Source organism: Lactuca virosa, chromosome 2, assembly GCF_052849685.1.
Source record: "Lactuca virosa cultivar CGN04683 chromosome 2, Lactuca_virosa_CGN04683_v6, whole genome shotgun sequence".
Lineage (NCBI taxonomy): Eukaryota > Viridiplantae > Streptophyta > Magnoliopsida > Asterales > Asteraceae > Lactuca > Lactuca virosa.
Window position 1 is genome coordinate 237,937,340 of NC_136427.1, and position 144,179 is coordinate 238,081,518.

General features: G+C 38.8%; 7 protein-coding genes and 1 non-coding gene across 10 annotated transcripts; 3 read left to right on the forward strand and 5 right to left on the reverse strand.

Annotated features, from left to right (window-relative positions):
• The first annotated feature begins 62,182 nt into the window (after positions 1-62,182).
• Positions 62,183-77,966, forward strand: LOC145160550 (uncharacterized). 2 transcript variants are annotated; one of them, XM_079079794.1, is made up of 2 exons: positions 62,183-62,425; positions 77,179-77,966. In XM_079079794.1, the coding sequence occupies exon 2, from the start codon at positions 77,211-77,213 to the stop codon at positions 77,694-77,696; it is 486 nt and encodes a 161-aa protein (XP_078935920.1). In that variant the 5' UTR covers positions 62,183-62,425; positions 77,179-77,210; the 3' UTR covers positions 77,697-77,966. The 2 variants fall into 2 exon arrangements, with proteins under 2 accessions (XP_078935920.1, XP_078935919.1); XM_079079793.1 differs by having other exon boundaries at positions 62,184-62,425; positions 76,970-77,966.
• Positions 77,967-83,416: 5,450 nt separating this feature from the next.
• On the reverse strand, positions 83,417-84,514 carry LOC145158324 (uncharacterized). Its single transcript, XM_079077239.1, has 2 exons — positions 83,912-84,514; positions 83,417-83,728 (listed from the first exon to the last, which is right to left on the reverse strand). Exons 1-2 carry the CDS (start codon positions 84,512-84,514, stop codon positions 83,417-83,419), a joined length of 915 nt encoding a protein of 304 aa, XP_078933365.1.
• A 188-nt stretch (positions 84,515-84,702) lies between these two features.
• On the reverse strand, positions 84,703-85,092 carry LOC145158325 (uncharacterized). The gene has a single exon (XM_079077240.1). It carries the CDS (start codon positions 85,090-85,092, stop codon positions 84,703-84,705), a length of 390 nt encoding a protein of 129 aa, XP_078933366.1.
• Positions 85,093-96,134: 11,042 nt separating this feature from the next.
• On the forward strand, positions 96,135-96,539 carry LOC145158326 (uncharacterized). Its single transcript, XM_079077241.1, has one exon. It carries the CDS (start codon positions 96,135-96,137, stop codon positions 96,537-96,539), a length of 405 nt encoding a protein of 134 aa, XP_078933367.1.
• An 8,897-nt stretch (positions 96,540-105,436) lies between these two features.
• Positions 105,437-106,141, forward strand: LOC145158328 (uncharacterized). Its single transcript, XM_079077242.1, has one exon. It carries the CDS (start codon positions 105,437-105,439, stop codon positions 106,139-106,141), a length of 705 nt encoding a protein of 234 aa, XP_078933368.1.
• Positions 106,142-108,682: 2,541 nt separating this feature from the next.
• LOC145160551 (large ribosomal subunit protein bL12c-like) lies at positions 108,683-112,684 on the reverse strand. 2 transcript variants are annotated; one of them, XM_079079795.1, is made up of 2 exons: positions 112,000-112,684; positions 108,683-108,988 (listed from the first exon to the last, which is right to left on the reverse strand). In XM_079079795.1, the coding sequence occupies exon 1, from the start codon at positions 112,581-112,583 to the stop codon at positions 112,014-112,016; it is 570 nt and encodes a 189-aa protein (XP_078935921.1). In that variant the 5' UTR covers positions 112,584-112,684; the 3' UTR covers positions 108,683-108,988; positions 112,000-112,013. The 2 variants fall into 2 exon arrangements, with proteins under 2 accessions (XP_078935921.1, XP_078935922.1); XM_079079796.1 differs by lacking the exon at positions 108,683-108,988 and adding an exon at positions 109,037-109,053.
• A 976-nt stretch (positions 112,685-113,660) lies between these two features.
• TRNAP-UGG (transfer RNA proline (anticodon UGG)) lies at positions 113,661-113,732 on the reverse strand. The gene has a single exon. It is a non-coding gene; the product is annotated as a tRNA-Pro (tRNA).
• Positions 113,733-116,222: 2,490 nt separating this feature from the next.
• MDAR4 (monodehydroascorbate reductase 4) lies at positions 116,223-119,103 on the reverse strand. Its single transcript, XM_079079797.1, has 7 exons — positions 118,931-119,103; positions 118,314-118,365; positions 118,070-118,150; positions 117,706-117,824; positions 117,396-117,615; positions 117,193-117,311; positions 116,223-117,112 (listed from the first exon to the last, which is right to left on the reverse strand). The coding sequence occupies exons 1-7, from the start codon at positions 119,048-119,050 to the stop codon at positions 116,381-116,383; spliced, it is 1,443 nt and encodes a 480-aa protein (XP_078935923.1). The 5' UTR covers positions 119,051-119,103; the 3' UTR covers positions 116,223-116,380.
• Between the last annotated feature and the right edge of the window lie 25,076 nt (positions 119,104-144,179).

The following is a 144,179-nucleotide window of genomic DNA, read 5'->3' on the forward strand; positions in this document are numbered from 1 at the left end:
GGGTAGAGTTATTTTAGACAGTCTATTTGATCCTGTATTGTGTATAATTTGCATTCATAAGGCAATCGACAATGTTGGTAGAAGTTCCTAGTATCACAATAGCAAGTGAGGCGAGGATTCCTAGGAAAGCCTAGGGAGTGCTATGGTGGGATATGTATGCTGTTTATCATAAGGCTTTGTGAGCAATCATGAATAAGTGACTTAGACAATTCGAGATGATTCTTGAGGAAGGTATGAATAGGTGTGGAAGGTAGTATTGGGCTCGTACTACTGAAAGCACAAGATTCATACTTAAGCCAAAGAAAATTGCGGAGATCCTAAGGAGCTTGTAATGTGTAAGTTCCTCGAGTATATCAGATTGTTTATATGTTTGTATTTCAGTATGGTGGTGAGCACTCGAGGAGGAGATTCTGGTTCTGGATCTGATGTCGAACCGATTGATTAGAGGATATGCAAGTTTATCACGTACCAGATCACTCGCGGTATTTTGGATGCTACTCCTGTGATGTTTGGTACCATCAAGGAGGGGATTATGGAGCTATTGGATGATCGCTTGGGGGCCTTTTGTGCCGAGATCGCAGTTGGTCAGTTAGGGGCACATATTCTCTCTTTTCGGGAGTTCAAGGCTTGTAGAGCCCCAGAGTTCTTAGGGAAGAAAACGATGGATCGCTGACATGGAGAATGCTCAGCTAATGAGCTTCTGCCCCAAGGGGTCGAATGTAGGATTTTCATCTTGCCTTATGAGGTATGGAGCCCGTGATTGGTGAGAGGAGGTCAGACACTCGTTGTAACCTGAGGCCGTGGAGGCTATGACTGATGGGTTTTGCGCATTCTAACACTCCTAAGTGTACATGCAACCCTAAATACCTTGGACCTATGTTTTCTCTATTATACATGCAATTATGAACTTTCCAAGGTATTACCCTATCTAGCATACAATACTTGATACTTGGGTAATCAAATGGATAGAATACATACCTTTGTTTGATGTAGCTTGTCTCCATGAAGCTTGAGTGCCTAGTGCCCCAAGTGTGACACCTCAAATGGTTCATACAACACCAAATGCACATGAAATGACTTGAGAGAAATGGAACACTCCTTGAAATCGTCTAGCCATCATATTCACACATAAGTCACGATTTCTTGAGCCATGGGATTCTTTTATATGGTGGCTATTAGGGTTACACCATGTAACTCATAACTTTACCCATTCCTTATGCTCCATGGATTTTAACCTCCATGGAGTATCCATGGGTCACCCCATGGACTTAGTCCAACATAAGAAATCTTGGATCACAAGCCCACATATATAAGAATGAATGATTTACACAATCAACCCATATATTTAATTAGTCTCCTTTTGATCACTTAATTAATTCCAAATTAATTCTTGATCAATACTAATTAAATAACCTTATTAATATATTAGAACTTATAATATATTAACCAACCTTAAGTGTTATTTCTCTCATTATAGTCTATCCAAATGCATGATGCCATGCAACCCAAATGGACCATGCCGGGTCGGGTCAAGTCTTACCAATTATAGTTATGGACTTAGACATTAATCCAACAGTCTCCCACTTGGATAAGTCTAAAACTATTATTGCGTATGACTTCAGGAACCGATCAACAATCGTAGCTCTCAAAAGCTTCTGTCGAACTCTGACCTTGTCGATGAACTCTGACCTTTGTCAATGACTTGTCCATTAGATAAGGGATCATATATTCCTCCATTCTAGATATCATATGGACTGAGACATGGATTATCAATCATTCTCTCTGTCCATTTGTTGTTTCCCGATTTCCGATTCATGATGACTGACTGATTGAACAAATCAAATCAGTCCTGGCTTGGCCAAGCACTCACATGTATCATCTTTAAATCATCGACGGTCCCACAGATATCGCTTTTATCCCGAAGGTAAAAGGAATGGATAAACTTCGACTCATATGGCTTGTTCTACTACTTGTTGAATCATACACAAAGTGACGTTTTATAACATCGAGTTACCGAATGCGTTTTCGTGCAATCAATGTACAACCAACTCATAGTAACAACTCATATCTCTAGGTTTGAAGAATATAAGATATTATCGTCTCATGATCACTCGTGATAAAATCCATGAAGTGATTCAAATGAGTGCGGGTTGAATCCAATACTCAGAACTTATGAGCACTCATGAGTGTTGTAGCACCACTTTGTCCACCAACTTGGACCTCTACAAACCAACCCATGACAGTCTTGATTCATATCTACTTCCAACATATGACCGACTGTGGATGGTTTGAATAACTTAATCATTCAGAAAGAGCGACTTAGTTATTCTGGAAGTCAAAACATGCAAAGTGAAACACAAGAATAAATGAATCAAATATGGTATCAAACCCTATGAATATAAATAAACACTTTTATTTATCACCATACTGATTACTCATTATTCATTGTTTCGGTTTTATCAACTTTATACTTGAATTAAAAACACTAGTTGTCCCATGCTCCAAGCATGTACACTATGTTTTTCTTAAACAATAGTTTTGCCATACACCAAGTATGCACTCTATGTTTGTCTATGATCCTTACTTTATGAAATAAACCAATTGAACATAATTTCAATGATTCTAATTTCACACTCCCAATTCCTTATCGAAAAATGTGAGAATTTCAAATTCCTATCATTTATCAAAATCTGTTTAGATTTTAAACTTATATGCACTGACCCTCCAGTAATGAATATGTACAAAGTCACAAAGACTTGTCAACAGTCATTATAAGGTATTCCAATGGAGATCAACTCCATGGAAACTAAGTCTCATATTCAAAGTACATTGCTTTGGACATGCTTCTTGCATTAAGTTTTCTAATCTTACACAAATAACTTCCACCTATGGAGACAACTCCATATTCTCATTTTGACTATCACTTCTGAATAAGAGATGCCTCTTTTCAGAATATGTCAATATGGTCCTTCCAAAATTAGCACAATACTTCCAACTGTCCCTGAGCAACCAATCTTTGGTAAACCTCAGATTGTCCTCGACAATTGCTTAATCATTTTAGTCATATCCAATTCTAGACCTTTTCCCTTCTTAATGCCTCTGGGCATTTGGAAAAATTTAGAAATGACAAATATTATAGCACATGCAATCGATCATGTACCCAAAGCAAATGGTACACGATTCATGATGTCTCACATAAAGACATGATTCTAGACCAGTCTTTTGCTATAATATTTTTATTTGCCATGTTTTCAAAATTTGACTATGAAGAGGGATGCCGTAATCATAATCGAATTTTGAGAACGCAATATATAGAATTTCCTTAAGTTGAACCAATCCAACATGAAATTCATATATATATTCTTGACTAAAGATGATTAAGGTCTCAATCTAAGCCTTTAGAACTGAAATGAAGTATATCCTCTCCCTTAATTATAGCAAAACAACTTTTTCAATCCCTGCAGCCTCACGAATTGAAACTTTTGTTTTCTATAATTAACATTGCTAACTTGCAACACTAACAATAATTATCATGCTCCCACTAACATGATGATTATTAGCATAACACTTATGCTCCCACTAGCTTTGACATGTACTCAGAAATCAGCTGGACTTCTAGAAATCAATACTTTATTGACTTTCTTACCAAAGTTCAGATTTCTGATACGAGATGCTTTGATAAAACTTTATCAAAATCATACACCTTTCCTTAGATAGCATGCATGTGTGTCTAAACAATTTCAGAACTATGAAAAGGGATGCCGTAATCATAGTCTCGACTGTTTAGACCTTTTGCCATCTGCTTCAATCTACTTGGTGGAAGTGTTTCCTCACCATCATTTTCATGAATCGGAGAGAAACCTTATGATCCTTAGATTTTATGGTGTATGTGTTCTTATCCATGTGAATCGTCAAAACCATAGTCACAAGACAAGGTTAGTGACAAATCCAAACTCATATGGACTGAACTTATGCAATCTTAACTTCTTGCCACCTGGCAGTACAGGGCTTGTCATTGCTTCCAAGTTGTTATGCAACCAATTGAGAACTTTCAGAACTCCTATGCAAAGCCAACTTTAACTGGAATTGGCACAGAATATGTCAACACGATAGGTTATAAACCTCAAGTCGTGTGCTAGTGAAGAACCTCAGGTTTTATTCTTGATTAGTTCTTGAAATTCTTTTTAGGATCTTTAAGACTCCCACTCTCCTCTTGACATATAAGACTATCTTGCCAAATATTCAAGAGATAGTGCGGATTCTTTATCAAGACAAACACTTCACACAATTGGCCTTAGTTGGTCTTTGTTTAATCCAAAACATCACAACTTACCAACTTCAAATGTACAAGAGTAGGACACTTTTACTCTTACATTTGACAAGTGTTATAAACCTTTCTTTAAGATATGTCACTCAACTTATAGTCTTGGAGTATGACTCTAAGACTTGTTTTGAAACGAAGTATGACTCATCTTCTTGATTTAACCATTTCAACAATTCATGACTCCTCTTCTTAGTCATAAGAATGCACTAAGATGTCCTTAGAAGACCAATTGTGATGTGGTTCTTTAATCATTAAGATGATCACAAAACATGATACTAAAGTACTCTCCCATCTTTTCAGATTTGAGAAACTTTTATCTGTCTGCCTAATTTGATTCTTCCCATTCGTTCTGCCATACATTGAGACTTTTCCAATGTTTCAGAATTATACTTAAACTTGTAAGTATAACCATATTTACTAAAATTTAGTAAATCATGACGAATAGTCTTAACGAGCTTTGTGGTGGACTTGACCAGTGCACAAGAATGTGTACTCGATCCCTTTAGTCCTTAACTTGACTCACACATCCATGTGAACAAGTCTTAACTTTCCAATGCTTGAAAGTTCTCATTCATCATACTATTCAACTTGCATGATTCCAAGTTTCTATCCAACTGAAGCCTTGGGAATGAGAATCTTTCCTTATTTGGTAAATTATGACACTACCACAAACGAAAGAATCAAGTCCATTTTTTTTCCAAATATTGCTATCAATGGAATCATATAAACAACCATTTTTCACAAATGCCACTTGTAAGGATATTTAAAATAAATATAAAATTAAAAACTTTATTTTATTTCAAAACTTTGCGGAAAAACTTATCCTTATAGTGCAAATGCATACGGAAAAAACTTGTTGTTATCTATTCCTAAGCAATATATCATAACTCCTAAGTAACAGCTTCAAAATTCTGATGCGATCGAAATCCACCTACGCGATCAGAATCAGCATATACTTCCTTTAAGCTTTCTCTCTATTCTTTGATTCTTAAAACATCAACATGTGACCCAGTCACATCATGTAATGATGATCTTAGAATAGAAACTTAGCAGAGTTAGATAATGGGCTCTACCTGAAGTAGAGTCAGACTTATTGACTTTAACATCCTTAGGTAAACTTGGCAGCTTTGCAATCAACGCCCCTTCCTTTGGCAAAATAAACATATGGACCCTTTGGTAATGGGACTATCTCAGACTTAGCCTTTCTCCTTACCATTTGGTCAACCGGGTTGACTATGGTCAATCCCTTTCCATTGGGAAGAGAATGCTTTTTCTGGATTTCCAGTGTCACCATTGTCACTGTCCATAAAGTTTTTGGGAAGTTGATATTCTAATCAAATTTGCTTTACTATCGTTCCAAATCATTGCTGATTCAGCAACACCAAGCAAATAGATATGATCATTAAGGTTCATGTCATAGTCTGTTTCATAGTAGTCCCAAAGGAACTCACTATGTGACTTAGAAAGTGATTGAACATTCAACTTTCTCAAGACTTTGACACCCAACTCTCCCAGCTTGTCAATATGTGACTTCATCTCTAAGATGTGATCACACATAGACCTTGCTTGCCATTAGGGCTTGAGTGACCTTGAACTTGTGGGTTAGGGAGAATAATTGGAGGAGGTGGAGGAAGTAAAGTTCCAAGAGATTTGGGAAGATCATAGATGTCTGAACTAGACATCTTTTGGGAGATATTCAAGATAGTTGATCTAAAGTCCTTAATATAACACCCAATATGAAATATTAAGGCTAGGATCCAACAACCTATTTATAACTGGAAGAGGGATGCCGTAATCCGAGTTATAAAATAGTTGAAGGTAGGTAAATGACGATTTACCAATTTCCACCATGAAAAACGAAATAATGTAATTAGGTTTTTAATTGGATTTGAAACTCCTAGATCTTTTGAGATTCATTGAACTTTTCAATGGCATGTTTCAATCTCGAGTGTGCCCTTCAGGTTTTGTGACTGGGATGCCGAGGATCACAAAACAAGGTGTGAATAACCATGCAAATATACTTGGTACCCTTAATATTTACCCCTTAATCAGTGTGCCGGTTAACCACACACGCTCCACCGATACTATGATAAATATTAAGTTACCCTTTGCCTACCTTGTTAAGTCCAGGTTAGTGTGCCGGTTAACCACACACGCTCCACTAACGACTTAAGCAAAGTGCAAAGTGTAATTTCATGGGTTAGCACCAAATTCACATTTTCCTAAGTAACTAAGATTGGGTATTAATAAGAGTTTAGTTACTTAGTATTTATCATTAATACTTTTAATGAAAGGAGAATTATAGTCCTTGTCCTACCCGTTCGGCTAACGACCCTCCACCAGTCAAGGAAGCGGTGGGTGAGAGTGGACACTCATTAAACTGTCATTTTATAGGCAGTAACCTTATACCCCCTTATAGACCGGCTTCGTGAATGAGGCCTACTAACGGTAAGACTGACTATACTCTTATACATATATATAAATATTATTAACTTATAATATTATAAAGTATAAGGGTTGAATTTTAACTTTTAAAATTCTAAGGGCTAACTTGGAATTAAAGTATTCATGGGGAAAACTTTACAAATTCCAAAACTTGAGGGCAAGTTTTGAAAATATTCAAAACTAATTAATTCCATAACTTATATGTTTAAAGTAGTTTTAATTAAAAAAAAACTCTTCAAGTTCCATAACTTGAGGACAAGTTATGGAAGACTTTAAACTAATAAAAGAATGTAACTTTTCTTTATTTTTGTAACTTATGGAACTAATTAAGGTTACACATTTTATCATTTAATGAAGTGACTCTTGAACCTCCATAACTTGAGGACAAGTTATGGAGTCATAAAACCATTTAATGAGGACAAGACTCTTCATTTTTGTAACCATTGCCAACTTTTTATGAGTTTTATGAAACTTAAATGTGACTTTTCATATAACTTGAGGACAAGTTACAAAAACACATTTTAGAATCAACTCTTAGATTAAAATGGATTGAAAACACATAATCAATTAACTTTTCTATTAATCTAATAAACTCATATGAACAAAGATAATTCACATCAAATTTTTTTCAAGTAATTAGCATAACTTTTAAACTAATACAATTCGATTTTTCAGCTAATTTTGCAAGTATAACAAGAAAACAAGCCATGGCTCTGATACCACTGATGGGTTTTGCGCATTCTAACACTCCTAAGTGTACATGCAATCCTAAATACCTTGGATCTATGTTTTCTCTATTATACATGCAATTATGAACTTTCCAAGGTATTACCCTATCTAGCATACAATACTTGATACTTGGGTAATCAAATGGATAGAATACATACCTTTGTTTGATGTAGCTTGTCTCCATGAAGCTTGAGTGCCTAGTGCCCCAAGTGTAACACCTCAAATGGTTCACACAACACCAAATGCACATGGAATGACTTGAGAGAAATGGAACACTCCTTGAAATCGTCTAGCCCTCATATTCACACATAAGTCACGATTTCTTGAGCCATGGGATTCTTTTATATGGTGGCTATTAGGGTTACACCATGTAACTCATAACTTTACCCATTCCTTATGCTCCATGGATTTTAACCTCCATGGAGTATCCATGGGTCACCCCATGGACTTAGTCCAACATAAGAAATCTTGGATCACAAGCCCACATATATAAGAATGAATGATTTACACAATCAACCCATATATTTAATTAGTCTCCTTTTGATCACTTAATTAATTCCAAATTAATTCTTGATCAATACTAATTAAATAACCTTATTAATATATTAGAACTTATAATATATTAACCAACCTTAAGTGTTATTTCTCTCATTATAGTCTATCCAAATGCATGATGCCATGCAACCCAAATGGACCATGCCGGGTCGGGTCAAGTATTACCAATTATAGTTATGGACTTAGACATTAATCCAACAATGACTTGGGATGATTTTGTATCGAGATTCAGAGTAGAGTTCGCACCAACTATTGAGGAGCAACAACTGGCAAGAGAGTTTCAAGACCTTTTCCAGACTACAAAGATGGTGGCTGAGATCACCACTAAGTTCTGGGAGAGAGCTTTGTTAGTTTCGCAGTATGTTGCGGACGAGGAGATGAAGAAGACGAGATACCATGATATAATGAGGGATGACATATGGGAGTTTGTGAGCATATCCAGCTGCAGGAATTTGGAGGACATGATTGCTAGATCTCGAGAATGGGAGATTAATTTGGAGCTTCTAAAGGAGCAGAAACCAGTTCAGACACAAACAATAGAGGGCTCAACGAAGATGCCCAAGACTTTTAACTCATGGTCTAGAGGCTAATAGGTTCAGAGTCGTAACGACAAGTATGGGAAACCGCACGATGGGACGTGTTGAGTTAGTGGTTCAGGCTGCTACAAGTGCAGCAAGACTGGTCACTTTAGCAAGGATTGTACCCAGGTATCAGGTCTGATTTGCTTCCATTGCAATCAGACGGGCAACAAGAAGGAAGATTGAACTATATTGACAGGAGGAGCAGTGGCGGCCCCCGCGACAGCCACCTTGAGGATTACCGATGGCTGCCAGGGCAAGGCGGAGGCTCCTGTTGTGAAGAGCAGGGAATTCCAGTTGACAGCCGAGGAAGAGTGAGCAACTCCAACTGTGGTTACTACTATGTATCTTTACGATATCTTTTACTTCTTTCCTTGTTTATGCTTATGTTTTATCTGATCATGTATAGGGACGTTTTTAGTCATTGGTATGACTGCTCATGTTCTGTTTGATTTGGGTGCTACCCGATCCTTCAAGTCTCTTGCACTTAGTAAGAAGTTTAGCGACGCTCTAGGGGCTTTGGATTACCCATTGGAGGTAGAGATTACCGATGATCGATCAATGAGTGCTTTGAGAGATCATGAGGATGTGTTCTGAATATGTTTAGTGAGAGATATCTGATTGACTTGGTTCTGATTCCTCTGAGAGGGTCGAAGGTTATTGTGGGTATGGACTGGTTGGGCCCCAATAGGGCTATGATTGATTGTGAGCACCAGTTGGTGAGATTTTGAACCCCTAGTAGGAAAGAAGTGGTTATTCGTGGTGAGGGGCTCAGTGTGGATCGGCGGTTTGTTCAGCTACAAGATCTAGGAGGTATCTTCAATAGGGGTGTTCAGTATTCCTAGCGTATATGGTAGATACGCGAGTGGAGGTTAAGAAGAATGTGGATGACGTGCCCATTGTTCAGGAATTTCCTGATGTGTTTCATGGGGATTTTCTGGGAGTGCCTCCCGAGAGTCAGGTTGAGTTTCAAATTGATTTTATTTTGGGTGCAGCGCTGATATCCAAGGCGCCTTATCGCTTAGCACCTCTGGAGATGCAAGAGTTGTCTACACAGTTGCATGGGCTATTGTATAAGGGATTCATTAGACTGAGTAGTTCACTGTAAGGAGCACCAATCCTATTCATGAAGAAAATGGATGGTTCACATAGGATGTGCATTGACTACCATGAGTTGAACAAGCTGACGGTGAAAAACCGTTATCCACTCCCGATGATTGATTACCTATTTTATTAACTTCGAGGTGTGACTTGGTTATCCAAGATTGATTTGAGATCGGGTTATCATCATATGAGGGTCAGAGATGAGGATGCACTGAAGATGGATTTCAGGATTCGTTATGGTCATTACGAGCTTGTGGTGATACCATTCAGACTCACCAACGCACATACAACATTTATGGATCTCATGAATCGAGTGTGCATGCTGATGTTGGTCTGATATGTGATTATGTTTGTTGATGATATCCTAGTCTATTCTAAGACCAAGTAACAACATGAGGAGCACCTACGGGAGGTTTTGGAGACCTTGAGGAGGGAGTGGTTTTATGCCAAGTTCTCAAAATGTGAGTTCTGGTTGCGCAAGGTGCAGTTTTTGGGACACATCGTCAACCAAAAGGGTATATTGGTCAATCCGGCCAAGATCAAGGCAGTGATGCAGTGGGAGGTTCCAAGGACACCATCTGAGATTCGGAGTTTCATTTTTTGTAGCAGGTTATTATCGGAGTTTCATCCGGGATTTCTCCAAGATTGTTGTTCCCTTGACCCGTTTGGCAAAGAAGAAAGTTTATTTCTGGTGGGGGCCTGATCAACAGACAACTTTTGATACTTTGAGATAGAAATTATGTGAGGCCCCGATTTTGATTCTTCCCGTAGGGATGGATGACTTTTTGGTGTATTGTGATGATTTTGGAATTTAGTGCAATATTTATGTAGAGGGGTCATGTGATTGCGTACGCATCGAGGCAATTGAAGCCTCACGAGGCGAATTACCCTACATATGATTTGGAGTTAGTGGCTATGGTTTTTGCCCTTAATATTTTGAGACATTATTTGTATGGGGTCAGATGCACTATTTATATCGATCACTAGAGTTTGAGGTATCTGATGGGTCATCCTAAATTGAACATGAGGCAGTGCAGGTGGTTAGATGTGGTGAAAAATTATGGCTGCGGGATTTTGTACCATCATAGGAAGGCCAATGTTGCGTATGATACCTTGAGTCGCAAGGCATCGAGTACACTTATCAGAATTCTGTTTTTGAGGATGGTTATTGTTTCACTACTGTTGGATTTTATCAAGAAAGCTCAAGTAGAGGGAAAATTGGAAGGAATAGAGGATCAGGTGTCAGATTCCGTTGTTTTTTAGGGATAGTCTTGGATTACTGTCTCAGTGCTACAGAGTATGGGTCCTGGTTGCTGGTGGGGTTAGACAGACGTTATTGGAGGAAGCTCACAAGTTGAAGTTTCCAATCCATATGGAGTCCACGAAGATGTACAGAGACTTGAGATTGAGCTACTGGTGGCCCTACATGAAGAGGGAGATAACATGGTATGTGGAGTGGTGCTTAACTTACCGAAAAGTCAAGACCGAACACCAGAGACCCCACGAAAAGATGCAACCGTTACCTATTCCCATGTGGAAATAGGAGGAGATTACCATGGATTTGATCACGAAGTTGTCGATGACAGCTTGTGGGTTTGATTTTATCTGGACCATTGTTGACAGATTAACCAAGAGTGCTCATTTCATCCCTATTATTGGGAGCATTTATGCCGAGAAGATGGCTGACATAATTAGAGATGTAGTCGTTTGTCATGGAGTACCTATTTCTGTGATCTCTGATCGTGATGTTCGCTTCAACTCCAGGTTCTGGAGAAAATTTCAAGAGGAGTTGGGTTCTCAGCTACTTTTCAACATCGCATATCACCCTCAGAACGACGGACAGAGTGAGCGGACTATTCAGACGCTTGAGGATATCCTTAGGGCATGTTTGTTATATTTTTGCGGGAGCTGGGATACTTATCTTCGGTTGGTCGAGTTCTCCTACAACAACAATTATCATGCAAGTATTGATCGACCTCCCTTCGAGATGCTTTACGGGAGGAAATATCGAACCCCGGTTTGTTGGGGCGAGGTTGGGCATCGAGTTATAGGGAGTACTGAGGTAGTACTCAAGACCACTGAGCTGATACAACATGTGCGCTATCGGTTGTAGATCGCACAGAGTTGCCAGAAGAGCTATGCTGATCGACGATGTTCAGACCTTGAGTTTCGGGTCAGAGATCTTTTGCTTCTGAAGGTGTCACCTTGGAAAGGTGTCATCCGGTTCCAAAAGTTGGGCAAGTTGGGCCCCACGTATATTGGTACCTTCAGGATCATAGCCCGGGTGGGCAATGTTACGTATCAGTTGGATCTACCTGATGAGCTTAGTCTGATTCATAACACTTTCCATTTCTCTCAATTGCAAAAGTGTTTATCCTTTGATTACATAGTGGTTCCTTTAGACAACATTCAGTTTGATGAGCGCCTGAATTATGTAGAGAGATAAATTGCGGTTCTTGACAGGAAGATAAAGACCTTGCGCAACAAGATGGTAGGCTTGGTGAAGGTGCAATGGCAGCACCAGAAGGGTTCAAATTGGATAAAGGAACCTGAGGAGGGTATGAGGGAGCCCTACCGAGAGTTATTTGTAGCAACGGACTTCGAGGACGAAGTCTGATTCGAGCAGGGGAGAGTTGTAACATCCGAAATTCAAGGTATAATTAATTCAAATTTACTTATAAGTTTTATTGCTTACGGCGTGGGATAGGCATCCTCACGACATGACATCGCCAAGAAAGATCGCGGATGAATTTTGTGCCTCACGACGTGACATCTTGTCTGTCACGTCGTGGCAACCGTCTAAGGAAAAAACCTTAAGTTTTCGTGCTTTAGGCCCTATATAAGAAAAGTGTGAGCTAGGGTTTTATCATCCTTAGCCTCCAATACCTTCCTTTCTAACCCTAATCAGATTTAGGCTCCATTGTTTAGTTTTTTTGAAGAATTTTATGGTCTTCTTGGTATCTTGAAGGAGAAGGAAGCTCATTTGGTGCATTGTTTCATCTAGCCATCCTCATCATCATCAGCAAGCTCATTTTCTGGACCTTTGTTTATTCAATATCCAAACTTTAGGTTGCATGCTCTTAGATTTTGGTTCCTTGTCCCTTATTCTTCATTTTGTGAGAGTTTGAAGGAAGGGATTCCATAAAGTTGGCAAGTTTATGGATACTTGAGGTCCTTTTGGTGTTATATGTTCCAGATCTATGGTTCCTTGGGGTATTTGATCTCATACTCAAATTTGAGCTCTTTTCTCCCATGATTTTCCCCCTAATTTGGAAGGGCATTCATTGGACATGCATGTCCATAAATCGCTGATTTTTATGATGGTTTACAAGTAGGAAGCCCTTCTGTAAGTTATGGACTTGAGACTTTAAGGATTAAGTGCTTAATGGTTAACTTCATGCCTTAAGTTGCCATTAAGAACCTAGGTTTAGAGATCATGACTTATCAGGATGTATTGATGGATAAAGTTTGAAACCTTATCCGTTAAGACCTTAGGAAGAATAAAATCTGAGCCTTGGAGCTCATGGAATGGATGGAAAACATCTTAATTCATTAAGCTGTTGAGACCCAGTTCTCACGACGTAACATCTTGGTCGTCACGACATAGTGATCGGAGGGCAAGTTAACTGTTTTGTCTTTATCCCACTTCGATGTGGACAGTAGGAGGCTATGACGTGGTGACTAGCTGAAGTTGACTTGGACAATTGACTTTGATCGTTGACATTTTGATTTGATTGACTTTTGATCAATTTTCTAGTTTTAGAAGGTGGACAAATGTTTCACCTTATATGGCTGCTTAGGTGGTGTTTAGCACCTGTTTTTGTTTGTGAGAGATGGTAGTTGTTGCTCTCATCTGGAAATTGAGTCTTCTCACTATATTATGTAGGATACTACTTGTCTTTGTGATACTTGCATGGAAGACCCCGAGAGTAGCCCATGACATTTGTATGGAAGACCATGGGGTATCCCATGACACTTGTATATAAGACCATGGGGGTAACCTATGGTAGTGCGAGGAAAGACCATGGGGGTAGCCCATGACACTTGTATATAAGACCATGGGGTTAGCCCATGGCAATACGCGGAAAAACCATGGAGGTTGCTCATGACAGTTGTATGTAAGACCATTGTGGTAGCCCATGGAAATGTATGTATGGTGTGTAGTATTTTGGGGAACTCACTCAGCTTTGTGCTTACGGATTTTGTGGTTTAAACATTTTCAGGAACATCCAGTTCCAAAGGAAAAAGGCACAACTTGACTGCACATCATTCCCGCTGATGATTTTCCGCATTGATGATTGTTATTTTACTTTGATTATTATGATACATTTTACTATGATGGATTTTGGACCAAACACTATGTGAATTTGGAGATTTTAAAAATGAAATTTTTATTCGTATTTTTGGGATGTTACAATAATGAGGAGAAGACATGAATAAAAGAGGGAGAGGCAACAGTGGTGATGAAGGTGTCAGCGACTAAGGTTGAGCTGAGGAAGAAGGCCATTTGGAATATGTATGTAACATCCCAAAATTTTCAACAAATTTAAACTTTTCAAAACAACCCATTTATTAACTAAAGTGTTCACGAAAATACTGTCTCCAAAACATGATTTAAAATCAGAGTCTCCCAAGATCCAATCTATTGTAAAACCGAGGATGTGTATGGTCACACCTTCGCCTTGTCACGAATCATCTGAAAAACCTAAAACCATAAACAAACTGTAAGCACGAAGCTAGTGATTTTCCCCAAAATACCACCACACAATCAGATAGCACGAAAATAACAACAACATGGTACTGGGTCCACAGCTAAAAAGACTGGATTACCCCTGACCCCACAATATGAGTCTGGCTTGCCTATCACGCCTACAGCTCATATCTGGCCTGCTCTTGAGCCCACAACATAAGTATGGATTTCCCCCGGGGTCCACAGCTTATGTCTGGCTTGCTCCCAACACATTCAGTCATCGGACTAGAATACTGATGTTAAACCCTCAGTATGAGTCTGGCATACCAACCGATCCACAACTCGTATCTAGAATACTACTGATCCCTCAATATGAGTCTGGCATGCCCTACCCGGACCTCAACTCATATCTGGATTGATCCAATACCCTCAAGCCCTCAGTACAAGTCTGGCATACCAACCAGATCCTTAGCTCGTATTTGGAATGCTACCGAGCCCTCAATATGAGTCTGGCATGCCCTACCCTGCCCTCAACTCATATCTGGAATGCTCCAGGGTTTGTTAGCTACAACACGAAGCAGTACAACCTTAACCTAACACAATATGCTGACAGATTACCAACATATACATATAATCATGCAGACAGATGTTGGATTAGGTGTCTAAGCCCAAAACTATTATTGGTATGTATTCAACCCGAGAGTAGCATGGTCCATTTGGGTTGCATATCATCAGGACAATTTGTTAGGATGGACTTTTGAGTGAAGAGGTTATATATGATTTATTAATATATTATAAGTTCTAATATATTAATATGAAATCATATGTTTTAATTAGTATTGATCAAGAATTAATTTGGAATTAATTTAGTGATCAAAAGATACTAATTAAAACTATGGGGACTAATTATGGTAATTAGTTATATTTATATGTGTGGGGCTTATGATCCATGTTGGACAAAGTTTATGTATGGATACATAAAGAGTTGGGCCACATGAACCATGGATCATAAAACCCATGGATATGGGTTTGGGTTATACCCATGACTCTTAGAATTCAACACATATAAATACATATGTTATGACCTAAAAACCGCCAACCCTTAGTGTGTGTGCATGCTCTTGGAGTTCATGAAGGTTTTAGAGTGCATGGAGATTCTCTCTCAAGTCCTACCTTTGTCCTTGATGTGTTGTGACTTCATTTGAGGCTTTCACACTATTGGGGCTAAGTTCTTAAGGCCAAATACATCAAGACCTCCAGCCACACAAAAAGGTATGTTATACTATCTAGTATTTTATGTAGTTTGTATGACAATTGCATGCTAGCTATAGGTTCAATACCTTGGAAACCATTTGAATGTATAATTAGTGAAAACATAGATCCAAGGTATTTAGGGTTGTATGTGCACCATAAGATGTTGTATTATACCAAAACCCAACAGTGGTATCAGAGCCAAGGCTCGTTTTCATGTTATACTTGCTGAAATGGCTGAAAAATCGAAAATTTTGGCTGTCTGAGTGCTGGACTCGCCGAGTCCATGAATAAATTCATCCAACTCGTCGAGTTGGTTCATGCACTCGACGAGTAGGATCCCCTGACAGCATATTTTCGACTTTTAAGGCTGGAATTGGACTAGAAACATTACCCTAAGCTGTTTTTTTTGTCTTGTAGACCTGTTTTTGATGTGGTAATGTTCATGCTAAACCAATTTCAAAGATAATTGTCAATAGATTCATGTTTTGTATTAGTTTAATGGTTAGGCTAATTTCATGAAAAAGTTTGACTTGAATTATCTTGTTCTTATGAGTTAGTTTAGATTAATAGAAAAGTTATGTGATAATTTGTTTTCAATCCATATTAATCTTAAAGTTGCTCATGAAATGTGTTTTTGTAACTTGTCCTCAAGTTATATGAAAAGTCACATTTATGATTTTTAAAAAACTCATAAGATTTCCATAAGTTAGGAAAAATGAAGAGTCTTATTTTCTTAAATGATTTTAAAGTCTTCCATAACTTGTCCTCAAGTTATGGAACTTGAAGAGTTTATCCATTAAACTACTTTAAACTCATAGGTTATGAAAATGAAGAGTTGTTTTCCTTAAATGTTTTTTAAAGTCTTCCATAACTTGTCATCAAGTTATGGAACTCGAAGAGTTTTTATTAAAACTACTTTAAATTCATAAGTTATGGAATTGAAAAGTGTTTGAATTGTTCAAAACTTGCCTTCAAGTTTTGGAATTTGTAAGGTTTCCCCCCACGAATACTTTAGTTCCAAGTTAAACCCTTAGAATTTTAATAGTTTAAAATTCAACCCTTATACTATTATAATATTATAGGTTTAATATTTATACATATGTATAAGAGTAAAAGTCTGTCTTACCGTTAGTAGGCCTCATTCATGAAGCCGGTCTATAAGGGGGTATAAGGTTACTGCCTATAAAATGACAGTTTAATGGGTATCCACTCTCACCCACCGCTTCCTTGACTGGTGGAGGGTCGTTAGCCGAACGGGTTTGACAAGACTATAATTCTCCCTTCATTAAAAGTATTAATGATAAATACTAAGTAACTAAACACTTATAAATTCCCAATCTTAGTTACTTAGGAAAATGTGAATTTGGTGCTAACCCATGAAATTTACACTTTGTACCTTACCAAGTCGTTAGTGGAGCGTGTGTGGTTAACCGACACACTAACATGGACTAGTAAGAGTGGCGAAGGGTAACTTAATGTTTATTATAGATCGGTGGAGCGTGTGTGGTTAACCGACACATCGATTAGGTGATAATATTAAGGGTACCAAGTGAATTTGCATGGTTATTCACACCTTGTTTTGTGATCCTCGGCATCCCAGTCACAAAATTTGAGAGGGCACAATCGAGATTGAAACATGCCATTGAAAAGTTCAATGAATCTCAAAAGATCTAGGAGTTTCAAAACCAATTAAAACCTAATAAATTATTTCGTTTTTCATGGTGGAAATTGGTGAATCGTCATTCGCCTACCTTCAAATATTTTATAGCTTGGATTACGGCATCCCTCTTCCAAGTTGTAAAATATTGTGTTGGGTCCTAGCCTTAATATTTCATATTGGGTGTTATATTAAGGACTTAAATCAACTAACTTGAATATCTCCCATTGTAGATGTCTAGTTTAGACATCTATGATCTTCCCAAATCTCTTGGAATTTCACTTCCTCCACCCCCTCCAATTATTCTCTCTAACCCACAAGTTCAAGGTCACTCAAGCCCTATTGGCAAGCAAGGTCTATGTGTGATCATATCTTGGAGATGAAGTCACGTATTGACAAGCCGGGAGAGTTGGGTGTCAAAGTTTTGAGAAAGTTGGATGTTCAATCACTTTCTAAGTCACATAGTGAGTTGCTTTGGGACTACCATATGACAGACCATGACTTGACCCTTAATGATCTTACCTATTTGCTTGGTGCTGCTGAGTCAGCAATGATTTTGAGCATTGGTAAAAGCAAATTTGATTAGAAGATCGACTTCCCAAACCTTCTATTGCCAAAGGAAGGGGCATGGGTTGCGAAGCTGGCCAAATTTACCTGATAGTCTGTAAGGATGGTAAAGTCAAAAGTTTTGACTCTACATCAGGTAAAGTCCACTATCTAACTCTGTTAAGTTCCTATTTGGAGATTCTTATTACATGATGTGACTGGGTCACATGTTGATGTTGAAAAGAATCAAAGAAAAGAGAGGAAGCTTAAAGGAAGTATATACTGATTCTGATCGCGAAGATGGATTTCGATTGCATGGTTCGGTGATCAAAATTTTGAGCTGTTGCTTGAGAGTTATGATATATTGCTTAGGAATAGATAACAACAAGGTTTTCATATGGATTGTAAGGATAAGTTTTCCGCAAGTTTTTTAAAATAAAAGAAAAGTTTTATTTTATTTATTTTAAATATCCTTACAATAGCATCTGTGAAAAATTATTGTTTATATTTTTCCATTGATAGCAATATTGGAAAAATGGATTTGATTCTTTCGTTTGTGGAAGTGTCACAATTTACCAAATAAGGAAAGATTCTCATCACCCAAGTTTCAATTGGATAGAAACTTGGAATCATGCAAGTTGTATGATGAATGAGAATTTTCATCTTTGGGAAATTAAGACTAATTCATTGTTCACATGTATATGTGAGTCAAGTGAAAGGATTAGGGGATCGGGTACACTTGAGTGTGCACTGGTCAGGTCCACCACAAAGAATGATGAGACTATTCGTCATGATTTACTAAAGCTTAGTAAATATGGTTATACTTACATGTTTAAGTATAATTCTGAAACATTGGAAAAGTATCAATGTTAGGCAGAACGAATAAGAAGAATCAAATAAGGCAGGAAGATAAAAGTTTCTCCAATCTGAAAAGATGGGAGAGTACTTGAGTATCTTGTTTTATGATTATCTTAGTGATTATGAAACCATATCACAATTGATTCTCTAAGTACATCTTAGTGCATTTGTTTGGCTAAGAAGAGAAATCGTGGATTGTTGAAATGGTTAAAATCAAAAAGATGAATCATACTTCGTTCCATAACAAGTCTTAGAATCATACTCCAAGATTGTAACTCGAGTGACATATCTTAAGGAAGGTTTGTAACACTTGTCAAGTGTAAGAGTAAAATATGTTTCTACTCTTGTACATTTGAGATTGGTAAGTTGTGATGTTTTGGGTTAAACAGAGACCAACTAAGGCCAATTATGTGAAGTGTTAGTCTTTATAAAAATCCGCACTGACCCTTGATAAGAAATGGTTCTTGAAAAGAGAGTCTTATATGTCAAGAGGACAGTGGGAGTCTTAAATCTCTTGAAAGTTCCAAGAACTAATCAAGAATAAAAACCTGAAGTTCTTCACTAGCACACGACTTGAGGTTTATAACCTATCGTGTTGACATTTCTGTGCCTATTCCAGTTAAAGTTGGCTTTGCATAGGAGTTCTGAGAGTTCTCAATTGGTTGCATAACAACTTGAAAGCAATGGCAGACCCTTGTGCTGCCAGTTGGCAAGAAATTAAGATTGCACAAGTTCGGTCCATATGAGTTTGGATTTGTCACTAACCTTGTCTTGTGATTATGGTTTGACAAATTCACATGGATAGGAACACATACACCATAAAAATCTAAGTGTCATAAGGTTTCTCTCCGATTCATGAAAATGATGGTGAGGAAACGCTTTCACTAAGTAGATTTTAAGTAGATAGCAATTGTGTTATTTGCATTCTCAAAGTCGTTAGTGGAGCGTGTGTGGTTAACCGGCACACTAACATGGACTTGTGAGAAGTGGCAAAGGTCTAAACAATTGAGACTATGATTACGACATCCCTTTTCATAGTTCTAAAATTGTTTAGACACACATATGAGCTATCTAAGGAAAGGTGTATGAATTTGATAAATTCTTATCAAAGCATCTCGTATCAGAAAACTGAACTTTGTTAAGGAAGCCAATAAAGTATTGATTTCTAGAAGTCCAGCTGATTTCTGAGTACATGTCAAAGCTAGTGGGAGCATAAGTGTTGTGCTAATAATTATCATGTAAGTGGGAGCATGACCATTATGTTAAGTGTTAATTATAGAAAACAAAAGGTTTCAATTGGGAAAAGTTGTTTTGCTATAATTAAGGGAGAGGAAATTATACTTCATTTCAATTCTAAAAGCTTAGATTGAGATTTTGATCATCTTTAGTCAAGGATATATATATGAATTTTATGTTGGAATGGTTCAACACAAGGAAATTCTATATATTGCGTTCTCAAAATTCGATTATTATTACGACATCCCTCTTCATAGTCAAATTTTGAAAACATGGAAAATTAAAAATATTGTAGCAAAAGAGTCATCATGAATCGTGTGCCATATGCTTCAGATATAGGATCGATTGCATGTGCTGTAGTATTCATCCTTTCTAAATTTTCCAAATGCTCAGGGCATTAAGAAGGGAAAAGTCTAGAATTGGATATGACTAAAATGATTAAGCAATTGTCAAGGACAATCTAAGGTTTACCAAAGATTGGTTGCTCATGGACAGTTGGAAGTATAAGTGTTAATTTTGGAAGGACCATATTGACATATTCTGAAAAGAGGTAACTCTTGTTCAGAAGTGATAGTCAAAATGGGAATCTGGAAAGGTTTCCATAGGTGGAAGTTGTTCTTCAAATCTGTGTAAGATTAGAAAACTTAATGCAAGAAGGATGTTCAAAGGAATGTACTTTGAATGTGAGACTTCGTTTCCATGGAATTGATCTCCATTGGAATACTCTATAATGTCTGTTGACAAGTCTTTGTGACTTTATGCATAGTCATTACGAGAGGATCAATGCATATAAGTTTAGAATCTAACATATTTCGTTAAATGGTAGGAATTTGGAAATCTTACATTTGCGATAAAGATTTGGGATTGTGAAATGAGCATCATTGGAATCATGTTCAATTGATCTATTTCACAAAGTAAAGATCATAGATAAACATAGTGTGCATACTTGGTGTATGGCATGACTAGTGTTTAGAAAACATAGTTTACATGCTTGGAGCATGGGACAACTATTGTTTTAATTCAAGTATAAAGTTGATTATTTGAAACATTATACAATGAATAATGAGTAATCAATATGGTGTTTAAATAAAAGGTGTTATATTTACTCTCAAAGGTGCTTGGGACCATAGAGTGATTAGTATTATTCTTGTGTTTCACTTTGCATGTTTTGACTTCCAGAATAGCTAGGTTATTCTTCCCGAATGGCTAAGTTATTCAAACCATCCACATTCGATAATACGTTGGAAGTAGGTATTAAGGCAAGACTGTCATGAATCGGGTTTGTAGATGTCCAAGGTAGTGGACATAATAAGAGTTACTACAACATTCATGAGTACTCCTGGAATAAGGATTCGAGTATTGGATTAAACTCACGCTCATTTGACTCACTTCATGGATTTTATCACGAGTGATCATGAGACGATAATATCTTATATTCTTCAAACCTAGAGATATGACTTGTTGCCTATGAGTTGGTTATACATTGATTGCACGTAAACGCATTTGGTAACTCGATGTTATAAAACGTGCCTTTGTGTATGATTCAAAAAGTAGTAGAACAAGCATATGAGTCAAAGTTTATCCATTCCTTTTACCCTTAAAGGGATAAAAGCGATATTTGTGGGCCCCTCGATGATTTGGTGATGACAAACGTAAGTGCTCGGTCGGGCCTGGACTGATTTGATTTGTTCAATTAGTCAGTCGTCATAAATCGGAAATCGGGAAACAACAAATGGACAGAGAGAATGATTATAATCCATGTCTCAGTCCATATGATATCTAGAATGGAGGAATATATGATCCCTTATCTAATGGACGCGTCATTGATTTGTTCAGAGTTCGACAGCGGCTTTAAGAGCTACGATTGCTAGTCGGGTTTTGGAGTCATATGCAATAATAGTTTTAGACTTATCCAAGTGGGATACTGTTGGATTAGGTGTCTAAGCCCATAACTATTATTGGTATGTATTCGACCCGAGAGTAGCATGGTCCATTTGGGTTGCATATCATCAGGACAATTTGTTAGGATGGACTTTTGAGAGAAGAGGTTATATATGATTTATTAATATATTATAAGTTCTAATATATTAATATGAAATCATATGTTTTAATTAGTATTGATCAAGAATTAATTTGGAATTAATTTAGTGATCAAAAGAGACTAATTAAAACTATGGGGACTAATTATGGTAATTAGTTATATTTATATGTGTTGGGCTTATGATCCATGTTGGACCAAGTTTATGTATGGATACATAAAGAGTTGGGCCACATGAACCATGGATCATAAAACCCATGGATATGGGTTTGGGTTATACCCATGACTCTTAGAATTCAACACATATAAATACATATGTTATGACCTAAAAACCGCCAACCCTTAGTGTGTGTGCATGCTCTTGGAGTTCATGAAGGTTTTAGAGTGCATGGAGATTCTATCTCAAGTCCTACCTTTGTCCTTGATGTGTTGTGACTTCATTTGAGGCTTCCACACTATTGGGGCTAAGTTCTTAAGGCCAAATACATCAAGACCTCCAGCCATACAAAAAGGTATGTTATACTATCTAGTATTTTATGTAGTTTGTATGACAATTGCATGCTAGCTATAGGTTCAATATCTTGGAAACCATTTGCATGTATAATTAGTGAAAACATAGATCCAAGATATTTAGGGTTGTATGTGCACCATAGGATGTTGTATTATACCAAAACCCAACAACAGAATCATAGGTAGTCCTACAGATCTACCATACTAACATATCGGCAACTAGCACAAACATGCAGATCTATTCCATACTCAGCATATCAATAATATCATGTTATCAAATTAGTGGGTCGGACTTGGTGCCTTCGACCCGAGAGTATAGTGAGGAAGACTCACCTCGCACTTCCGAACATAAATATGATCCATGGCTGTTGGCTGCCAGATCCCCGACCCGCCGATATCAAGAGAACACCTCTTTACAGTTGATCCCATGAGTAATCTCTGACTGCAGATCCGTTATGATCCACGCGCTATCAAATACCACCAAGACAACCCATCAACATCTAGCCCCTGACTCACACTATGAGTCCAAATTAGGGTAAAAGACCTTTTTACCTTTCTCAAGCTTTGCCCAAAGCTAAGGCCCAAACTAGATGACCAAAGGCCCAAAATCCAAACAAACATCTAAGGCCCAAATATGGCCCAAATTTCGAAATTGGGCCCTATTCCTTTCGCGAGCCTTCACCCAAGAAAGTCCAACACAACAAAAGCCCAACCCATAAAATCCAGGTGGCCCAACATGGCCCAAGACAATCCGAGCCCAAAACCGAAGCCCAAAACGAAGAGGCCCAATATTGTCGCGTACGCGGGGCGTACTCCAGAGGTATGCTCAGCGTACACGAGGCTGCGCAGAATCAATCATCGGGGTGGCCGATTGGGAACGTGGGGGCGTACACCTCCTTACGCGGGGCGTACCCTCGCAAGACTCAACTTCTTCATAAGTGCTTAATGGCTTTAGCACACGAGCTCATACTTTAGATCCAAGGTCCAGAGGCATACTAGGGTCATAAATTTCCCAACTTTATGACTTTCCACGTCCAAAAAGTACTTAATGCAAGGTCTTAATCCATTAAGACCTTCTATGAGAAGTATGGAGCCAAACTAGCTAAAGGGGACTCATTTTTATGGCTTAGAACCCCTTTTAGGGTCTGAAAGGACAACCCAAAATGACCAAAACCAAACATGCATAACAATAAGACTTTTGGGACAAAAAGAACATCATAAAGCTAACAAAATGAGATCCAAACAAACAAACCATAAAGGTAGCAACTTTTTACCTTTTGGAGCTTCCCAAGAAGGTGATGATCCAAGATCCACAAGCTTGCTTCAACTACTAATCTCCTTGATGCAACTCCTTCTTCATTAAGCACACAAAGAACACACTTTTAGCTCAAGACACTCTCTTATGGGGTTAGGGTTTTCCAAAAACAACTCAAGGGCTTGGAGGCTGAAAATATGAGGCTAAATGATCCATAAAGGTGCTTAAATACCCCACAAACCCTAAAACTTAGGGTTTCTTTCGAACAAGAGTATTCCTAGCGTACATATGTGTACGCCCAACATACTCACATGTACGCTTAGCATACCACCCCTCCCAAAATTACGATTTTGCCACTAGGGCTTCTTGCGACCACTAGCCAGCAGGTACATGTAATCATACATATCTACCAATCTTACATATCACTAGTGCATATAGGTAATCATATAGATCTACCAGTCTAAAATATAATCAACAAAGCATCATTCTATATACCATGATACATAACCTAGTGGGCCGACATTGGTGCCTTCGACTCACTAGTACAGTGAGGAAAACTCTCCTCAATCAGCTATCAGAGAAAACACGAGCTAGAGCTACTAACCTCCGAACTCCTCACACTATCAATTCATCAAAACATCCTTAAGTTAAAACCAAGGTAAAAACCTCAAACCAACAAGTCCTTAGACTAAGACTAATTATTCTAATGGAAAAAGACCATTTTGCCCTTCCCGAGACCTAGCCTAACAGTTGACCTCAAAAGTCAACAGGTCAAAAAGTCAGAGGTCAACATACAGACCGAGTACGCCTTGTGTACTCAAGCACTACGCCCTGCGTAGAGTATTTCTTGGCTTTTACGGGACAATACAGGGCTACGTGTTGCGTACCCATATGTATGACCTGCGTACTCATGTTGAAACCAAGATCCAATGTTGATTCAAGCTTCCAAGAACCACCACCACCTTCTGCTTTCTTCAAAAGCACCAAAAACACACTTTTAAGCTCACAATGCAATAATATGGGGTTAGGGTTTCAAGGGAGTCGTTTGGAGAAATGGAGACTGAGAATGGAAGAGGTTTATGATAGTTAAGGTGCTTAAATAGGGCTCAAAATCCTGAATTTAGGGTTTGGACTCTAGCCGAGTACACCATGCGTACTCCTATCTACACCCCGTGTAGTTCATTAAAGGCCCGTCCTCATTTTTCCTTCTACGCATTGAACGAGGGTATTTACACACTGCGTAGATTAAAACTCCATGCTTACACATAACAAATATTGAAAGGAATTACATGCAAGGACCGGGTGTTACAATTCTCCGCCACTTGAATCAGAATTCGTCCTCGAAGTCCGGTGCCACGAATAAATCTGGGTAGTGCTAGAGTCTCTCTGCTTAGGGTTCCCATGTCCACTCGAAACCCTTCCGATGCTGCCACTGAACCTTGACTAAAGGTTCCACCTTGTTGCGCAAGGCCTTCATATTCCTATCCAAAATAGCCACTGGTCTCTCCATATAATTCAGGTGCTCATCAACCTGAATATCATCCAAAGTAACCACTACTGAATTGTCAACACCACACTTCCGAAGCCGAGAAACATGGAAGGTGCTGTTAATATGGATTAGCTCTTCAGGTAGATCTAATCAGTAGGCCACCTGCCTACCTTGGCCATTACTCAAAACGACCCAATAAATTGGGGACTCAACTTTCCATTCTTCCTAAAGTGTATAACACCATTCCAGGGTGATACCTTCAACAAAACCATATCTCCAACCTGGAACTCTATCTTGGATCATCGTCGGTTGGCATAACTCTTTTGTCGAACATTCAATCGATAACCGTGTCTCATAAAATGGTCTGGCCTTGGTGCCTTAGACCCATTGATATGGTGAGAAGACTCGCCTCTCAAAGGTTGGACTGGAAAACTGTAGTCAGATATATCCCACGCTGCTCCTCCCAAACTGTCTATAATCAATGAGTAAATAACTCAGCAGAATCCCATGAATACCCCCAGAGTCAACTCTGGTCAAAGTCAAGGTCTATAGTCAAGGTCAACAGTCCATATAGACCTTGACTCGTCGAGTACAATCAGTCACTCGTGAAACTCAAGATCTTCAGCAACACGAAATCCCCCACCTGAAACTCAAGATCTGACCGTCGTCGGTCAACATAGCTTTTCTGACGGCTCTGCACGACCTGTAACCGTTTGCGCACCTGCTTAATCAACCCAGTGGTCTTGAGCACTACTTCAGTGCTTCCCATGACCCGGTGTCCAACCTCATCCTAACAAACTGGTGTTCGGAACCTTCGACTATATAACATCTCGAATGGAGCTCAGTCGATACTGGCATGGTAACTGTTATTGTACGAAAACTCTGACAGTGGAATATACGTATCTCAACTCCCTCCAAAATCCAACACGCATGCCCGAAGCATATCCTCCAGTGTCTAGATCGTTCTCTCACTCTGATCGTCGGTCTGGGGGTGGTACGCCGTGCTAAAATGTAGTTGAGTGCCCAGATCCTCGTGGAATTTCTTCCAGAACCTTGATGTAATCCGAACATCGCGGTCAGAAACTACTGACACAGGCACCCCATGTCTAGCCACCACCTCCCACACTTAAATATCTGCCAACTTCTCTGCGGATATACCTTCGGATATCAGAATGAAATGGGCACTCTTCGTCAGTCTATCCACAATCACCCATATGGCGTCCACACCCCTTGCCGTCCTTGGCAACTTCGTAATGAAGTCCATCGTGATATCCTCCCACTTCCACATGGGAATGGGTAGCGGCTGGACCTTACCATGAGGTCGCTGATGCTCGGCCTTGACCTTCCTGCAGGTCAAGCACCGCTCTACAAACCAAGCAATTTCCCATTTCATGCAAGGCCACCAATAACTCAGCCTCACGTCCCTATACATTTTCATAGCTCCTTGATGTATCGAGAACCTGGACTTATGCGCTTCCTCCAATATCTTTTGTCTCACTCCCCCAGTCGTCGGTACCCACACCCGACCACACTGCGTCAATAAGCCTCGACTATCCTTAACAAACAAAGGATACTGTCCTCGGATCCTCTCTACCTTCCAATTCTCTTTCTTCACCCCTCAACCTGAGCCTCTTTGATCATCTCCAACAATTGAGAGACCACCGTCATCCTCAAACACACATTCCCAATCGGGGAACCTGCCGTCTTACGGCTCAAAGCGGCGGCCACTACGTTGGCCTTCCCTGGGTGGTATAGAATCTCGCAATCATAGTCTTTTAGCATGTCCAACCACCTTCTATGTCGCATGTTGAGGTTCTGTTGGTCCACCAAATACTTCAGACTCTTGTGGTCGGTGTAAATGGTACACCGTACTCCATACAAGTAATGTCTCCAAATCTTGAGGGCAAACACCACTGCCCCCAATTCCAGATCGTGAGTAGGGTAATTTGCCTCATGCGGCTTCAGCTGTCGCGAGGCGTATGCTATCACGTGCCCTTTTTGCATCAGTACCGCACCTAGCCCTGAAATCGATGCATCACAGTACACCACCAGATCATCTAATCCCTCTGGTAGAACAAGGATCAGAGCCTCACACAATCTCCGCCTCAAGGTCTCGAAGGCCAACTGCTGATCCGTACCCCACCGAAACGTCACATTCTTCTTGGTTAATCGTGTCAATGACGCTGCAATCTTGGAGAAGTCCTGAATAAATCTCCGATAATAACCCGCTAAACCCAAGAAGCTTGACGCATTCTTCGGTACTTCCTACCGCATCACAGCCTCAACCTTGGCTGGATCAACCTAAATACCCTCCTGATTGATAATATGCCCCAAGAATTGTACCTCTCGCAGCCAGAAATCACACTTGGAGAACTTGGCATACAACTTCTCCCCCCTTAAGGTTTCCAGCACCTCCCTTATGTGATGTTCGTGCTGCTCCCTGGTCTTAGAATAGACCAGGATATCATCAATGAAAACGATCACCGACCGATCCAACATCGGTCTACACACACTGTTCATAAGATCCATGAATGATGTTGGGGCATTGGTGAGCCCAAACGACATCACTACAACTCATAATGCCCATACCGAGTCCTGCAAGCCGTCTTCGGTATATCCTCATCTGATGGTATCCCGACCGATGATCAATCTTGGAAAACCAAGACGCATCCTGCAGCTGATCGAACAAATCATCGATCCTTGGCAACGGATAATGGTTCTTCACCGTTAGTTTGTTTAGTTCCCTATAATTGATACACATCCTGTGGGATCCATCCTTCTTTTTCACGAAAAAAATTGGTGCTCCCCACGGGGAACTGCTTGGACGAATGAACCCTTGGTCTAACAGCTCCTGAAGCTGTGTAGATAACTCTTGCATCTTGGGTGGTTCCAACCGATATGGTGCATTTGCTATCGGAGCGGCACCCGACACCAAATCGATGCGAAACTCCACCTGCCTCTCCGGAGGCACCCCTGGTAACTCTTCGGGGAAAACATCCTGAAAATCCTGAACAACCGGCACACTGCCTACATCTTTCGTGATCTCTACCCTTGTATCCGAGATATATGCCAGAAATCCCGAACAACCCTGCTGCAGGAACCTCCTAGCCCTCGCAGCCGAACAGAGGGTCGGCTCCCGAGATGCCCTATCACCATGTATCACCAGTTCTCCCCCACTTGGGGTTCGAACCCTCACCAACTGATGCTCGCAGTCAATCATGGCCCCGTTGGCCCCCAACCAATCCATTCCGATAATCACTTTCAGCCATCGCAACGGTATCGGGACTAGGTCGACACAAAATCTCTCACCAAGAACATTCAGGACACAGTCCCGATACACCCTCGCAGCACTAACGGTGCGGTCATCCGCAATCTCCACCTAGAGTGGGGAATCCAAAGTTCCCGGTGTGTCCCGGAACTTCTTGCTAAACGCAAGAGATACGAACGATCGGGTAGCACCCGAATCAAACAAGACATGAGCAGACATACCATTGACCAAAAAGGTCCCTATACAAGCACATAGTACACATAAGCGAAACAGATACATAGAGTAGAGAAGAATAAATACGTACTAGCAACAACGTCTGGCGCCGCCCGTGCCTCCTCGGTAGTCAGTTGAAATGCCCGGCTCTTTACTACTGGAGCATCCACCTTAACAGGGCGGCCATCGGTAATCCTCATCGTGGTGGGCGCGGGCGCCGCCACTGCTCCTCCCCCTCCCTGCAACCTCGAACAATCGGCCTTTTGTGGCCAGTTTGGTTGCAGTGGAAACATATCAAGCCCTTTTTGGGGCAGTCCCTGCTTACGTGGCCCGGCTGGCCACACGTATAACACACCGGGTTCGACCCCCGGCAAGCTCCCCCATGAGATCTGCCACAATTGGCACACCGGCCACGACCCTTCTGGCCCTTACTAGATGCATCTGAGGTCTTAGGCTTCTTAGCCTGACCTACTGCTGCTTGTGCCTTCTCAGGCTTCCGCTTGGTGCGGAAGTCCAACTCCATCTCCCTCTCTCGTGCCTTATCTACCATCTCATTCAGGGTTTTGCACCCTGTGAAGCTCACAAACTCCCGGATATCATCCCTCAACATGGAATGATACCGTGTCCTCCTCATGTCCTCATCGACAGCGTACTGTGGGATCAGCAAGGCTCGTTCCCGAAACTTGGCGGTGATCTCCGCCACAGTCTCGGTGGTCTGCTGCAAATCATGAAACTCTCGCACTAGTCATTGCACCTCAATGGGTGGTTCAAACTCCAAATCAAATCGCCGAACAAACTCGGCCCATGTCATCTCAGCCACCCCGGCTGGTCCCACCTGTCTAGTAACCTCGCCCCACCAATCCCGGGATCTGTCTCTCAACATGCAAGAAGCAAACCCAACCTTTGCCACATCCGGGCAAGAACTCATGCGTTGGGCGTTTTCGATATCCGCCACCCAGCGTCGGCTGACAATGGGGTCCCTGACCCCGAAAAACTCTGGCACCCCACACGCCTTGAACTCATGGAACGAGGGAGTCCGGGCCCCAATCTGGCCCGAAGTAATCTCAGCCCTGAATGATATGAGTCTCTCCTCCATGATTTCTATAATGCCCTCCTCGATCGTCCCAAAGATGACCGGGGTAGCGTCAAGGATGCCCTTCGTAACCTCGGTTGCAATGATATCGCGCAGTCTCTCATCAATAGGCTCGGTACCGCTGCCCAATCCAGACCCAAACCTAGATCCTGATCCTGATCCTCCCGTTCCGAAATGTGTCACCACTATGCTGAACTGGAATGTCATAAATCATAACGATCAGGATTTCCATAAAATGGATCTCTTCACACCAGTCCTCCTTGAAGTAATCAGATTTAACATTGGTGCGGGTACAGGTCCTGTGCTTCCAGTAGTACGAGCCCAATACTACCTTCCACACCTACCTGTACCTTTCCCCAAGGCTCTACCTGATAACTCTAATTCCCCAAGGCTCTACCTGATAACTCCAATTGAGTCCTAACACACCCGAGAGTGTGCCTGAATCCCTCAAACCAAGGCTCTAATACCAACTTGTAATGACCCAAATTTTCAAATAAATTTTTCATTTTTAATTAACCAAACATATTACCATAAATCAGGAATTTCCAAAACAATTGTTCAAATCCATATTCATTACAACTTTATTTTCAAATATCAGAGTGTCCCCTAAAGTCGCCTGAGAGAGAGTGCACGCCGCACCATCAAGCTTTGCCCTTGCCCTTGGACTCAGATGAACCTGAAAAAAATCCACAAACTGTAAGTGAATGCTTAGTGAGTCCCCCAGAGCATATCCCACACACAAACCACATAACACATATCAAATTAGCCATACCCTACATATACCACATAAGTCATGCATTCGACAAATAAGGAAGCCCTGGAAACCCTCCCGGGTCTTATACCAAATGCCACGGGAACCCCCACGTGGTCTTTATCTGCCATGGGAACCCCCACATGGTCTTCCTGCCTTGGGAACCCCCACAAGGTCTTCCTGCCTTGGGAACCCCCACAAGGTCTTCCTACCAAACAAGACATAATGCAAACTATACAAGCAAATATTTTAGGGTACCATGGAAACCCTCCAAGGTCCTATACCAAATGCCACGGGAACCCCCACGTGGTCTTCCATGCAAATAACATACTATCATATCGCACATTCAATCGATAACCATATCTCATAAAATGGGCCGGCCTTGGTGCCTTAGACCCATTGATATGGTGAGAAGACTCACCTCTCAAAGGTTGGACTGGAAAAATGTAGTCAGATATATCCCACGCTGCTCCTCCCAAACTGTCTATAATCAATGAGTGAATAACTCAGAATAATCCCATGAATACCCCCAGAGTCAACCCTGGTCAAAGTCAAGGTCTATAGTCAAGGCCAACAGTCCATATTGACCTTGACTCCTCGAGTACAATCAGTCACTCGTCGGGTTCCCTTCTTAACTCCTCGACTCGCCGAGTCATCCAAGGGACTCGTCGAGTTCCTTGATGTTTACGGCCGTAAACTCCCAACCGAACATCCTTGGCCGTGAACCCTTGGCCGTAAACTTTTGGCCGTGAACGAGGAAACCCTCTCGACTCGCCGGGTCTCTTGCACAACTCGTCGAGTCCCTATTAGTCCATTATGTTTACGGCCTCTTATAGTGGAACTCAAGGTCCCAAACTTCAGATCCATAGTCTACTAGTGTGGTTAACACGTAAAGTTGCAAACTTTACGTGCATGCAAGGCCTCACATGGCCATAACACCAAAATTATCCTTCAACAAGGTTTTCATACATGGAGAGGGAATGAGCTTAATAAAAGGTGCAACTTTATGATATTTGGGACCTAAGAAGGTCCATATCTGGAACCATATCCTTGTGATAGGTCCAGATCTAAGCTTGCTTACATTTCCTCAAAGTTGGTCATAACTCTCAAATAGAATCTAGGCTTAAGGTAACAGATTCATACCTCAATTCAATGCCCAAGACGAACTAAATGCTAGATCTAGTGTTTTCCCCTTGATACTTCTTCTTCAAGCTTGGAATTCCTTCCACAATCCCAAGGTTTAAGCTCCCAAAGCTCTTACTTCACACACACAAGTGTTTGCGGCCGTAAACGATCTCTTATGATGATAAGGGAGGCTACTGGGGCGGATAATGACGTTTATATAGGGGGAAAACCCCAAAATTTAGGGTTTTCTTTAAACAACTCAAACTCGCTGAGTCGACCCTTCGACTCACCGAGTCGGTCCCGTTTCGCATTCCATGATCTCACGACCCTACTCGATGAGTTGACCTCCCAACTCGCCGAGTCCATGCATAAATCCTTTCCAATTCAAACCAGTTGTTACAAAAATAGAGACTGGTACACCATGACGATCGAAAATCTCACACCACATACATGTCTGCCAATTTATCAGTTGAAGAACTCTCCTAAATAGCGAGAAAATGGGCACTCTTGGTCAACCGATCAATGATAACCCAAATCGCGTCAAAGACCTTGGCCATCCTCGACAACTTGGTGATGAAATCCATAGTGATATGTTCCAATTTCCACATGGGAACCTCTAAGAGCTGCAACTTGCCATGTGGCCTTTGGTGCTTAGCCTTGATCATCCGACATGCCAAACATCTCTCCACGTACCATGCAATCTTTTGCTTCATGCATGGCCACCAATAACTAAGTCTCAAGTCCCGATACATTTTTGGCTCCAAGTTAAATCGAGAACCTGGACTTATGAGACTCCTCTAATATTACCTGTCGAAACTCGCCATAAAATGGCACCCATACCCGACCGCACCGGGTCAAAAGTTCATGATTGTTGGTAGAAAACCTGTCAATCTCACCCCTGATCCTCTCCTGCTTCCAATTTTTCTTCTTGACTCCCTCGGCCTGAGCCTCCCTGATAAAATATAGAAGTAGGGAGTCGATGGTCATCCTAAAATAGTGTCCTCGAGCAGGGGTACTAGCCACCTGGCGGCTTAGAGCGTCGACGACCATATTGGCCTTCCCTGGATGATAGAGAATCTCACAATCGTAATCTTTGATCACGTCAAGCCATCTGTGTCGCCTCATGTTCAGATTTTGCTGATCCATAAGATATCTCAAACTCTTGTGATCTGTGTATATGGTATATCGGACCTCATAGAGATAATGTCGCCAAATCTCGAGGGAAAACACCACTTCCCCCAACTCCAAATCATGAGTCAGATACCCATCCTCATGAGGCTTCAACTGCATGGATGCATAAGTAATGGCTCTACCTCTCTGCATGAGAACTGCCCCTAAACCTATGATCGACGCATCATAAAATACCACAAAATCCTCAACACCCTCAGGGAGGGTCAATATCGGGGCCTCACATAACTTCCTCCTCAAAGTCTCAAATATAGCCTGCTGCTCAAGCCCCCAATGGAAATCCATACCTTTCCTCGTCAGGCGGGTCAGTGGAACAACAATTTTGGAGAAATCCTGAATAAATCTCCGATAATAACCAGTCAACCCCAGGAAACTCCTAATCTTAGACGGGGACTTCGGGACCTTCCACTGCATCACTGCCTCAATCTTGGACGGAACGACTAGAATCCCATTCTGATTAACGAGGTATCCCAAAAACTAGACCTCCAATAACCAGAATGCACACTTGGTGACCTTGGCATAAAGCCTTTCCTGTCTCAATACTCCCAGAAAACTCTCTAAGGTGCTCCTCATTATGTTCCCTAGTCTTAGAGTAGACCATGATATCATCAATGAAAACAATGACTGACTGATCGAGCATCGACGTGCATACCTGGTTCATCAGATCCATGAACGTCGTCGGTGTGTTGGTGAGCCCAAAAGACATCACCACGAACTCTAAATGATCATAACGAGTCTGGAATGTTGTCTTCTCCACGTCCTCCTCCTAAACTCTCATATAATGGTAACCCGATCTCAGATCAATCTTGGAGAACCAAGATTCACCCTGCAATTGATCGAAAAGATCATCGATCATGGGGAGTGGGTAATGATTCATAACTGTCAACTTGTTCAACTCCTGATAATTTATGCACATGCGATGAGATCCATCCTTCTTCTTCACAGACAGGATCGGTGCTCCCTAGGGTGAACTTTTTGGTCTAATAAACTACTTGCCCAATTACACCTGAATCTAATAGTAGAAATCTTGCATCTCTGGTGGCACGAGACGATATGACGCCTTAGCAATTGGGGCCACACCGGGGATCAGATCGATCCTGAACTCCACCTACCTCATAGGAGGCACACCGGGAAAATCATCCAGAAATACATATGGAAACTCTCTGGCCACTGGCACGTCTTAAACCAAAACTCTTCCCTTATCCCGAGTGTCAAACACATAATCAATATTACCCAAACATCCATGCTAAAGATATTTCCGCGCCCTAGAAGCTGAACAAAAGGTCGAACGAACCTTGATACCCTCACCATAAATAATCAGTTCTCCCCTACTTGGGGTTCGAACTACCACTCGCTGTCTCTCATAATCGATTATAGCTCCAAATCTGGTCAACCAGTCCATACCTAAAATCATGCACACATCCCCCGTAAGAATAGGAATCAAATTGATCGAATAAGGCACCCCGAATATATCCAAGGTATAATCCAGAAAAACGCTCAGTGCAGAAACCCCATGTTCGTTGGCGATGGAAACTCGCAATAGACAGTCCAATTCTCCAAAAGTCACATCAAAACTCCTACTGATGGACTAATACACAAAAGACCGACTCACACCCGAGTCAAAAAGCACAAGATCATGTAATGAATATGTAACATCCTGATGTTGATGTATTTCCAATTTTTAACTCTAAGTATGTAGATTATTGCACTTGATCAAGCCATGAAATATTATTAATATTTAATGAATGAAAACATAAACTTACAAGGAAAAACCCCTAAAATTCATGTGATTGTATTTATGCAATAGTTAACTAGCACCAATGGAGGGTCGTGTGGCAGTTGGTGGTAGGATGGGTTGTGCGGGGTCAGTCGGCCATTTATGAGATATTTAGCTTTCATGTAGGAGTGAGGATTGAGCACTCTCCTATGCTTATGTATATTGTTAGGGCGTTGTGATGATACTCGAGACAAATATGGGTAGGTGTGGAAGGTAGTATGGGCCCGTACTACTGAAAACACATGACCCATACGCATAGCAAGGAAGTCACAACCCCTAGGGCTTTGTGGAGAGTTAGTTCCCCGTTGTTTATGCGAATTATTTGACATATCCCTAGATTATGTTCAGTATGGTGATGACGAGCCGAGTTGAGGCGGGATCCAGATCGGGATCGGAAGCTAGCGGCCAGGATAGGCTGGTATTGTCCGTTGATTAGATGCGGGAAATGATTTCCATAGAAGTTTCCCAGATTTTGCAAGAAGAACTGTCCGGTGTCGTGGATCGGGTCACTGCCAGGGTAATCGCCAAGCTCGAGGAGCAAGCTGCAGCCTTGCACAATGTGAGGGGTGTTGATATGGCAACAAAGGAAGTACTAGTTGTGGGGACACAACTAGGAAAGAAGATGAGGGATCTTTCAGCAGAGGATGAGAAGACTGAGGCTGCTGACATGGGTACTAGACGTTAGGAGAATCATGAGGTGTGTGGCAAGTGTGGGGGAACCCACAGATTTGCTTGTCACAAGTTCAGGTGTTTCAAGTGTGGAGAAAGAGGGCATGTGAAATGGGATTGTAAGAAGGATCAGATATGCTTCCACTGCCATCAGCCAAGCCATTTCCGGTCCAACTGTCCTACTTTGGAGAAAGAGGGAATTCAGATCCCAACGATCATCGCTCCTCAGGAGATCAAGGTCGAGTAGCAAGAAATCTCTGGTATGTAAATGGAACCCCATTTTGTAGTAATTTTATAATGTAAATGTCCTTGATCGGTATCTTTTTTGCTTCGGAATATTGTTGGGTATGGATAAGCAGTGTCTTCGGGTTAGTTCTCTGTTTTGCCTAATCTATGTACTGTGAATCCTCATGTGTCATTCCGCTTGGGTTGTTGGGGCGTTGGAAGTGTCAAGGGAATTTTATTACCATGAGGGATTGCAGATAGCTAGAGTTCAGAGATTTATTTGAAGATGACGAGTTAGAGTAAAGATTCGCCAGTTCAGGGTCAGGGTTATAGTTTTAAGTCACCAGCATAAAGGTCTTAAGGAGTTGGTTGCAGTGGCTAGCGACAGTATGTTAGCGCCGGGGTACGCAGGCGGATTGATGCGGCACGAGTACCTTAGTGATACGAGCAAGGGTCGCATTCTTGGGAATGGGGAAGCTAGGAATTAGATTGTATTTGGGTCGCAAGCAAGGAAGGTATGTTTGGATCTGTCACACCCCCAAACCTGAACGACATAAACGTTCGGGGCCGGAGGACGTCATGTGCAGTATCATATCAATTGTATAGTAAAGAAAATAAACACAACCATCATATACGTAATTAAAAATGTTACATCATTGTGTGTGTTACATATTTCCAAAAGGTCAATTACATTATGATGTCAAAAGATTTTCTTAACGCCTTAGCGTCAATTCTTCAAAAGCTGTTGATAACCTATTTTACCGGTTTCCTGAGAATACAAGTTATTTGAGAAAAAGTGTCAACATTTAAGTTGGTGAGTTCATAAGCATTTATATGAATAAATGTATGCTATTCAATGAGATGAAATCATGTTTGTTTCTAGAAAATCCGATATTTTCTATGAAATGAGTTGTAATTCGTTTGTTTGTAAAATGAGAGTGTTTAACCCAAAAAGTCCTAAATTTTCTATAAAAACTGAACTGTAGTCTTATATTGACCAAGACCGAAAGTGTAAGTATAAATGCCATACTTAATTTAACAACATGTAGTTTTATTTGTGAGTAAAACCGTTTGAAGAGCTGGGTATTTACGTAAAATAAACGTACTACCGATTTCACGTAAAAATAATGTATTGTCGTTTATCATGTGAGTTTTCATAACCATACTATAAATGAATTGCCTGCCTCAACGTTCTTCAGGCGTCGAAATGATATGACGTTTGGTACCCATAACCTGCCGGTCGTGCTGTAGCTAAAAGCCAGGGTGCGGGATCATCAGTCCCGTATAGATCTATACACAAGTATCACGCTCTCCGGGAGGAGACTCTGGTTATAAAACATGACTTCCATGGATACCTTTGGTAGGTACGATGAAGACGAATGACTCACAAATTTCCAACGAGGTACGTAGTTTTTGCTCCTAAGGTCAAAGGGGAAGTGTGTTTTCGGAATTGAGGTCAAGGGTGAAAAGGGTTTACGCCCAAGGCTTCTAGAAGAGGGAGTGTTTTCGGATTTAGCATTAAATGATGGTGTGTTTTCGGATCATGGTCAACGAAAACACCACTTTGGATCACTTCCAATCCGTAAACTCTATATTCATTTAATTACTTTGGGTGAAAACACATTTGTGAGGTTTATTTATGTTTTAAACCCTTAGACTTTCAACTTATGTTTATTTATAATACCCTAATTTAGCTTAAATTTAAATAAGCATGCACTATTGGCATTTAAAGATCCTATAATAACAAGTTAGGTTGTGAATTTACTTGTACATAGCTGTAGTCTGGACTTTTATTAAATCAAAACAACGGGTTGTTACAGGATCTAAAATTGGTAGTTGCTTATGCTCTATAAGTAGCGATAATTTGGAAATTCAGAGGTCTTCAGTTGGGATTCAGATTTCTCTTGAAGTTCGGTTGCTCCGTACCTGAAGGATAATTTTGCGTTGGTTTTCCCTTTCCGTGGTAAATTAGGGTAATACCTAGTTGGGACGGTTAGGTTATGTTTTGGTTTCGTCACCAGTGAGTAGTGGTTAGTGTTCTAAGAGGGGGAGAATCGGGAATTCTCGGGTTGAGCGTCGGCTGTCGAAGGTTTTGTCAGTTACTGTTCGGACTGTTGTTTTCAGAGTTGTTGGGCAGGTGTTGGTCGGTCGACCTTTCCAAGAGCGGGAATGTTCAACTCCGGGTGGACTTGTGGTTCCCTGGTCTAGGTATTAGGGTGTTCTAGACCATTGGCCGTTGAGTCGTCTTCAGCGGAAATTCTCCGAAAGGTTCGAGAGGCAATAGTTGAGACGTTAGGAATACGTCACCAATCCCCATGTGCAGTGTATTATGTTCCTCAGTCTTTGGGGTATGTTTACCCTCACTGGTGGAGTGGAATTCTGATTCGTATCAGAATTAAGTCAAAATGGATCAAGAGTTCGAAACCCCAAATGGGGGAGAGTTGGCTATATGGCAAGAGGGCACCAGGATGGGTCCAGGGTTTTGCTCAACAAACCTAGGGCGGACTGGATAAACTGAAGGCCAATGGGGCGTAACAGTCAGGCCAAAGGCCCGAAGAATGGTCCAGACAGGCTAAAGGCCCGGAGAGGTGGTCCAGACATGTTGAAGGTTCTGAGAGTGGTCCAGATAGACTGAAGGCCCGGTGAGGTGGTCCAGTCATGCTGAAGACTCTGTATGTATTCTGTTAGATATACGTTCGGGTGTTGAGCATGCTGCTCTGTGATAATAACCTGTGAAACCGTATGTTATCTGTGCTTGCTGGTTATCACCTATGGAGTGCCCTTCGGGATTGTCGGTGGTCATGAAGGAGAGCCTGAAAACTCTTGGGCATCAACTTGTTCTATAAGGAAATCGTGCATGGTAGGATTTCAGTATTGTGGTGCTTGTACGATGTTATGAGGAACATTGGTTGGGTCCCTTTAAGGAAATGGAAGGAGGTGAGTATCTTTAGGCCAGAGTGTTGGGCAAGCGAGGTAATGCCGACAAGGTCGGTATGAGGTTGAGAGCATTCTAGTCATAGGCTGAGGGCCGGGATGGCATTCCAGACTCATGCTGTGGGCTCGGAGGCAATCCATACCTACGCTGAGGATCTGGTAGGGGTATTCAAGACATAGGCTGAGGGACTAATGGACATGATTATTCATTCTTCTAATTATGGTACTTTCAATCATGACGTGTTGGTGGGGAGTTTCAGTCAGGTATCAGGAAGCCTCTGTGGGATACCTGCATTATCTTTCTGGTTGTACACGAACTGCTGTTGGGACTTTGATTTCAAGATTGGAAAGTGCTTATGAAGTGGCAAGTCATAAGAACTCTTTATGATGCCCCGAGTGGTTGTTCAGGTGGGGGTACGCCTGAGTCGATAGGAGTGGATGTAATGCAGGAATTTTTGGTTGATCATCGGAGCAGTGATTGTAATGACATAGCAGAGAGTTGAGGACTATTAAGGTATTAGTACATCATATGGCTGGATCAGGTGTGGGACTGGTAGTCTCAGCGGCGGGGAGAAAATTTTGGCATCCATGATTAGTGAGGTTGCGATGAATCAATAGATTTTGGGTGAAATGTAATGGTAGATCCTTGAATCTAGGGTCGTGAGTTTAGAACCGGGTTAGATCTTTCTCCTGGTACTTAGCAGGTTGCATCGTGGTAATCGCCTGCAGGATTGTATACTATGAGTAATTAGTAGGCGACAGGGAGCGATATGATTGCTGTTGGTCGGTATTATGTGCATACTTGATCCTGATTGTCTACTTGATGACATATTATGTTTGGTTGGGTTGAGGCGGTCCTGCTCTATGCAGTAGGTCAAGATACCCGTTGTGGGCCGATTGTAAGTCGTAGGCACGGAGGCTCAGGGGGAGCGGTAGGGTTGTGGCGGTAGGCCAACAAACCCTAAGATTATCAATCCGATGGTTTATTGGATTCGACATATTGGTATTCCAGCCCGAGGTTGATCGGGCCAGTCATGGGTGTTTGAGGTTATGAGCTAGCAGTGATGAGCATATTGGTTCGGGAAGTTGAAGGGAGCATTATTGGTCGGCACAAGAAGATTCATCTCCCAGTTGTCTTCCATTGGTAATCATATCCTAGGAAATATTGTCATCAGAATTAGCTTTGTCTAGAAGGATTATCGAATCTCTTTTGTCCAGAAAGGAGTTGTCGGCAGCAGAGTATGATCGGTGGTTCTGTTTTCAGGAAGGAACCACAGGTTCTCAGGGTTGAGTAGGCAGTTTAAGGGATAAAGGGAATGACATCAGCGTTGGTTAGTATGGACGGCCTGTCAGAAAGTCAGACCGATTTCAACTTTCCAGACTGTAGATTTTCAAGTGAAGTAGGAGCGGTCGCTACGTGGAAATATGGACTGGGTTTCTCCGGGGTGGAAATATTCTGCTAGATTTGATCGTCTTGGGAAGGTCGTTGTGAGTACAAGTTATGGAGGGCCCCTCAGGGTTTCGGGCTTGCCAGGGGTGGCAAAGAGTGATTTCGAGGACGAAATCGAATTTAAGTGGGGGAGAGTTGTAACACCCTGATTTCCAGGAATGATATTTTAGGGATTTTGCACACTTAAGAAAGCCTACTCGACGAGTTTGGAGTCCCTAACTCGTCGTGTAGAAACTCACATGGCCACGTGGATTATGAAGCCTACTCGACGAGTTGGAGGACCCAACTCGACGAGTTGAGGCTGTGCATGAAAACCCTAATTTTTAGGGTTTTCACCTTATTCAAAGGACCTTAAGTCCTCTCTCCATCCTCCCTTACCACCTTATCGTCCAGAAACAAACCCTAATCAAGATAACCTTCCATTTTGAGTGTGTGTAAGGCTAAAGAGTGTGTGTTTGGTGCATTTCTTGAAGAAAACTCGAAGATTTAAGAGCTTGGTACGAAAAGGAGCTTATAGATCCGGCATATACTCAGTTGTAGAAACCTTTTGAAGGTAAAAAGCCACTACCTTGATTACTTGTTTGTTAGATCTCTCCATTAGAGAGTTTATGGTCATTTCTAGCTTCTTCTTGAGTCATTCTTGGTTTTGAGCATGCTTTGAAGCTAAGACTTCGCATCTGGACACCACTAGGCCCCTTAGGCCTAAAGACTCAAGCTTTGGCCAACTTCCGTGCCTTAAACCCCTTTGTTAAGCCTTGTTTTTAGCAAGTTAGCCCCTTAATACCATGCATGGACGTAAAGCTTGCAGCTTTACATAGTATCTCAACCGTAGAAGACTAGATCTACAGTTTGGAGCATTGGCTCCATTTAAAAGCGTCTGAATGAGAAAAAGGGCTGAAGGAACTCGACGAGTTGCTTAGCCAAATCGACAAGTTCGTTAGGGTTTTCCCGCTACTGGATTCTGAGTGAACTCGGCGAGTTGGTGAGATAACTCGACGAGTGGTTAGGGTTTTCCTCGATTTTATAGAAACTGCATGGACTCGGCGAGTTGTTTTGGCAACTTTGACCAAGTTTGACTTCTAAGAATATTTTGGTAATTTGGGTCTTGATAGAATTGGTCCTATGGTGGTTGTAGGTGTTGGAGTTTGGAGCTGTGTTTTGGGAGATTGACATTATCATCCAGCGCTAATTGCGAGGTGAGTTCTTCTCACTATATCAACAGGGTCTAAGGCACCAAGGTCGGCCCTTTTTGGATTGTATCCTGGTTATAGGATGATTCTATGTTAGTGATCTGTTAGATCTATATCCTGGTTATAGGATGATGCTATGTTTAGTTAAAGGATGATGATATGTTTAGTGATCTGTTAGATCGGTATCCTGGTATATAGGATGATGCAATGATTAGTGATCTGTTAGATTTGTATGATTATCTGTACATGCTAGCTAGCATATGATATTGTGTGTTATTTGTATGATTGGAGGTGGGTTGAGGCGGTCCTGCTTTGTGCTCTAGGCCAACATACCCAGGGCGGCCCGGATAGACTGCAGACCCGGGAGGGCGTACTAGTCAGGCTGAAGGCCCAGAGAACGGTCCAGACAGGCTGAAGGCCCGGAAGGGCGGACCAAACATGCTGAAGGTTCTAAGAGTGGGCCAAATAGACTGAAGGCCCGGTAAGGGCGGTCCAGTCATACTGAAGACTCTGAGAGTGGACCAGGTAGACTGAAGGTCCGGTGAGGGCGGACCAATCGTACTGTAGACTCTATATATGCATGTTGTTTGTATAATTTTGTTATGGTTTGTATGTCGTTGATATTTTAGGGGAACTCAGTAAGCTTCGGGCTTATAGTTGTTGATTTTTGTTTCAGGTACTTCAGATGATCGCGGGAATGCGAAGACTTGATCGTGCACCTCCTCACATTTTATGATTTTGATTTTCTGGGATACTATGATATAAAACTATTTTGAAACATTTTGTAATAAATAATGGTTTTTGAATGTTTGAAAAAGTTTTAAATTGGCTTGAATTTTATGGATGTTACAGATGTATTGTAAAGTCTTATCTATGGAAGGTATTATCTATAGAATATGAATTTGTCAAATAATAACAATATCATGATCAATAATAGGATTTGGAGTTGATTCTTATCTTTACAATGTTTCAAAAAATTAAAAAATTTAAATCATTCATAAGAATGACTGCAGATATCACGCCTTTTTAGTTACATATCAATCATACGGTTTCCCCTTTTTTAATATATATTTATTTGGCTCAAAGTTAAGAATATTTAATTTACACTGCTTTCTCCAATCTTTTGGTGTTAAATCGTGTTGTTAATTATCTTGTGGATGATGAACTATCAGCTGGTGATGATCATATTCATGATTAACATGAATATCCTATTGCTTATGGAGACGATGGTGAAGATTTCGAGTTATCTGATCATGATTCTCTACATAATATCGATTTTGAAATAGGCAAGAATAGTAATCTAAATGGAGGTGATTTATCTTTTTAAGTTTATTTACGTGTTAATTTTTATAAAAATAATGTTGAACTTGTATATTGTTATTTGCATTATGGCGAAATTTTAACTTACAAAGGGGAAGACCCACTAGAACACATTCAAAATCATATTGATGTCAATTCCGACTATCATTTCAGTGAAACTAGTAATCATAACAAAGGTGATGTATTTTAATTATTTATTTGTTTTTTATATATGTAATTATTCCATTACACTAATTCTATTTAAAAGATGCAGAAAATGAAAACGAGTTCATTGATGATGAGATAGATGATACTATAGCCGATGATAATATTGATTTACAGAAAGGTAAGGATACCAATAACAAAATATTTTAGAGAACTATATTACTACGTTGCGATTCTTTGCAATTTGCACATCTACGCCATTCATTTGTTTCACTCTATATGTATTGTGTGGTATATAATTTAATGTTTTTTTGATGCAAAACAATCACATGTTACACATGATTACGTTTCTCCTAGTGGCTCACCTTATTGGATTCCTGTTGTTTCAAACCACATCAAACCTAAAATCAACTCAACAGTTGATTCATATGGTGCACCATTATCAATGTATAAACCTTATGCATTGGAAGCAGGTTTTGATGTCAGACTTGGAACAATTAGAACAACGAAATCCGGCATTATCACACAACGACATTTGCTATGCAATCAGGAAGGTAAACCAAGAACCGCTAAAGTGGATACTCTAGACCGTCAACATAATAAGATTCAAAGAAGGCAAGACTCATTTAGGTGCGAGTGCAAAGCAAAAATTGTTTTTATTCTACTACATGGTACTAATAAATATATTGTTGATGATTTTGTTGAACAACATACTCATTAGTTGTTTGGTAAGGACAACATGTTTCTGTCTTGTACAAAGAGGAAACTTGATTATTCTCAGGAGATGTTTATTCACAACCTCTCAAAGCAAAATATTGGTGCCTCAAGAGCACATAGATTGTATACCAGACATCAGGGTGGGTCTTACGTTAGAGGTGGTTTGGTTTCCGATTTCAAGAACAGTACGAGAAATCTTAATTCTTACATGGGTTCCAGGGATGCAAAATTACTTGTTGTCAAGATGCTGGAAAGGAAAAAAATATCCCAACGTTTTCTTTCGAGTTTAAAGTCGTGCATAAAAAATTGAATGCACTTTTTTGGGTTGACGAAACCACAAAGTATAACTACAATGCTTTTGGAGACGTTGTATCCCTTGATCCCACATTCAGCATGAATAAGTATATTTTACATTTATAATGTTATCACAATTTTTTTATTACTTCCAATAATATTAATTAATTTTAAAATTTTAAAACAGATATGATATGGTTGTCGTCCCGTTCATTGGGATAGATAACCATAAGAAATGTGTAACTTTTGGTACTGGACGTTTGAGTAGAGAAGATGGTAGTTCTTACTCTTGGCTGCTTAGAGCATTCTTGAAAGCATTCAAAAAACAACCTAAGCTTATTCTCACAGATCATGATCCAACTTTGAACAAAGCTGTCAATGAAGTTTTTTCAATGTCATCACATAGGTTTTGTATGTGGCATATTACAAAAAATTGCCAAATAAGGTGAACATTTATTTTTTATTTACCAAAATATTGTTAATAGATTTATTTTTTTTAATACATCTCAATATTTCAGAATATAATTCGGGTAGAATCAATTAACATCATTCTGACATAATTTTAGAATATAATTCTGATAGAATCAATTACCATAATTCTAACAGAATACATATGATACCATATTTGTCTACCTTATACGAATTATACCAACATTTTATTTTTTACTATAATGGCATATATGTATTTTTCTTCAGATAACATCACAACTAGCCACAAATTTAGATTTTCGGAAACGTTTTCACTCTATAATTTGGAATTCTAAGCTGGAACCACATGATTTTGATAAAGCATGACAATCTTGTTTAGATGAGTTTAAGATTTCAAATAACAAGTGGATGAAAGAGATGTATGGGTTGCAGAGACGTTGGGTACCTGCATTTTTCAAGGACATACCAATGTTTGGTCTTATGAGAACTACATCATTGTCTGAAGGCCAAAATTGGTCATTTCAAAACAACATCCTTACCGGTTCTTATCTTTTAATGTTTATGATGACTTTTGAGGGTGTAATGGAACGTCAAAGACGTAATCAAATTGTCAATGACTTCAACATTGCCACAACTGTTCCTAGATTCATCACATCTAATCCAAATGAACCACATGCTTCAAAGGTCTACACTCGTAAAATATTTTATCAGGTTCAGAAAGAGATTTCAGATTCTGAAAAATAATTGTTTCCAAATGAGTGTTACTTCTTGCAATGGTGTTGACACAATTATTGTTTTGGAGAAGCAAAAGAACATAAGCACAATGCAACCAACAAGTCCCATTGTTGATGACAAGCTTGAGGAATACCATTATGATTGTCTTACAAAGGGTACCCAATACACGGTATGTTCTTACTTCATTATATAATCATTTCTTTTTAATCACATAATAAGACTTTCTAACATATAGTCATCTACTATCATACATATTCCAGGTTACCCACTCAACAATAGATAGTTCGTTCAAGTGTACCTGCACGCATTTTGAACATGTCGGTCTTTTATGTAGGCACATATTTTGTGTTTTTAAGTTTTACAGTGTTGAACAGATTCCTAAAGAATACATTATGAGACGTTGGTGACAGGATGTTATTCCAACATAATTACTTAAGAGGCGTTTCTCTAATTCTTTTGTTGATTCAAATTCTGACATGACGGCTATTGAAATTTTTTCAAATGTAGACCGTTGCGTTTCATTTTTGAGCCATGATTCTGCTAAGTTAAAGTCATACCTTGAAGAGTTGAATAAGTTGAAAAAAAATTGTAGATGATTGTCCAGTGCCCGAGATGCCCTCAAGATAATCATTCTACAACCAGATTATAGGTGTGGAGTCAACTAATGATGTGCCTGACATTGAGAATCCATCTGATATTCGTAATAAGGGAACTAGCAGTCGTGGTAAGAGATTAAAATCTAAAAAAGAAATGTTAGAAAAAGAAAGTTTGAAGCCTAAGCGAAAGTGTGGTTCATGTAAACTGATGGCTTCGCATGATAAATGAAACTGTCCTCTAAAAAACGTGTCGAAGTAGTTTAATTTTTATATAGGTTTTTTAAATTATGATATTACAGTAACATTTTTGTTTCATGTGTTTTATTGACATTCAGTTTAATTGTGCGAGTGTTTTATGAAATTATTAAATATGGTCATGCGCTATTGCACACTTTTTTCTCATTCATTATCCAAGCGTGTTACACCAACATTACAATCATTTATAATCATTAATTTTCACAAGTACTTTGTAAGACCAACAACATACTATTTCCCAAAGATTGAATCAACAACACAATAACATATTCCAACATAACTATATATTCCAACCAATAATTACTACATACGTATACAATTTCCTTATAACTACATATCTGATAAAATTCAAAATTACACAGTGTTTTGTTTATTTCAAATTTATAGCAAAACCATATATAAACACACTCATATCTACAGAATACTATAGTTAATCACAAAACATAATGACTATAATTTCATACACAAGAAAATTCTTTCAATTGATGATACATTTTATTTTATTATTTGTCATAACATATTTTGATTTTTACATTCTTTAAGAACAATGTCATATGGATACTAATAATTTTTATAAAAACAACATAAAACAATTCATAACCATAATTTTAATGCATTCTCATCATTTTCATTCTTTAAGAACAATGGCATATTATTTTGTTTAGTTTATATTTTAAAAACCCTATAAAAACAATATAAAAGAACACACAAACATAATCTTAATATATTTTCATTATAATAAATTGAAGTTATAAACTATGAGCAAACAATAAATAAAATGACCTTTAAACATTTAAACTCCAAAACATAAATTACTTTCATAATTTTCATACCCAAAAAAACATTCTAACATCAATCACTTTCTAATGTTTCCAAAACAAAGACAACAATACCAAAATAAAACATGCTACCATATATCAAGAACTGAAGTCTCCCAACTAAAACCATTCTACCATACTTAAGTAATCAAAACAACATGTCAGTCTTAAAAACGACGCCTTCCACGTCTCTTCTTCTCCCTAGCTTCCTTCACTTCATTCATCAGAACCATATTCTCCAATGGATCAAGCCTGTCATAGGCTTCTGCATCTCTCTCCAACATACTTTTATACTTGTTGCTGTCGGATTTCATAAGCCTTGACATGTATTTGACTCTTAAATGATTTAAAGCAATTACTGATGGGTTTTGAGCACTATAACAATCATATGGTGCACATACAACCCTAATGTTTTGGATCTAGGTTTTCTCAAGTTATACATGCAAATAATCATCCAAAGCATAAACCCTAGTTCTAGCATATAATTTTTGAAACTGAATACATAAAACAAAGTTAGATGAATACCTCTTTGTTGTGGCTTTTAGATCCTTGCTTTCAAGAGCTTAGTACCTCAAATGTGATACCTCTAATAAGTCACAAACACCAAGAGCAATGGATAATTATGAGAGAGAGGCTAGGAGGCACCCAAAAATCGGTTAGGGTTTCTTCTTAGAAGCATTAGCCGATTTTGGGAGTGCTAGGGGTTTTATTTATAGTGTGGGATCCTTAGGGTTTTAACTTGGAAACCCTAATTCACTTGCTTAGGCCTTAAGCAATCCAATAACCCATATGATAGGCCCCTTGGACGAAATCTTCATGGACCTTTACATAGATTTCGTCCATCCCTAATCAATATGGATCATTAGCCCAAACTATAAGTATTACTGATTTATTTAATCAGTCCCTGTTAATTTAATCAGTATCTTTTGATCACTAAATTAATTCCAAATTAATTCCTGATGAATACCAATTAAATAATATGATTTCTCAATTAATATATTATTCTTATAATATATTAATAAATCACAAATAACCTCTTTCTCAAATATCCATCCTATCAAATTGCAATGGTGAAGGCAAACCAAAAGAACCATGCTACTATTGGGTTAAGTACATACCAATTATAGTTATGGACTTAGACACCTAATCCAACAGTCTCCCACTTGGATAAGTCTAATAACTATAACTGTCAATGTAACTTTAAAATCCGATTAGCAATCATAGCTCTTAAAAGCCTCTATCGAACTTTGACGCGTCCTTTAGATAAGGGATCATATAATCCTCTGTTCTTCAAGATATCGTGTGGACAAAGACATGGAATAAAGTCATACTCATTGTCTAACTATTTGTTTCCCGATTTCTGATTTGTTTGACATAGAACTTAATTGAACACATCAATTGAGTCCTGACCGGGCCCGACACATAAGTCAAAACAAAATCATCGAGGGGCCCAAGATATCGCTTTTAATCCTCTTAGGATAAAAGGAATAGATAAACTTCGACTTATATGCTTATACTAATCACTTGTTAAATTATACACAATAATATGTTTTATAACATCAAGTTACTGATGCATTTTCGTACTATCAATGCACAACCAACTCGTAATCAACAACTCATATATCTTGGTTTGAAGACTATACGATATTATCGTCTCATAATCACTCGTGATAAATTCCATGAAGTGATTCATGTGAGCGCGGGTTTAATCCAATACTCAAATCCTTATTTCAAGAGCACTCATGAAAGTTGCAACAAACCTTTGTTATGTCTAAACACCTTAGACAATCTACAAGCCAATTCATAACAGTCTAACCTCATAACCTACTTCCAAAGTATGATTGACTGTGGATAGATTGAATAATCATATTATTATGGAAGTCAAAACATGCAAAAGTGAAACACAAAATAAACAATTGACAAAAGACAGTAAACTTTACTTATAAATAAAACTCTTATTAATTAATCATCAAATGTCAATCACATTTATTTATTACAAGTTTCTAACTGTCTATCTAATCACTAAAAATAATATCGTCCCTTAGGCCAATGCTCGTAGCATGTTGCAAATGCTTAACCCTACTCAGTCCCTTCGTAAGGGGATCTGATGGGTTATCCTCTAACGATACCCTCTTCACTACGAGGAGTCCCTCTTCTACTCGATGTCTTATGAAGTGATATTTTCTGTCGATGTGCCTAGATCTACCATGATCCATTGGTTCCTTGGTTAAGGCGGCCGTACCCTCGTCATCACAGAAAATCTCCATAGACTCCTTTATAGTTGGTACAACTCCAAGGTCTCGAATGAAGTTCTTTATCCATATTGCCTCCTTCAACGCTTCGCTTGCTGCTATGTACTCTGATTCGCACGTTGAATCAGCTATAGTCTCCTACTTGGAACTCTTCCATGTTACTACTCCTCCATTCAGGGTAAATACCCAGCCCGACTGAGAGCGGAAATTATCTATGCCGGTCTGAAAGCTGGCATCACTATACCCTATTACTCTCAAGTCATCACTCCCACCGAGGGTAAGGACCCAGTCCTTAGTCCTTCGTAGGTACTTAAGAATGTTCTTTACCGCTATCCACTGAGCTCTACTAGGATTCCCTTGAGATCGACTAACCATGCTCAAAGCAAAAGCCACATCAAGGCAAGTACATGTCATAACATACATGATCGAGCCAACGGCGGAAGCATATGGTACTCGACTCATTTATGCTATTTCGGCATTGGTACTCGGACTCTAAGTCTTACTCAGTTTGGTATTGCTCTGGATAGGCAATTCTCCTTTCTTGGAGTTCTCCATGTTGAAACGTTTCAACACCTTGTCCAAGTAGGTACTTTGACTAAGTCCTATTAGTCTTTTACTCCTATTTCTCAATATCCTTATCCCTAGAATGTAAGCAGCTTCCCCGAGGTCCTTCATAGCGAAACACTTCCCAAGCCAGGACTTAACCTCCTGTAAGGTTGGAACGTCGTTTCCTATGAGAAGTATGTCATCTACATACAACACCAGAAAGCTAACTGTACTCCCACTAGCTTTGACATATACGCAGGACTCATCCTCGCTTCTCGAAAAGCCAAACTCTTTGACTTTCTCATCGAAACAAAGATTCCATCTTCGAGATGCTTGCTTTAGTCCATAAATGGATTTCTCAAGCTTACACACTCTATTAGGGTACTTCGCATCTACAAAACCCTCTGGATGATTCATGTAAACATCCTCAACCAACTTCCCATTAAGGAAAGCGGTTTTGACATCCATCTACCATATTTCATAATTATGAAACGCAACTATGGCTAGCATAACCCTTATAGATTTTATCTTCGCTACTGGTGAGAAGGTCTCGTCATACTCAACTCCAAGAGTTTGAGTAAATCCCTTCGCAACCAATCGCGCTTTATATGTGTGTACTTTCCCATCCATGTCCGTCTTCTTCTTGAAGATCCATTTGCACCCGACCGTCTTACGACCTAGTACATTGTCAACCAAGTTCCAAACTTGATTGTCATACATAGAATGAATCTCGTTGTCCATCTCCTCTTTCCACTTTGCAAGCTCTTGTCCCGCAATGGCTTCCATGTAGTTGTTAGGTTCATCCAAATTTACCAGTGTGCTATTACTGATAAACGTATCACCTTCACTTGTTATATGAAAACCATATAACACAGGTGGAGCACTAACTCTACTGGAACGTATCAAAGGTAAGGACTCGTCAACTGGTTCAACAGGAGTCTCATCCTCAGGTTGAGCGCTAGGGTTAAAGGTTCCTTCATCGCTTGACTCTTGAAGCTCTTCAAGGTCAATTTGCCTCCCACTGTTCTCTTGGTATATGAGCTCTCTCTCGCGAAAGACTCCTCTCCTCGCAATCAAGACAACATTGTCACTCGGTCTGTAGAAGAGATATCCAAAGGACTTCTATGGATAACCGATGAAAATACACCGCTCACTACGAGGTTCAAGTTTGTCGTGAGTCTCTCGTCTTACGAAAGCCTCGCAACCCCAAAGCTTGATGTGTGCTAACGAGGGAACCTTCCTTGTCCACATCTCGTGAGGTGTTTTGGCAACCTTCTTAGTTGGGACTACATTAAGGATATGGGCGGCAGTCTCTAAGGCGTACCCCCAAAATGAGATAGGTAACGAAGCTCGACTCATCATGGAACCAACCATGTCCAACAGGGTTCGATTGCGCCTCTCAGCTACACCATTAAGTTGTGGTGTCCTAGGTGGCGTCACTGTGAAACAATTCCACATTCTTTGAGATACTCGTGGAGCTTGATACTAAGATACTCACCACCTCTATCAGATCTGAGCATCTTTATCTTCCTGCCCAATTGATTCTCCACTTCTTGCTTAAACTCTTTGAACTTTTCAAAGGTTTCTAACTTATGCTTGATTAAGTAGATATACCCATATCTGCTATAATCATCAGTAAAAGTCACGTAGAAGCGATTTGCATCTCTTGTGGTGGATCTGAAGGGTCCACATACATCTGTATGTATGAGATCCAACAAATCCTCACCTCTTTCACAAGAACCAGTGAAAGATGAATTGGTCATCTTTCCAAGCAAACAAGACTCGCACGTGTCATCCGACCTAAGGTCAAATGACTCCAACACTCCATCCTTTTGGAGTTGGGCCATGCGTTTCTTGTTGACATGTCCAAGACGACAATGCCACAAGCATGCTTTGTCTAGAGTCTAGACCATTAGACGAATCAGTATGCAACACATCATTTCCTAAGTTATCAACAACCATCACAGTTTCATACACTCCATTACAAGGTAATGCTTTAAAATAAAGAGTACCATTATAGAAAGCATTAATAGAACCAATTTCATTATTAAACGAAAATCTAAAACCTTGTCTGTACAAACCATGAAAGGAAATAATATTCTTCGTCATCTCTAACGAGTAGCAACAATTATTCAATTCTAACCCTAACCCACTAATAAGCACTAAAGAATAAACTACAATCTTGGTGACAAACGACGATTTCCTATTTCCTATGATCAGATTCGTCTTCCCATCCTCCACATCCCTACTTCCTTTTAGACCCTGCAAATCAGAACAAATGTGAAAACCACATCCTGTATCAAGGACCCAAGAACTAGCATGTGATCATTTTTTAGACATAATAGTGTAAATACCTGTGAAAGTGGCCTTTATCTTCCCATCCTTAATGTCCTGCAAGTATTTTGGACAACTTCGTTTCTAATGCCCTTTTTCATGACAATGGAAGCACTCTTCTTCCTTTGGATTGGATAAGGGAGTAGCAGAACCACCTTTAGACCCACTTGAAGAGGATCCATCATGAGACTTTCCCTTGTGATTCTTTGAACGATCTTTCCTCTTCTTTCCCTTCCTATGTCCAATTTCCAGGACTGGGGCAGCAACAGTAGGAGTGGGTACAACAGACTTGCATTTTAAACTACTTTCAGCAGTTCTCAGTAGGCCTTGAAGCTTGCTTCGAGTGACTTCCTCCTTGTTCATATGATAAGTCATTCTGAACTGATCATAAGAAGGAGGCAAAGAGTGTAGGATGATATCAATAGTCAACTCTTCATCAAAGTTGACATTCAACTTTAGCAAGCGGTCCACATATCTTTGCATCTTTTGCAAGTGGGTCGTGATAGACTCTCCATCCTTCATTTTTGTTGTTTTCATGGAGGCAATGATCTCGTACCTTTCTTGTCGAGCACTTTGATGGTACCTTTGCATCAAGTCTTGGCACATCTCGTAAGGCCCGAAGTCCTCGTAGGACTTCTGAAGCTCATAAGTCATAGTGGCTAGCATGATGCACAACACCTTTGCCGCGTCCTTCTCATGAGCCCTATACTCAGCCAGTTCCTCAACAGTAGCAGTTTCTTCATTAATCTCCTTTAGCTATTTGTCGAGGACATATTCCTTTTCCTCGTATCGAATGGCCATGCGAATGTTTCGAATCCAATCGTTGAAATTCGACCCATCAAAAATGACCCTCCCACATAAGTTCACGAGGGAGAAAGAGCCAAAAGCATTTGTGTTTGAAGTGTTGTTCGAAGTAGACATCTGAAAAAGAAGAACAAGTTTTATTAGATAGAAATTCCTTAATATAACACCCAAATGAAATATTAAGGTTAGGACCCAAACACAATAATTCACAATTCAGAAAAGGGATGCCGTAATCCAATTGAAAATTATTTGAAGGGAGGTAAATGACGATTTACCAATTGCACCACCAAAAACAAAATTTGAACGAATTAAGTTTTATGAAATTCCAAGTTCTTTGAGATTCATTGAACTTTTCAATGACATGTTTAAATCTCGATTATGCCCTTCAAGTTTGTGACTAGGATACCGAGGATCACAAACAAGGTGTGAACAACCATGAAAATATGCGTGGTACTCTCGATGTCATTTATCATCTAATCAATGTGCCGGTTAGCTACACACGCTCCATTGATCTATGATAATTCTTGAGCTACCCTTCGCCACTCTTGTTAGTCCAAATTTGTGTGCCGGTTAGCCACACACGCTCCACTAACGACTTGGCAAGGTGCAAAGTGCAATTTCATGGAATAGCACCATTTTTCATATTTTTCCTAAAGTAACTAAGATTGGGAATGAATGAAAAACATTTAGTTACTTTTATAATTATCATTATACTTGTTAATGAGAATTAATGTCCTATACTACCCGTTCGGCTAATCACCCTCCACTAATCAAGGAAGCGGTGGGTGAGAGTGGACACCCATTCAATCGCCATTTTATAGGCAATTTCCTTATACCCCCCCCTTATAGACCAGCTTCGTGAATGAGGCCTACTAACGGTAAGACTAACTCGTCTTATACATATATATAAGTATTAAGATTTTAATATTATAATAGTATAAGGGTTGAATTTTAAACTTTTAAAACACTAGGGTTTAGAATTTAAATACTTCAAAATCAAAACTTTGTTAATCAAATTTTAAATTCCAAAACTTGAGGGCAAATTTTGAAACTTTTCAAAAACTCTTTGATCAAATTTGAAAACAATTAAATTAATCATATAATTTATCTTTATCACAAAATTTGACCTAATCTAATATCATATGACAAGATAATTCAAATCAGATTCTACAAATAATTAATTTATCATATAATCAAGTAATTATCTTAAAATTGACAATTATCTTTCAATTGGATGAGGATAATCATTACCTTATCAGAAAAATCAAATTTTATCAGTCAAAATAGTTTATGGTAATGATCCTAATCCAATTCTGGTCAAAATCCGGAAAAATCTGCCAACAGACGAGCCAACTCGTCGAGTTCATCAGGCATAGAGCAAATTTCGATTTGCTTCAACTTTGAACAATTAACCAATGCATCAATATAACAGAAAACACCTTAAGCTCTGAAACCACTAAGGGGTTTTGAGCACTATAACAATCATGTGGTGCACATAAAACCCTAATGCTTTGGATCTAGGTTTTCTCAAGTTATACACGCAAATAATCATCCAAAGCATAAACCCTAGTTCTAGCATACAATTTTCGAAATTGAATACATAAAACAAAGTTAGATGAATACCTCTTTGTTGTAGCTTTTAGATCTTTTCTTTCAAGAGCTTAGTACCTCAAATGTGATACCTCTAATAAGTCACAAACACCAAGAGCAATGGAGGATTATGAGAGAGAGGCTAGGAGGTACCCAAAAATCGGTTAGGGTTTCTTCTTAGAAGCATTGGCCAATTTTGGGAGCGATAGGGGTTCTATTTATAGTGTGGGATCCTTAGGGTTTTAACTTGGAAACCCTAATTCACTTGCTTAGGCCTTAAGCAATCCAATAACCCATATGATAGGCCCCTTGGACGAAATCTTCATGGACCTTTACATAGATTTCGTTCATCCCTAATCAATATGGATCATTAGCCTAAACTATAAGTATTACTGATTTACTTAATCAGTCCCTGTTAATTTAATCAGTATCTTTTGATCACTAAATTAATTCCAAATTAATTCCTGATCAATACCAATTAAATAATATGATTTCTTAATTAATATATTATTCTTATAATATATTAATAAATCACAAATAACCTCTTTCTCAAATATACATCCTATCAAATTGCTATGGTGAAGGCAACCCAAAAGGACCATGCTACTATCGGTTTAAGTACATACCAATTATAGTTATGGACTTAGACACCTAATCCAACAATGCATCACTTTGTTTTTTACCTATAAAACCGCAATCCCAACGCCCTTCACCTTCCCCCATATACGATTCCATATGCCTCATAAGATACACTCCACAGTCTAATCCTTCATTTGCTACTTTACATGTAATATTCATGGCACGAGGTTTAATTTTGTTGAAAGCAGTTGATTTTTGGTAATGCTCTGATTTTAAGTAGTTGCCAAGCAATTTTTTCTGTGATACAATACAATACATTTATTATACATCATCTGTAACAATACAAAAACAACTCATATAAAAATACTGATCTGTAATTCTTAATCTTACCACAATACTTGGTTTCCTTCCATATATACTCTCAAAAGTGCCTGTTCGGTCTATAATGTAGTAGATGGGTACCCTTAGATCAAAGCATATTAAATAATATTTACTTCCCTCAACTACTGGAAAGAAAACTGGTATACAACAAAATTTATAACAATAAACTATATCTGTATAATAAATAATATAACATATAACACAATTATTAATCAAATTACCAGACCAACATCTATTAGACTTTGTTTAATTGGTAGACTCCTAATGTGGAGTTTCAGCATCGAATCAAATAGTGATTGGGTTGTATTGTATGCAACCAATACATCCAGTATCTCATCTGCCAGTATACATAAATGAAACAAGAAATTATTCATCATAAAACCCAAATTATTATTTCATAATAAACTTAAATTTACTACGTACCAAAAAGTTTGTATCAAAGAAAACTCTAGCAACCGATCCTACATCCCTTAGTTCCTCCATTTTGTTGAGTAATGTTGTCCAACAGTCAATGATTATAGCATGTATAAACGTGTTGCTTTTAAAATGATATGCAAATTCTGGATGCAATACGTGACCGCTCCCGATTATGTTTTATAAGCAAATCAATATAATATATTTTCTCAATTACCCATATTCTCTTTTTGATGCAAAAATTGAATTGTATAATTCCATCTCATCCTTCTTCACTTTGTCACTTATTCGAACAATTCTTTCAACAAACGGTGACTTTCCATATACAGCTAACTTTTGTCCTCTTTTCCCCCTTTCTCCATTATCATCATCTTCCACACATTCTGCAATCTCCTTACCTACATTTTTGGTTTTATATTCTCTATCTACTGCTACTGTTTCCAATATTTCTTTTCCTTTTTTCTTTTCTCTTCTATAATTGTTCAACACAGCCTCATCTGTCATTTCTATGGCTTTCGCCAACACGTCAGGATGCTCCAAAAAATGTGAACAAGTTAGATGGTCTGTATTATCAACTTTTTCTACAATAGGAGTATTAAAACTTCCACCATCATCCTTTTTATCCCCATAAACTACCAAAGCTCTAACCGGAAAAATTCCTCCTTCATTACCACCATCGTCCGCTACTTTGTTAGCATCATCATCAAAACCATGTTCTTTATCTTTCATTCCTCCACTTCCTTCATTCTTGACTGCATTGAATAATTCATTGTTTTTTCGTATCACTCCTTCAACAACATACTATCTGGAAAATTTTCCATTCCAGCTTTCAAAGCCATTTGTATAGTCTTCTTTTCGGACAAAATTATTCCATAGTTATGCTCGATAACAGTCGCGTAAGCGTGAAAATGTTAGATCAAATTATGAGTACCAAAATTCTAATAGAATTAGTTGTCAACATAATAATTGTACCTATTACTTTTAACTTTTACCTCAAAAGTACACATCTACTTCAATGTTTATGAATATAACATATTTTTTATTATAAGTTTATGTCTTGCCTCCTCATCCCCATAATCTCGCTTAAGACCATCCAACATTTCATCTTCATCCATCATTTCATCATCAACATAAAAATATTCAAAGTCCTCTTGTAGTTGCCTTCCAAACCCTCCCACATTAATCTCCATATTCTCTATTTTTTCAAGAACATCACCTGTAACATGTCGGACAAACGGTACCCTTTTCATTAACTTCACGTTTGAGAACTTCATGTTATACACATACACCGGCTACATCACAAAAAAATGTAGAACTATTAATTCAATATATATAATTAAATATACATTAAAGTATAAATCTACTTAAGACAATAAGATTACCGTCAAAACGAATATAGGTCCACTGTAATAGCATGTCTTATCATCCCTTCTCCACAACTGTTTTCTGCTAACCAAAAAATCTAGAATATACTTACACCAATCAATCTTCGAGAAGTCTTTCACCAACACCAACTTATTAACAACATTTATTTGATTTGTACCACTCAATGTTGATTCCAAAAATGTGTTAATGAAAAGGGTAAGGAAATTCAGCCTAAACATCAGATTGTCTTGCTTTATGTTTTTTATCCTCTTCAGGTATTCTTCACCATTAAACCCTTTTTTTCATATTGATTTTTTCATTCTTGCAGAATTTCATTGTCTCTTTCATAACTAGGCATGTTCATGAAGTATTCCCCATCATTTGGTAACCCTAACATAGCATGCACCGTCTCTTTGGTAATTGTAATCACAAAATTTTCTAGAACTAGACGGCTACTTTATGGATCATAGTGATCTAAGAGATAGTAGTTAAGTAACCCCGGAGTACTGTCCATGTCAATATTCAGAAGTGATCTAAAACCCATAAACACAATCTTATTTTTCTGTGCAGGGGACATCACTTTCACAACTGCACTAACCCTTCCAAGATTCATTCTAGTTGCAAGTTTTCTTAAACCTTCTGGATGCTCCTTACTCACTTTTCTAACCTTGCCCTCCATCTTTTTCACATTCGCATTCTCATATTCTTTTTCCCCTTTTTTTCTCTTTGGAGATTGCTTTAACTGTGGATCATTCACTACCTTTTACCTTTACCAACAACTTCCTTAACTTCCACATTCATACCAATTTCTACCTTTTCATTTTTTCTCTCTTTGATCCACTCATACTCTCCACAAGTAATTCATTCAAACTTCTTGGGTTTTTCTTTTCAGGCCTTGCTTCTATAGAATTCTTCTTATCCTTTTCAGGTGTTGTTCTTGCAAAATACTTCCTTTTTACCATTTTTACACTTGTACTATCAATATTAATCGTTTCCTATTCACCTTTGGTAGCAACTGCTGAATCACATAAACATACTTAGTTATGCTTCACTCATTATTACACAATGTGTATTTAATTACCCATTAACAATTATTTAAATATACAATAGAAGTTTTATAAATCAATATGTTAGAACATTTAATTGTATACTAATTCTAACAGAATTATATATTATACAATTACAAGTTTTACTAGAACATAGTTTAACTATCTCACTACTAAACCAAATTAAGAAATTACCTGAATGTCCAGAAGCTATATTACCTTTTCCAGGTTCTGATCTTGAAGAATTTTTCCTGTTTACCTTTGTTTCACTTGTTCCAACAATATTAATTGGAATCTGTTCACCTTGTTCACCTATTGCTTCATCAAATAAAAACATATAGCTATTTTCAAAATATTCTAACAGAATATACGTTTTTTTTTCAACATTAAATTATAAGTAAATAATATATACAATTAATATAACTCATTCTGATAGAATGACAAAATGTACATTAATTCTTAAAGAATACCATATATTAACATTATAACATATTCTAAAATAATTTGTATTATAAATCATAAACCAAATACATAAAACTACCTGTAGGTGGAGAAACGATCTTGTCGTTTACAGGTGTTGATCTTGTAGAACATTTCTGTTTGACCTTTTTTTCACTTGTATTAACATTAATAGGCTCCTGCTCAGCTTGGGCAACAACTGATGAATCAAAGAAATACAGTTACTTAGTAATATTTTCCAATATAATGATCCATAATTCAACCACATACAAGAATATGTATGTTTTGATTCCAACATAATGCGATATATCTACGATTACTTATTCTTAAAGAATTGAAAGTCATATACTAATTATGGAAGCAATAACATAAACAAATAACATACCCCCAAAATCACAGCCATAAAACATAACAAAAACTAACTTTATATTCTTCATAAATACATAACAAAACCACAATCACATCCCCTATTATTACAGAACCACAATCACATCCCCTATTATTCAAACATTCTAACAGATTTTTCATATTCGATTCGACAAAACCCTAATAAAAAAATTATGCCTCTTTTGCATATATTTTATCAACTTTATTCTATACAACTTCAAAAACACATATAAATACTACATTGTTCAAACATTCAAACAAAATTTTAAGGATTCAACCGTAAAAATTTAAAAAAAAACAAAAATTGCCTCTAGGGGGAGAAACGAAATCATCATCGTCTTCATCAAGATTCAACATCGTTGTTGGTGTGTTCTTAAATTTCGTCTTGAAAGTACTCGACCTTGTACTCCTCATTCTACGCCAATTTTTCTTCTTCGAAATATCACAATGCAACTTCAGTATACAACTCGTGGAGAATCGATGATTATATACAAAACAAGAATAGAATCTACCGAATTTTTTGTTGATTCTAGTAAATATTCTTTGATTTTGTGTTCCGATAGAAACGATACTCGAATCCGGGTTTCTGCGATATTCTTGGGATTATGCGGTGAGTTGAGATCAAAATAGGTAGTTTTCTATTTTAATGGTGATGAGAAATGTACACAAATACCTTTATCCACCCGTTTTCATTTAATGTGATGGTTTTTTATTTTATTTATATTAATTTAATATTATTCAATTTGTATTAAAAATTAAAAAATTGACTCGCTCACATTTATTCCTACATCCATACAATAATTACTTTGAATATAATAACTTAAGCCTATATATATGTATGTGTGTGTGTATATATATATATATATATATATATATATATATATATATATATACTAGGTTATAACCCGTGAAAACCACGGTCAACAAATTAAAAAAATATTTATATTTCAAAAGCATAATCATTAACTAATGATTTTTAAATAGTTAATAACTTAATAATGTTAGATTGAAAAAAAATAATGATGTTATATAATGTAAATATAAAACTAAATAGACTAAAAAAAACAAACATACTAAATCATTAAAATGCAATTGTTATATGTCGAATTAAAATTTAAGCATTGTAAGAAACATATATGAACACATAAAAATAAATTACAAATAAAAATTAAGAATAAAATATGTTTACTATTAAAAAGTAAAATATGTTATAAGAAATAAAATTATATAATTTGTTTATATATTTCTAAAACTTATTTATATACGACATTAAAAATTTTATTTGTAAATCTACTATTTTTATTTAAAATTAACAGTTTTAATTAATTTTTATTTTGAATTAAAACAACATACAATTAAACATGTTTAAAAGCAGGTTATTTAGGTTATTTGAGAAACAAACCAACTTTTGATAAAGATTGTTATTGACCCTATCATATTGATTATTTAGATATTTATTAGTTATATTAAGTTATTATTTGATAAAATAAACAAAATGATGATATTATATTTAAAAAAGATAAACTACAACACCCTTGTTAGTCGAAATTGAAAATTTATAACCTTTAAAACCAATTCAAATTGATTGACTAAAATTACATTTTGAGGGATACGTTTTTATGCAATTAACACTTGTATCAGTGTTTTTTTTGGAATTGATTCTTTCCATAAGATGATATAAAAAATTGTGCCATCACAAAGATGAAATTGCAAAACTTTAAAAAGTTATAGAAATTAAAAAATCGGATTTAATGCCTCTGATTAATAATGGAAAATTTTTTAATTTAGCAAACATATATGAAAATTTTAAATTAATAAGATAGTAATACATAAAAACTTCCTGCTTAATTCTAGAAGAAAAATATGGAAATAATATAATCTTCGAATTATGGCCAATAATTCAAATTTATTTTCTGAATAATTTTAAGATATAATATTTCGTTACTATATATAACTCAAAACCGTAAATAAGAGATATCCTTCCTAATAAATGAAAATAATTTTGCCACATGTTACTTTCTCATTAACATGGACACATGTCATTTTTTGGTATTTTTGATTAAATGTTTCTTCCATTTGTCATTTCTTATTTTTTTTTATCTTTTCTTAATTAACATATCATTTAATAATGGCATTAATTGAAAATACCAATAAATTACAATATTAGTACTCTTATAGTATTTAACATGTTTCCTTTTAAATTTAAATTTTAAATTTTAAATTTCAAATCTAAAATTTCAAATTTTAAATTTCAAATCTAAATAAAATTTTGTTTTATCAAACCCGTATAACTTACGGGTCTCATACCTAGTTAATATTATAGATCAAATTAAATAAAAAAGATAAAAATGAAAAATACTAACAAAATGACATGTGGCAACTTAGTGTTTAAAATGATGACATGTGACATTTTTAGGTTTTGTTTATTAGAGGAGGTATATATATATATATATATATATATATATATATATATATATATATATATATATATATATATAGGGAAGGGTTATTTGGAAAACAAAAAACCCTAAAAATCATAAAAATATATAAATAAAATACTTAGAGATCACAAAACTTTTTTAAAAATTTTTTTTATAAAAAATCGTAGCTTTCTATACAAATTCGCTGAAAAAAATTTTGAAAAAAAAAATTATTAAATAAAAAAAAATTGATTTTTTATTTTTTCTTCCAGCGAATTTTAAGAAAAAGCTGCGATTTTTTATAAAAAAAATTCAAAAAAAAGTTTTGTGATCTCTAAGTATTTTTTTATGCATTTTTTTTATTTTTAGGGTTTTTTGTTTTACATAGAACCTAAACCTATATATATATATATATATATATATATATATATATATATATATATATATATATATATATATATATATATAATAAGTAAAATAAAAAAATGTCTTAAAAATGTGGTGAATGGCAATTTTGAATGTTAGAGTTGAGAGCTTTAATTTTTCTCATTTTTACACTTTTTTTTTCTATAAAAATCATTTTTTTTTTTTTTGAAAGAGCTTCTATAAAAATCTTTCACAACCTCTAACTTTGTTTTAGTATTTTTGTTGTGAAAATGGTTTTTGAAGATTCATATAATAAGAAATCTTCAAAAAAAGATATTTTTCTTGATACAAAAACATAAAAGAACTTGAAAAACATTGTTTTTTTGATACAATATCATGAACAATTTCAGTATTACATAGTAAAGTAAATCTCACATATTAATTTTTTTTTTCTAGAGACCATACAGAAAGTACATTCTATAATGATTAGTGCACTTCTAAATAAGCTATTATTATGCTTTTCTCTCTGTCTTTACTCTTTCCATTGTTTTTTAGAACACGTTATAACTGAAAGAGACCGAAGCGTGTGGGACAAAAACTATGTGTGGAGGGGAGGTCATGGGGAAGACGACCAGAAATGTTAAGTAACAGATCTATTTATTTAATTAATTATCAATATATCCTTCTGGCAAGATAACCCTTTTTAAATCAATATAATACTTTTTTAATTAATTGAAAATTTCATACATCTCCTCCATTATTGCTTACCAAGATTCATTTTAACATTAAGAAATCAGACATATTTTTTTTAGAAGCAGAAGAAATTAGACATATTAATTATCCATTTCAACTCTTCTCTCAGTTTCTCTCTTCGTCGACAAATGAGAAATCCAACACAATGATCATCTCCTCGACTCAAAACTCAAAAGCCAGACCCATTTAATTGAAGGTGGCAGGCATTTCTGATTCGCAAATTGCTAACATGTTGCAGATTCGATTTGGATGGTGATCTTGATCTTTAAGGTAATATTATTTCAGTGTTCTTCCCCCAAATTCTCTTAAATTTTATGTGATTTGTTTGATATCTATATCCTGAATCGATCAAACTCTCCATCACCTTTTTTCGGTTGTTAAACAATCATTCGCCTAGCTTGTTAATTGTTATTTTTACTTCAGGTTTTAGCTAATCGTAATGACTATAGTGTAGTTGCTCACGCGAAAATGAAATGTTTGAATTGAAGGGTATGAATCTATGCCACTTTCATATGAACAGAAATGTATTTGCTAGTTAAAACTCTACGTAGCCCACTACAAAATATCGTATACAAAAAGTTTGAACTAGAATAACTAATTGTGTAGTAAATGTATTTGGTTTTTGCAAATTTTATGATTCTTACGACATTAGTCTTAATATTTAAAAAAATATCGTGCAAATGTCACAAATATTGAAGTGGTTGCATTTTGCGAACTCCTTTTTCCCCGATAAAAGTGTGTTTCGAAATTTCAATTTGATACTAAAATTCGAACTTCAAAAAACGTTTCAAACTTTTAATGTTTATGTTAAATAATTAGAAGTTGTTAACGTATTGTCCATACTAGGGGTGTGTCCGGTTCCATAACTGGACCGGAATTGGAATAACCGAAAACCGAAAAGTGACAATTCCTAGAATCGAATATAAGGGACTTGTTAGTGCATAAAATGTGTAAAGGGGGTTGTTTGGTACTTTGATTTAAATGCAAGGGTTGTTTTTGTTAACATCTAACTTTGGATATATATTACAAATAATATTATTTTGAAAATAATTTATCTTGAGATTTAGTTGAAAATAATTAAGATGTTAGTTAAATATAACTATTTGATTATAATTGGTGTATGCAACGACACTTTTCATGAAACGGAAAGAGGTTAACTTGCTCTTGGTTTTGTGAGTATTTAAAACTTTAAATGTAAATATATCTTCATGCATGAAACACAGCATCACGGGAATTGAAGAGTTGACGTGTTTCAATGTCAATAAAACATAAGGTTTTCATGCCATGGGGATGACCAATAAACATGCATGATCGAGAGCTCTTGACTCGACTTTTTTTTTTTTTTAATTTAAATATAAGCCAAGGTAGATACTTTTTTAAATTTAAATATAAGCCAAGGTAGATACAAAGGCTAAACATCCAAAGGATGTGAGATTGGAATAATGAGGTTTAACTAGAAAGGATGTGAGTTACCGTATCGTATGGGATCCAAGGGGAAAATAGTTGAAGCATTTTACACTTCCGGTTCCTGTTATTTGGAACTGGTTTACGCAACCGTCAAACCGGTGATCCCAAAACCGGTATAACCGAATACTGAACAAGAGAAAAATTAAGAATTGATAACCGGATCAATTGTTCATTTTTTTTTTGTCAAAATGCTCATCCCAAGTCCACACTCTTCATAGAAGTCTTAAAAAAGCACAAAACGGGTCCATCATTTGATATATTTACTTATTTTGAGTTCTTTTGCATACTTGTAGTTCAAAATACCATATCTGCAAATTAGTCAAAATTACCAACCTCCTAGGATGCATAATGTAATGGATATAGTCGAAGACTATGGTGTGAGACATCCTGTAGGTGGTGCTCGTTGTTTGTTTCCGACGATGACACATTGTGTTGGTGATTTTAGTGTCACCATGTCATTTTAAGTAATTGGAACTAACATGTGAGCTAAGGGGCTTCATGATTTGTACTCTAATATATGTACGGGGTTGTGCGGAGTGCACGCATGTATAAGATCGAATCAGAAGCCGGTTCGACGACTAGTCGGGGGTCCGGGGGCAGCGCCCCCGGGTCCGGGGTCTAGGGGCAGCGCCCCTAGAGGGGTCCAAGGGGCAGAGCCCCTGGCTGGGGTAGTCGTTAGTTTTGGTAACCCTAATCCTTATTAATATTACTTGCTTCCAAAGTAACTAATGACAGCCCAACCCTAATGAAACCCTAATCGTGTTTAATATATAAACAACTCTTCCTTTCCAGAAGGGGGTTACGTTCTTGAGCTCTCGTTTTTCATCACACATTCACAGAACCCTTTAGCATATTGGCTTAGGTTTTCTGTGCCTAGAAACGTAAGTGTCTACTTGGATTATCCTAGGCTGAATTTCTTGTAACTCAGACATAGGGTAGAAATATCAGTTCGGAAAGTGATATCACGATCCAAGTTGGTATCCAGATCTCCACTACAAACCCTAACCTAACCAACACATTGTATGTTGTTAATGTTGTCCAAAATAAAATATAATGGTAATAGATCGGGTGGAAATTGGTTACTTGGAAATGGGTCGCTGTTAGCAATCAAATGGATAATATATTGGCTCCGAAGATTGAACACAATATACCACCTCTTATAATATATTAAGTTTGTTTCGTACGAAAAATAAAGGGGAAATAGTCAGTGTGTTCCTCCAATGTACCAAACACAAGAGGCGGGGGGGGGGGGGGGGGGGGGGAGGGGGAGGGGGTAGTCAGTATTTTCTCCAATGTACGAAGTACAAGAGAAAAGTAGTCAATATGTTCCTATAATATAACAAACACAACCATTTACAATGAATCCAACTATCAACTATTATGTATGAAACAGAAATGGAAGTTAGTCGGTATGCTCCTCCAAAGTACAAAGCAAAGGGGGAAACAGGAAGTTATATGCAAGGATGTTTCTGAAGATAAATAGGCAAAATTGTTATTGTTACTAAATGATTCAAAACTAGAACCTCTTCGGGTGCTAGTGGAACAATATGATAGTTTTTATGGTCTCAGAAAAGTTAACTATGAGTACTATGTATTGTCCTAATCGGAAGAAGGTGAATGAAGACGCCATAACACACATCAATATTGACGAGCACGCTCAGAGCTATTCTTTTCCGCCATCGATTATGAAGTAATATTTAGCTTCATAAAGGTATATGTTTATCATATTAAAGTTTTTAACACATCTATTTCATAACTTTAGATGTTTACGACAAGCTTACAATGATTAGTCTTCATACATATTTTCCACTTTAATTAAATGAAAATGTTTAGGAACCATGTTTCTTGCAGTAGTCATAAAAGGACAAAATCAAATATTGCCCCTACGTATGGAATGGGCAAGTCAAAAAGTGGTGATACATGGACATGTTTTTTTTTATCAAAGCTCTACGAATCCATTAGTGATTTACAAGATTTAACCATCATATATGATATTGCTATATCCATTTCCATTGGATGTGTTTTCACAAACGCATATCATGAAATTTTTTATCATAATTTTATTATGAATATGTGTTCGAAATGCAGAATAAATAAGACAAATGAAATAATATACCAGTATATGCGTACAAAGCATTTTGAATGTCAAACTTTGAAGAACATATGACTATCCTCTATTGTGCTTTACCTACTACATGTAACTGGCTTCACTATATTGGTCATGATAAATAGGCAAGAGTGTGCTTCCTTGGGGCGATATGATGTAATGATTTCCAACAGTGCATAGACAATCAATGTGTTGTGTACTTCCAAATAAAAATTTCCCATAACAATCATTAATAAATTTTCCCGCTTGGTGGGATGTCAAGTCCACCAAGCAAATTACACCATTTGTTTGCAAATAAAACGTAATATAATGATAAAAAGGGGTATCAATCCTCGGGAAAATGGTTGTATTCAATCACCAATGCAATACAATAGAACTAGTGTAAATAAACTAACTAACTACAATTAAACTAAGGGGGGGGGGGTGTTGTAATTGCTTGAAAACTAAAATAATTGAATAACTAAAAAGCTTGCAATTAAGCAAGATGGTGAGATGCTCAAATATTGGAGATAATTGGTTAACTAAGGCAATTCAACACAATGAACATTTGTGTGTTTATCATTAGGATTCAACATGAAACTTATCATTCATCCCAAATTGGTTATAGCAATCATGAAGCATGATATGCCAAGATTCCTCATAGGTAATATGGAGGTTGGGGAAGCCCACAACACACCTTCTTAATCAAAATCAAGGATCCAATTGAAGCAATTGAGCCCAAGAAGTTGATTAACCTTAAGAATGAAGGAATCCCCAATTCCTAGAGGATGTCAATGCTTACACATCCATAAAGGAGTTATGATTCATAAGCTAGAGATGATTTCTACCATCATAAAGCCCTTGTTCTAAGTAAATTCAATGATTCAATGCTAAACCAAATAAATAAACCAACAATTGCTCATTCAAATACCAAGCTCATGATCAAAGTATTAAACAAGCATAAGAAATATGAACTAGAATCATAAACATAAGATAAATGACAATTAAGCATGAATCCTTCAAAAACCCACAAACATCCAAGGTTTTTAGCCAAAGTTACCCAAAATAGAGAAATTAGCCACTCATGGCAACAAAATAACAATCACAAAAGTGTTTTTGCATAAAGAAACTACCAATTACTTAGAAAGATGAGAAGAATGAGTATCAAGCTCCAAAATCGCCTCTAATCCTCTCCAATGGTGGAAAATCGAAGTGTGCTGAAAGATCCAACCCCCAAGGTAAATGGTAAACAAAATGACCAAAATGCCTAAAAGTGTGCAGTTGCGCGGGTACCCGCGCGACTGAGATTCCACCCTCGCAAGTGTTGCTGGAATGCTATTGGTCCATTCTTCTCCACTACCCACTCCACTACCCAAGATTCCCTTGGTCCCCTCCATGACTCACATGATTTGAAATTGGCCAATCACCTTCAAGCATTAAATATGGATAGTTCATGCCCAAAATAAGACTCCATGACCCATCTTCAAAAGCCCACTTCATCCAAATCTTCAACTTTTTAAGCCCAAATCTCCTTTGATGGATCCGTAAAGCCCAATAATGCATCAAGAATCCCACTAAGCCCAACTCCAGTCAAACCGCAACCGCAATGAGCTCCAAAACCCTGCAAAATATCTAATGCAAAATAGAAAGTACCCGAAATGATCCATGATAAAGAAAATAAAGAATATACAATGCAAAACTAATAAAAAGAGCTAAAAATACTAAAATAAACTAATAAAAATAAGGAAATAAAATAAGCTATCACCGCTCCACGGTTCAATAAAGCTAAAGGGAGTTGTTTGCTAAGCATGCTCACTACCAAGTCGTTAAGCTCGTTGCACACCGCCCCTAGCTCTTGCTAGGGGTTGCTAAGATACACTCGCTACCATCTTAACAAGAGAGAGAGAGAGAGAGAGAGAGAGAGCTCTGCTTTGATTGGCTGCTGCACTTTTGACCACAAAAACTATTGGCTTTGCTATTTTCTTTTTTCTTTTTCAAAAAAAACCTATTTAAAATGACACACTACTACTCCCTACCTTTTTCAATGTAAAATGCTAAGCTTAGGTGGCAATAAAAAAGTCTATGTGTCAATAAAAAAACCTACGTGACAATGTGCTAGGAGTGTTACCACTCCCTCCAGCCTAATGATATATTCAACCCAAATTTAAGGGAGGTAAATATATTATAAATGTTTATACCTATAACTATTTTGTAAAATATGTTCATTGTTTTTATCATTAGCAACAACTTTTAAGCATGAGATCACTCTTTGGGTGGAGGATGAAAATAATAGGAGAATGCTAGCAAGTTCAACATTACAGATATAACCCATCTCAAAGTTCTAATTTGAAGTACGTAGCAATGGAAAAAAAATTAGTCTTAATATATAAGAATAAAGTTATCCATATTAGTAGTTAGGGATGAGAATTTGGCCCGAAAACCCGAAAACCCGAACCGAACCGAATTAGGCCTGAATAAGCAATCTGATTCGGGTTTCGGGTATCTATATTATGCTTATTCAGTTATCGGGTTATTCGGTTCGGTTCACCCAAATAAGAGCTTATTCGGTTCTAAATACCCGCCCTGAATAAGCATTCCTCATCCCCTTTCTCTGATCGATAGAAATCAAAATCACGATTCATACTTTTGTCCTTGTCGTTCATAACAGAAAAAACCTATGCTCGTTCTCGTCGTTTCAAAATCGACCAATCTTCTTATCTATTTCCAAACTCAAAATCACTTCTGTCGATACTTCCTCTTGTTTCAAACTTTCAAAAATCGACCCTTCCTATTGTCTAGTCATGGAAAATTGGGCTCCAACTCAAAAAACTCAAGTAATAAATTAATTCTCGTCATATTAATCTACTATGTAAATGTTATTCTTTCAATGTGTTATTGTGTTATGTTAGTCTTTGAATGTTTTATGTTGATGTATAAAAGTACATTGTTATTCTATTATTCGGGTTATTCGGGTTATAGAATCCTAATACGGTTTATTCGGTTTTTTTCAGTTATATTAGGTCGTTAATCATCTTGTATATGTTATTCGGGTTATTCGGATAATAACTGAACCAGACAGATTAATACCCGAACCGAACCGAACCCATACTGGTTAATCAGTTTGGTTTTCGGTTCATGCAGTTACCCTTATTCGGTTTTCGGGTTATTCGGGTTCGGATCGGTTTGTTCCGGTCCGGCTCCGGGCCAAATAACATCCCTATTGGTAGTGACAATCAAGGTTGTAGAACTCGCTACACGGTACCTGCTCGGCCGACTGTCGAGTAAAGAGTACTCGAGAGTACTCGGATTCGGTAATTCATGTAGAAATATTTTTAGGGAAATTATATATGTCAAAATCATAAGTTAAAATCACAAGATGATTGAAATATATAACAAAATTAGATACACGTGAATATACAAAAACTGAAAAACACACAATGGTCTCACTTCGTGAATAATTACTGAAAATTTAAGATATATATGTAGTAATAATAACATGTGTGTGAACAACACTGCTCACTTCAGTGAGGGGCCAATCGGGGAGTACTCGGATTCTGTAACTCGCCTCGAGCCGAGTAGGGAGTACTCGGTCGAGTAATCGGCCAACTCGGCGAGTTTTACAACACTGGTGACAATGCTCTTGTTTACCTTATGCTCACGTGATAATGGTTTTGTCATTATTTTGGAAATTCACTTGGCCATATTTGGGTTGCACCTTGGTCCCCACACAAAGTGTTATCAAGTTTATTGCCATGAGTCGATGAATCTTTTAACACCCTTTTGATTAAGAATAAACTGACATGATATTGGTCATTATGCAACCGTTGATAGATAAACGACAAGTTGGATGACCTAAAGAGCATGCTTGCAAACCATCCCAAGAAGACGATCACATATTAAATTGAACAACTAGATGTAAAAAGGAGGATAGTCTCTTTAATTGTCCAACTTTGTTATCAACATATACGTCAAAGTTAAGATCCTAAAGTAGGGATAGGCCTTCAGATAACAATTCACATATCCAAGCCTATTGCCATACGTTTGATTTGAACAAATAAATAAAACCTGAACACTTAGGCCTCGTTTGTTTTTCTACAAAAGTACTTTTTGAGCACTTTTCCCTTCTGGCGGGTAGACGTTTCGCAAGTGCACGTCTTCTTCCGCAAACATGGAAAAATACAAAATACATTTAACCACTTCCAAAACAAACAACACCTTAGTTACATGTTGGATTGTCCTTTGCATTGGATCAAATAGTATGTTGGCTAACATTAAAATCTATTAATCAAAATAAAATTGCATACACATAAGTTTTCCAACATATTTTTTAAACATCTATCACTTTGAACAACCAGGAAAGGAATTCTACTTCTTGGTTGATAGCTACTCATGTGCATATTAGTCTCTAACATAGTTTCCTCTTATTTGCTACCAAACAAAATAGAAAGAGGACCAAGAGACGAGGTTGATACCCACCCCTGGATTTTGAAGGAGGTGTAAAAAAGAAATTTGTATTTATAAAAAGTAAATCGCTAATCGGAAGGGATATCACCTCCTTGATCGAATTTGCAAAAAAAGTAGGTATCTAGTCACTTATATTAGCCAAGTTTAATCTAGTTGGCACTCGCTTCAATAAAATATTCCAAAATAAATATTGATTTTTTTCGGGATAAACTAATTCCATTTAGTAGAATAAGATACTACTACATACCATGTTAGGCTGGAGGGAGTGGCCCTCGCCTCCAGCTCGCCAAGAGAGGCCAGCAGCTCGCCAGGACCACCCCCTTAGTTTTGCCACAAGACTCGTCATGCTAAGATCGCTACTTGGTTAGCGAGAGGAAAGAGAAGTTGGAGAAGAAAAGATAGATTCTGATTGACTCTTTTCCTTTTGTGTTTTTTTCTCTTTTTTTTTTTTTCAAATCAACGAATTGGGGAAGAAGATGCGTTCCTTAACAGAGAATTATTGAGGAAGAAATAAAAAAGTTACACATTTGGTCCCCAAAGTTTCAACCACTTAGTATTTTTTGTCCAAAAATAGAAACCTTTTTATTTAATATTAAATTTTTATGTTTTATAAAAATATAACTTATTTAATATTAAATGTTTGTGTATTAAAAAATATAATTTATTTAATTTTGGTAAAAAAATTATAAAAAAAATCAAGGAATGTTAGGGGTGCTACTACTCCCTATAAAATGTTAAGAAAAAGATGCTAGCAAGGTGGCATGCCAAAAAATGACATGGCAGAAAAAAAATGATGTGGCAGGGTGTTAGGAGTGTCACCACTCCCTTTAGCCTAATAACGTTACTAAGAAATATATAACAATTGATCATATATAGATTACATAAAAATGCTAAAAAAAAAGGAGTATTGAATGTGGTTAGATGTAAAGTTGCACAACTTGTTCTTCATTAGCCGATGTTCGAAACTAGTTTTTGAGAGTAAATGAAGAACAAGATACCACTAAAGACAATATTTATGAAACATATAACATGTATTAACAAACCGTACAACATAAACTACATATGGAGATATTCGAATATGTTGTTCAAATGCGTATTTTCGGAGATTGTTCTTCTTCCGCTTCATATGTAGATCTTCAAAGTTGTTCTTATTCTTCATATCCACATTTGTGAAGTTGTTCTTCATATACATATATCCTCGAAATTGATAAAATAACACTTTAAATAGGATGACCACATCAATTGAGTTTGAAACTACATATGAAACTAACTAAATTTGGATTTTTTTTCTTTCTTTTTTCTGATATCCGTTTATGAAATACGGGCATTTTGGTTATTATAATACAACTTTCAATGCTCTGTTTTTTTAGTTTACGTAAAATGATAACATATTTTATATCTTATTATTATAAGCCAAAGATATATTACCATAAATCAGTAAAAGAATACATTGTCTAAATTCTAAAATGAATAAAAGTACAAATAAAACCAAAAGTAAAAGTGAAAGAATATGCCAAAGTTTGAAAAGCAACAAAAAAAGGGGTGAAAAGACTTGGGAATGATGGTTGGGGGAAGAAGGAAGCTGAAATAAGATGGTACAAATGAAATTGTGATTTCGTGACACCACCAACCATGCTTTCCTTTCACTAACTTGGCTTCTATGCTTACCTGCCTGTCTATCTTTTCCTCTTCCCACGTGCGGAGGTCCCACATATTCTATTATTTTCATCCTAGTTTAGTCTTTCAATTCAACTATGGTATTTGAATTTGAAAGCTTAATTTCCATAATATAAACTTTGTTATGGTGCGTGGCCTGGTATCTATACTATTAGAAGGGCACATCATAAGCCATTATATTTGTTACTAATATCATTTTTGGTGTACAACCTACAAACTATCTAAAACTACTTCAACCCAAAACCATTTTTGTAAAAGATCTATGTAAAACTACAACCCAATATCATTTTATGTATTAATTTTGGTGTTATATTACACATTAACATCAATTTAATGTTAACAGCTCAAATGTCATTTTGTTATCGTTCAAATTTGAGTTTATTCATACCTAATTTAAATTTATTTCTGTAAGGTCTGAGTTTCTATAGTTTGAATTAGTATAATTATATAGTTATAGTATTAGTGCACTATTTGTTTGATAATATAGTTTCTAAAGTTATTTAAACATAAAATATGTAAGACAAATTTATAAAAAAAACTAACAGATAGAAAGAGTATTTTTGAAAATCTGAATAAGCTAAATAAATAATATATTTGAAATATTGTTTTTGGTATACAAACAATGTTACAGTTGGGGATAAATTTATTATTTGCACCATTTTAACACGATTTTAGCTGCAAAAAATGGTGTTGGGATAAAGATGGTCTAAGCCTTAACATATTATTTTGAAAGTCATGATATCTTTAGTGTGCTTACAACGATCCATGGAAGAGATTCCAAATGTTAGGATGTCTTGGGGTCAAAACTTAAGTTCTCTTAATCGATGGTGTTCTATAACTTACTGATCATGTTTTGACATTAGATCGATGCGCGTGAGACTGTTAGAGATACGCTTTCCCTTTTATACAAATGTATGGCTACGTATGTCATTTAACAAGAATTATCAAATACATGTGATGATACTCCAACTTTTGTCAAATAAATAGTCAAAGTATGTAAAGAAAGGGATGTAAAATAAATAGTAATATTCGAAAAAGCATAGATGTAAAATATGTACGTATATTGTAAGAACTTTTTTTCTTTTGACATATGTTATTTAAAGAATAAAATGGCAAAGAAAGTGATTTCTTTGTGAACATTGTTGGGCTATTTTCATCATAAGCTGTCAATACCATTTTCTATATTAAAATCACAATATATATATAGGGTCCTATTAATTGGACCCCAGATTTTCTTAGAGGACCCCTCATTAATGATTTTTTAGACATAAATTTCCGTGCATTTATAATATCAATAGCTTGTATGATTACTAAAAGTTATTTTTTTTTTAACTCGTACCTATCATTTAATTCCTATAAACTTTTTATTTATTATATATTTTATTCTTTATAATCAAATAATAATACAACATGTCAACGTTTTCTATATATTTTAATATTTTCTATATTTTAATATTTATATAAACCAAAAAATAAAAATAAAATGATATTAAATATTTAAATGAAAACTAAGTATTATTATTATATCGTATTTGAAGTCACTTATTATTATGCTTTTATATAAAAATGATCTTGATAAATTGCACTAAAAAACCGAAAAAAAATTAAATTTTTTTGTTTAAAATATTTTATTTTATATTTTTGAAAAAAAATAAATATATTTTTATTTTAATACTTTTTTATAAAAATGATATTTTTTTTTTCTATAAACAAATATTTATATTGGGCCCTTTTATTATGTAATGATTAGTTTTATTTAAAGTAAAATATAAAATAATCATGAGAGTCTAATATTATGTAATGATAATTAATAAAAAGATAATTATTTGGTAATGATTAGCTTATTTTAGGAAAAAAGTTAAAGTAATTATTAAGGGGTGCTTTAAGAAAATAAAAAGGGTCCAAATAGCTTAACCCATATCTATATTGGTATACCTATAAAAATACAGCATTAACTTTACATACAAGTTGCGTTAAAAATAATCACTGTAAAATATTTATAACATTAGTCTTAATCTACCACTTTATTATATTTATCATTATTATGGAACTAACAGTAATACTTTTAGTAAACTTATATTTATCTTAAAAACGAAAGATTACATAAAAGAATGCTCAGTTATTTATATTTTACCTTTTTCAAATCATCCAACCTTTACAAAATCACGACCTTTTATAAAATTCAGTGAGGAAGAAAACATACAACAAATAGAGTTTTGGGAAATTGTGATCGTTTTCAATTAATTTAAAGTTGTCATAACTCGCCTTAAAATAATAAATAATCGCTCAAAAGTTTGTGCCAATTTATTTGTCTTATGTACAAGTTTTTGTTTTTTTGTTTGCTAAAAATATTTTATCTTGAATTAAGATTTAAAAAAAACAACAACAACAAATGTTTAAATATGTTACTCCAGCCAATCCATTACACGTTTAAGATCTTTTTAATGTATGCTGGCACAAATGTTTTCCTCTACGGTGAGTATAGAATATAAAACTATATGGTTCACTAATTTTACTATAAAAAGTTTTCTATACAAATTCACATATTTTATATGTAAGGTAGTTCCTAATTTTTTTTTTAAGGTAGCTCACTACAAATTTTCTATAAAATTTTTAGATAAATTAAAAAAATTAAATGGCTCATTGGACCCACATTAGTTAGACTTAGCCTCGCCACTCTCTAGAATAAACAACTTGAGAAAGGCTTTTTTTTTTTTCAGGAAAAATATATATAAACAAACTCGTAGATTACAAAGTATGATGATAATAAACATTTACATAGAAATTATATAGATTTATTTAATTATAACCATACCATCTAGAGTAAATAGTTAGTTAAAATGGTAACTTTTCTTTCCTGATAAATTTTGACTTTGCTTTTTTCTGTTCATGATGCTTTAAATCCACCGATGATATATGTTATCTACATTAGGTGTAAAACTCGTGTATTACACGAGTTGATTAAAAAAAATAAAATATTAAAATGTAATAATAATTATTTTTTAAAATAAAATTTTGAAATAAGGAATGAAGAAACATATTATCTGCAATTTAATATAATATTTATTATATTTATACTTTACATATATAACTATAAGTATTATGTGGCTTTTTAATTTTAAAAATTAGAAAAACCCATAAATTGACATGTGGATATTATTTATTTAAAAATTATCCCAAAATGATAAGTGTCAAAACTTATTGGATATTGACATGTGGCAAAATTATCTTCATTTATTATAGTAGATTGGTATAATATTAATGCAAAACTATAAATATATGGTCTGTTTTTATCTTGTGAATTCACCTTTTTCCCCTAATATATTTTACCATAACTTGTTAGTCTTTTATTTCCCATTCGAAAAAAATACAATAGCCAATTTTACAAGAACATAATAATAACTTTAGATATTATTTAGCCCTTTTAGAATTTAATAACTTTTAACTTTCATTATATCAATTAAATTTGATTTATTTACCTATAATAAATCAAGGATAATGATTATAATATGAACATTATAGACATTAAATCATTCCTCTCCTTACACTCATGAAAATATTAATAATGCTACTTAATTTATTTAAAGCTAGAAACTAATGTAATTATGAAAAATAAATACATATTAACCACACGTTTTTATTTTATTTGCAAAGGGTATCTTAAATGAACCCTTAAGACTGAGAAAATGGTGGTGTGCATATTATATTATCCCATCATTTTTTTACATGTCACCTAAGCAGAAGCGGGCCTATTTGGAGTCTCAGAAGGGCACGAGTAACTCCTTAAATTTTACCGCCATGTCACGAATCGGTTATTGCGTCTTAGAGTAGAAGCCCAAGTTCGAACTTGGGCAAATGAGTTTCTAACTTTTTAGTTACTAACATACTAACCATCTCATATGCATTAAAAAATAAGTCACGAATCAGTTGAAAAACACTCTTTCTCCACCCTTTTTGTACTCTCTCTTTTCTCTCATTTCGATAAGCTGCTAACGAGGAATGCTTGGCTCACCCCCTTAGTGTAGGGATGAGTGTTTGGACCGAAAACTCGAACTGTAACTGAAACTCGAATTAGGATTGAATAAGCTATTCGAGTCGGTTCTCATGTATGTATTTTAGGCATATTCGGTTTTCGAGTTATTTGGTCCAACTTACCCAAATAATGTCTTAATCGGGCCTAAATGATCGAATCAGAAATTGAAAAGTCATAATTAGGGCAATTTCGAACTGTCATAGCGTCTTCGTTATTTGTCTCATTTGCTCAATCTTTTTTATCAGCTTGTAGTTAACAATTTAAACTACTGTTTACATATTTTACGTGCATTTTTTTGGTTATATATTCAATGAGATACAATCTCCTAAACATGGGGTATTAAAGTTGTATTTTTTTAAACAAACATTTACTTTATTGTAATAGATCATACATATATTCGAGACGTTTTGTCCCCCTAGAAGAAGATCTTAATATTTGTAGAGCTATGGTTGGATCATTCGACCCACATTTTTATTTAAATAATTTGACTTCTTTTGATTATTGTAAATGTTATCTTGTTTATTCGGGTTATTCTGTTCTTTTTTGTACTATTCGGTCTTTAATTATATTGTAAATGTTATTCGGTTTATTCAGGTAACAACCGAATCAGACCGATTAATACTTGAACCGAATCGGACTCGTATTAGTTTAATCGGTCCGGTTTTTGATTCCTCCAAATATTCTTATTCGTTTTTTCGGTTTATTCAGGTTCGGATCGGTTCTATCCGGTTGCGACCCGAATAACATCCTTACTTAGCACGCTCTAAGGGGAGTGTTCTGCGCATGTCAAAAGCTTGACGATTCACACACCCACTCCATGTAGTCTAATAAATGTGACATATATGTGTGGCACACAACACACGTGTCTCATCAATATGAGTTTATTTACCCACACTAACATTAAAAAGGATCTTTTTTAATTTAAAAAATATGCATATCAAATATTTAATTAAAAAAAAAAGCCAATATTTTTTTTACATAGAATTTACCCTGCAAAAAAAATGTATATATAACAGAAAAAAAAAAAAAAAAAAAAAAGCGTTATAGTGACGCACGCGTGCTGATGGGTCCTTTTCTTCCATTTCAGGTATATACTTTAAGTCCCACATCATTAAATTACATGGACTTCACTACCCCTTTGGAAAATCCAAGAATCAAGATTTGCATTTGCATTTGCATGCCCCAAACCAAAACTTCCCTTACAAAAATCATCTAAAAAACTTCGCATAAAACCCTCTTCCCCATATTCCCAATTCCCAGACACAACCACACTGATGATAATGCGATCTTTTTTAGCTTGAAACAGCACCAAGAATTCAAGATTTCTGATGGGTCGTGAATTAGAAACCTACCCATCTGAAACTACCACCGGAATCAGCAAAAGAAACAGCCGGAACCAACTGGACGACGGCGGAGGTGTGGAGTGGTCCGGGAAGTCTTGCCGATCTTGCACAGGGAGGGTGATCGCCGACTGCGTTGCGGTGTGTTGCTGCCCATGCGCCGTCGTCAACTTTTTCACACTCACATTTCTCAAGCTTCCATGGATGATGGGGAAGAAATGTTTAGGTAATATGAGTAAGAAGAAAGAGAAGAAGAAGTTGAAAGATGAGGAGAAAGATGTCATTTCAAGAAAAGAGAAGGGAGAGAAGGTAGCATCGGGAAAAGTGAACGCCATTGGAGAATATGATGAACAAGGAGGAAGCCGTAAGTACAGTGCAAGGTTTGAGGCTGAGAGGGTTTGGTTGGAATTGTATAGAGTTGATAATTTGGGTTTTGGTAGGGTGTCCTTCAATGGAATCCAATCACTTGAGTAATGGTAGTGGTAACGGTAGGGGTATTTTGGTCAATACAATGATTAAGTCTTCGATTGATAACGATCTTAACGTGCCTTGTTTATATTGAAACGATATAAATGCACGTTTAAACAAGATTCAGAAAAGTTTATATTGCATTGTCTTGTTGTACATGATGCTCTATCTGAATAATGGATGATCGATTGGGTTTCAAATTTGTAAAGATCATTTCTATGACTTTTTTCTGAATAATTTTTTAATAGCAGTTATTAAACAGGGACTTGTTCGTTACTTTGGTTCTTTTTTAGATAAGAAAAATACAACTCTTGCTTAGATCTACTTGCTTCACAAAAAAACACCTACTATTCCATATGAATCTTGTGACTCATGAGTCATGCCAATCATAATTCATATTTCGTAATATCTATTCATTGTGTACACGTCGTTTATAAAATTCCATTAACATAACATTTTTGTGGTTATAGTTGACCAATAAATCATTTTTAGATTTAACAAATCTTTTGTGAATTTGTAGCACTTTGAATTTAGATTTAACAAATCTTTTGTAAATTTGTAAAGACAAAATTGCAAAAATGGTCCAATTAACATGAGTTCCAGCTATCATATTTATCTAAATTATTATTTTTAACAAAAAAAAAGTGAGATAGTATACTTCAGATGAAACAAAGACTACATGTTGGATCAAACATTGCAATTTTTACGGAAACAAAATAAAGTTTGAAGGTGATACAAAACCTGATTGAGAGCTTGAACACTATTTATGGGATCTGCAAATTCAACTACGAGTTCCGGGTAGCTTGTAGCTTGTGAAGAATTTGGTATCAAAGAAACGATCAATCTGAATTCAATAAAGTTCTTGAATAAATACAATGAGATCTCCTGTAACTAAGGAATAAAACAACTATCTACTTAATACATAGGAAGGGATAAATACGTAAATTAGGATAAGGGGAATAACAACTAATTAATTTCAACACTCCCCCTCAAGCTGGAGCATGAAGATCACGAATGCCCAGCTTGTTAAGTAAGAATTGGAGTCGTTCAGCACACAAAGGCTTAGTAAGGAGATCGGCAATCTGGTGTTTTGATTCAATGCGCAACGGCTTAATGTCATGGGAAGCCACACGTTCACGGACAAAATAGCAATCCATCTCAACATGTTTTGTTCGTTCGTGGAAGAAGGGATTGTTGGCTATGTGGCGTGCAGTTTGATTGTCGCAAAACAAAGGAGTAGGATCGGCTAGATAAATATTGAAGTCTTGCAACAGCCACCTGAGCCAAAGGACTTCACTAACAGTCGTTGACATGGCCCTATAATCGGCTTCGACAAAGGAACGCGAAACCACGGACTGCTTCTTTGTCTTCCAGGATACTGGGGAGTCACCTAAGAGTAAAATGTATCCGGTACGAGACCTACGTGTAGTAACGCAGCCGAGCCAGTCGGCATCACAATAACAGTCATCATGCCAGTATCGATCGAGCTCCATTCGAGATGTTATATGGTCGGAGGTGCAGGACCCCAGTGTGCTACGACGAGGTTGGTCATCGTGTGATGGGGAGCACGGAGGTGGTACTCAAGACCACCGGGTTGATTCAGCAGGTGCGCGACCGGTTGCGGGTCGCGTAGAGCCGTCAAAAGAGTTATGCTGATCGACGACGATCAGATCTGGAGTTTCAGGTGGGGGATTTTGTTTTGCTGAAGGTGTCACCCTGGAAGGGGAGTATCAGGTTTCGTAAGAGAGGCAAGTTGGGGCCTCAATTTATAGGACCGTTCAGGATCATAGCCCGAGTGGGCAAGGTAGCCTATCGCTTAGAGCTTCCAGGGGAGCTTAGTCAGATTCACAACACCTTCCACGTGTCTCAGCTTCGGAAGTGTGTTGCTGACGAGTCCGCGTTTATATCCTTGGACGATATTCGGGTGGATGGGGGCCTGAATTATGTCGAGAGGTCGGTTGCCATTTTAGACAGGAAGACGAAGGGACTTCGGAACAAGGAAGTAAAGTTGGTAAAGGTGCAATGGCAGCATCGAAGGGGCTCCGAATGGGCTTGGGAGCCAGAAGAGGAAATGCGGGAGCATTACCCCGAACTGTTCTCAGCTGCAGATTTCGAGGACGAAGTCTAGTTCAAGTGGGGGAGAGTTGTAACATCCAAAATTCTGGTATGTCTTGAAACCCTAAGAAATGATAATTTTTGCATAATTGGTCCCTTAAGTACGTTGGGCGTACTTAAGTGTACGCTTAGCGTACTGCATGGAAGTGGTCGCGGAGGATTCAGGGTACGCCGGGCGTACCTTGAGTTACGCGGGGCGTACGCGCCAGGGACGCAAAACCCTCATTTTCCGGACTTGAGGCCTATTTAAACAACTTTAAGTCCCTTGGACTAAACCCTAGAGAGCCTCCACAGCCATAGAACGTCCATATACTCCTGGAAACCTTGTGAGATCATTCTTAGGCCTTAAAGAGTGCATTTGTGGCCTTTTTGTGTGTATTTCAAGAAGAAGGGGTGGTCAAGCAAGCTTGGATCAAGAGGGTGCTTCAAGATCCTGCACCAAAAGCATCTTGCAAAGCTTCTGGAGGTAAAAAGCTTGCATCTTTCCTTTCTAATCTATAGATCTAGCTAGGGTTTTGGTGGTTTGTCCCTTTTATGAACTTTGGACCTCTTTTGTGGAGTTAAGCCTTCCCTTTTGATATGAAAGTCAGATCTGAGGTCCCCTAGTCATTTAGAAGTATAAAAATGGAAGCTTGATGAGAGATTTGACCTCATGCTTTGGTAAAAGACCTTGAAAAGGTCTTAATGGAGTGGTTGGGTGTGTATGAGACATGCAAGGGCATAAAGTTGCCAACTTTATGCCTTAGGACACCTTTTCAAACTTAGATCTAGCTTTTGGACGTGAGGGATTCGAGCATTAAGCACTTAATGGGAAAAGTGCTTAATACGGTTGTACGCTGGGCGTAACTGTCTGTACGCAGCGCGTAGTCGCTAAATCTTCAGTACGCTGCGCGTACCAGGGAGGTACGCTGGGCCTACGCAGCTCAGTTGGGCCCTAAGCTGTTTTGGGCCTTTAGGCCTTTGGGCCTCAATTAGCTATTGAGCTTGATTGAATTCTGTAAGATTGAGGCCTTTTCATCTGTTTGGGCCAAGGACTTATTGGTTGGGCCTTGTTGGGCCAAGGGGCCCATTAAGGATATTGGACTTGAATTTTGGGGCCCATTTGCAAGAAAAGGGTAATTGGGCCTTGGGGGTAGAGTTTGAAGGTCGGGCCTTTCCTTGGGTAATTTAAGGTCTTATCATTGATTATATATTATTGTTATTATTCAGCTTGGGAGGTTGCGGATTATTGGGAGGGCAGTATTTGTATTCATCGGACGGAGGTGAGTCTTCTCACCATACCTATGGGTCTACGGCACCAAGGTCGGCCCATTATGTGATCATGTTATGTGTGTGTTATTCATTTATGGATTGATATGTTATGTGATACGATGTTGGTATAGAAGATCCCAGGGGGAGCCCGTGGCATTGGATATAAGACCATGTGGGGTAGCCCATGGCAGTCCTAGGTAAAGACCATGTGGGGTAGCCCATGGCATTGGATGTAAGGCCATGTGGGGTAGCCCATGGCAGTCCTAGGTAAAGACCATGTGGGGTAGCTCATGACATTCTTGCTGAATCATATTGCATAGTTTCTGTGGCATGTTTATAACTTATTTAGCTATCAGGATATGTGTATGTGAATGTGTGTGGTATGCTCTGGGAAACTCACTAAGCATTTCGCTTACAAGTTGTTGATTTGTTTCAAGTACTTCTGAGCCTAAGGGCAAGGGCAAGGTGTGATGACGTGGCCTGCACTCTATCTCTCTTTTGATGTGTATGGGACCCTCTGATGTTTTAAAAAGGAAAAACAATGATGTAATGAATGTTGATTTGAAAACAAATGTTTTGGGATTTTATGGTTTATGAGATTGGTTTTGGTTAACTAAAAATGAAATTTTTTCTTGGTAAAATTAGTTCGTTACAGATAACATCATCAACATAAATAAGAATAGCCGCAAACAAATTACCCTCTTGAATCGTAAAAAGGGAATGATCAACTCGTGACTGCTTGTAACCAAAATTAACTAAAGCGTTAGTAAACTTTTGGTACCATGTGCGCGAGACCTGCTTTAAGCCATATAAGGACTTCTTCAACGTGCAGACACGAGTGTCATTCTGTTTTGAAAACCCCTGTGGAATTTTCATATAAACATCTTCTTCCAATTCACCATGTAAAAAGGCGTTATTAACATCCAATTGATGTAGATTCCAATTCCTTTTTTACAGCAACTGTTAAAAAACAACGAACTCTCACGAGCTTAGCAACGGGAGCAAAAGTGTCGTGATAATCAACGCCTTCAATTTGGGTGAAACCCTTTGCTACTAAACGCGCTTTATATCTTTCGATGTCGACATTAGGTTTATACTTAATCTTGTAGAGCCATTTAGAGTCAATAGCATGTTTGCCTTCCGGAAGGTTTTCTAGGGACCATGTATCATTTTTTTCAAGGGCTTCAATCTCATTTTGCATGGCTTTTCGCCACTTGGCATCCTGCATGGCTTGATAAAAAGTTTTGGGCTCACTATTTTTTGTAATGGCCGCCAAGTAAACTTTATGTGAGTCAGAAAAAGCATCATATGAAACATAGTTAGCAATGGGATATACCGTCAAAGAAGGCTGATCAGGAGCGGTTTGAGTGTGGTCTATCGAAGGTGGCAGTTCAACATTAAAATCACGGAAATGTGCTGGTTGACTTTTGTTTCTTTTTGGTCTAGCTGGCTGATCTTCGTTGTCGACGGGTGAAGTACTCGGTTCCTCTTCAGGTATGTCTTGTGTAACTGATTTGTGAGGTTCAGACGGGCTATGAACTTCACTCTCATCTTCAACAGTTTGCCTTGTGAAATCGCTTGAAGAATAGGTTTCCTCATCAACCCGAAGATCCTCTTCACCAAAACCACTTTCAATGGTATCTTCATACCACGTGGGAATTTCAAAGAAATCCTGATTGTAACTCTCTTTCTTTAGTTTCATATAAGGAAAAATCTTTTTAAAAAAACGAACATCACGCGAGACTACGATCTTTCCACGTTCCACATCATAAATTTTGTACCCTTTGGTGCCAACAGGATAACCAATGAAAACTCTTGGTCTTCCCTTTAGTTCAAATTTGTCTCCCCCTATCACCGTACTATGGTAATAGGCGAGACATCCTATGGTTCTCATTCCCTCATAATCAAGTTCTTCACCAAAAATAATTTTGTAAGGAGTTTTATGATGTATAACTTTAGATGGCAATATGTTGATGATGTAGGTAGTTGCTTCAATACATTTACCCCAGAAATTTTTTGGTAGGCTTCCTTGGAACATCAAAGCGCGAGCTGTCTCGAGTAAGTGGCAATGTTTGCGTTCCACCACCCCCATTTTGTTGGGGTGTATACGGGCATGTAGTTTCAAATAATATTCCTTCTCCTGAATAAAAATCTTTCATTTTGTTGGATGTGAACTCCCCTCCGTTGTCACACCTAATTCTTTTAATTCGCTTCCCAAACTGAGTTTCAATCATCTTGTGAAAGTTAGTTAAACAATCACTTGCTTGATCTTTATTTTTAATAAGATAAACCCAAATAGCACGGTTATAATCATCGACAATGGTGAGAAAAAAACTTGCATGAGTTGTTGAAGGTTTTCTTTATTTTCCCCACACATCACAGTGAATAAGTTCAAAGCATTCATTAGATTTAATAAAACTCTTAGGAAAAGCAGAGCGAGTATGTTTTGCTTTCACACAAGCATGGAAAACATCGTCTTTAAAATTAAAGGAAACATTTCTCAAAAAATCAATATGACTAAATTTCGAGATAGTGGCATGACCAAGTCTCGAATGCCAAACTTCTGCATCAGTCTTCAGATTCATGACTCTTCTATCTTCCTTTAGCACACTCATTCGATATAGACCACGCACGCATTTACCTGCTCCAATCAACTTCTTCGAGTGTAAGCCCTGCATTATACAGAAATCCGAGTAAAAGCCAACAAAGCAATTTAGTTCCTTTGATAGTCAACTCACGGATAATAAATTGCAATTAAATTTGGGTATATATAAGACTCCTCCGATTTTAGTTCCACTCTTTAGAGTGGTATCACCCGTAGCTTCAACAGAGATGATTTCTCCATTTGGTATTACCATGGGCGTTTCAGAATGGTCCTTTGATAGATTTTCAAGCATATCACGTTTGTGAACGATGTGATCAGTCGAGCCCGAATCAATGATCCAGTCATCATTTTTCACATTAGACTTACCTGCCATGTTAGCTTTACGTGACACTTCACCTTGTGTCTTGTCATTTGATTCTGAAAGATGCTTCAACAAAACCTGGTATTGAGTGTCAGACAGTCCTCCTATGTTGGATGCTTCACTGTCGACATGAGCCACTTTTGATTTGCCTTTCTCATTCTTTATTTTTCCAGGCCACCAATCTGGATATCCAATAATCCTAAAACAACCTTCTTTCTTTTGACCATCTCGATCATAAAAGGTGCAATGCTCCTGTTTGGAATCCCTTTGCCCACCTTTATCTCCCACATTGCTTCGCTTGTTAACATTATCGCGCCTTTCCCGAGAACGAGTTTGGAATGCAGCAGGTTCCACATGGCTTTCTTTAGAGGCTGCAATGGATCTCTGTTGTTCATCTTCAGACGCAAGCCTGTAAGCCTCCCTGAGTGTGGGATTTGGTTTCATCGAGAGGACTTGTGTTCGAATGGTTGAGAAATCATTGTCGAGCCCCATAAGAAACTGATATAGATGTTCCTTTTATTGAAAGTCGTTTAACCGTTTTCCAATCTCACAAGTACAGTGACCACAAGTACATCGGGGTGTGGGAAGGACCGTGGATATCTCATCCCAAAGACCCCTAAGTGTCGTATAGTAGGCCGAGAAAGAGTTGTTACCTTGTATTGTTATGGTGAGCTTCTTTTTTATTCATACGCGCGGGGGGCACTTTCCTTACCAAAACGTTCCTTTAGATCAACCCAGATTTCTGCTGAGGTGTTGGCGTATTTAACACTCCCTCTGATGGTCTTCTCCATGGATGTCGTCAGCCACCCCTTTATCATGGCATCGAATCGCATCCATGGCATGTAGGTGCCGTCCTTTTCATCAGGCTTCGGAATGGTTCCGTCTACAAATCCCATCTTGTTCTTTGCAAACAGGAAGTTAGCCATCTCTTGGACCCAATCGCTGTAATTGTTATCGGTGAGGGGATCATTGGTCTGCATCTGCCTTGGGGAGTCGGAGGCATGAATGTAATACGGTGAGCTACTGTCAATCGTTTCATTTTTGGGATTTGAAGTTGATTCACCAGTCATGGGGCCGGATTTAGGGTTGATAATTTATCTGGGTAGCCTGCTCTGATACCATGAAGAAGTTGGTATCAAAGAAACGATCAATCTGAATTCAATAAAGTTTTTTAATATGACATCGGGGGTGATTTAGAAGGTACACATATCATAACTTTATAAATCTTATTTAAAGTAACAAACATTACATTTTGTACACGTCATTAATTATTTTTTTTATTCACGACATCAACATTGTGTAGACTCTAATACAAAAAGAGGGCGGGATATTGTATCTATGCGAGAGTACTACTGTTATAAGTTTCAAATCCGGTCAAATTATAATGTAATTTTGATGTGTAACATCCCAAAATACGAGCCAAAAAAATTTCATTTTTGAAACATATACTTAGCAAACATTAAAAATAAAACATTCACTGATCATATCATTTCATAAAAATGTCGCGTGTCCGGAAACCATTTTATAAAAACATAATAATGTCAGAGTACAAATCCCAGAATAACTCATGATGCGGAAATCAATGTATGTGTATGATGTGCCGCTACCGCGCCAGCTCTTTCCCCTTCGACGAAGAGGTACCTGAAAACAAAACTATAAACTGTAAGCACAAAGCTTAGTGAGTTCCCCCATCATACCACCTACCATACAGTTACATAACATACATATATTGTCCGGCATATTTGGGTGCCCGACCTACCCCTTCGGTCCTCCCGACCGGATATTGTCTAGCATATCTGGGAGCTGGCCCCCCCTTCGGTCCTCTCGACCGGGTTCTGACTAGCATATTTGGGTGCTGGTCTCCCCTTCGGCCCTCTCGACCGGGTACTGTCTAACATATCTGGGAGCTGGCCTCCCCTTCGGTCCTCTCGACCGGGTACTGACTAGCATATCTGGGTGCTGGTCTCCCCTTCGGTCCTCTCGACCGGGTACTGGGGACTATTTCACCCCCTTACTACTACCACATAACACATTTATCACATAATCTATCTAGCATGGCTAGGCACGACCGCCCCTTCGACCCTATTGGCCGGTAATCTGGGGACTATCTCCCCCAACAGTCACTAGTACATAGCATCATGTCATTTTAGCACATAAACATATCACAGGTAGTAACAACCCTAGATGAATATCACAGAGACAATCATCTATCATGCAACTCCTACTGGTGGGCCGACATTGTGGCCGTAGACCCACCGCTACTGGAAGGTAACTCACCTCAAAGTGGCTGCTAATCTGCGTGGGAACCGACTGACTTCTGCTGCTGCTGCTCCGGAAATCCTCCGGCTATAATTCCCACAAAAACACTCAGTCAAATACTGCTAACCGCCCTCAGGGTAAAATGACCATTTACCCCTAACTAAACCAAGAGTCAAAATCAAAGTCAACTTCCAGTTGACCCGACTCGCCGAGTTGGCTTGCCAACTCGCCGAGTCCCTATCCACTCGATTGACCATAATCTCGTCTCTACTCGTCGAGTTAGGCATTGACTCGACGAGTTCCCTTCTAAACCGATGACCACTAGTCCTTCATCCTACTCGCCGAGTTGTATGAACAACTCGCCGAGTCTGTTCTTGAGGCTCGCCGACTCAGGGCATTGACTCGCCGAGTTCCTCCATGAGTGAGTCTGGCTTCCGACTCAGTGAGTCACCCCCCCCCATGACTCACGACTCCACTCAGCAACACGAAAAGGGGAAAACTCGAGGACTCGCAACTCGACTCGCCGAGTCCGATGAACGACTCGCCGAGTCGGCCACATGCCACTAATATATACTCGATTTTGCTTGGATCCAGCTCATTCCATACGTAGATCTAGGTTCCTAGGGCTTGATTAACACGTAAAGTTTCCAACTTTACGTGTAAATAAACACCAATGAAGGTTTTAGGGCTTAAAATGCACTAAAAGAGTAGATCTAGGGCTTTCATGCAATATGGCTTCATAAAGGCAGTGGATCCGAGCTCCTAGAGCTCAATCATGCCTAGATCTAAAGGTTGATCGGCTTATCACAGACCCTAGTTCATACCCAAGCTTGGAAATGGCTCAAGAAGGACTTTAATGGAGCTCTAAGGGACTATAAGCATGAGAACAGAGGGAAACTGAGTTATACCTCAAGGAAATCTCTGAAATAACACCAAGATGCCTGGCCTCCTTCCTCTCCTCTTGATCTACTCTCCTTTCTCTCTCAAAGTCTTCAATAAATCACACTAAGCACTTCAATTTCACAAGGAACGATGTTAGAACGATATAGGGGGCTCTGAGGGTGAATGGGGGCAAGCTTGGGGCGCATAAGGTTGGTTTAAATAGGGTGCAAACCCTTGGAATTAGGGTTTCACCAGACAGCGGGGACTCGCCGAGTCCAGAATATGGACTCGTTGAGTCGCCAACTTAAACGTGTTCCATGTCCCGGCTCTACTCGGCGAGTCGGGCCTACAACTCGCCGAGTCCAAGGCTAAAAATGCAAAATACTTAGATAAATTTACATACCAGGAACCAGGTGCTACAAATCTCCCCCACTTATTTTAGAATTCGTCTTCGAAGTCTGCTGCTCGGTCCTGAAACAGCTCGGGGTAATGCTCCATCATTTCTTCCACCGGCTCCCAAGTCCACTCTGAACCCTTTCGGTGCTGCCATTGCACCTTCACTAATTCCACCCTCTTGTTCCTCGGATCCTTCGACTTCCGGTCGAGGATTGCGACTGGGCGCTCAATGTAATTCAGGCTGTCTTCAACCTGGATATCCTCTAACGGCACCACCGCTGAATCATCCACTAGGCACTTCCGCAGCTGGGAGACATGGAAGGTGTTGTGGATCTGACTGAGCTCGGCTGGCAGATCCAGCCTATATGCCACCTTGCCCACCCGGGCCAGAACCCTGAAGGGTCCAATGTACCTGGGGCCCAATTTGCCCCGTTTCCTGAATCGGATGACACCCTTCCATGGTGACACCTTCAGGAGGACCATATCCCCGACTTGGAACTCCAGGTCTGATCGGCGCTTGTCAGCATAACTTTTCTGCCGACTCTGTGCAGTCTGAAGCCTGCTCCGAACCTGCTGGATCCTCTCGGTCGTCTTGAGCACCACTTCGGTGCTCCCCATGACCCTCTGGCCTACCTCACCCCAGCATATCGGGGTCCTGCACCTCCTCCCGTACAACATCTCGAAGGGAGGTCGGTCGCTACTCACGTGGTAGCTGTTGTTGTACGAAAACTCAGCTAGAGGAAGATAGGTATCCCAGCTACCACCGAAGTCTAGTACGCACGCCCGCAACATATCCTCCAGAGTCTGGATGGTCCGCTCACTCTGACCATCGGTCTGCGGGTGAAAAGCGGTGCTAAAATGTAGACGAGTACCCAGCTCGTCATGGAACTTCTTCCAAAACCTGGAAGTAAACCGTACATCTCTGTCTGAAATCACGGAGACTGGCACTCCGTGCCGCGCCACCACCTCTCGGATGTAGATTTTGGCCAACTTCTCTGCCGAGATACTCTCCTGGATCGGTATGAAGTGAGCGCTCTTGGTCAACCGATCCACGATGACCCATATAGAATCCACTCCCCGTGCGGTCCTGGGAAGCTTGGTGATAAAATCCATCGTGATGTCTTCCCATTTCAACAGCGGGATATCCAACGGCTGCATCTTGCCGTGTGGCCTCTGGTGCTTGGCCTTCACCTTCCTGCAGGTCAAGCACCGCTCAACATACCATGCTACATCCCGCTTCATGCAGGGCCACCAATTGTCTAGACGAAGTTCTCTATACATCTTCGTTGCCCCGGGATGAATGGAGAATCGGGATTTATGCGCCTCCTCCATCAGAACCTGACGCACACCCCCGTGATACGGTACCCACACCCTATGGTGTAGTGTCAATAACCCTCGACTATCATAGTCGAAGGAGGAAACCTGTCCCACAATCCGCTCGCTCTTCCGATGTTCCTCCTTCATAGCCTCCTGCTGAGCCTCCCGGATCCGCTCCAAAAGCGGAGTCACCACTGTCATCCTCAGACAGATATCCCTGATCGGTGCCGCCTTGCGGCTAAGCACATCGGCCACCACGTTGGCCTTTCCCGGATGGTAAAGGATCTCGCAGTCGTAATCCTTTACCACGTCCAACCACCGACGCTGCCTCATGTTCAGATTCGGCTGATCCATGAGGTACCTCAAGCTCTTGTGGTCCGTGTAAATCGTACATCGAACCCCATAGAGGTAATGTCACCATATCTTGAGGGCGAACACAACAGCCCCCAACTCCAAATCATGCGTCGGGTAGTTCGCCTCGTGAGGCTTCAGCTGCCTCGACGCGTAGGCGATGACGTGCCCTCTCTGCATCAATACTGCGCCCAAACCTGAGATGGACGCATCACAGTACACAACAAAATCCTTCATGCCCTCTGGCAGGGCTAAGATTGGCGCCTCGCACAATCTCTACCTCAGTGTCTCGAACGCTGCCTGCTGCTCAGGCCCCCAACGAAAGACCACAGCCTTCCTCGTTAGCCTGGTCAGGGGTAATGCTATCTTGGAGAAATCCTGGATGAATCTCCGATAGTAGCCAGCTAATCCCAGGAAACTCCGAATCTCAGATGGAGACTTCGGAACCTCCCATCTCATCACGGCCTCTACCTTGGCCGGATCTACCGAAATCCCGTTCTGGTTGACAAGGTGCCCAAGAAACTGCACCTCGTGCAACCATAAATCACACTTGGAGAACTTGGCGTACAAGTTCTCCCTCCTCAAGGTCTCTAGAACCCCTCGCAGATGCTCCTCATGCTCCTCCTGCGTCTTGGAGTAAACCAAGATATCATCAATAAACACTATCACAGACCGGTCTAACATCGATCTGCACACGCGGTTCATGAGGTCCATGAACGCGGCAGGAGCATTGGTGAGCCCGAAAGGCATCACCACAAACTCATAGTGGCTATAACGCGTCCGAAACGCCGTCTTCTGCACATCCTCCTCCCTAACCCTCATCTGATGATACCCTGAACGCAAATCTATCTTGGAGAACCAAGATGCTCCCTGAAGCTGGTCAAAGAGGTCGTCAATCCTCGGGAGTGGGTAACGGTTCTTCATCGTTACCTTGTTCAGCTCCCTATAGTCTATACACATACGATGCGACCCATCCTTCTTCTTCACAAACAGAATCGGGGCTCCCCAGGGTGAACTGCTCGGTCGAATGAAACCCTTGTCTAACAACCCCTGAAGCTGTGTAGACAACTCCTACATCTCAGGAGGAGCCAACCGATACGGTGCCTTGGCTATCGGAGCCGCACCAGGGACTAGGTCGATCCTGAACTCCACCTGTCGCTCCGGAGGTATCCCTGGCAACTCCTCGGGGAATACATCCACGAATTCTCGTACTACGGGCACATCGCCCACCGTCGCCCTACCCGCCTCCCGGGTATCCATAACATACGCGACATAACCTGCGTAACCCTGCTGAAGGTAACGCCTAGCTCTCGCTGCTGAACATAAGGCCGGTCCTCGCTGTGGCCTCTCGCCCTGAATCACCAGCTCTCCCCCACTTGGGGTCCTGATCCGCACCAACTGCTGCGCGTAGTCGATCACTGCCCCATTAGGGCTGAGCCAATCCATGCCTATAATCACCTTGTTCCCACGCAATGGAATGGGAACCAAGTCTACCAAGTAGCGCTCCTCAAATAACCTCAGCACACAATCTCGGAAGACCTCAGATGCTCGCACTGATCGGTCGTCCGCAATCTCGACCTCTAGAGGGCAATCCAACATACCCGAAGACTCAGAAAACTTCTTGCTAAGCGCAAGAGAAACGAATGATCGGGTAGCGCCCGAATCAAACAGTACCTGTACTGGGATACCGTTCACATGGAACGATCCTAAACAGAGCACATATCAATAACATAAACGTCATAAAAATAAACCAGAGGGAAAGAATCATACCCGTCACTACATCGGGTGCAGCGCGTGCCTCCTCGGTAGTCAGCTGAAATGCCCGACTCCTCACCACTGGAGCCTCTGCCTTGCCCTGCCGGCCATCGGTAATCCGTAGGGTCGCTGGAGCTGGCGCCTTTACTGGCGCTGCTGCTGTCAACTGGGGGCAATTGGCCTTCTTGTGGCCCCTCTGGTTGCAGTGGAAACACAGCAACTCTGACGTCTGTAACACAGGTGCAGGGGCGGTACAATCCCTGCTGAAGTGCCCTAACTTGCCGCACTTGTAGCAGCCTGACGATCCCAACTTGCACGCTCCCTCGTGCGTCTTGCCGCATTTCCTGCAGCGGCCCCGTCCCTGTTGGCCTTTCATCCCCGCATCTGGTCCCTTGGGCTTCTTCCCCGAAGCCCCCATAACATGCCCCTCTTCCGCCTTTCTCTTCTGAATGTGCTCCAGGTCTATCTCCCTCTCCCTTGCCCTAGCAACCATAGAGTCCAGGGTCGGGCAAGCTGAAAAACTAACATGCTCCCGAATGTCAGCTCGTAGCATGTCATGATAGCGGGTCCTCCTCATATCCTCATCACCCGCGTACTGGGGCACCAGTAACGCTCTCTCCCGGAACTTGGCGGTGATCTCCGCCACAGTCTCCGTCGTCTGTCTCATATCTAGGAACTCCATGGCCAGCTGCTGAAGCTCGACAGCCGGCGCAAACTCTGCCCTGAACCTGGTCACGAAGTCCGACCAGGTCATAGCCTCGACAGCCGAGGCTCCCAACGAGTCACCAACGGATTCCCACCAATCCCTAGCTCGATCTCTCAAACATCCTGCTGCAAATCTCACCTCCGACCCCTCGGGGCAGAAGCTAGTCAACTGTGCAGACTCAATGTCTGCAATCCATCGCCTGGCAGCTATGGGGTCCTTCGCCCCGTGAAAATCCGGCGCACCACTGCCCTGGAAGTCCTTGAAGGACAGTGTGCGAGATCCTGACTGGCCAGATGCCATGTCGCTCCTGAATGCCCTGAGGCGATCCTCCATCAACTCCACTATCCCTTCCTTGATCGACCCGAAGATAATGGGAGTCGAATCAAGGATGCCTCTGGTGATCTCTGACGCGATGAACTAGCGTAGCCTCTCGTCTATTGGCTCGGAACCTGATCCCGAACCCGATCCCTCTCCTGAACTGCCAACTGCTGGCCTCGAGCGTAGTACCACCATTCTGCAATACATAACGACAACTGTTAGTGGTACTGATACATCTAAAGGGATCACGTCTACTGCAAGGTTCCTGGTCTCGCCTCAGCCTCCCTTAATTCAAGTACGGATCCTCTGCTTTCAGTAGTACGGGCCCATACTACCTTCCATATCTATCTGTACTTTCCTCAAGAACTGCCTCGACTCCACCAAGTCCCTACTACTACTGTTGATCTCATGCTAATCTCATCCTAGGCTCGCCCTAGGAAGTCGCCAACCCACTCTCCGCCCTCAGCTGCATAAGAAGTCCCTGCTTTCTTCCCCTAACTAGCTTGCGAATACTATTACATATTACTCAGACTAGATAATTCTTCGAATGAGGGATCCTACCCTACAACGGTTGGACTCAAACAAGAGCTGCGAAATAGGGCTAGACCCAACCCTCTGAAATTATTTAGTCCTTGCAATATGTATATTAACATATTCGTTTACTAGTTAGTGAAAGACAACTAGAACTCCTAAAAGCACATAGCAAGCAGCATTCGGACATTGAGTACACATAATCAAGTATGTACTACTCTGGCTATCATATCGACTGATCTGTACTAGCATACACTGCTAAGCTCATACTATCAGGCATAACCTAAACAGGCTATCCTACTACTGTCTACTCGGTACTAGCATGCAATTCTCATAAAGCTGGAACACATAAAGCAGGCACATAAGGCATCATTCCTAGATCCTTAGTCCTATTCTAGCATGTTGTTCTACTGAAACTGAAACTGATAATCATAACATAAACTTGTATGGGTACTTTGGGGAAAACTTACTTGAGCTCGGCCGGTCGCGCACATCACACACCTCGTTCTTTCTCGAAACTCTTTTACCCAGTCTTTAGAAAATCGTTTATTTATAAAAATCTTTTAATCCCTCGATTTGAGTCCAGACATCCCCCGAAGGTGTGTCCGAATCCCTCAAACCAGGGCTCTGATACCAACTTGTAACATCCCAAAATACGAGCCAAAAAAATTTCATTTTTGAAACATATACTTAGCAAACATTAGAAATAAAACATTCACTGATCATATCATTTCATAAAAATGTCGCGTGTCCGGAAACCATTTTATAAAAACATAATAATGTCAGAGTACAAATCCCAGAATAACTCATGATGCGGAAATCAATGTGTGTGTATGATGTGCCGCTACCGTGCCAGCTCTTTCCCCTTCGACGAAGAGGTACCTGAAAACAAAACTATAAACTGTAAGTACAAAGCTTAGTGAGTTCCCCCATCATACCACCTACCATACAGTTACATAACATACATATATTGTCCGACATATCTGGGTGCCCGACCTACCCCTTCGGTCCTCCCAACCGGATACTATCTAGCATATCTGGGAGCTGGCCCCCCCTTCGGTCCTCTCGACCGGGTTCTGACAAGCATATCTGGGTGCTGGTCTCCCCTTCGGTCCTCTCGACCGGGTACTGTCTAACATATCTGGGAGCTGGCCTCCCCTTCGGTCCTCTCGACCGGGTACTGACTAGCATATCTGGGTGCTGGTCTCCCCTTCGGTCCTCTCGACCGGGTACTGGGGACTATTTCACCCCCTTACTACTACCACATAACACATTTATCACATAATCTATCTAGCATGGCTGGGCACGACCGCCCCTTCGACCCTATTGGCCGGTAATCTGGGGACTATCTCCCCCAACAGTCACTAGTACATAGCACCATGTCATTTTAGCACATAAACATATCACAGGTAGTAACAACCCTAGATGAATATCACAGAGACAATCATCTATCATGCAACTCCTACTGGTGGGTCGGCATTGTGGCCGTAGACCCATCGCTACTGGAAGGTAACTCACCTCAAAGTGGCTGCTAATCTGCGTGGGAACTGACTGACTTCTGCTGCTGCTGCTCCGGAAATCCTCTGGCTATAATTCCCACAAAAACACTCAGTCAAATACTGCTAACCGCCCTCAGGGTAAAATGACCATTTACCCCTAACTAAACCAAGAGTCAAAATCAAAGTCAACTTCCAGTTGACCCGACTCGCCGAGTTGGCTTGCCAACTCGCCGAGTCCCTATCCACTCGATTGACCATAATCTCGTCTCTACTGGTCGATTTAGGCATTGACTCGACGAGTTCCCTTCTAAACCGATGACCACTAGTCCTTCATCCTACTCGCCGAGTTGTATGAACAACTCGCCGAGTCTGTTCTTGAGGCTCGCCGAGTCAGGGCATTGACTCGCCGAGTTCCTCCATGAGTGAGTCTGGCTTCCGACTCACTGAGTCACCCCCCCCCATGACTCACGACTCCACTCAGCAACACGAAAAGAGGAAAACTCGAGGACTCGCGACTCGACTCGCCGAGTCCGATGAACGACTCGCCGAGTCGGCCACATGCCACTAATATATACTCGATTTTGCTTGGATCCAGCTCATTCCATACGTAGATCTAGGTTCCTAGGGCTTGATTAACACGTAAAGTTTCCAACTTTACGTGTAAATAAACACCAATGAAGGTTTTAGGGCTCAAAATGCACTAAAAGAGTAGATCTAGGGCTTTCATGCAATATGGCTTCATAAAGGCAGTGGATCCGAGCTCCTAGAGCTCAATCATGCCTAGATCTAAAGGTTGATCGGCTTATCACAGACCCTAGTTCATACCCAAGCTTGGAAATGGCTCAAGAAGGACTTTAATGGAGCTCTAAGGGACTATAAGCATGAGAACAGAGGGAAACTGAGTTATACCTCAAGGAAATCTCTGAAATAACACCAAGATGCCTGGCCTCCTTCCTCTCCTCTTGATCTACTCTCCTTTCTCTCTCAAAGTCTTCAAGAAATCACACCAAGCACTTCAATTTCACAAGGAACGATGTTAGAACGATATAGGGGGCTCTGAGGGTGAATGGGGGCGAGCTTGGGGCGCATAAGGTTGGTTTAAATAGGGTGAAAACCCTTGGAATTAGGGTTTCACCAGATAGCGGGGACTCGCCGAGTCCAGAATATGGACTCGCCGAGTCGCCAACTTAAACGTGTTCCATGTCCCGGCTCTACTCGGCGAGTCGGGCCTACAACTCGCCGAGTCCAAGGCTAAAAATGCAAAATACTTAGATAAATTTACATACCAGGAACCAGGTGCTACATGATGGGAGGGAGATTACTACAGCAATTTGTAGTAGATATCTACATCAAGCTTGAGACTTCACGTTTGGATTTTTGTAGAAAAAACCAGTCCAAAATAAGAGCAGATTTATACCAGGGTGTTGTGGACTGTGTTAATGCCGGTTAGGTTCGATCAAATATGATAGGGCAGCGTGTTGTGTTGCCTGCAAGTTTCATCGGAGGCCCCCGTGACATGCGCCGAAGATTTCTTGACGCCATGACTTTAGTTCAAGATGACGGGAAGCCTGACATCTTCCTTACAATGACATGCAATCCAAACTGACCGAAAATAAAAAAAAATGAGCTACTCCCTTGGCAGACGTCTCAAGATCGATCGGACCTTGTGTCAAGAGTTTTCTGTGCTAAGTTAGAGGATCTTAAGAAATAACTCTTCACAAATCACGTCCTCGGCGTGGTGGGTTCATACGTTTATGTCATTGAGTTTCAAAAACGTGGTTTTCCGCATGCACATTTCCTCCTGATAATGAAACCTCCATACAAGCTTACTAATGCTGACCATTACGACAAAATAGTATGTGCTGAAATTGCAGACCCAAAAAAGTATCCTGAAATGCACGAATTAGTCGTCTCACACATGATCCGTGGTCCTTGCGGTGGCTTAAACTCTGACTCTCCTTGTATGAATAATGAGTAAAAGAAATGTCGTTTTAGATACCCTCGGCAATTCAATGAAACCACGTTACAAGGAAAGGACTCATATCCTGTTTACCGAAGGAGATATAATGGTATAGAGGTGGACGTACGGGGCAATAAGATGGATAACAGATGGGTTGTCCCATATAACCCAAAGTTGTTAATGATTTTTAATTGTCATTTGAATATTGAGGTATGCTCGAGTATAACCTCTGTGAAATATGTGTTTAAGTATATTTACAAGGGTCATGACAAACAAGTTATCAATATTGATCCGGATGGACAACCTGTCGCTATTAATGAGATAAAATGGTTTCAGGATGCACGATATGTCTCACCTCCAGAGGCCATGTGGATGATTTTTAGCTTCCCTCTTTCTCAGATCCACCATTTTGTGATGGCTTTGCAGGTGCATCTCCCAAATCAGCAGATGGTTAGGTTCAATGAGGATGATACACTGACTAGTGTTGTTGAGAAGGAGAAAGATAGGAGATCAATGTTGACTGCTTTTTTTCTTAAAAAATAAAGAAGATATCAGTGCGAGAGAGTATAAATATAGAGATTTTCCAAAAAAAATTATGTGGGATCCGAGCTCACGTCGTTGGAATCATTGAAAACAAGGATTAATGCGAGGTCATATGGTTTCTGCCAATCCCGCTGAAGGGGAGCGATACTACCTTCGCCTACTTTTATTGCATATTAATGGGCCTACGTGTTTTGAAGATCTCTACACAGTCAACAATGTACAACACCCAACATTTCGGAAAGCAGCTCTTGAAAGAGGGTTAATAGAGTCTGATGATGGTTTATCACAATGTCTTACAGAGGCATATTTATTTCAAGCTCCCAATGCTCTTAGAAGGTTGTTTGCAACGATATTGACTTTTTGTGAGCCAGAAGATGTTCGTAAGTTATGGGATGACCACTACAATGCTCTTTTAGAAGATTATAGGCGACAATATGGAAGTGTTGATAGAGTCCAAAATATGGTCCTCGCCGACATCAAGGTATTCCTACAATCTATGAGTGACAATATTGATGGTTTTGATCTACCAAAGATAAATGAAAATGTCGATTTAGAATCTGGAGTTTTTCGTGAGGTACAAGAGGAATGCTCTATTGTTTTAGAATCGGAACATTTACAAGCCCAAGATTTTCTTAACCCTGAACAAAAATTTGTGTATGATGATAATGCGGCATGTCCATAGTAATATTCCAGCACTTTTCTTCATAGACGGTCCCGGTGGAACAGGAAAAACATTTTTGTACAAAGCTTTACTTGCTAATATTCGTTCATGTGGTCATATTGCACTGGCGACCGCTTCATCGGGTGTTGCGGCTAATAACATGTCGGGGGGGGGGGGGGAACAACTCACTCTCGCTTTAAACTTCCTATTAATCTTGAAAATAACTTGGTCTGCAAGATTTCAAGACAAAGTGGTACTGTTCAACTGCTTTGGACTGCAAAAGTAATCATATGGGATGAAGCGTCGATGGCTAAAAGACATGTGTTGGAGGCGATGTACCGAACAATGAAAGATATCACTGGGGTGATGCTCCTATTGATAGGTTTTATACAAACAATCCTATGTGTGCATGAAACCCTAATTGGATCTATGTTTTCACTATAAGACATACAACTATATGAACACAAAATAAACCCTAGCATGCTTCTATAATTTTCGAAAATCATATAGAAGTGTAGAAGACATACCTTTGTTGTTATATTGCAATAACAACTAGTTTCCTTGATCTCTTGAACTCTTGAAAGCAAGCACCACAATTGTAGTGCCTCTAATGGCTCACAAACACCTTGAAGCAAGAAGGCAATTAAGAGAGAGAGGGGAAGGATGCTAATTTCGGCCCTAGGGTTTCCCTTGGAATCAAGTGGCCTAAAATTGAAGCATAGGGCATCTATTTATACTGTAGGGTGCTAGGGTTTCAGTCTAAACCCTAATGGATAGCTTAGCCACCAAGCAGCCCAAGGAACCTTCTGGAATGAGGCCCTTGGACGAAAATATGATGATCCCTCATCATAATTTCGTTCCCCCTTAGTCCATAAGGTTTCCCAGCCCAAAACTCAACTATCACACATTTGACAGTTTATACCCCTTTATTTAATTAATCTCTTTTAGTCACCAAATTAATTCCTAATTAATTTATGACTAATACTAATTAAATAAATATGATTTCTCCTTTAATATATTATTCTTATAATATATTAATAAACCATAATATCTTCTCTCTCATATCAAATTACCTTGTCAAGTTGCTTTGGTGAAGGCAACCCAAAAGGACCATGCACACTCGGGTCAAGTACATACCAAATATAGTTACGGACTTAGACACTAATCCAACAGTCTCCCACTTGGATAAGTCTAGTAACCACATCTCACATATGACTTCCGTATCCGATTAGCAATCGTAGCTTTCAATAGCCGCTGTCAACTCTGACCAATAATCTGTCCTTCAGATAAGGGATCGTATAATCCTCTGTTCTAGATATCATGCTAACAATACTTATTGTTTAGCATTTTATTTCTTGATCTCTGATTTGTTCGACATAGAACTCAGTTGAACACATCAACTTCATCCTGATCGGGCCCGGCACATAAGTCAAACCAAATCATCAAGTGGCCAAGATATCGCTTTTATTCTCATAGAATAAAAGGAACAGAAAAACGTCGACTAATATGCCTTTATCATTTACTAGTTAAACCACACACAATAATGCGTTTTATAACATCAAGTTACTGATGCGTTTTTGCATTATCAATGTATAATCAACTAGCAACCAATAACCATATCTCTAGGTTTAAAGATTATATGATATTATCATCTTGCGATCACTTGTGATAACATTCATGAAGTGATACCAGCAAGTGTGGGTCTATTCCAATGCTCAATACAAATTTCATAAGCACTCATAAACTTTGCAGCAAACCTTTGCTATGTCTAAAACTTTTCAGACAATCTACAAACAAATTTATGACAATCTTCCTTCATATCTACTTCCAACATATGAACGATTGTGGACTGTTCGAATAATCTTATTATTCAGGAAGTCAAAACATGCAAAATTGAAACAATAGATAAATAATCAACACAAGATAGAAGCTTTCTTATAAATAACACACCTTTATTTAATCATCAAATGTTGAATACATGATCATCCATTACAAGTTTCCTACCTATCTAATCTAAACTAATATCGTCCTTCAGCCCTACGCTCCTAGCGTGCTGCAAATGTTTAACCCTACTCAGTCCCTTTGTGAGGGGATCTGCTGGGTTATCTTCTGACGATACCCTCTTCACAACGAGGAGTCCCTCTTCTACCCGATGTCTAATAAAATGGTATTTCCTGTCGATATGTCGAGATCTGCCATGATCCCTTGGTTCCTTGGTTAAGGCAACCGCTCCTTCATTATCACAGAAAATTTCCATGGGATCCTTTATGGATGGCACAACTCCAAGGTCTCCAATGAAGTTCTTCAACCATATAGCCTCCTTTGACGCCTCGCTTGCCGCAATGTACTCTGATTCGCACGTTGAATCAGCTACGGTTTCTTGCTTGGAACTTTTCCAAGTCACTGCTCCTCCATTCAGGGTAAAGACCCAGCCCGACTGCGATCGGTAATTATCCCGATCTGTCTGGAAACTAGCGTCACTGTACCCTCGCACCCTTAAGTCATCACTCCCACCCAGGACTAGAAACCATTCCTTAGTCCTTCGTAGGTACTTAAGAATATTCTTGACAGCAATCCAATGTGCCCTACCAGGATTCCCTTGATATCTGCTGACCATGCTCAAAGCGAAAGCCACATCAGGGCGAGTACAGGTCATAGCGTACATAATTGAGCCAACTGCGGAAGCGTAAGGTACTCGGCTCATATCAGCTATTTCTGCCTCTGTACTCGGGCTCTGAGTCTTACTCAGTTTGGTATTGCATTGGATTGGTAACTCCCCTTTCTTGGAATTTTCCATACTAAAACGTTTTAGTACCCTTTCCAAGTATGTATCCTGACTGAGTCCTATCAGTCTCTTACTTCTGTCTCTCACTATCCTTATTCCCAGAATATATGCAGCCTCTCCGAGGTCCTTCATAGCGAAACACTTCCCAAGCCAGGACTTGACCTCCTGCAATGTTGGGATGTCGTTTCCTATGAGTAGTATGTCATCGACATACAATACGAGGAAGTTCACTATACTCCCACTGGCCTTGACATATACACATGACTCATCTTCATTTCGCAGAAAACCAAACTCTTTGACCTTCTCGTCAAAACAAAGATTCCATCTGCGAGACGCTTGCTTTAATCCATAAATGGATTTCTCAAGCTTGCACACTCTATTTGGATGCTTTGCATCGACAAAACCCTCTGGCTGATTCATGTAAACATCCTCAGCCAACTTCCCATTTAGGAAAGCGGTTTTTACATCCATCTGCCAAATTTCATAATCATGAAACGCAGTTATCGCAAGCATTACCCTAATAGACTTTATTTTCGCAACTGGTGAGAAGGTCTCATCATAGTCAACTCCAGGAGTTTGAGTAAAGCCCTTCGCGACCAATCGCGCTTTATAAGTGTGCACTTTCCCATCCATGTCTGTCTTCTTCTTGAAGATCCACTTGCACCCGACCGTCTTACGACCTGGCACATTGTCAACCAAATTCCAAACTTGGTTGTCATACATGGACTGAATCTCGCTATCCATTGCCTCTTTCCATTTAACAGACTTTGGGCCTGCCATGGCTTCCTTGTAGCTGTTAGGTTCGTCCAAATTTACTAGTGTACTATCACTAATAAACGTATCCCCGTCAGTAGTAATATGGAAACCATAAAACTGGGGTGGAACAACAACTCTACTTGAACGTCTAAGAGGTAAGGACTGGTCAATAGGTTCAACAGGAGTTTCCTCCTCAGGTTGCATGCCAGTGTCAGAGGTTCCTTCTTCTCCTGACTCTTGAAGCTCTTCAAGGTCAATCTGACTCCCACTGTCTCCTTGGCTTATGAGTTCTCTTTCTCTGAAAACCCCTCTCCTAGCAACAAAGACAACATTGTCATTTGGTCTATAGAAGAGATAACCAAAAGACTTCTGTGGATAGCCGATGAAATAACACTTCTCACTACGAGGTTCTAGCTTGTCGTGAGTCTCTCGTCTTACGAAAGCTTCACAACCCCAAACCTTGATATGTGCTAACGAGGGAGCTTTCCCTGTCCACATCTCGTGAGGTGTTTTGGTAACCTTCTTGGTGGGAACTAAGTTAAGGATATGGGCGGCAGTCTCCAAGGCATACCCCCAGAATGAGATTGGTAACGAAGCACGACTCATCATAGAGCGAACCATGTCCAACAAGGTTCGATTACGTCTCTCAGCCACACCATTCAATTGTGGCGTTCTAGGAGGCGTCAATTGTGAAACTATTCCACACTCTTTCAGATAGTCGTGAAACTCAAGACTTAGGTACTCTCCCCCTCGATCAGATCGAAGCATCTTGATTTTCCTGCCCAACTGATTCTCTACTTCATTCTTGAACTCTTTAAACTTTTCAAAGGTTTCTGACTTTTGCTTGATTAAGTAGATATATCCATATCTGCTATAATCGTCTGTAAAAGTCACGTAGAAGCGACAAGCGTCCCTTGTGGTGGATCTAAAGGGTCCACATACATCTGTGTGTATGAGATCCAATACACCCTCACCCCTTTCACATGTGCCAGTAAAGGGTGACTTGGTCATCTTCCCAAGTAAACAAGACTCACACACGTCATCGTCCCTAAGGTCGAAAGACTCCAAGACTCCATCCTTTTGGAGTTGGGCTATGCGTTTCTTGTTCACATGGCCAAGGCGACAATGCCACAAGCATGCTTTGTCCAAACTTGTGGACGAATCAATATTCAAAACATCATTTCCTAAACTGTCAATCACTAACACAGATTCATAAATCCCATTACAAGGTAATGCATTGAAATAAAAGACACCATTCAAATAAGCATTAATAGAACCATTACTATTATCAAATGAATATCTGAAACCTTGTCTAAACAAACCATGAAAAGAAATGATGTTTCTTGCCATATCTGGCGAATAGCAACAATTATTTAAATCTAGCCCTAACCCATTACTCAACACTAAGGAATAAACTCCGATCTTGGTTACTGGTGAAGACTTCTTGTTTCCCATGATCAAGCTTATCCTTCCATGCTCCACTTCCCTACTTCTTTTTAGGCCCAGCATATCAGAACAAATGTGGTAACCACACCCTGTATCAAGAACCCATGAAGTAGCAAATGATGAGTTATTAGATTTAATTAAATACATACCTGCGAAGGTGGGTTTTATCTTCCCATCCTTAATATCTTGCAGATATTTAGGGCAGCTTCGTTTCCAGTGGCCCTTCTGGTGGCAATAGAAGCACTCTGCTTCCTTGGGGTCAGAAGAGGGCTTAACAGAACCTGCTTTGGTCCCACTAGAAGAAGAACCATCTTGGGTCTTACCCTTATGGTGGCTCTTGTAAGGAGCCTTCCTCTTCCTTCCCTTTCCTTGGCCAATTGCCAACACAGGAGCAGCTACAGTAGAGGATGATGCAACAGATTTGTCCTTGAGGTTGCTCTCAGCTGTCCTCAGGAGCCCTTGAAGCTTACTTAGGGTGACCTCTTCCTTATTCATGTGGTAGGTCATTCTGAACTGGCTGTAGCAGGAAGGCAAGGAGTGGAGGATGATGTCGATAGCCAAATCCTCATCAAACTTAACATTGAGTTTGAGAAGACGATCAACATATCTTTGCATTCTTTGCAAATGAGCAGTTAGGGATTCTCCACTCCCCATCTTAGCGGTGATCATGTTGGTGATGATCTCATAGCGCTCTTGCCTCGCGCTCTGGTGGTACCTGTCCAGCAAATCTTGATGCATCTCATATGGATACATGTCCTCATAGGACTTTTGGAGTTCGAGGTTCATGGTGGCCAATATGATGCAATGAACTTTCGTTGCATCACGCTCGTGGGCCTCAAAGGCGGCCATCTCTTCAGGAGTAGCTTCTTCTGGGTTGATCCTTTCAAGCTTCTCGTCTAGGACATATTCTTTGTCCTCATAACGAGTTATCATGCGAATGTATCTCATCCACTCGTTGAAGTTCGAGCCATCAAATGTCACCTTTTGACACAGGTTCATCAGCGAGAATGACCCAGAAGTGTTGTTGTTTGCGTTTGCGTTTGACATCTGAAATAGAAAGGAACAAAGTTTGATTAGAATGAATCCCTAATTAAACACCCACATGAGAAATTAGGGCTAGGATCCAACAACATTATTTACAACTTAGAAAAGGGATGCCGTAATCTAAAAGTAAATAATTTGAAGGTAAGTGAATGACGATTCACTAATTTTCACCATGAAAAACGAAAGAGGTTAAGTTTTAAATGTATTTGAAAATTCCTAGATTTCTTTTGAGATTCATTGAACATTTCAATGGCATGTTTAAATCTCGATATGCACTTCAAATTTGCGACTGGGATGCCGAGGATCGCAAACAAGTTTGTGAATAACCATGCGAATCATCATGGTGCACTCAATGTCTTCATCACCTAATCAATGTGCTGGTTAGCCACGCACGCTCCATTGATCTATGATAAGACATCGAGCCACCCTTTGTCACCAATGTCAATCCCAAATTAGTGTGCTGGTTAACCACGCACGCTCCACTAACGTTTGACAGGGGTACAAAGTGTAATTCCATGGAATAGCATCATTTTCACATTTTACCCTAAAGTAACTAAGAGTGGGAATTTGTAAAACAATGTAGTTACTTTAATATTTCCATTATACTTATAATGAGGAATTAAGTGCCCTATCCTATCCGTTCGGCTAACGACCCTCCACCAGTCAAGCAAGCGGTAGATGTGAGTGTACATCCATTAAGCGCCATTTTATAGGCAGCAACCTTATACCCACCTTATAGACTGGCTTCGTGAATGAGGCCTACTAGCGATAAGACTAGCTTATTCTTATACATATATATAATAATTAATCTTATAATATCATAATTGTATAAGGGTGTATTTTAAAACATTTTAAAGTACTAGTGTCTTTGTTGCATTTAAAATTTTCGAAAATTAGACAATTTAATTTAAAATTTTAAACACCAAAAATCTTTGATTTAATAATTATCAAAATTAAACAATTAATTTAAATTATTAAATCATGAAGGATTATCATAAAATTAAACAATTAATTTATCCTAATCCTTTTTATCCCCTAGATTTCGAAATTTATGGAAAGGATAATTCAAGATCTTCAATTATCTAGTTTAAACAATTAAGTTGATAATCACAAAGATGGCATTATCCAAATCCCTAAAATTTTGGGATCTTGTCTTGGGGGGCAAGGGATTTTCGAAATCCCTAGGGTTTCATAACCCTAGTTTCGAAATTTGGAGGCTAGGCAAAAAAAAAATTTAAGAACCCTACAAAAAATCGCCAACTAGGGTTTCTTAACCCTATTTTCGAAAACCACCAAGCCTTAGGGTTTACTTGCCATAAACCCTAATTTGTCAAATTCATAATATGTATCAAATCAAATTGAAAACAAAAACCAAAGGCTCTGATACCACTGATAGGTTTTATACAAACAATCCTATGTGTGCATGCAACCCTAATTGGATCTATGTTTTCACTATAAGACATACAACTATATGAACACAAAATAAACCCTAGCATGCTTCTATAATTTTCGAAAATCATATAGAAGTGTAGAAGACATACCTTTGTTGTTATATTGCAATAACAACTAGTTTCCTTGATCTCTTGAACTCTTGAAAGCAAGCACCACAATTGTAGTGCCTCTAATGGCTCACAAACACCTTGAAGCAAGAAGGCAATTAAGAGAGAGAGGGGAAGGATGCTAATTTCGGCCCTAGGGTTTCCCTTGGAATCAAGTGGCCTAAAATTGAAGCATAGGGCATCTATTTATACTGTAGGGTGCTAGGGTTTCAGTCTAAACCCTAATGGATAGCTTAGCCACCAAGCAGCCCAAGGAACCTTCTGGAATGAGGCCCTTGGACGAAAATATGATGATCCCTCATCATAATTTCGTTCCCCCTTAGTCCATAAGGTTTCCCAGCCCAAAACTCAACTATCACACATTTGACAGTTTATACCCCTTTATTTAATTAATCTCTTTTAGTCACCAAATTAATTCCTAATTAATTTATGACTAATACTAATTAAATAAATATGATTTCTCCTTTAATATATTATTCTTATAATATATTAATAAACCATAATATCTTCTCTCTCATATCAAATTACCTTGTCAAGTTGCTTTGGTGAAGGCAACCTAAAAGGACCATGCACACTCGGGTCAAGTACATACCAAATATAGTTACGGACTTAGACACTAATCCAACACCTATTTGGTGGAAAGATAATGGTTTTGGGAGGTGATTTCAGACAGGTTTTGCCTGTCGTTAGACGTGGAACACGAGCACAGACTGTGGATTCTAGCATACGAATGTCGCCTCTTTGGTCTTCGATTATCAAGTTGCGGTTAACTATAAATATGAGAGCACTAACCGATCCATGGTTCTCAGACTTTCTATTACGTGTCGGTGATGGAGTTGAAGAAACAGTGCATGGAAACTTTATTCGCATCCCTGATGATATGGTAATTCCCTTCAATGAAAAAGAAAAGTCATTGAATGCTTTGATTGATGCAATCTTTCCATCCTTGGAAATTAATAGATCTCAAACCGATTATATTATTTCGCGTGCAATATTATCCACAAGAAATGATAATGTCGATGAGATTAATGATTTATTGATCGGCCGATTCCATGGAGAAGAGAAAATTTACTACAGTTTTGATGAATCTGAAGATGATATAAATAACTTATATCCTGTGGAATTCTTGAACACACTCAGTGTTAGTGGTTTACCCCCTCATTACCTACGACTGGAAGTTGGATGCCCGATAATACTGTTACGGAATCTCGACCCATCAAATGGATTGTGTAACGGCACCCAATTGATATGTAAAGGTTTTCAACAAAATGTAATAGATGCTGAAATAGTTGTTGGTCAGCATGCTGGAAAGAGAGTTTTTTTTGCCAAGGATTCCTCTATGTCCGTCTGAAGATGACATGTTCCCGTTCAAGCTAAAGAGAAAACAATTTCCAATCCGATTATGTTTCGCAATGACAATCAATAAGGCCCAGGGACAAACAATTCCAAATTTAGGAATTTATCTTCCAGAATCGGTTTTCTCGCACGGACAGCTTTATGTGGCATTATCCAGAGGGGTATCACGTGGGAATACAAAAGTATTAGTGATCCCTGATGAACAATTCAATGGTAGTGAAGTCTGTACTGCAAATGTGGTGTATAAAGAAGTGTTGCATGATCAATAATGCACAATCAATCATGTGTTCATTTGCATTTGTAAAGAATCCAAACTTTTCATTCTTAATTCTTATTGATTTAGTATTAGTTAGCATAACTCTTAATAACGCTATTTCAATTGGTTATTTTATGTTATTTTTTCCGTGTCGTGTCATGTTTGTCATATTTTAATTGGTTCGTTTTGTGTCAATGCAAAAAAACAAGTTATCGCGTCATGTCGTGTCGGACTAAAACACCACATGACACCCCAATTTGATAGCACTAATTGAGGAAAACGATTCTCATAAAGAAAACAAGTTAACCAATAACACAATGAACTTTACTTTTTTAATCACGAAAAGTAGTTTTAACCCAGAATAGTAACATACATATACTTTAAATCAAAACAAAAACATACTTATATTTGAAGTCCAAAAAACAAATCGCCTCTAGAAACTAATTTTCGTAAAAACTATTCACACTCGTCGCTTGACGCAGGTAAACGGCTAGTATATATATATATATATATATATATATATATATATATATATATATATATATATATATATATATAGAGAGAGAGAGAGAGAGAGGTATGTTCAAATGTTTCTCACATCTATTCTGTGCTAGAATACACCAATAAGAATTTAGTAAAAATTAAATTATTATTTAATCAAATAAAGATAGATATATTAAATGATTTCCATAATTATATGTATATTAAATGATATCTATAATTATAATTTTTTTATGGAAACTAATTAAATTCGTCATTAATGTCAGCAATAATATTTTTTCAGAATGAATTCGTATTAAGAAAAATGAGATTGTATTCTAACAGAATGGGAGTGTATTCTACTAGAATATATTCGCGTTCTTCATATTTCATGCAACTTTATTATATTTTAAATAAGTGTGTCATGAAACAAAACACGAATTCATACATAAAAACCTAAATACGAATTAATTCTGAAAGAATGTTATTGCTAACATTAATAACGAATTTAATTAGTTCCATAAAATGAGAATTGTAATTATAGATATCATTTAATATATATACAATTATGGAAATCATTTAATATCTATTTTTATTTAATTAAATAATTATTTAATTTTACTAAATTTCTATTGGTACATTTTAGCATACAATAGATATAAGAAACACATTAATCTAATTCTCTCTCTCTCTCTCTCTATATATATATATATATATATATATATATATATATATATATATATAGATCCGGTAAGAAATTTTTTTTGGTAGGAAGGTAAGAAGTTTTTTTTCTACATATTTTTTTGACGAACAAAATAAATGAATCACTAGATGATTCATTTGTAAGATGATTCACAAGAAAAAATTCCCAAAAAAACATCTTTATGATTCATTTTTAAGTAAATTAAGAAAAAATTCACTTTTATGACAATTTTAGTGAATAACAACAAAATCATTGTATAAATGAATCATCGAGATGTTTTTTTGAGAATTTTTTTCTTGTGAATCATCTTACAAATGAATCATCTAATGATTCATTTTGTTTGTTCGCGAAAAAAATATGTAGAAAAAAAACTTCTTACCTTCCTACCAAAAATTTCCTTCTTATTTGATCTTGACTCTATATATATATATATATATATATATATATATATATATATATATATATATATATATATATATATATATATATATATATATATATATATATATATATATATATAATTCTCCCATAAAATAGAGAATAAAATACCATTTCATATTATATTTAAAGTCCATTTTAGCAATTATCTAATGATAGTATGGTACATTCATATTTTGTTTATAAATCTAAAACAGTTAAAATTCCCATCAAAAGAAAATGTTTGAAAGTTAATATTCTTTATTGCGTTAACCATGTTTTTCGGATCGACCCAATGCACTATTATGCAAATAAATGAGTTACCGTTTTTGAAAAGAATAGACCAAATATCGCTCGACTCTTCCGGTAAATTGATCAAGCAATGTTTGTAAATCTTTACGCATTATAACAAGCTTTTGCATAGTGTTGCGTTTTAAAGTAGTGTGACTTGTTGAAAATGACGTTCTAACCAATTTTGGATAAAATTGGTAACCGGCTAAAGATATCAAACACCCACACATTTACAACATGGTCAGAGTTCTTCCAAATTTGTACCTTTCATTTTCCTTTGCTAAAGATATCAAACACCTTCAAGCTCTATTAAGCATCGCTTGAGGAATTTTTTTTTTTCTTTGTAAATGATTAGAGATTGCAAATACAAACAGAAAGAAACATCCCTATATAAAATAAATACCTCAATACAATAGGCCATAAGCCAAGCGAAAACATCCCTTGTGTGAGCTATTTGAAATAGCGACTTTAATTCAAGATTTTAGACTTTTTGAAAAACAAAATTACATATAAGATCCTAAATGTTCAACTTCATAACAGTTTAATAGCTTAATAGTTTAAAGGTAGGGGGATCTATCAATGACATCAAGAGACATAAGTTAATTAGTGTCTTAACACATCATAATAAAGTAATAAAGACTTTTACAAATTCCAAAAGCTTGTCCCTCCTTTCATCTTCATTTAAAACTCATAATCTGAACACATATTAAAATAAATATGTTAGGTTAGGAAAGCCTAATGAGCATTTAAAACTCATAATCTGAACACATATTAAAATAAATATGTTAGGTTAGGAAAGCCTAATGAGCATTATCTGGGGACATTGTAAGGTGCATGAAAACTTGTATAATCCACACACAATGCAAACCCTTAAAAGGTTACAAAACACATCAAGATTAGTAAAATTCAATATTTGAGGAAATAAACATTTCAATGATAAATATATTGTTAGAAACAATATAAAATCTCAAAAATATCAACCAACATGCTACACAGACAATCAAGGAAAGCAATAAAACAACAAAGTTACTTAATGCGGTTCGGTTGATGTGACATACGTCCATGGACAAGAACCGGAGAACTCTTCTATTACTCGAATGTTTTCAAAGTGATTACAACAGAATCTCTAGCTACAAATACTTATAATTCTAAACCCCGACAATTATAGAGTCGAGCCATATACAACTAAACAGGCCTATACCGCAAGGGGCTTTGGGCCTAACGACCATCAACCTACTACAAACACTTATCCCTTCCAAACCGTCTTTCTGGTATCTTCACTAAATTCCAAGCCACACTCTAACACAACAACGTTAACAGAATGCATGACATGCATCTAAAACAAATTCTCAAAGTCCAAAACATTTCACAAAAAAATATTTCACAAATGATGACTGAATCTATGTTTGTGCAAAGATAAAACAAAGCACACTAAACACTTATTATACTCGTTTAAACAAAGTTAGGTACAAGTGAGCCATCACACAAGTACCACACAAGGAGTTGCAAGTCCCCCATACAAGTGAGGTCGTCTAGAACGTTGTCACAACATCATCAAAAGTTCCAATTTTGGTACCTAAGTCATAAGTAGTCATACAAGTCTCAAGCTCATCTTAAGTTTGACTGAGTTTTTCCGAGTTTTGTGAGTAGGGCAACTTGACCGAGTTGGACTGATTTTCTCTGAGTTTGACCGATTCCGGTTTTTTGCCCGATTCTTAGAAAATCGCCTCGACATATACCCGATTCCGAGTAATCGGCCGAGTACGTTGAGTTTTACAACACTACTTACAATGAGACTAGATGTTTAATGTCATCTAAAGGACAAAATGTTTGTCCAATTCACTTTAATATGCTCCTTTGCTGACATCAATGTTTTGACCGATTCCCTTTGTTTGACTAATCTCTCCTTTCAATGACAAACGCCTTGACAGTTTAGATCTCTACCGTGACACCTTGACCTTCCGCTTCTTTGCTTCACTTTCACAATTTCGAACTAATCCTTGTTCCGCCTTGAAATGTTCAACCTTGTCGGTTGACTCTCGACTCTGTAATCCATTGCCCAATGCCTTGTACCTTAGCTTACGATATTGTAAGCTAGATCTAACACCATCCATGATGATTGTCCCTCCAACAACAAATGAGTTCGAAAAGTTATCATACGAAAAAGACAAAGAGATCGAGAGGATAAGCTCTGCATCCTGCCATCCTCGTCCTCAAAATTAACCTCAACATTCTTTATGTCCATAAGGTGGCGTTTAGCTCATCTAAATGATCTTTCAACACATAATATGCATTCATCATCAACAAACAAGTGTGATTTGATTAATAACATGTTGGTGAGGGGCTTTGTCATATAGAGCAACTTGTGTTTGAGCCACAAATTCATTGCACTTTCTCCATCGAAAGCCTCATATATAATTTCTCCTGAAAGGGACAACATGATTGTCAAATGAGCCTTCTCTTCTTGTTGTTGGGCTCTAGTCTCATCCGTATTTATGGTTTTTGCATCGACAAGTTGTTACCGAAACCCTCATCATTTAGCCCTCGTCTTGATCCGCCAAAGACTAAAGTTATTCTTGTCGATGAACTTCTCAATGACCATTTGAGGAGCCATTAACTTCTTAGAATTGTGTGTGTGTGTATATATATATATATATATATATATATATATATATATATATATATATATATATATATATATATAGTGCCAACTTCTATTAAATTGTTGATATCAAGCGTCTAAGTGAATTCTACAACACAATTGTAGCCTTTCAAACATCCTATGTGGTTGATCTCTCCAATCGGGTACTCTAGATATCCAAGGAAAACTGATCAATTGTCGGAAATTGACACAACTATGTTAAACACACGCTTAGGTCTGGTTTGGGTACTTTGACATGACTATGTTAATGACACTTTTGGTTCCCCTCTAATCTACTACATGTATATATATGTTTATTGAGTTCATAATCAAAATTAGTAGCATTTTATCCATTGTGTATTGCTTTCATCTTCTACTATTGCTAGATCCATAATTCCACATAATATCCTCATTGTTTCACCATTAAAAAATATGTAATAGAACAATATTATCATTGTGATTCTTCTTCTTTCTTCTTCCTGTATTACTTCTTTTTTTTTAAATCTCACTTTCAAAATCCTTTTCTGCAAAGCAATTTGTTACCCATATCAACCATGTCATATTTACTTGTTTCACTTTCAGCCAATATAAACACTCACTTGATGCAAGTAAACACAAAGGCATCCTTTTTATTTATGGTCACTTGGAGAAATGACAAAGGTATCCTTTTTATTTATGGTCACTTGGAGAAATGAGACACATTGAAAAATTGAAAACAAGTTGCAGATGCAATGAGATTCCTGAAAAAGATGACTTAAAGAGCAGAGTATATCTTCTGATTCATAGAAACAGGAATCATGGAATTTCATAAGATATTTTTTTTTGCTATCTCGTAATGTTCATCATAATAGATACTTTGGAGAATCGTAAGAACATATAGCAAAAGCTTCGGATGAATCAGTTACAGGAGGTATTAATATTTAATATCATCGGATTTAACAGAAAAAATGAAGATAGTATCGAGAGTAAATTAAGGCATGAAATCGTAATATGATAAATTTCAACTACAAAACTGAAGAACTAATAACACATTGCATTAGGCAAACATGAAAAAGGAAAAGTTACCACAAATTCGTGATCTAAACAATCGAAATTTTTGCGCCAGCTTCTTCAAGTTGTTTCTTAGCCTCTTCTGCTTCATCTCTCGATATTCCTTCCTTGAATTTCTTCGGAAGTCCTTCAATAAGCTCTTTGGCCTCTTTAAGCGCCAGACTCGTCAAAGCTCTAACGGCTTTAATCGTCGCAATCCTCGCGTTACTAGGAACCTCATCAATCACAACATCGAACTCCGTCTTCTCCTCCACGGCAGCAGGTGCTTCAGCTCCAGCGCCAGGTGCGGCAACAACCGCAGCAGGAGCAAAGGAGGCGGCAGTGACTCCAAGCTTGTCTTGGAGGTACTCAACTAGCTTTTGTGCATCTGCAAGGGTTAGGTTCGAAATTTCATCGCCTAGCTCTACAACCTTCCCCTCGGCGACGGCGGCAACGGGGCGGAGAAATGTCGATCGGTGGGAGAGTTTGGGGGTTCGGAGGGGGAATTCTAGGGTTTGTTTGGGGGAAAAGACTGCGGGAGATGCTGCTTGAGTGGTGGCGGCGTAGGAAGGGTAAGAGAAGGAGCGCAAAGTAATTGTAGAGAGAGTAGAAGACGCCATTAGAGCAGAGCTCGGGAGAGACTGCAAGAGGGGACTGGGGAGCGAATGGAGAGATAGGATAAGAGGATAGAGAAGTTTGGTTGATTTTAGATAAACGGTAGAGAGAAGTCGAGTTATTTCTCGATAAATTAATATAGAAGACCCTTATCTTAAAACAGATTGATAAAGATACCCTTCATTTCAAAATTTCTACATTTTAAGCCTTGGTTGGAAAGTTCTATTGGCAAGAAAATAGTATTAAGTTTACACTTATTATTGGAAAGTTCTCTAAGTTTATACTTTTTATTGGTTTTACACCAAATTCTATCATTTTAGTGATTATATTCATTTATCTAACAAAAATTCAAATATAACAAAACATTGGCTGCAAACCTGATATGGTGTGCCATATGGTTTTTATCATTTTTGGCCTCAAAGTAAAAACAGAAAAAATGTGTGTTGTTATGTTTCAAACTCGTAACCTCAAGAAGAAGGCAATGGCTCCCTCACTAGGCGTAAAGGATAATATATTAGTAATGATTTTCCACAAAAATGTGTTGTTGTGGTTGTAGAGCAGTCGTCTTCTTTCTTTTGAGGTCACAAGTCTAAAACATTTCAGTGCTCTTTTCTTGTCTTTTATACTTTGAGGCACAAATAACCATGTCAACAACCACATGGCATGCCACGTTTTAGACATTTCAGTGCTCTTTTCTTGTCTTTTATACTTTGAGGCACAAATAACCATGTCAACAACCACATGGCATGCCACGTTAGGTTGTAACCGGGAAGAAACTAGTATTTTGGATAATTTATGAGAATAATCTTAGTAAAGATATCCAATTTGGTGTAAGTCAATTCGAAGTTATCAAAACAATTGTTTCCTCACATAACACAAAATGTACAAAACAGTTGATGTTGTTCATGCAAGGCAAACCGTGTACAGAAATCCAAACATCCTATATTTATTTGTTGGAGTGTTGCATCCAATGATTTGTCGTCAAAAAATTGTACATAATGCAAATTAGTTGTAAAATTCTGCACTTTATTCTATTAACTTATGATTTGGTGAAAAGATGAAAAAAAAAAAACTTTTAAAAAGGGGCATTCCGAGAATCGAACTCGGGACCTCTCGCACCCAAAGCGAGAATCATACCACTAGACCAAATGCCCGACATGTTTAATTTGTCAATAAATTTTTATTTGATCTATTTACAGTAGGAAACAAACTCAAAAGCAAACGTGAACCATGGAACGAAAAAAAAGTACATGCTCAGTGCTCACAAAGTCACATCCTAATAAAGGAAAAAAATGGTATTTAGGACATCAATCCAGAGGGGATGAAAAGGAGGCACATACATCAAAGTGTTTTTTTTATTATATGATCTATTAAACGTTTACTTGAACTTGTTGCGATAAATAAATTATTCGTATAAAAACAGAAAACTAGTTTGAATGAGGTTGGGATTTTTTCCGATATTTATCGCAGCCAAATTAAAAATCAAAGAGTCGCCTCCACCATTTTGGATGGAAAGTGGAAACAAAATTCAAAGAGGTATGATTTTTAGAGTGTTTTTTAAAATGATTTATTAAGTTATTTATTTAATAACTGAAAAAGATGTTTGGTAAACACTAATTTTTCAAGTAAAAATATAACTTTTTAAAAAAACAAAAAATTTCTGGTTTTCCAAAAAGTCAATAAGTTGCTTCAAAAACACAGTCAAACATTGTCATATCGCCTTGCTAACGTTTTTTTTCTTAGAATTTCATAGGAGTGGTAGCACCACTAGCACTTCTTGATTTTTTTTTCTTTTTCAAATTTAAATAAATTATATTTTTTAATACACAAACATCTAATATTATATAAATTATATTTTTTTTAAAACACAAACACTTAATATTAAGTAAAAATCGGTTACGATAAATTAAAACATAAAATATGATTAATAAATTAGAACATGACTTACTTCTTAAAAACTTGACCTAATACCTAAAAACATGAACTAATACTTAAAACAAGGCTTAATACCTAAAACATGACTTACTATTCGACTTAAAACATAAATTAAAACTATATTTAAGACATAAAAATATTATTATTTATCCTCATGATATTGTTTAGCAATCTCCATCTTTGCATTGTTGAAAATCTGACGATCCTCTTCGGACAAGTCCTTTGTTTTTTTAAGAAAAACTTTAGTGCACAGTTTCTTTCTCTTTCCTTTCCCAATTCCATATATTTGTCAAGCTTAGTGTCCAACACTTGGATGTCAGTCCTTATCTCCTCCATTTCACTCGATGAACTTTGAACTCCTTGTAGTTTTCTTTTTGTTTTGTCTCGTGATCTCGTCTCGTATGACGAGTTGAAGCTTCATATAGATCTTCGTTGTTGAGGTCAATCCCGATATGCGCATCAGAAGATTGACTGTGGGTTGACTCGGAAGTTCTATTTCGTTTGGACATACCCGCAAAATCATCAGCACTTGTTAGATTCAGTCATTATGGTTTGGTCATCACTACTCCCCAAAACGCCTCATTTGCAAAAGCTTTTCTAACTTTTGCCTTATAAATTTGACGACATTTTGCTATGACATTCACCTCATTTGCACCGATTTGCAGGTTGTGGGTCGCGTTCATGTAGATGTCGTTGAACTTCATTGAATTTTTGTTAGCGGTCCTCCATTTCAAGTACACTTGACTAGTAATGTGGTACTCCTTATTCATTCGGGGTACAAAAACTTTTCCAAACTCCAAATTTAAAGGTTGTCGAATTTTGATCGCCCCCTGTCGTTGGAACCTCCGATATATCTGGTCATTCTTGCGGCAATGCCTTCTCTTCTTTATCCGGCTATCCTTGGCATTTTGTCTTTGCTTTTTTTTTTACTTTTTCCTTTGGGGTCAACTTCTGGCTTTTGAACGGGTCCTTCATCGGAAGAATCGGTTAACTCATCGACTAGGTGGCGTGGTTCATATTGAAAATTAGTTTGAGGTTGGTGTTAGGAAAAGAATTAGGTTTCTTGAACCCACTCAAACATATCAAGTTCGAAATTTGGATGGGGTATAGGTTAGGATTGGAAATTAGTTTGGGGTTGGTTTTGGTAAAATGGCATAAGTTGAGATTCGAATTAAGAAGAATATGGATGGAATGGATACATTTATGGAGCAATAATGGGATAATAGTAACTAATGGGTGAATGAATGGGTTGATCGAGTGAAAGTCGATAACAAATTGGTAATGGAAGGTTTGAAGGTTTTTTTTTTGTTGTTGTTTTCTTCTTGGGGTTTTGTTTTGGCTAGGTGAGACATTTTGTTTGGTGAATTGAGAATTTTTGTGAGAGAAATAATGATATTATGTGTGTAAAATGTCAAAATTGTATTGTTTATTTATAATAATTGAATTAAAATTTGAAAATTGAATTTTTAGGGTTAAAAACAGCTACATTTTTTCAAAAAAAAAGAGGTTTTCTTTAGTTCGAAAAATGGTCAAATGTGGTTTAAAAATCTGGGCAGAGTCTAAGATTCCAAGCACCAATCAAATTCAAGCCCTGCTCTCTCTCCCCTCTTGCTGAAATGATGGTGTGTCCCCGGTGGCGACGCGGCCTGGCGAGTGCTAGCGAGCCTCTCCCAACGCCCGACTCCCTATAGCCTAAGATCCAATCCACCTATTAAACAGTTGTGCACATGGTATATAAAATAGAATAAGAATATAAGTTACTACACTATAAAGTTTTATCAAGTCTTCGTGTATGAATACTTGTTTTTTTTCTTCTAATCAAATTGCACAACAACCCCATAATCAATCACACCACATTCCTCATTCCTCACCAGCGGCGGCGTCTCCTCCCATACCAATAAGCAAACGCCGCTATCGATGCCGCCACAACAACCCCAGCCGCCGCATGCCACGGATACACCGCTTTCTCCAAAACCACCAACGAACCCGACCCACCCACATCCACAGGCGGCACCACAACCGGCTGCTGACTCACCGCCACCGCAAACCCAAGACCTTGTCTCTCAAGCTCACTCAAATCCTCAATCTCCGGTTTAACCCTAGTCACATTCGCAATAGCCTCATACTCTTCTTTACTTCCACCTTCAAGAAAAGACCCGACTAATTGACCTTTATTCACCCAATAAGCACCGAAACTAGTCCCTGAAAAATCACCAAAATACACAGCTTCCCCTGTATTATCCCCGTAAAACTGCCATGACAATGAGAAGACGCGGGAATAGAAGAATGGTAAGTAATCAAATTCCGGCGTCTTTTCCGGTTCCATTATCGCAGAAACAGCATGTCGAGCAGATTTCCGGGCAGCATCCACATGCTCGAGTCGTCGGATTTCACCGAAAGTTTTGACCGGAAATGATGCCACGTCACCGACTGCGTACACCGAGGTGTTGCTTGTTTGTAATCGGCTGTTGACTTTGATTCCGCCTTTCTCTAAAGTGAGTTGACCTTCGAAGAGGCTTGTATTTGGACGGATTCCGATTCCGACGACTACCAAATCCGCAGGAAGATAGCTTCCATCCTTGAGATTAACTCCAGTAACCTGTACATAGTTTTTAACACTCAAATTGATAAAAGAAATTGCAAAGAAGAAAAAAATGTAGCATTAATTTTACATTTTACCTTCCCTTCTGCGTTGAAAACAAATGACGAAAGAACTGTGCCTTTGACAAAATTTATGCCTTTGGATTTGTAAAATTCTTCATAGTAACTTGCAATCTTGGGGGTGAATAGTCGACCCACTACATAAAAAAAAAAAAAAAAAAAAAAAAAGGATTGTAAAAGACTTCATATTAAGATATGAAAGGTGGATTAGAGCTGCTTACTGCAATGTGGCTCAGGGAACACCATTGAGACATTTATCTTGTTTATGACCAAGGAAGCAGCACATTCCATTCCGATGTAACCACCACCAATCACCACCGCGTTTCCGTCAGTAGATTTTTGCATGACGTCAACAAGTCTGGTTGCATCAGCCACATCACGGAGATAACATACATTTTCAGCATCTGATCCACTTACACCAAACTCTTCAAGCCTCAAAGCCTATATATAATAAAATCCAACAAGTAACTTATCAAATTCTTCTTTTGAAAAAAAATTTATTGAAGGTTTATAAATGACCAGTTTCAGTACCCGGGCACCTGTTGCAATGATGAGAAATTTGTAGCTGATGGTTTCTCCTGTTGCAGTCAGAAGTGTCTTGCGTCTCACATCAGCAGACTTTACCCGAGTACCCAAAATCAGTTCAATTCCTGAAGATTTTTTATAACACCAAATATGAGCAACCACTTGAAAAAACATGACCATTAATTCCATGTCTTATTGAATTTAAAGATCATCAAATTGTCATGGTTGTTACTTGTTACAGACTTACAGAAAGAACGATCCAACCATTTTGTGTATTATGTTTTCATTATCAATTAAAGAAAGAAAGATCCAACCATACAAAATAAATAAATTTTATGCCAGAAAATGATTTGTGTTCGATGCTTAATACCATGTTCCTTGTACCACTTTGGTGTTAACCTCTCTTCATTGGCACCTACACAGGTATGAAATGCAGGGAGGCGTGCAGGAGCTGTGAAGAACAACAAGTACAAAACATAACAAAGTCAGACAGGAAAACTATGAGACAATAAATGACCCCAAAAGCATGAGATCAATCTTGGAATATGTATTGATTCGAAATAAGGGAAACTAAAATCTGACATTAAATAATAAATTTTGTAGGAAGGGGGTACCTTCTGGAAGTAGAAAGCCTTTGCTGAGTGCAGGTCTCTCATAAGGAGCCACCTGTAGAAAATAAAGATGTGTATCAAGAACAATCAGATTATGTGGATTTTTCTCAAACATAATTCAAGCTAGGGAGAGATTTCATCAACAATTCGCTGATTTCTTGCAAGTGCAACTGTAATGAATAAGCTTAACGATTGGGTCGAAATTCACTCCATCCATCATTTAAAGTTTACATGAAATTATGGTATACGCATGTTAGGTTCCGAAAGAGAAAAGCAATCCATTAATCCAATAGTCATCAAAATCCACAAACAAATAGACAAGTAATAGCTTTTATAGGAAAATCGCAGTTACGTGTGCAAACTTTAAGTTCCCACAATCAAGCAAATAGTCAAATCATTAATGATTATTCAAGCACAAGCAAGGACGCAAGCAAGCACATGAGGCAAAACGGCGAACACTTGGCGTGCAAAAGTGTAAACCGAACAACAGCGACCAAAATCAACAAACGGGCGATGATCAATGATTTCAACGTATTCCGCAAACGAAAATGGAAAGAGTAGATTAAAGTTGGCACGGTTGTGAACTAAGAAATTCGATGATAACGAAGATGGAAAATTACAGGTTCTTCGGAGATGATGCAGAGTTCCCCATGTGAGACACCTTTCTTGGTGAATTCAAGAGCTGCGTAACCGGCGGCGACGCCTCCACCAAGTATCACATACACAAAAGCTCTTCCCATTTCCCCCTTCTGTGTGTGTGTCTCTCTCCCCCTCCCGCCCACCTAGCCCCTCAAATTCTTTATCTATTTCTAAGCTTCTCTCTCTAGAGAAACAAATAAAACTGGCCCCCCACTCTCTCTCTAGATTTAATTTATTTATTATGTGTATCCTCCATACCCATCCTATCTTTTAAAATGAAATTAACAATTATGGAATGAATTTAACTTTTAATTCAACCAAGAAAATCATGTCATATCGAATTCGTAATCTACAAGTAATTAAATTATTTTTTTCGTGCATGATTCATATTAAAAAAAAGTTTAGGTATTTTTGGTCACTTAACTTTTGGTTTTTTGCTAATTTGATCACTTAACTATTTTTAAGTTTTAAAAGGTCATCAAACTTTTGATTTTGTACTCATTTAGTCACTTAACTTTTGATTTGGTCACATTTAGTCACCTAACTTTTAGATTTGTGCTCATTTAGTCACCTAACTTTTAAAATTGTGCTCATTTAGTCACTAAACTTTTAAAAAAAATTAAAAGTTTAGTGACTAAATGAGCACAATTTTAAAAGTTTGGTGACTAAATGTGACCAAAACAAAAGTTAAGTGACTAAATGAGCACAAAACCAAAAGTTTGATGACCTTTTAAAACTTAAAAAGAGTTAAATGACCAAATGAGCACAAAACCAAAAGTTAAGTGACCAAAAATGACCTAAACCCTAAAAAAAAATCATTCAAAAACTATGATTATGATAGGATATTATAAGTGAATGTTAATTTAACATCTATGTATCCGTGAAAGTTCTAATACATAATTATATATTTATATCCTGGAAATTGAGTAATCTAAATATAAATAATTATTTTAATAATAATAAGTAAGTTATATTTTTTTTTTTGAAAAATGCCTACAATCTCCGGAATATAGCATTCCAGAGTAGTAGTGTTCATTCTGAAGCTTTTATTCCGGAGTATATATTCGTACATTCCGGACTGACAAAGTAAATTTTGAAGTACGGCAGTCAACATCGTACATAGATGTGATATTACGGAATCACGGACACCTATTTCGGATTTTAGAAAACAACATTTTTTTTCGTCCAATATATAAATGGTATCTCATGTAGTTAGTCACTTACTTTGAATCATCCGTAATTATCTGTTATAACTGCTTCAAGATGAGTTTCTCATACGGTGACTGCGAATAATGTTTTACCAACCTGTCTGTTTACCTACACAACCTTCAGCGGACCAACTCTCATAGATATATCAACATCAAAATAGATGTGATGGATCGTTTCCACTTTGTCGTGTGGCTATTGGATATGTGGTAAAATTATTTTGTGCCATATTTTAATTGTTTCTTTAAATTTTATAACGTTTATACAACTAATTGGTTTGTTTTCCCAAATTAAATATATTTTCATGCATTCATAGTTTGCTTGCTTCCTGTCATCTTGTAACACCCGGAATCCAGAAGGCCAATTAAGGAAAGAAAAAACCCTAAGTCAAGAAGATCTACTCGTCGAGTCCAAGGAGGGTAACTCGACGAGTAGAAGCAAGATCAGGACGTGGGTGGAAGGACCTACTTGACGAGTCGGGAGGACCTACTCGACGAGTTGGTCTGGGTTTGAGAGACCCTAAATCCGGGTTTTTGTACCCTATTTAAGCATCTTAATCCCCACCCCTCAGCCTCATTTGCAGCCTCCAAGTCCCAAACCCTAATCCTCGAAACCCTAGTGCTTTGTTTGAGGTTGTGAGCCATTTTTTAGTGTCCTTGTGTACTTTGAAGCTTGTAGAAGAAGTGGAAGCTAGAGGGCTCAAGAGGGAGGGAGTAGATCCAGAAACCACACATCATTTGCTACATTTTCAGGGAAGCAAGTCTCAACCTTGCTCAATGGTTTCTTAGATCTCTTCTTTTCATGTTTATGAGGGTTTTTGGTCCAAGTATGTGATCATGTGGAGAATGGACGACCCAAGTGGGTATTCTTCCAGATCTGGGACTTTGAAGGGCTATTGTGGCATAAAGGTGCAAACTTTATGCCATAGGAGCCCCCATGCAAGCTCTAAGATGTCATCTTGGCCTTTTTAAGCCCAAAAGGCCATGCATGGAGGAAAAAGGTGGGAGCTTTACGAATGATACAGTGCTTAGAGTCCATATCTCAGTTTGTATGCCTTGGTTTAGAGTATTGGTGATGTTTGGATCAAGATCTATGACCTAAAGAACTAGGGTTTTAGCTAAACCCATTAAGAGGGACTAGTAGCGGGTAAAGTTGGAAACTTTACCCTTGATAAGGCATTTTCTGTATGTAGAAGAAGTATGGAGTCTTGATCTGAAGAATAGGGGCTTAATTCATTAAGAAGGCCCAAACAGAATACGAAATCGGCGAGTCCATGGAGGGACTCGACGAGTTAAGTTGATATTGTCCTGATTCTGTACAGTAGGAACTCGACGAGTTGGTTTGTATTTTCACGACCATGAGTAGCAAGGGAACTCGGCGAGTCGGGGATGACTCGACGAGTTGAGTCAACTCGGAGCGTTGACTTGGCCGTTGACTTTGACTTTGACCAAGGTTGACCTAGTTTGACTTTTGAAGGTATTTTGGACTAAGGGTTGTTTTGGGTACTGGTAGCTCGGGGAGCTGAAGGATCAACAGTTCGGGGATCCGCCGGTTAGCAGCGAGAGGTTTATTCGCGGGATTCGACAGTTAGCTTGTGAGGTGAGTCTCCTCACTGTGTGCATGGGTCTACAGCCACAATGCTGGCCCATTTAGTTTATGTATGGTAGGAAGACCTGGGGGTTAGCGTAAGGCATTGTATGATAGTATGTTATTCCGGACCAAGGTCCGATGTCGGACGATACCCGAGGAATGTTTTGTTGGTTAGATTATACTTGTTGTTTGTGTGATACTTGTATGTACCTGGTAGGGAGGTGAGTGTGGGCGAGGTCCCGTATCTCATCACTAGCTAAGTATGGACGGGGTTCCATATCTCATAGTTAGTAGAGTAGGGGCGGGGCGGGGCCCGTGATAGGAAAGAAGTAAGTGTGGGCGGGGGCCCGTATCTCACTATCAGCAGGAGTATGGATGGGGTTCCATGACTTATCAGTTGCAGACCAAGGGCGGGGCCCACGCTAGGCGAGGCCTTAGAACAGGAGATACATTTAGAGTATGTTTTCTTTATGTGCTAGTATATTTATTTGATTGTATGTGTATAGCGGGCGAGGCCGGGGCCTAAGAGAAACAGATCTGTATACCGAGCGGGGCTCGATGTCAGGCGGGGCCTGATGTCGGGCGGGGCCCGATGCCGGAGCGAGTCCGATGTCGGGCAGGTCCCGATGTAGGGGCGGTGGCCCAATATATATATGTTTATGTGTATGGTATGTGGTAGTATGGGGAACTCACTAAGCTTCGTGCTTGCGGTTTTCAGTTTTGGTTTCAGGTACTTCCGGTAGCGGAGGGAAGAGTTCGGGATGATTGCATCGCACACACCATTCATTTTAGCATGGGATGTTTTACTCTGATATGATATGTGTTTTTGATTTGATACTCGGATTTGATACGATGATTTATGATTATGAATGAACGATTTGATAATTATGGTTTTATTAATGATTTTTAAACAAATTTTTTGGACCGTATTTTTGGGATGTTTCAAGTTGGTATCAGAGTCTTGGTTTGCGGGATTCGGGCACACTCCTGGGTGTGTCTAAACTCAAACTGAGGACTTGGTATGAAAATTTTCAAGAAGAAAACCATTTTTATAAAAAGGATTTTGAAAAGGAAAAAGGGGTGTAGTGCATGCAATCAGTCGAGCTCAAGTAAGTACTCCCAAATTACCCATACAAGTTTATGTTATGATATGTGTATCAGCTTTAAGAGAACTGCATGCTAGATTAGGACTAACGATCTAGGAAGGATGTCTTATGTGCCTGTTATATGTGTATGAGCTTTATGAACTGTATGCTAGTACTGATTAGTCAGTGATATGATGGCCTGAATGAGATATGCTTGATTACCTGTACTCAATGCTCGAATGTTGCTTGCTTTGTGCTTTTAGGAGTTCTAGTTATCTTTTACTAACTAGTAAACGAATATGTTAAGTTACATATTGCGAGGAGTAAATAATTTCAGAAGGTTAGATTTAGCCTTATTTCGCAGCTCTCGTTTGAGTCTAACCGTTGTAGGGTAGAACCTCTCATTCGAAGAATTATCTAGTCTTAGTGATATGTAATGGTATTCGCGAGCTAGTTAGGGGGAGATAACAGGGACTTCTTATGCAGCTGATGGCGGAGAGTGGGTTGGTGATTACCCTAGGGCAAGCCTAGGATAAGAGTAGCTGAGAGCAGTAGCAGTAGAAGGGACTTGGTGGACTCAAAGCAATTTATTGAGGAAAGTACGGATAGATGTGGAAGGTAGTATGGGCCCGTACTACTAAAAGCAGAGGATTTGTACTCGAGTCAAGAAGGGATGAGATAAAACCAGGAAACTTGTAGTGTGTGTGTGTGTGTGATCCCTCTATTTATGATGAGTAATCTGATGGTCATTATGATATTTTGCAGCATGGTGACGCTAAGTACTAGACCAGTTGGCGGTTCTGGCGCCGGTGACGGATCAGGTTCGGGCTCAGGATCCGGACAGCTCGACGAGCAGATGAGAGGGTTTATATCAGTTGAGGTTACGCGCAGTGTATTGGACCAGACTCCTTTGATATTCGGTACGGTCAAGGAGGGCATACTAGAGATTTTGGATGAGAGGCTGGGAGCCTTCCATACTGAGATGACGGCCATGATGGGGGCACGCACATTGACATTCCGAGAGTTCAGAGCTTGTGGAGCTCCAGATTACCATGGGGCTAAGGACCACATTGCTAGCAGCAGATGGTTGGCTGACGTCACCAATGCCTTTCGTTCCAACCGATGTCCCGAGGGGACAATGTCTGACTTGCCTCTTGGCTTTTGAAGGACAGAGCATGTGATTGGTGGGAGGAGGTTGGACATGCCATTGGGGATGAGGTCGCGTTGGACGCGATGACATGGAGTGACTTCTCGGCCAGGTTAAAGGTCGAGTTTGCACCAGTTATTGAGGTGCAGCAGTTAGCACGGGAGTTCCAGGACCTCCAGCAGACTACAAAGACAGTGGCGGAGATCACCGCTAAGTTCAGAGAGAGAGCCCTTATTGTTCCGCAGTATGTGGCAGATGAGGAGATGAAGAAGGCTCGGTACCACGAGATGCTGAGGAGCGACATCAGACAGTTTGTGAGTCGGTCCAGCTGCAGGACGCTGGAGGATATGATCACTCGAGCCAGAGAGAGGGAGATTGACTTAGAGGCATAAAGGAAGAGGAAACCAGATGAGATTCAGACACCAGCGGGATCGGGCAAGAGGCCCAAGGGGTTAGATTCGAGATCAAGGGGTTATCAAGACCGTAGCCGTTGTGGCAAGTGCGGCAGGACGCACGAGGGTGCGTGTAGGAGCGGTAGTGGTGGTGATTCTGGCTGCTTTAAGTGCGGCCGGATCGGTCATTTTAGCAGGGATTGTACTGCTACCACCACCCAGGGATCAGACCTAATATGCTTCCATTGCAGTCGGCGGGGCCACAAGAAGGCCCAATGTCCGAGTTTGGTTACAGCAGGACAGGTGATAGCACCGGCCCCTACGACATTGAGGATCACCGACGGCCGCCAGGGCCGGGCAGAGGCGCCTACGGCGAGGAGCAGGGCTTTCCAGATGATCACAGAGGAGGCGCGGGCAACTTCCGATGTTTCAGGTGCGTATCTTTTGCTTTCCTATCAGCTTTTATTTATGATTTTATTGTTATGGTGTTGCATCGATATTAGTAAATGTATTACATAATTATGTTTCCTGCTTATGATGGAGTTATATGCGATATGCATACCATATATTTTAGAGTAGTAGTTCGAATTCGTTTCCTTTTTGGCGTGAATGCTCAAGATGCAGTAACTGTAGCAAGTACGATTGGAACCTGGGAAGTGTTCCGATAGTTTTCAGGGGCCTTACTGCTTTAGTGTCGGATAGTTTTGGGAACACTAACAGTGGTAAGCGTTGTTGCCAGCAAGATTAATCATTAGATGATGCGAATAATTGGGGATCTTCTCAGCAGGGTGTGCCGTAAGATGTTAGTTGAACCAAAGTGGGGGAGAGTTCTCCAGGGGTTCAGGAGCAGAAGGAAGGGTGAAATTAGGATGAGTTCGCATTTCCGTCAGGAAGGAAGGCGGCCCAAGGGACTGATTGGATTGAGGAGTATGTGAGTTAGGAGTTTGGGAAACTTCCCAACGTGGGGTTCGCGTCATATTTGTGTTCGACAGTTGGCTTGGGGGCCAGGTTGAGGAAATTCTTGTCAGGACGCGAATTCAGCCTGGTTGTTAGGTCGTATGCAGGATCGAAGTGGAAAGTGTGGTAAGACTGAAGGATAGACGTAGCATTCTCTAGTAGCCAGACAGCGTGGGAAGTGTTGTAAGACTGTGGGTTAGCCGTAACATCCATTAGCAGCGAGTTAGCGGAGTATGGGCGTGGGCCCGTATCTCCTAAATAGCGTAGTGTGGGCGAGGCCCGTATCTCCTAGTTAGCGTGATCGGAATCAGGAAAGGCTAGGTAAAGGGGAGTCGAGGTGAAGTTGGGCCTGCATAGCCCTAGATAGGTGAGACCTGAGAGCAAGACCACCTCGTAGTATGGTTTGGGTGAGACCCGTGGGTGAGGCCCATGCGATCATAGCAAGGTAGGTGGGACCTGGCAGAGACCGTGGGGTCAAGGTAGGGGATAAGGGATCCCAAGATTATAGAGCCATGAGTGTCAATGTAGATAGAGTAGTTCGATAGCCGAAGTTTTCTTCGGAGGTCGCTGGGAGCGACTGAGAAGGTGTTCTTTAGTCAGCAAACCGGGTGGAGTCTGGTGTTCCAGATATAGGCAATTAAGTTGGGACTTGGGAGGTCTCTGATCATATTGGAAAGTGGGTAAGTGGCACCAGGATCTTCGGACAGGTAATGATAAGAGAAATCTTGAGTGGAGCAACTAGTTTACGAAGAGGTGTTGAGTCACTCACAGCGGGATTAAATAATCTCAGAGTAAATGATTTGACTCTGTTGCGCAGCTCTCGTTTGAGTCTAACCGTTGCAGGGACGAATCTTTTACTCGAAGGATTATCTGATTCACACGCTGAGTTGGGCATTCAGTATCTGGACATAGTAAGTGGAATCATTTAGTGGGTAATGATGAAATGACCGGCACTGGGAGTGGATGGGATTTCTGCAACGACAAAGGATTTATCCTTCATAGAGATAGGGAAAAGGTTTTATTGTACAGTTGTCCTGGGAAGGCCATTGACTGCGCAGGGTAATGGTTGTACCCCTTAGGATGCCAAGTATAAGTAATCGGGGAGTACATGAAGGACCGTCAGCAGTGGTGAGAGCTGTGTACTCAGGGTTTCTAGTGAGGGACGTGCTCTCAAAATTTTACCTCTGGGGAATAGCATTTCGCTCATGAGGCAGGACGGAAGGCCAGGTGTAGCGGTCCCTTCGGGGATTGGACCGAGCAGACAAGGTGTTACATTGTACAGGATTTGTTGTGAGCTTTCATGCTAGTTTAGGGTGACAATTGTATCCCATGATAGGCATCAGTTAGTTCGGGATAGATTGTGGGAGCCGTGGGCGTGACACGTGAGAAATATCCGAGGTGGGTAGCGACAGGTGACTTCGAGGATGAAGTCTAGTTTAAGTGGGGGAAAATTGTAACACCCGGAATCCAAAAGGCCAATTAACGAAAGAAAAACCCTAAGTCAAGAAGGTCTACTCGTCGAGTCCAAGGAGGGTAACTCGACGAGTAGAAGCAAGATCAGGACGCGGGTGGAAGGACCTACTCGACAAGTCGGGAGGACCTACTCGACGAGTCGGTCTGGGTTTGAGAAACCCTAAATCCGGGTTTTTGTACCCTATTTAAGCATCTTAATCCCCACCCCTCAGCCTCATTTGCAGCCTCCAAGTCCCAAACCCTAATCCTCGAAACCCTAGTGCTTTGTTTGAGGTTGTGAGCCATTTTTTAGTGTCCTTGTGTACTTTGAAGCTTGTAGAAGAAGTGGAAGCTAGAGGGCTCAAGAGGGAGGGAGTAGATCCAGAAACCACACATCATTTGCTACATTTTCAGGGAAGCAAGTCTCAACCTTGCTCAATGGTTTCTTAGATCTCTTCTTTTCATGTTTATGAGGGTTTTTGGTCCAAGTATGTGATCATGTGGAGAATGGACGACCCAAGTGGGTATTCTTCCAGATCTGGGACTTTGAAGGGCTATTGTGGCATAAAGGTGCAAACTTTATGCCATAGGAGCCCCCATGCAAGCTCTAAGATGTCATCTTGGCCTTTTTAAGCCCAAAAGGCCATGCATGGAGGAAAAAGGTGGGAGCTTTACGAATGATACAGTGCTTAGAGTCCATATCTCAGTTTGTATGCCTTGGTTTAGAGTATTGGTGATGTTTGGATCAAGATCTACGACCTAAAGAACTAGGGTTTTAGCTAAACTCATTACGAGGGACTAGTAGCGGGTAAAGTTGGAAACTTTACCCTTGAGAAGACATTTTCTATATGTAGAAGAAGCATGGAGTCTTGATCTGAAGAATAAGGGCTTAATTCATTAATAAGGCCCAAACAGACTAGGAACTCGGCGAGTCCATGGAGGGACTCGACGAGTTGAGTTGATATTGTCCCGATTTTGTACAGTAGGAACTAGACGTGTCTGTGAAGGGACTCGACGATTTGGTTTGTATTTTCGCGACCATGAGTAGGAAGGGAACTCGGCGAGTCGGGGGTGACTCGACGAGTTAAGTCACCTCGGAGCGTTGACTTGGCCGTTGACTTTCACTTTGACCAAGGTCGACCTAGTTTGACTTTTGAAGGTATTTTGGACTAAGGGTTGTTTTGGGTATTGATAGCTTGGGGAGCTAAAGGATCAACAGTTCGGGGATCCACCGGTTAGCAGCGAGAGGTTTATTCGCGGGATTCGACAGTCAGCTTGTGAGGTGAGTCTCCTCATTGTGTGCATTGGTCTACGGCCGCAATGTCGGCCCATTTAGTTTATGTATGGTAGGAAGACCCGGGGGTTAACCCTAGGCATTGTATGATAGTACGTTATTCCGGACCAAGGTCCGATGTCGGGTGATACCCGAGGAATGTTTTGTGGTTTAGATTATACTTGTTGTCTATGTGATACTTGTATGTGCCTGGTAGGGAGGTGAGTGTGGGCGAGGTCCCGTATCTCATCACTAGCTGAGTATGGACGGGGTTCCATATCTCATAGTTAGCAGAGTAAGGTCGGGGCCCGTGATAGGAAAGAAGTGAGTGTGGGCGGGGGCCCGTATCTCACTATCAGCAGGAGTATGGATGAGGTTCCATGACTCATCAGTAAGACTAGGGGCGGGGCCCAAGCTAGGCGAGGCCTTAGAACAGGAGATACATTTAGAGTATGTTTTCTTTATGTGCTAGTATGTTTATTTAATTGTATGTGTATAGCAGGCGAGGCCCAGATACAGGTGGGGCCTAAGAGAAACAGATATGTATACCGAGCGGGACTCGATGCCAGGTGGGGCCTAATGTCGGGCGCGGCCCGATGCCGGAGCGAGTCCGATGTCGGGCAGGTCCCGATGTAGGGGCGGGGGCCCAATATGTATGTTTATGTGTATGGTATGTGGTAGTATGGGGAACTCACTAAGCTTCGTGCTTACGGTTTTCAGTTTTGGTTTCAGGTACTTCCGGTAGCGGAGGGAAGAGCTCGGGATGAATGCATCACACACACCATTCGTTTTAGCCTGGGATGTTTTACTCTGATATGATATGTGTTTTTGATACGATACTCGGATTTGATATGCTGATTTATGATTATGAATGAACGATTTGATAACTATGGTTTTATTAATGATTTTTATACGAGATTTTTGGACCGTGTTTTTGGGATGGTTCACATCTTTAAGGTAGTATTCGTCTATGAGAGGACTGCCTAAAAACAATGTATGTAGCAATTGCTATGGACGGAAGCAACTAAGTTGTGTCTATAGCATTTGGCGTGACAAATAATGTTGAATCTTGTACCTGATTCCTGATGATGTTGAAGGAAGCTCTCTGAGAGGGTAGGGAAGTGTCATTCATAACCCATATGGACAATGTCATTAGTTATTGCATAGGTCGAGTATTCCCTAATTCTTATCATGGTTATTGTTGTAAAATTGTGTTCATGTATTTACAAACAAAAATTGGTGGAAATAGACAATTAGAACATTTGTACTTCCATGCATGCAAATCATATACTATGTCTGATTTTCAACAAACATTTTGTCGGCTAAGTCATGGTGCACGTGAGGTGCTTGTCAACTTGCATAAACGTATACAAAATTAAAACCAAGGTGCAAAAACATATTGAAACATACCAAAGATACGGTCCAAAATTTTCATTTTTTTTAATTATTCAATAAACCATAAATATCATCCATCATCTCATAAGAACATAAGTAATGTATCTCAGAATCATCATCATAATATATTGTATCAATATCATATGTCAAAATATAAGAGTCTAAAACATCCCAGTCTGAACAAATGGTGTGTGCACTGCGATCATCCCGAGCTCTTCCCTTTGCTATCGGAAATACCTGAAACCAAAACTAAAAAATGTAAGCACGAAGCTTAGCGAGTCTCCCCGAACTACCACATACCAAATAACATACAGCTAGGAGATACGGGCCCCGCCCACACTCCGCTAACTTGGAGATACGGGCCCCTCCCACACTCCGTTGGCTATGAGATACGGGCCCCGCCCACACTCAGCAACTATAAGATACGAGCCCCGCCCACACTCATCAACTATGAGATACGGGCCCCGCCCATACTCAGCTACATACATACAAGTATCACACAGACAACAAGTATAGCTAAATCTATCAATCAGTCATATATCCATGATCAAACTAAACTATGAGATATGGGCCCCGCCCACACTCGGATAACTGGGAGATACGGGCCTCGCCCACCCTCGGCTACTAAACATGCATATGCGGGCCGGCCTTGGTGCCTTAGACCCGTCCTACTGGAAGAAAACTCACCTCGCAAAGCTGACTACTGAAATCTCGAGTGAGGAGTCTCTGACAGCTGATCCTACGACTCCCCGACTATTATTATCACAATAACACTTAGTCAAAAACCTGATAATTCTCCTTAGGGTAAAATGACCATTTTACCCCTGGTCAAAGTCAACGCTTGGGTCAAAGTCAACCTTCTGGTTGACCCAACTCGTCGAGTTGCTCCATCAACTCGTTGAGTCCTAGAACCTGAAATTGCGATCTAACTCATCGAGTCTCCCCCCGACTCGTCGAGTTCCCAGGTTACTCATAGTCGCGATCTACCGATTCAACTCGTTGAGTCCCTTCACCGACTCATCGAGTTCTACCTTAAGCTAAAACGGGACAAACCAACTCAACTCGTCGAGTCCCTCTATGGACTCACCGAGTTCCTCTGTCTGATTGAGTCATCTCAATGGATTAAGCTCCTACCTTTCAGATCTAAACTCCATACTTCACCTACATACTGGGAATACACTTTTAAGGGTAAAGTTTCCAACTCTACCCGCTATTAGTCCTTCTTAATGGGTTTAGCTCAAACCTAACTCTCTAGAACATAGATCTTGGTTCACAAGCCTTAACACTCTAAACCAAAGAACACTATAATAGATCAAGGCCTTGGACATCAGTTGGAGACGTAAAGTTCCAAGCTTTTCTTCCATGCATGGCCTTTTAGGGCTAAAAAGACCATAATAACGCTTCTAAGCTTGCATGGGGCTTCTATGGTCATAAAGTTTGCACCTTTATGCCATGGAACCCCTTCTAGATCCCAGATCTGAAATGTAAGTCACTTGGAACGTCCAAATCCCAAAGGCCAAGGTTCTTGAACCAAAACCCTCATAAAAATGGAAGTAAGTAGATCTAATGAATGAATGATCAAGTTAGAGACTTGATTACCAGAAAGTGATGAGGATGGAAGGAAATCCCTAGATCTATTATCTTCTCCTTAAACCTTTTAGCTCCTTCTTCTTCTTCTAGCTTCAAGAACACACAAAATCACTCAAGAATGGCTCACACACTCACAAAATGCTCTAGGTTTTCGGGTAGTGCTCCTTCATCTCCTCCTCGGGCTCCCAAGTCCACTTTGAACCCTTGTGGTGCTGCCACTGCACCTTCACTAACTGAACAACCTTGTTCCTCAAGGTTTTTGTCTTATGATCCAGAATCACCATCGACCTCTCAATGTAGTTCGGCTGTCGTCAACCTGAATATCCTCTAAGGGCACAATCGCTGAATCATCCACTAGGCACTTCCGCAACTGGGAAAAATGGAAGGTGCTGTGGATATGACTGAGCTCTGCTGGTAGATCCAACCGATATGCCACCTTGCCCACCCGGGCTATAACCCTGAAAGGACCAATGTACCTGGGGCCCAGCTTGCCCCATTTCCGAAACCGGATAACACCTTTCCAAGGTAACACCTTTAGGAGGACCATATCGTCCACTTGAAACTCCAAGTCTGAACGCCACTTGTCGGCGTAGCTCTTCTGCCGACTCTGAGTAGTCTGAAGTTTGCTCCGGACTTGCTGGATCCGCTCTCTAGTCTTGAGTACTACCTAAGTACTCCCCATGACTCTCTGACCGACCTCGCCCCAACAGATTGGGGTCCTACACTTCCTCCCGTAGAGCATCTCGAAGGGAGGTCGGTATATGTTGGTGTGGTAACTGTTGTTATACGAAAATTCCGTTAACGAAAGATACGTATCCCAACTGCCACCGAAATGATGGGTTTTGAGCGCTATAACAATCCTATGGTGTACATACAACCCTAAATGCTTTGGATCTAAGTTTTCTCAAGTTATACATGTTATTTCATTCTATACATAGCATATACCCTAGCTAGCATGCAATTGGAGATATACAACATAAAAAAAACTAGTTAGATGAATACCTCTTATTTGTAGCTTGTAGTTCTTGGACTTTCAAGAGCTTAGTACCTCAAATGTGATACCTCTAATAAGTCACAAACACCAAAATCAAATGGAGGAATATGAGAGAGAGGCTAGGAGGCACCCAAAAACGGTTAGGGTTTCATCTTGGAAGTATTGGCCAACTTTTGGAGTGCTAGGGGTTACATTTATAATGTGGAATTCCTAGGGTTTCAACTTGTAAACCCTAATTCATTCACTTAGGCCTTTAATCCAATAATCATTTGATTGACCCTTTGGACTAACTCTTCATGGACTCTCACATAGAATTATTCCATCCCAAATCAACATGGACCATTAGCCCACACTATATGTATCACTGATTTACTTAATCAATCCTCGTTAATTTAATTAGTTTATTTTGATCACCAAATTAATTCTTGATCAATACCAATTAAATAATATGATTTCTCAATTAATATATTATTCTTATAATATATTAATAAATCACAAATAACCTCTTTCTCAAATATCCATCCTATCAAATTGCTCCGGTGAAGGTAACCCAAAAGGACCATGCTACTATCGGGTCAAGTACTAACCAATTATAGTTATGGGCTTATACACCTAATCCAACAGTCTCCCACTTGGATAAGTCTAATAACTATAACTGCCAATGCAATTTCAAATCCGATTAGCAATCGTAGCTCTTAAAAACCGTTGTTGAACTCTGATCTTATCAATAATGCGTCCTTTAGATAAGGGATCAAATATTCATCCATTCTACAAGTTATACTATATATATGAGACATGGATTATAATCATTCTCTCTGTCTAAGTTCTGTTTCCCGATTTTCGATTTATGATGACTGACTAATTGAACAAATCAAATCAGTCCAGACTTGGCCAAGCGCTTAGGGTGTCATCACTAAATCATCGAGGGGCCCACATATATCGCTTTTATCTTATTAAGGGTAAAAGGAACAGATAAACTTCGACTTATATGCTTGAACTATTTACTCATCAAATCACACACAACAATACGTTTTATAACACCAAGTTACCGGTGCATTTACGCATTAACCGACTCGTAAACGACAACTCATATCTCTCTGTTTCAATAATATAAGATATTATCGTCTCATAATCACTCGTGATAAAATCCATGAAGTGATTCATATGCGCGTGGGTTTAATCCAATACTCAAATTCCTATTTCAGGAGTACTCATGAACACTGCAACAAACATTTGATATGTTTAAGCTTTTAGACAAATCTACAGACGGATTCATGTCAGTCTTTCCTCATTACTTACTTCCAAAGTATGATCGACTGTAGATGTTTGAATAACCTGGTTATTTGGGAAGTAAAAAATGCGAAGTGAAACACAAGAATAATTTAATCCAATATGGTCTCAAAACTTTTGAATATAAATAAAAACACTTATTATTTAATCACCATATCGATTACACATTATTCATTGTATAATTGTTTTGACTAATCAAATTAATACTTGAATTAAAACAATAGTTATCCCATGCTCCAAGCATGTACACTATGTTTACCTATGGTCCTTTCTTTGTGAAACATATCAATTGAAACATTTCCAATGATGCTTATTTCACAATTCTAAATCCTTATCATAAGTGTAAGAATACCAAATTCTTCCACTATTAGAATGTGTTAGATTCTAAGTCATTATGCAATGATCATTTTGCAATGACTAGGCACTAAAGTCACAGAGACTTTGCCAATTACAAAACATTCCATTGGATATCCGAAGTCTCATATTCAAAGTACATTCCTTTGAACATCCTTCTTGCATAAAAGTTTCTACACATAGATTCTTAATATTCAACCCCCATTATGGAAACATTTCCATATTGCCATATGACTATCCATTCTTAACAGAATCCAATTTATTAAGAATCATGTCAATATGGTCCATCAATTACTGTGCTTCCAACTGTCCATAAGAAACCAATCTTCAGCGAACTTCAGATTGTCCTTGACAGTTGCTTAAAACTTTCAGTCATATCTTGTTATAGTCCTTTTTCCCTCTTAATACCCTAGGTATTTGGAAATTAGAACAATTGAATATTATAGCATATGTAATAGATCCTATATCCGAAGCATATGGGATACGATTCATAATGTCTTACATAAAGACATGATACTAGACAAGTCTTTTGCTATAACATTTCTTTATATATAGAATTTCTAATGTTGAAAACATTTCAACATTACATTCATACATATATCCATGACTAAGTCCCATTAATAATTTCAATCTAATCTTTTAGATTCGAAATGAAGTATGAGCTCCTCTCCTTTAAGACTTTCTATAGCGAGACAACTTTTCAAACTCTGCAACTTTGCACATTAAAACTTTGTTTCCTATTAATAGTATTGCTAACTCGCAACACTTAACGTAATAACTTTGCTCCCACTAGCATAATAATTACATACTTATAAGCATAACACTTATGCTCCCACTAGCTTTGACATGTATTTAGAAATCAGCTGGACTTCTAGAAGTCAATACTTATTGAATTTCTTACCAAAGTTCAGATTTCTGATATAAGATACTTCGATAAGACTTTATCTAGGCTTCTCGAACTCATACACATTTCCTTAGATAGCTCATATGTGTGTCTAAACTATTTCAGAACTTAGAGCAGTAAGTCCCGAATGTTCAGACTATTTGCCATTTTCTCACAATTCGAACTATGAAGAGGGATGTTGTAATCATAATCGAATTTGAGAACGCAATTAACACAACTGCCATCTCCTTAAAATCTACCAGTGAAAGCATTTCCTCACAATCATTTTCATGAAGGAGAGAAACCTTTTGCCACTTAGATTTTATAGTGTATGTGTTCCTATCCATGTGAATTTGTCATAACCATAATCACAAGACAAGGTTTGTGACAAATCCAAACTCATATGGACTGAACTTGTTCAATCTTAATTTCTTGCCATCTAGTAGCACTAGGGCCTACCATTGCTTCCAAGTTGTTGTGCAACTCACCCCTATCGATTAATGTACTTTCATTGACCAATGTGCTTTGCCTTATGCAATGAAATGAGAAATCATAAAACTCACATTCATAGTCTACTTAATTGGAACGGGCACATAAACAAGAATATGTCAACACGATAGGTTGCAAACCTCAAGTCGTGTGCTAGTGATAAACAATAGGTTTACTCTTGATTTTTCTTGAACCTTTTTCAAGATCTTTAAGACTCCCACTGACCTCTTGACATATGGGATTCTTTTGTCAAGAAACATTCTTTGACAAACAAATATTCAAGAGTTAGTGTGGGTTCTTATCAAGACAAACACTACACATAATTGGTCTTTGTCTTATCCAAGACATCATAACTTACCAATTTCAAATGTACATGAGTAAGAAAACTTTTCTACTCTACATTTCATGATGTGTTTATAGACATACTTAGGATATGTCACTCAAGACACAATCTCCGAGTATGACTCTAAGACTTGATTTTGGAACGAAGTATTACTCATCTTCTTGATTTAACCATTTCAAGAATTATCGATTCCTCTTCTTAGCCATACAAATGTACTAAGGTGTCCTTAGAGGATCAATTGTGATATGGTTTCATAATCACTAAGATGATCATAAAACACGATACTAAAGTACTCTCCTTTCCATACAGATTGGAGAAACTTTTATCTGTCTGCCTAATTGATTCTTCTTATTCGTTCTCTATACTTTGAAACTTTTCAAGGTATTAGAATTATACTTAATCTTATAAGTATTACCATATTTACCAAACTTTTAGTAAATCATGACGAATATTTTTATCGCTCTTTACGGTGGATCTGACAAGTTCACATCAATACATATGTGAACAGGGAATTAGTCTCAATTTTCCCAAGTACCAAGATTTTCATACATCATATAATTCAAGTCACATGATTCCTAGTTTCTATCCAATTGAAACTTGGGCGATGAGAACCTTTCTTTACTTAGAAAATTACGACACTACCACAATCGATATAACTAAGAATCAAAGATTTTCAACATTGCTATAAATAGAAACATATAAACAACAATTTTCACAAATGCCATTGCAAGGAAAAATATAAAATAATCAATATTTTCTTTTATTTATAAAATGCAGAAAAACTTGTCCTTACAATGCAAATACAAATGAAAAACTATGTTACTAAAGTAGTTGCTTCAAAAATCGGATCATCAAACCATGCGATCGAAATCCATCTCTTCGCGACCAGACTCAGCTTACTCTTCCTTTAAGCTTCCTTAACAAACTGACTATATGACTCGGGAAGTGACTGAAGAACCAAGTCAACAGCTAGCTTCCTTGGGAAAACGACACCCAACATTCCCAGTCTATCAATATGTAACTTCATCTCCAAGACGTGAGCACATACAGACTTTCCATTTTCGTGTTTACTTTCCAATAGGGCGTGAGTGATGTTGAACTTTTCAAGTCGACGAACATGTGGGCCAGGGAGAATTATTGGAGGAGGTGGAGGAAGAGAAGTTCCACCAACGCACGATGAAGGGATTGATCTTTCACCTTGATCGTCACGTGGAATATCATCTTTATGAGGAAAGCTTTTTCCAAAAGATTCGGGAAGACCATAGTTGTTAGAATTAGACATCTACAAGGGAGAAATTCAAGTTAGTTGATTCAATCCTTAATATAACACCCAAATGAAATAGTAAGGCTAGGACCCGACACAATAATTTATAGTTCGGAAGAGGGATGCCGTAATCCAATTGCAAACTATTTTTCGGTAGGTAAATGACGATTTACCAATTCCACCACGAAAACGAAAATTTTAAACGAATTAGGTTTTAAATGAAACTCCTATATCTTTTGAGATTCATTGAACTTTTCAATGGCATGTTTAATCTCGATTATGCCTTTCAAGTTTGTAACTGGGATACCGAGGATCACAAACAAGGTGTGAATAACCATGAAAATTAGTTTGGTATTCTCGAAGTCATTTATCACGTAATCAATGTGCCGGTTAACCACACACGCTCCGTTGATCTATGACAAACTACGAGCTACCCATTGTCATCCTTCATTAGTCCCATATTAGTGTGCCGGTTAAGCACACACGCTCCACTAACGACCAACAAGGTACAATGTGCAATTTCATGGATTAGCACCAAATTCACATTTTTCCTAAGTAACTAATATTGAGAATTTATAAAACATTTAGTTACTTAGTATTTCATTATACTTATAATGGAAGTTTGTGTCCTATCTTACCCGTTCGGCTAACGGTCCTCCACTAGTCAAGGGTGAGGTGGGTAAGAGTGGATACCCAATGGCAGTCATTTTACATGTCGCTTCCTTAAACACCCCTTATAGACCAGCTTCGTGAATGATGCCTGCTGACGGTAAGACTGACCTTTTACTTATACATATAATGTATTAGACTTTTAATATTATACAGTATAATGTTGTATTTTACACATTTAAAATACTTGGTAGTTTAATCTATTAATAAATTAGACTTTTAATTTAATTAAATTTAAACCATATGATTATGGATTTATTAATTTTCTCTTTTAATTAAACATTTAATTAATTTAATAAAATCCATAAAGGTGTAATTTGAACTATTTAAAAACATCAAGGTTCTACATATAAAAAATATTCAAAATTAAAACTATTTAATTAATTTTTAAGTTACGGAATCAAGAGTTACACCTTTTAAATCCTTTTCAATTACTAGGGTTTTGGAATTTTTTTTCATAAATGAGACTTTTCAAATTCCAAAACTTGAGGGCAAGTTTTGAAACTCTTTAAAACCTTTTGAATTCCAAAACTTGAGGACAAGTTTTAAAACTCTTTAAAACAATTTAGATCAAATTTTAAACTAATAAAATAATCATATAATTTTATCTTTTACCAATTTGACCTAATTCAATTCATATAGCAAGATAATTTCAAATCAAATAATACAAATAATTAGTTTATCATATAAAATAGTAATTATCTTAGAATTTGACAATTTATCTTTTGATTGGATGAGGATAGTCACTACCATATCAGAAAAAAAACAGATTTTATGATACAAAACAGTTTATGGCAATGATCCTAATCCAATTCTGGCCAAAAAAACCGAAAATCTGGCAACAGACTGTCCAACTCATCGAGTTCATCATGGACTCGTCGAGTTCCATTATGGACTCGTCGAGTTCAGCCTGCAGATGGCAGATTTCAATTTGCTCCAGCTTTGAACAATTAACCAATGCATCTATATAACAGAAAACACCCTAGGCTCTGATATCACTGATGTGTTTTGAGCACTATAACAATCCTATGGTGCACATACAACCCTAAATGCTTTGGATCTAATTTTTCTCAAGTTATACATGCAATTTCATTTTATCCAAAGCATATACCCTAGCTAGCATGCAATTGGAGATATACAACATAAAAAAAACTAGTTAGATGAATACCTCTTATTTGTAGCTTGTAGTTCTTGGCCTTCCAAGAGCTTAGTACCTCAAATGTGATACCTCTAATAAGTCACAAACACCAAAAACAAATGGAGGAATATGAGAGAGAGGCTAGGAGGCACCCAAAAACGGCTAGGGTTTCATCTTGGAAGTCTTGGCCAACTTTTGGAGTGCTAGGGGTTACATTTATAGTGTGGAATTCCTAGGGTTTCAACTCGTAAACCCTAATTCGTTTACTTAGGCCTTTAATCCAATAATCATTTGATGGGCCCTTTGGACTAACTCTTCATGGACTCTCACATAGAATTAGTCCATCCCAGATCAACATGGACCATTAGCCTACACTATATGTATCACTGATTTACTTAATCAGTCCCTGTTAATTTAATTAGTCTCTTTTTATCACCAAATTAATTCCAAATTAATTCTTGATCAATACCAATTAAATAATATGATTTCTCAATTAATATATTATTCTTATAATATATTAATAAATCACAAATAACCTCTTTCTCAAATATCCATCCTATCAAATTGCTCCGGTGAAGGCATCCCGAAAGGACCATGCTACTATCGGGTTAAGTACATACCAATTATAGTTATGGGCTTAGACACATAATCCAACACGAAATCTAATACACATGCACGTAGCATGTTCTCGAGAGTTTGTATCGTCCTCTCGCTCTGACCGTCTGTATGAGGGTGGAAGGCGGTGCTGAAGTGGAGGCGAGTACCCATCTCCTCGTGAAACCGCTTCCAAAATCTGGAAGTGAAACAGACATCTCGGTATGACACCACCGAGATAGGCTCTCCATGCTGTGCCACTATCTCGCGCACGTATGTCTCGACCAGCTTCTCGGCCGAGATGCTCTCCTGGATCGGGATAAAATGAGCACTATTGGTCAACCGATCCACGATGACCCATATCGAATATACTCCACGTGCGGTCCTGGGAAGCTTGGTAATGAAATCCATAGTGATATCTTCCCATTTCCACACGGAAATGTCCAACGGCTGCATCTTGCCGTGGGGGCGCTGATGTTTGACCTTGACCTTCCTGCAAGTCAAGCACCGCTCCACGTACCAAGCAACGTCCCACTTCATACAGGGCCACCAGTAATCAGGGCGAAGATCCCGATACATCTTCGTCGCCCCGGGATGGATGGAGAATATCGACTTGTGGGCCTCATCCATCAGAACATGTCGTACTCCACCCCAGTACGGAACCCAGACCCTCCCATGCAGGGTCAACAACCCTTTGTTGTCATAATCAAATGAGGCCACTCGGCTTACGATCAACTCGCACTTCTGGCGCTCGTCCTTCAGGCCCTCAACCTGCGCCTCTCTGATCTGCTCCAAAAATGGAGTAATCACTGTCATCCTTAGGCAGATGTCTCGAATCGGAGTCATTAATGCATTGAGACTTAGGGCGTCGGCCACCACATTGGCCTTGCCCGGGTGGTAAAGGATCTCACAGTCATAATCCTTCACCACATCTAACCACCGATGCTGCCTCATGTTCAGATTCGGCTGATCCATGTGGTACCTCAAACTCTTGTGGTCCGTGTAAATGGTACAACAAACCCCGTAGAGGTAATGCCGCCAAATCTTGAGGGCGAACACCACAACCCCCAACTCCAAATCATGTATCGGATAGTTAGCCTCGTGTGGCTTCGACTGCCTCGAAGCATAAGCGATCACATGACCCCGCTGCATCAAAACTGCACCCATGCCCATAATCAAAGCGTCACAATAAACCACAAAATCATCGACGCCCTCCGACAAAGTCAGGATCAGTGCCTCGCACAACCCCTGTCTGAGAGTCTCGAAAGCTGCATGTTGCTCACGTCCCCAGCGGAATGTCACTGACTACTTGGTTAGTCGGGTCAAAGGAACAACAATCTTGGAGAAGTCCTGAATAAATATCCGATAATAACCCGCTAGACCCAGGAAACTCCGAATCTCAGTTGGAGACCTCAGAATCTCCCACTGCATTACAACCTCTATCTTGGCCGGATCGACCAGAATACCCTTCTGGTTGAAAAGGTGCCTAAGAAGCTACACCTCGTGCAACTAGAACTCACCCTTGGAGAACTTTGCAAAAAATTTCTCCCTCCTCATTGTCTCCAGCACCTCCCTCAGGTGCTCCTCATGCTGCTCTCGAGTCTTGGAATAAACCAAGATGTCATCAATGAAGACTATCACATACCGATCCAGCATCAGTCTGCACACATGGTTCATGAGGTCCATGAATGCGGTTGGAGCTTGGTGAGCCCAAACGGCATCACCACAAACTCATAGTGACCATAGCGAGTCCTAAAAGATGTCTTCTGCACATCCTCATCCAGACTCGCATCTGGTGATAACCCGATCACAGATCAATCTTGGAGAACCAAGATGCACCCTGTAGTTGGTCAAACAAATCATCAATCCTCGGTATGGGGTAACGGTTCTTCACCGCTACTTTATTCAGCTCCCGGTAGTCTATGCACATCCGATGCGACCCATCCTTCTTCTTCATAAATAGGATCGGGGCTCCCCACGGCGAACTACTCGACCTGATAAATCCCTTGTCTAGCAACTCTTGCAGCTGCGTAGACAACTCCTACATCTTGGGAGTAGCAAACCGATATGGTGCCTTGGCTATCGGAGCCGCACCAGGGACCAGGTCAATCCTGAACTCAACCTGTCTCTCCGGAGGTATCCCTGGTAAATCCTCCGGGAATACGTCCGGGTACTCTCGCACTACCAGTACATCATCGACTGTTGGGTTGCCTTCATCAATGCAAATTGAAACTCCAAGTCTGAACGTCTAGTAAATCCCTCGCCCACTAGGGAGTCTGAATCCTCCGGGAATACGTCTGGGTACTCTCCGGATGTATCCCTGGTAAATCCTCCGGGAATACGTCTGGTAAATCCCTCCCCCACTAGGAGTCTGAATCCTCACTAGCTGTTGCTCGCAGTCAATCACTGCCCCATTGGGACTCAACCAAGCCATACCCACTATAACCTTATGCTAGATTAGGTGTCTAAGCCCATAACTATAATTGGTATGTACTTGACCCGAGAGTAGCATGGTCCTTTTGGGTTGCCTTCATCAATGCAAATTGATAGGATGGACTTTTGAGAATAAGGTTATTTGTGATTTGTTAATATATTACAAGTATAATATATTAATATGAAATCACATTATTTAATTAGTATTGATCAATAATTAATTTGGAATTAATTTAGTGATCAAAAGAGACTAATTAAATATACGGGGACTGATTTGGTAAATCAATGATTCTTATAGTGTGGGCCAATGATCCATGGTTATTTGGGTAGGCTAAACCAACATGGATAGTCCATGGAGGTTAACCCATGGAGCCTAAGTAAGATGAAGAGTCATGGTGCATTAGGGTTTGCATGGATGTAACCCTAGCACTTGCCACACTATAAATAGACACCCCTCGAGTCAAAATCAGGACACCTATCATTCTTAGAGTTTGATATTGATTTTGAGCTAAGCAACTTATTCTCTCAAGCCTCCTTTTGCACTTGGTGTTTGTGACACATTGGAGGCATCACACTGGAGGTGCTAAAGCTTTTGAAGGCCAAGAACTACAAGTCCTATTAAGAGATAAGTTATCTAACTACTTATTTCATTCAATTGATAGTTAGGATGAATGCTTTGGAAAATCAAATTGCATGTATAATTAGAGAAAACATAGATCCAAAGCATCTAGGGTTGCATGTGCACCATAAGGTTGTTAGAGTGCTCAAAACCCATCAGTGGTATCAGAGCCTAGGATTGTTTTCTGTTATACTTGATACTTATTGCTTTTCAAAGTTGAAAAAACGATTTTCTGGCTTCTGACTGATGAACTCGCTGAGTCCACTGGCTGACTCGACGAGTCCACTCAGTAAATGACCAACTCGATGAGTCATGTTCATGCACTCGCCGAGTTTTTGGGTATGGGTGCAGAATTTCGAGTTTTTGGCCAGAATTGGATTAGGATCATTACCACAGACTGTTTTTTGAAACATATAATCTATTTTATTGATATGGTAATGATCATGCTCATCCAATTAAAAGATAATTGTCAAAATTTCAAGATTTGTATTAGTTTATATGATTAGGCTAATTTCTTGCAATTGTTGATATGCATTATCTTGACTTATGAGTTTAACTAGATCATAGATTAATTATTTGATTATTTTGTTAATTAAAATGTTTTATCTGAATGCCTATAATGAATTCCATAACTTGTCCTCAAGTTATGGAAAATGAAAAGTCTTTTCTTTAAAAAGTCATTAAACTCATAAGTTATGGAAATGAAAAGTTTTGAAAAGTTTCAAAACTTGCCCTCAAGTTTTGGAATTTATAAAGTCACACTTATGAATACTTTAATTCCAAACCTTAGAATTTTAAAATTTTAAAATTCAACCCTTTTACTATTATAATATTAAAAGTTTAATAATTATATATATGTATAAGACAAGTCAGTCTTACCGTTAGTAGGCCTCATTCACGAAGCCGGTTTATAAGGGGGGTATAAGGTTACTGCCTATAAAATGGCAGTTTAATGGGTGTCCACTCTCACCCACCGCTTCCTTGACTGGTGGAGGGTCATTAGCCGAACGGGTAGGATATGACATTAAATCTCGTTAAAAGTATAATGATAATTATAAAGTAACTAAACTTATATTAAATTCCCAATCTTATTTACTTTAGGAAAAAATGTGAATTTGATGCTAATCCATGAAATTGCACTTTACACCTTGCCAAGTCGTTGGTGGAGTGTGTGTGGTTAACCGGCACGCTAACATGGACTAGTAAGGGTGACAAAGGGTGGCTTGATGTTTATCATAGATCAATGGAGCGTGTGTGGTTAACCGACACATTTATTAGGTGATATATGACATTAAGAGTACCAAGTACATTTGCATGGTTATTCACACCTTGTTTGTGATCCTCGACATACCAGTCACAAACTTGAAGGACATAATCGAGATTTAAACATGCCATTGAAAAGTTCAATGAATCTTAAGGGAATCTAGGAATTTCAATCCAATTAAAACTCAATAATCAATTTCGGTTTTCATGGTGGAAATTGGTAAATCGTCATTTACCTACCTTCAAATATTTTGCAATTGGATTACGGCATCCATCCACCAAATTGTAAAATATTGTGTTGGGTCCTAGCCTTAATATTTCATTTGGGTGTTATATTAAGGACTCTTATCTAATCTAAACTTTGTCTTTCTTTTTCAGATGTCTTCCAACAATGCTTCTGGCTCAAACCCTACTGGCCTTTTCTCCGTAATGAACTTGTGTGGGAGAGTTATCTTTGATGGTTCCAACTTTAATGATTGGATCAGGAACATCAGGATGGTTACTCGTTACGAGGACAAGGAATATGTCCTCGACAAAGAGCTTAAGGAAATTTATGAGTCTTCTGCTACTCCTGAGGAGATCACCGAGTTTAGGACTCATGAGAAGGATGCCACCAAGGTGTCTTGTATCATTTTGGCCACTATGACATCTGAACTCCAAAATTCCTATGAGGACTTCTACCCTTTTGAGATGCACCAAGACCTGATGGAAAGATACCATCAAAGTGCTCGTCAAGAGAGGTATGAAATCATCGCCTCCATGATAACAACAAAGATGAAGGATGGAGAACCCATCACGACCCACTTGAAG

What these genes read in the sequence shown, in the direction of transcription:
- LOC145160551 (XM_079079795.1), bottom strand. Translation starts at nt 112,583, where the DNA reads ATGGCGTCTTCTACTCTCTCTACAATTACTTTGCGCTCCTTCTCTTAC.
- MDAR4 (XM_079079797.1), bottom strand. Translation starts at nt 119,050, where the DNA reads ATGGGAAGAGCTTTTGTGTATGTGATACTTGGTGGAGGCGTCGCCGCC. An exon ending in AAAGTGGTACAAGGAACATG is followed by an intron (nt 117,825 to 118,069) that starts GTATTAAGCATC and finishes AAAAATCTTCAG; the next exon opens with GAATTGAACTGATTTTGGGT. An exon ending in TCATTGCAACAGGTGCCCGG is followed by an intron (nt 117,616 to 117,705) that starts GTACTGAAACTG and finishes TATTATATATAG; the next exon opens with GCTTTGAGGCTTGAAGAGTT.
- LOC145158328 (XM_079077242.1), top strand. Translation starts at nt 105,437, where the DNA reads ATGGTTTTGGGAGGTGATTTCAGACAGGTTTTGCCTGTCGTTAGACGT.
- LOC145160550 (XM_079079794.1), top strand. Translation starts at nt 77,211, where the DNA reads ATGGGTCGTGAATTAGAAACCTACCCATCTGAAACTACCACCGGAATC.
- LOC145158325 (XM_079077240.1), bottom strand. Translation starts at nt 85,092, where the DNA reads ATGACTGGTGAATCAACTTCAAATCCCAAAAATGAAACGATTGACAGT.
- LOC145158326 (XM_079077241.1), top strand. Translation starts at nt 96,135, where the DNA reads ATGGATAACAGATGGGTTGTCCCATATAACCCAAAGTTGTTAATGATT.
- LOC145158324 (XM_079077239.1), bottom strand. Translation starts at nt 84,514, where the DNA reads ATGGGGCTCGACAATGATTTCTCAACCATTCGAACACAAGTCCTCTCG. An exon ending in ACCATTCTGAAACGCCCATG is followed by an intron (nt 83,729 to 83,911) that starts GTAATACCAAAT and finishes TGTATAATGCAG; the next exon opens with GGCTTACACTCGAAGAAGTT.